The 144179-nt window shown below is 39.4% G+C and overlaps 4 protein-coding genes, 1 long non-coding RNA gene and 1 other non-coding gene across 15 annotated transcripts in view; 1 reads left to right on the forward strand and 5 right to left on the reverse strand.

The window, feature by feature from the left end:
• Positions 1–1035: 1035 nt before the first annotated feature.
• On the reverse strand, positions 1036–9737 carry GEM (GTP binding protein overexpressed in skeletal muscle). 3 transcript variants are annotated; one of them, XM_036337712.1, is made up of 5 exons: positions 8493–9263; positions 7918–8248; positions 5251–5327; positions 3955–4159; positions 1036–2365 (listed from the first exon to the last, which is right to left on the reverse strand). In XM_036337712.1, the coding sequence occupies exons 1-5, from the start codon at positions 8526–8528 to the stop codon at positions 2088–2090; spliced, it is 927 nt and encodes a 308-aa protein (XP_036193605.1). In that variant the 5' UTR covers positions 8529–9263; the 3' UTR covers positions 1036–2087. The 3 variants fall into 3 exon arrangements, with proteins under 3 accessions (XP_036193605.1, XP_036193606.1, XP_036193607.1); XM_036337713.1 differs by lacking the exon at positions 8493–9263 and adding an exon at positions 9587–9737 and having other exon boundaries at positions 1037–2365; XM_036337714.1 differs by having other exon boundaries at positions 2148–2365; positions 3899–4159; positions 8493–9277.
• Positions 9738–26355: 16618 nt separating this feature from the next.
• Positions 26356–32818, reverse strand: LOC118670547. Its single transcript, XR_004972375.1, has 7 exons — positions 32559–32818; positions 32248–32428; positions 31042–31240; positions 30018–30171; positions 29737–29916; positions 29421–29489; positions 26356–26444 (listed from the first exon to the last, which is right to left on the reverse strand). It is a non-coding gene; the product is annotated as an uncharacterized LOC118670547 (long non-coding RNA).
• A 10372-nt stretch (positions 32819–43190) lies between these two features.
• On the reverse strand, positions 43191–95210 carry RAD54B (RAD54 homolog B). Of its 3 annotated transcripts, XM_036337715.1 has the most exons (15): positions 95029–95210; positions 92676–92826; positions 90252–90393; positions 66981–67175; positions 65427–65708; positions 63650–63812; positions 60766–60991; positions 60296–60503; positions 57511–57650; positions 54810–55100; positions 51280–51455; positions 48958–49219; positions 45602–45668; positions 45204–45404; positions 43191–43560 (listed from the first exon to the last, which is right to left on the reverse strand). In XM_036337715.1, exons 2-15 carry the CDS (start codon positions 92808–92810, stop codon positions 43322–43324), a joined length of 2727 nt encoding a protein of 908 aa, XP_036193608.1. In that variant the 5' UTR covers positions 92811–92826; positions 95029–95210; the 3' UTR covers positions 43191–43321. The 3 variants fall into 3 exon arrangements, with proteins under 3 accessions (XP_036193608.1, XP_036193610.1, XP_036193609.1); XM_036337717.1 differs by lacking the exons at positions 90252–90393; positions 92676–92826; positions 95029–95210 and adding an exon at positions 77452–77467 and having other exon boundaries at positions 43193–43560; XM_036337716.1 differs by lacking the exons at positions 90252–90393; positions 92676–92826; positions 95029–95210 and adding an exon at positions 71605–71624 and having other exon boundaries at positions 43193–43560.
• Positions 75975–81831, reverse strand: LOC118670620 (fibrinogen silencer binding protein). Of its 2 annotated transcripts, none has more exons than XM_036337718.1 (2): positions 81405–81831; positions 75975–77497 (listed from the first exon to the last, which is right to left on the reverse strand). In XM_036337718.1, the coding sequence occupies exons 1-2, from the start codon at positions 81776–81778 to the stop codon at positions 76972–76974; spliced, it is 900 nt and encodes a 299-aa protein (XP_036193611.1). In that variant the 5' UTR covers positions 81779–81831; the 3' UTR covers positions 75975–76971. The 2 variants fall into 2 exon arrangements, 1 of the variants encoding a protein (XP_036193611.1); XR_004972408.1 differs by lacking the exon at positions 81405–81831 and adding an exon at positions 78408–78629 and having other exon boundaries at positions 77451–77497.
• A 2069-nt stretch (positions 95211–97279) lies between the features above and the next one.
• On the forward strand, positions 97280–97383 carry LOC118671073. Its single transcript, XR_004972588.1, has one exon. It is a non-coding gene; the product is annotated as a U6 spliceosomal RNA (small nuclear RNA).
• Positions 97384–98816: 1433 nt separating this feature from the next.
• Positions 98817–144179, reverse strand: part of VIRMA (vir like m6A methyltransferase associated) — a 55740-nt gene continuing 10377 nt past the window's right edge. For 2 of the 5 annotated variants that reach the window (XM_036337722.1, XM_036337723.1), the window contains exons 2-21: positions 142200–142368; positions 140065–140187; positions 138090–138350; positions 135043–136183; positions 131539–132030; positions 130242–130396; positions 128135–128217; positions 125165–125258; positions 124484–125028; positions 123700–123935; positions 122978–123230; positions 120168–120385; positions 116635–116767; positions 106858–107010; positions 106008–106168; positions 105283–105379; positions 102644–102810; positions 101277–101608; positions 99759–99902; positions 99008–99162 (exon numbers count right to left, since the gene is read on the reverse strand). In XM_036337722.1, the coding sequence (XP_036193615.1) occupies positions 99008–99162; positions 99759–99902; positions 101277–101608; positions 102644–102810; positions 105283–105379; positions 106008–106168; positions 106858–107010; positions 116635–116767; positions 120168–120385; positions 122978–123230; positions 123700–123935; positions 124484–125028; positions 125165–125258; positions 128135–128217; positions 130242–130396; positions 131539–132030; positions 135043–136183; positions 138090–138350; positions 140065–140187; positions 142200–142368 (5112 nt within the window). Of the gene's footprint in view, positions 99163–99758; positions 99903–101276; positions 101609–102643; positions 102811–105282; positions 105380–106007; positions 106169–106857; positions 107011–116634; positions 116768–120167; positions 120386–122977; positions 123231–123699; positions 123936–124483; positions 125029–125164; positions 125259–128134; positions 128218–130241; positions 130397–131538; positions 132031–135042; positions 136184–138089; positions 138351–140064; positions 140188–142199; positions 142369–144052; positions 144102–144179 lie in introns of all 5 variants that reach the window. The other 3 variants (XM_036337719.1, XM_036337721.1, XM_036337724.1) reach the window with 3 other exon arrangements.

Below are 144179 nucleotides of genomic sequence, written 5' to 3' on the forward strand. Positions count from 1 at the left end.
GAAGGAGGAAGGCCCCCGCGGGGTGGCAGAGCTCCTCCCTGAGCCCAACCGAGGTGACTCAGGTTCATAGCATGAACTCTTGTGGGAAGACATGGACCTGGGGTCTGGAGCCCTGGGTTCCAACTCAACTGGGCTATGAAGTCACCCTGGGCAACCACACTGGCCAGAGTCTCCATTTCTCTCTGTGCAAAAAGGATAAAGAGGCCTGGTATTTCAGGTCCACTCGAGCTCTTAACTTGAGTCATCTTTTAGCATCAACAGGTCTGCAAGTGCTACTGTGGGACAAGGGTAATCAATAAACATTATTGTTGGGAGTTTAGCTAAGCTCTTCTGCCTCTGCATCCATTTTTTTTGCCAAGTGACCTGATGGGGGCTTTAACCTGACACCAGTCCCCTCATACAAACACATGCCGTGCATAGCAGCCCACAGAGTAACATGCAAATGGAAGTTTCTGGTATTACTTCCCAGCAGCCCTTGTGAGCAAGTCTCCCCCACACCCTTCCTTACCCCGCCCCTTAGGTAAGAGCCTCTCACCGTTTACCAAAACCCGTCCTTTTTGTTTGAATTGACTAATCCTGCCTTAGCCTGAGAACCCCCAAAGCATTCTACAAGCTATCAAAATATATATAATAATAAAATCATAATATGCTAATTAGACCAGGCGACCTTCCGGGTGACCTTCCGGGCGACCACGCAATGACACTCACTGGTGCCAGGCCAGCCAAAGCGGGTGCGATGTGGTTGATCGGGGGCCCAGCCATCACCCCATGATCCCCAGCAGAGAGAGGCCCAGGCCACCGGCAGTACGAGGCAATCAATGGGGGGGAGGGGTGGGCTCCATGATAGCCCCAAAGAGGGAGGCCCAGGCCACGGACTGGCAGGCTGCGGCAGGTGGGTGGGGCCTCCCTCCGCGAGGGAAGCCCAGGTCCTGGGTGCCGGAGGGAAGGAAGGCCTACTCTTGCACGAATTTCATGCATCAGGCCTCCAATGTAATTATAATCATCTTGTTTGGGGAGGAAAAACATTTAAGAATGCCTTTTTTCAAAGATTTTATTTCTTTTATTATAAGATATATAGGTAAATACTTGCATATTCTAAAAAAGATATAAAATGATAATAAAATGGACATTTTTCTTATTAAGAAACATGTCATAAATATGCTTTATCAAATGTTAAAATGGTTATTATTTTGCAAAATAATAAATAGAGCAGAGCTGTGGGATACAAGAGTCAACTCAAAGTACTGGAAGTATTTATGTTTTGTGTCATAAAAATTCAGGCCTTTGATTACACTTAAAAATGTGGCACTTTGCACTCCAGGTTATCAATAATTCAGATTTTAAAAATATTTTTATGATGGCCCTGTGACTGTAAAAATAATGAAACATAAAAGGTGGTTTGACTAAGTTAATTTGATTAAAATAAATTGCCCTGAATAAAAAATTATAAGACACAGAAGTCAAGATATACTTTTTGAAACCCACAGTGGTACATGTATCAGTCCTCAATTCTACAAATTTTTGGATCCCCAACTGTGAGCACTGAGCAAAAACCGTTTGCAAGGTTTAGTCTCCAGCAGGTCCGTCATTTCTTTTCACAGCCGGAGGGAGCAGTAACAGTCACGATGAGCTCGATTCCACAGTCCTAGCTCCACAGATATAAGGAACTTCCTCCCTGGAATAAGCCCTCTTCTATTTGCTTATGACCCAGTGGCCTCAAATTCAAATATCAGAACCCTGGGGAAAATTTTAATAATGAACAGTTATTTTTCTAGGAATTCTTTTAAGGCCTCGATTCTCTACTACCCGAGGGAAAGAGGAAACACGTGTGAACACCGAACACATCCTCTAATGTCTTGGGTGTTCAAGTCGCCACGTCAGGCTTTTCCTGTAAATAAACAGGACTCTTTACAAAGATCTTTCATCTCCCGTGCATTTTGTGGCCCATCAGGCTAACACATACATTCCCAGCTGCAGAAGGGGAAGCCGCATCTAACAATGTTTAAGGATTCAATCTAATATAGATTATCGGTCCCAGTGGCCTTCAACGATGTCCATGAGGGGGACATCTGGGTGACTCGGGGTGCCTAGAGCACGGAGAGGTCATGGCAGGACTTGGACTTAAGCTTGAAGGCCATGTTCTTGTTGTTCTTGGCCACGATCTTGCCCCAGAAGCGCCTGGCTTTCCTGGGGATGCTCTCCCTCCTCTTCTGGTAGGCCAGCCGCCGCTCGTTCTTCTCCTTGCTGTCCCTCCGGAGGCGGACCTGTCGCACAATGCCCTCAAACAGCTCCTTCACGTTGTGCTGGACCGCCGCGGAGGTCTCGATGAACTTGCAGTCGAACACAACCGCACACGCTCTCCCTTCTGCGGGGAGAGGAAGGAAGAACTCAGAGGGGCTGCCCAGTGTGACCCCACCCAGCACACAGCCAAGCCGAGGATTCCTGGTCGTAAGTGGCCCTCACAGTAAACTCTGAGTCAGTCGCACATGCAATGAGTACGGGAAGCCCCTCTGACACACACAGGTCCTCCCAGGGCATCATCAGAAGCAAGGAGTCTCCTGGGAGAAGATTCCTGGAAGCAAGAGAGGTGCGCTTTAGACCTGGCCCCCCAAATTCACGGCACGAAGGTCCCAGCTCATCAAAATAGTAATATTTATTGTAACAGTCAAAACCATAGCCTTAATGTGTTGCACTAACCACATGCTGGGAACTGCTTTGTAAACCTTTTTGAATGCAGACAATCTTGGAAAATACATTATCCCTCTCAGATAGATAAAGACACTGGGGGAAGGGCAGTCTTTTAAAAACTTGAGTGAATTCACACAGCCTCTGAGTGGCATCTGTGAATCCAGGCCTGCTTCATGCTCAAGCTCATATTCATATATATATATATGTTTTATTGATTTTTTACAGAGAGGAAAGGAGAGGGATAGAGAGTTAGAAACATCGATGAGAGAGAAACATCGATCAACTGCCTCCTGCACACCCCCTACTGGGGATGTGCCCGCAACCAAGGTACATGCCCTTGCCTGGAATTGAACCTGGGGCCCTTCAGTCCGCAGGCCGATGCTCTATCCAGTGAGCTAAACCGGCTAGGGCTCAAGCTCATATTCTTAACTCTTCCTCCTGACTCAATTTCCTGAATTGAAAATAAGAATCCTACTACTTGGCTTTCTCCCTTTAAAAAACTTTTTAAAGTTTTGATGAGCTATTTTGAAAAAAATAATTTGAGGAATTCACAAATTCAGCAAACTGTCCAAGCTTTTCGGGAACAGCCTCAACTGCAAATGTTTCATTGTGTTTAATGACCATGTGTCCAGGGTTTGGTTTGAAAAAAGTGATTACCACAGACACTCACTTCCTGACACTCCCAAACAAGGTGTGTCTGTTAAGCCTCTAACAGATATCTTTTCTCCTGAGCAGAGCCTGGTAATGCAGTATTTTATTTTTTTAACCATTGTACCAAACCCAAAAGATATCTTAACTGAAATTTAGGAAGCAAAGGGTAGGAGGGTGTTTCTACGGTCTACAGGAACTAGAGGCAGCCTGAGTAGAATTCTTATCCTCAATGAAACTCAGTTCCCCTAAGTCAGAGTTCCCATCCTTCTTGCATGAAGATACCTCTACTTCTCTGAACTCTTTGAGATCTCCCTGGAACACAGAAAGGATCAGCAGAAAAGGCTTGGGTTTGTCAGTAAACCCTTGACTCTGATATCTTCCCTAAAGGAATCTCAGGGAAACCTTTGGGTGTGGGGAGATTGGAATCCTGCAGGTAGACCAGATGAACAAGGGAGCAGCACCCAGCACAGGGATGATTGGCTGGGGAATACATAAAACTCCATAAAGCATTTGAGTGAGTCCCTAGTTCCAACTGCATGAAAGAGCCAAGGAAGAATACCTGTTTGAAAGAAAACCCAGAGAGTGTTTCTATGGTCTTAGCACCAGCCCTCTGACCTGAAATAGACACTTCCCGGCACCGCACCAGGTCACTTTTGTTGCCAACCAAAATTATAGGAATGTCCTCTGTCTGCCGGGCCCTGCGGAGCTGGATCCGCAGCTCGGATGCCTTCTCAAAACTGGCTCGGTCTGTGATGGAGTAGACGATCAGGTAGGCGTCCCCGACCTGCATGCAGTGGTCCTGCAGCCACTCGCTCTCCCCCTAATGGAATGAGAAGGTCTCCCGTGAGCGCAGGTTGGCCTGGTGAATGAGGCTTCCGTTTGCAAAATAAGTGTATCTCAAAGTACCCTTGCTGGTCTGAGATAGAAATAAAACTTCTTCCAACTCCACAAAATGCATCATGTCTGGTGGCTGTAAAGACTGCTAGCCCATAAAGTAGTTGCCAAAAAGCTTTTACTGTCCAATGGAGTTGACAACTTATACAATGACTCTGCCAAACATTTCCATTCTCTGTCTAAACTACTAAAAATGTGCCTTTTCTGGCTTTCCAAAAACTCCCTTTGCCATTCCCAGGTGATAAAATTAAGAATCGTCTTGCAAGAATTAGGAGGCTTTTCAAGAAACAGAACGTCTAGCATATATATACAGAAGCCCAAATCTTTAAAAAGCAAATCTTGAAGGCTAGTATTGAGACTGTCAACTTTATGTAATGTGGTTTTATATAGTTTACTAGTGAAATTACCATTCACACTTGTTGGCTCTTTCCCTAAAACAAATATTTTTAAAATATTTTTTAGTAGAACTGAGGGCGAATCACTGCAACTTGCTTATTATTCAGAGCTCATTTGTGCATGATCTGCTCCTTAGAACAGTGTCATAATTCAGAAGTAAAAGCTTTTTCTTTTTTGTATTTGGGAAGTTAAGTCATTTAATTTATCTTTATTGTTGAAAGTATTACAGATGTCCCCCCTTTTTTCCCCCACTGACCCTCTCCCCCCTCCCCCCACCCCTGGCCTTCACCACACTATTGTCTGTGTCCGTGGGTTATGCAAATATGTATAAAACTTCTTTGGTTACTCTCTTCTCATCCCCGCCTTCCCTGCCTTCCCTCTGAGATTCATCAGTCTGTTCCATGCTTCTGTGTCTCTGGATCTATTTTGTTCATCAGTTCATTTTGTTCATTAGATTCCACATATGAGTGAGACCATGTGATGCTTGAAGTAAAAGCTTTTACTCAAGAAAATGAACCTACCTCATCTGGAACACCAAAAAGTACAAGGTCACCCTCATACCCAACAGCCTATTGGAAGACAAACCCTAAAGGAACTCAGAGAGCTCTGGGCTCCGCATACCTTATTTTCCCACATGTCCAGGAGGATAATTGTTGCACTTTCGCCATCAACAATCAGTGTTCGCTCGTATGTATCTTCTAAAAGAGAAAGAACAGTGATATCGGTCAGGCAAATAGTAACACTTTTATATTAAGATGATCATGCAAAAAACGATGCTAGAAAATAAACTGACTAAGTATATAATTATGTAAATACCCAGATATTCATTACGCAGATTATTATCTTTTATCACCTTGAACGGTATTCTACATATATTCCTCCAGTACTTACAAGCAGAACACCTCTGAATATGTATCACGAGACCACTTGCCGTGAAAGGCACTCATTTGCATCATTCCTGGATCTTTTCTATAGGAAAATCCTGAGTACAAACTCACTTTAGAGCAGTGGTTCTCAACCTTCCTGATGCCGCGACCCTTTAATACAGTTCCTCATGTTGTGTGACCCCCAATTTCATTGTTATAAATTGAACATAATTAAAGCATAGTGATTAATCACAAAAACAATATGTAATTATATATGTGTTTTCCGATGGTCTTAGGCGACCCCTGTGAAAGGATCGTTCGACCCCCAAAGGGGTCGCGACCCACAGGTTGAGAACCCCTGCTTTAGAGCTTTTGACTCAGATTCAAGCTCCGATGCCATGAGAAAACACTAACTGCGCCCCATGGAACTGTCAGCCTCGTTCATCAGCCTTACAACTCACTATGCCCTTCAGTGGGCTGACTACTGGGCATTCACTGGCAATTTCAGGAACTTTGAGCTCAGAAACTTTTCTTTTTTTGAGACATGCAGGAAAAAAATCTTGAGACTGTCCCTGTTTTCTTCCTTAAAAAAATACATTTCCCTCGGAATAAGCAGGCAGCAGCCTCCAGCTCTACTTGATAATGGAAACTTTCCTCCCTGCACTTGAGCTCAGATTGAATGTAGATGAAGGGTGAACCAGTGTAATGGGCCAGAGCAGCTCCATCCCAGAAAAACCACTGGGGCAGGGGATTTACTGAGTTTACTGGAATTTTTGCAAATAAGATTCCTATCATCTCCATAAGTGAGCCCATCCCACTCTATTTTCACATTCGTCATTTAAAACGTATAATTTTTATAATTTTTTCTTTTACCATTTTCCTTGCTGTTCCTTTTGCCTGGACTCTGTTCCCTCAAATATCCAAAAGACTTGTTCCCTTACCTCCTTCTGGGCGAGGTGTTCCCTGACCATCTATTTAGACACCTCTTCTCTGCTAACATCCCTTCCTCCCGTCCTGTTTTTCTTCATTGTGCTTATCTCCATCTAACATGTAATCCCTTTAACTGACTTATTTTATCACTTTATGTCTCTCGCCTCTGAATGTGAAGACATGGATTTACATCTGTGCTGCTTACTGCTCTAACCCCCAGCACCCAGGACAGTGCCTGGAATATTGCGAGTGCTCAGTAAATACTTATTAATTGAATGAATGAACCATAAAAATAGCCACCATCATCCACCAGCCTTCACAAAGAAAGAGAAAAGCAATGGTACCATTCTGACCCTCTCTCTCCCTTGACTCTTGTTTAGCTATCGTTCCTGAGAGCCCCACATGAGAAGAGAAATCGATGTTCTAATGAGTCATCATTGATAGCCCAGAACGGGAACTTGCCTTAAGACGCAGTGAGTTCCCTGACACCGGAATAAACATTTCATGGACGTGGGCAGACAGTACTAAGGATGCAGCAAGATTCCTATGCAACAAGTGCAGGGCAGGACTGAGCATCACTAGAGCATCTTCTGCTCCGTGGAGTCCGTGATTCATCTGTGACTCGCAACTGAAGGTACAGACAGACCATGCCACTTGGGCAAGCACTGGAAGGTTCTCTCTTCCTGTCTATAGCTGCGAATGGGGACATGCAGCCACCCTGGCCGGGTATGCTGAGACGGAAACTATGGCTGAAAGACACTGTATGAATACCATGGACAATGAGGATCTTCCCATCACCTCCCAGAACGTAGCGCTATGCTTTGCACGTACCTGAGGCACCCATGTATACTTTGGAGACTATGTCACCTCAAATCGGTTTTGGAAATAGGCCTGACTTCAATAATAAATATCTTAAATGAGATCGTGCAGGGAAACTGTCTTGAAAAAAAACGGTAAGACTTGATACAAACATATGTATCATTATTGCTGTAATTCAAAAATTTTTTTAAAGAGGTCGCACTATTTCAAATACAAATTTTAAACGATTTTACAGCCTCAAACAAACACTAATATTGGTGGAAATAAAGTGATGGCTCGGTTTCTCAAATCGTCTTGGTTTTAGGAATAGCCACGGAGAAAAGCCGCCGCTACACTGAACTCTTGAAAAGTCCAGGGCAGAGTTGGCAAGAGCCAGAGGTGGGCGCCCGACCCTCTAGCTCTGTCCTGATGAATCAGTGTCCCCCAACCCCACCCCGCTCAGCCCCGTTAGAGCTGGGACCTAAGAAATCCCCTCCCGGCCCAGGGTTTTATCTAGAAGCATTTTCATCTCATTGTCCCACCGGCCGGTGCCAACAGGCCAGGGCTTTTCGGTGCCAAGAATGCGTGCGTAACTGCAGCCAGCGCTCAGCTCTGTGGATAAATGGCCCGCCCGCTGGCGCCTGCTGCGGGGGCTGCTGCGGGGCGGACCGAGGCCGGAGGGGCGGGGACCTACCTCCCAGCACCTCGCAGTCGCTGTCCACGCTGTCGTGCACGCCCGCGAAGATGTTGGCCAGCGTGGACTTGCCCACCCCCTGCTCCCCGACGAGCACCACCCGGTAGCAGGTGTTCTCGGACTCGGAGGAGATGACCGAGTCGGTGGAGTCGGAGGACCAGCTCCGGCGGCAGGGGTCCTCGGGGGCGGCGGGGCGCTGGCCTCGCTGGCTGGGCTCCCTCTGGATCATGAGGTTCCTGCCGTCCGCCGGGACGCTCCAGCGCTGCTGCTGCGGCTGCGCGCCCACGGGGCCCCGGCGCAGGGTGACATGGTTCAGAGTCATCGCTGGGTCCTGGGGAGCAAAGCGGCCGCGCGTCAGCGGTGGTGAGAGTGGTGAGCACCGAGCGGGAACGCGGGGGCTCGCACACACAGCCCGCCATCAGCGATCCTCCACCAAGTGGGCGAGACCCACGAGTCCTCACCTAAGGGACGCAACAGGCTTTCTCAACTGGACACACACACACACGCACACACACACGCACAATTAGCCACCAGCCCCTTGGCCAGGTTGTCATTTGCAAAGAGGAAAAAAGTACCGTTAGCATCGCCCAGCGCCCCGGATCTCCCTCCATCCTCAGGGAACCCGTGGGACCCCCCCCCCCCCCTCGGGGCTGGCACGGAGTCAGCCAGAAGGGAGTTAACGGCGCGGGGGCCCGGGGCCGGGGGAGCTGCTCTGGTCTGGTCGCGGCTCTTGATGGCACTGGCGCCCCGCGGGCCGTGCGCTGGGGGGAGGCACGTGGCAATGACGTCACTCCTCCCGGGCGGACCGCACCGCGCTGATTGGAACTTCCATGTTTAGTCAAGTTGCCCCGACGCTCCCCGGCTGCCTGAATCAGCCGTTATCTGGGGGGAGGGGGCCGCAATCACGAATCCGTTGGAGGTCAATGCCTCCGCTCTGCCCTCTCGCCCGCGGGCACCACGTTTGAACGCCCCCGCCCCCAGCCTGGTCGTCCGGGCAGGGACAGGACCCGCTCCCGTTCAGACCCCTTCAAAGTTGCAGAGAAAACGCCGAATTCTCATCCGACGAGGCCCGCTCCGAGTCCTTTCATGCAACTCCGGTGCCCAGCTTCTCGAAGCAAACCAGAAGGTCAGAGGCTCTCCCTGCTCAAAGGGCATGCAACGACTTGGCAACGGCGTCCCCTTGGCCAGACCCCTTCCCCTGGCACGGAGGCCTGTCCTGCAGGCTGCCCGCGAAATAATAAAGTATCAGAGAGCAGAAGCTTTCTCATCTTCATCGGCAAGACCCACTCGTGAAAATACGAAGAGCACAGACATTCCCCTTTCCACGTCGCCCCACACTCCGCACCCCAACACGCCGGCCACCGGCCAGGACGCCTACTCGGCAGCTCCCCCACCCCGCTCCCCCGTGGACATCCCAACAGAAGCCAGAGGTGTCCCCGACGGCTGCCCTCTGCCCGCTGGGTCTGCAGGAGGGTGACCTCCCCCTGAACGGGACTGAAGAACCTGCCGGAACGGCTTCCCCTGCACCTTGCCGTCGCCTCCACCCGGAGCGCCAACCGCGGCTTCCAGGGCTCCGCTCTCAACTTAGACAGTTTCGGGGTCTGGGAAGCCCACCCCCTCCCCAATCACTCCCTGGGGGAGCCCCCTTTCCCCCAGAGGAGCCCCTTACCTGGCCTTGCCACGTGGGCATCCACGCACCGGTGCGCGCCACGATCGCGGCGCAGAGCGCTGTCCTGCGCGGGCAGCCGTCCGAGCCGCGCCCGCCGCCGCCCGCGGTTTATAGCGGCCGCCGCGCGGGGCTTTTCCGTGACGTCACGCCCCCGCGGGAGGGGCGGCTCTGCGGCGAGCTCGGGGTTGCAGCCTCTCCCCTCCATCAGTGACTCGCAGTCATGTGACCTCTCTCCCCCTTTTAAAAAATAACCACAGTTGGATCCCGAGCTGCTTCATTTTGTTTTCTTTTACCTGGTGGACGCAGGGAGACAGAAATACACTGAGGGCTACTTCATCAAGCTTCGCGGCCAAAAAAAGAAAAAAAGCATTTGCAAACAGTCGGGAAAAGGATGGAGGAAGCGGCAGGTTTGAGTTGAGAGCCCAGCTTTGCCCAAACACAAAACCAGGGGCCAGCCAGGCGCACGGAGACGCCAGCTTCCAGCCTGGGCTGCAGCCCCCGGAGCGGCAGGGCGGCGTCTGGGGCAAAAACCGCCCGTGCTCGCCCGGCACCTGCTCGGCCCAAGTGGGGGCAAGGGGAGCCTGCACGACTGTTTATTTCCCTTCTCGGACAGGGATCCAGAGAAGGAACCAGAGGTGAGGGCAGGGGACAAGACCTTGAAAGGGGCAGCTTTGAGAGATAACTTAGGCTCCATCCGTTTGCGCTAAATGCCCGCCCTCCTGCTCTGGGTCAGGATGCTGAGGCTCCAAGCAGGGAATTTAATCAGCGCCGGAATCAGCAACATTGTGCCAGGAGCCTGGGCCCGGGCCTGGAGCCAGTCCATGCCTCCCAACCATGGGGAGGAGCCTAAGCTAGACACTGGGGTCCACTGTCCTCTTCCCCCCACCCCATATCCTGTGCATAAAGGACAAAGGATAATCACCACCACCACCATTTACTAAGTCCCTCTGAGTACCTGTCATCTGTCGGTACTTTAGCCTCTGCAGTACCTCAATCTTTACCCAGTTCCACACGATGGAGGCATTGCTACCCCCATGCTGTGGAGGGGAAATGACCCGGCCAGAGATCCTACCCAAGGTCACACAGCTCTTGCAAGTGGCGGAGTCGGGATCCAAAACCTGGTTTGCCTGACTCTTTGCTCTGCACCACCGGCTGAAGGCTGTCAGTGACCTTCTGGGGACACAGGTGCTTCCCAGATGCTGGGTTTGGTGATGGCCGTGGCCGTTCCAACACTCCCATCCTCTTTTCCAGCCAGCTTCATCTCCGTGTTGGCTGGTGGCTCCAAGAGGCAGCCAAAGGCACCAGCATCTATGCTAGTGGCCAGACGGCTGTGAGTAGAGTCCATTTTGTGATGCTGCAGTCAATTCCCTGCGCTGGGGATGATCCACGTCACAGCTGCTGAGGGGTGCCAAGTGGTCCTACATGGGCCAAGGTGGGATCCACAGATTTCAGAGCTCCTGTAGTTCCAGGCGCCCTGATCCCAACCTCCTGCTTCTTTTATACACAAGGAAGCTGAGACCCAGAGGGATGCCCTCCACTGAGTGAGGAGATGGCAGAGCTGGAACTAGAGCATGGCTATCATCATTTCCTGGATGGTGCCCTGCACTTCAATCAAGTTTTTCTTCCGGGCTTAGCCAGAAAGAAATGGCAAGAGATGTGGGGAAAGGAGAGGGGGAAAGGGAGGTTAAGGAGAGAGAGAGAGAGATCACCAGGCCGTATACTGCTGACTCCATGCTAAAACACAAGTAACTTGTGAATTCCCTTTTTCTGCATTTCAGAATTATCCATGCTTTTTTTTCCATGCTGAGCCTCCTACTTTGCTGACTGGTCTCAAAAGAAACATTATATGGGTAAAGTTAAGAATAAATCTGAGTTTATAAGAATATCAAATAACCTTTCAATTCTACTCTTGCCCATTGATAAGAACCTAATTCTTCACACTAATAAAAACCAAATTCTATGCATAGGCAATAACCACTATGAACTCTTTTTCATTGCTATATGTGAGGCACACAAAGAAAACAAACTCTATAAAGATTGGGGAGAAAGTGAGCATTGAGTCCAGCATGGATTGGGGCAGTACGGCCACATTGTGTTTGCATTTTTAAAAATCTGCTTTCTTAAGTTTTCTGTTCCACAAGAAGCCAAATGAGAAAACAACTACTTAGGAAAAGTTTCAACTGAATAGCAGTTAAATTTTGAGTGAATATTTATATCAAAGTCACAGTTACACCCGGGCAAAAGCATATTTGAGAGCCATATGTTATCCAACAGAGTCCCAGCTACCTTCTCCATGATTCCAGCTCACTGGGACCAGCTGAGGGTATGAAACTGGGGAGGGGAAAAAAAAAAAGTGGAATCAGGGCATTTGGAAAAAGTGGCAAGTTCTTAAAAGGAAAAATTGGCAGAATGTTGTAGTTTCATATTCTATGAACTAAAAGCCCGGTGCACAACATTTATGCACTGGCAGGGGGAGTCCCTCAGCCCGGCGTCCACCCTCTTGCAGCCGGGGACCCCTCGGGGGATGTCTGCCTGCTGGCTTAGGCAGACATCCCCCAAGGGGTCCTTAGGACTGCTGCAGGGGCAAGAGAAGCTCCCGCCCCCACCGCTGCGCTCACCAGCCATGAGCCCAGCTTCTGGCTGAGCAGCACTCCCCCTGTGTGAGCTCACTGACCACCCAGGAGCAGCTCCTGCATTGAGCATCTGTCCCCTGGTGGTCAGTGCACGTCATAGTGACCGGTCGTTCCGCCATTCGGTCAATTTGCATATTCGGCTTTTATTATATAGGATTGTTTTGTTCATATTCTTTCTGCAGCATTTTAAGGCTTCCTTGGTTTCTAGCTAACATAAAGAAGGGTATGGCTAGGAGACAAACTCAAAACAACAAAAATACCATTTACTGAACTCCATGTATGCCTTATCTCAGTTAATTCTCATCACCACTGCACTTACCCGTGTTTCATGGATAAAGATGCAGAGGAGTGAAGTGAAATAACTTGTCTAAGGTCACGGAGCTAATAGGTAGTACAACCGTGCTCCCTGGGCCACAGTCTTACCCACTGTTCTATTTAGAGTGGACGATACACTTCAATTTGGTTCCCATGGTAACCCCACTTCAGCCCACTCCCTAACTCCTCTTAAAAGAGAAGTTTTTACTTGATTGGCCAAAGCCCGTGACCTTCATTGGGCCACATTTCATTAATGGGGAAGATTTTTCTACTTAAAGGCACAGTCCATGCTACTGAGCGCGAAAGTGCTTTCTTAACCACAGAGTGCCGTGTAAATGTGAGTGGTTATGATTATGATGCAGGCACCAAGGATTGGAGCTTGGCCACCTGCCCTGGGTTTTGCTGCCTGTCACAACTCAAGTGAAATCAATCCAGCAGAATTCAGAACCCATGAAGCAGAGGGAGGAAGGGTGGGGAATATCCTCATATTGCTGTTTGTAAGGAAAAGTAATGAGCAAGGAGAGTGGTAGGGTTAAGTTCCTTGTGAACCAACAAGGAGCTGGGGCCAAGTCCCCAGCACACAGAATAGGTGTCCACCAGCTACAAAGGCTGATGAGGTGCCGAGTGAGTGGGAGGTCAGGTGCAAAGAGTTTGAGCACAAAAAAAAACCCACCCGCCCCCTCTGGGAAGTGTAAAGAGGGAAAGAATTACTATATGGAAAATTATTGCTTTACAGAAAGGGAGGGGGGGAGCTCCAATTGCAAAACCAAAACAGCCCTGATTAAGACAAAGCCGAGACTGAAGAAAGGACGGCTAAGAATAACCTCTGAACATCTAGAGGCCTGTGGGATCCAGATGGATATGTCCTCCAGCTGCAGCCTTCTTTGGGCCAGTCCCAGCTTCTCATCAAACCCCTGCTGAACAGATTTAATTTTCCATTGAAAGAAGTTTGTAGCTGTCACTCGTCCTCCACTTCATTAGCTCAGCCTGCTGCAGGCCTTTAGGGAGTCCTTTTAAAATCCTGCAGGGGGCCCGGCCGGCGTGGCTCAGTGGTTGAGTGTCGACCTGTGAATCAGGAGGTCACGGTTTGAGTCCCGGTTCCCGGCCAGGGCACATGCCCGGGTTGCAGGCTTGATCCCCAGTAGGGGTGTGTAGGAGGCAGTCAATCAATGATTCTCTCTCATCATTGATGTTTCTCTCTCTCTCCCTCTCCTTTCCTCTCTGAAATCAATTACAAAAATAAATAAAATGAAATGAAATCCTGCAGGAGAAGTGCAGAATGTATCTCAAAAGGCCCAGGGGAACCTCCTGAAGAAAGCAGACATTCTCTGTCCAGGTCCTCCCATTCCCGCATTCACTACACAACAATAACCATGAGGTTTTGCCATATGCCCGGACATGTTCTAAGGGTTAGGGCTAAGGTACTTACACTTGTGGAATGTAAGTCTGGTGGGAAAAATAAAGTATCACCATATTCATTCATTCATTCATTCATTCATTCATTCATTCATTCATCATCTGAGTATACTACTCTTTAGCGTAAGTTTTCTCATCTGTGAAAAGGGAATGACACTACTGGAGAGGATATGCAAAGTAAGGTTTAAGTTCAGACCCATTCAGAAGTCTAACAGTGCCCCAGAAACAGAGCAATTTAAGACCAGGTTCCTGTCCTCAAGGAGAGTAAAGTATGTGTTCTTTTCGCCAGAATCTACTGTTGACATGAAGCAGGCATTCCAGGGATCCAGGAACCCAATAGTGCACAGCCCACAGTGGGTTCTTGGCTTCGAACAGGACAAGCCAGCATAGAGTTTAAAGTGAAAGAGAGTTTATCAGTGAAGCAGTAAGCCTTTAAATGTAATAATACTCATAACATGAATGAGAAAAGTATCACCTTACATTTACTGAAATCTTTCCATGTTTCAGGCTCTGTGAATGTGGATTATCTCTTTTAATCCTTACAACTACCCTATGAACTTTAGGCACTATTAAAATTACCATTTTGCAGATGAAGACATTGAAACATAAAACGTTTAATTTGGCCCTGGCTGGTTTGGCCCAGTGGATAGAACGCCAGCCTGCGGACTGAAGGGTCCTGGTTTCGATTCCTGGTCCAGGGCATATGCCCAGGTTGTGGGCTTGATTCCCAGTGGGGAACCTGCAGGAGGCAGCTGATCAATGATTCTCTCTCATCATTGATGTTTCTATCTCTCTCTCCCTCTCCCTTCCTCTCTGAAATCAATTATATATATTTTAAGTTTAATTTGCCCAAGATCCCAATAACTAGAAAGTTATAAAGATTTTAACTCCTATTTCTGATTCCAGGAACATGGACTTCATCCAGTAGGCTATTGAGAGCCATCAATTCTACAATTCAACTCAACAAACAGATGTGAAAAACCTATTCCATGCCAGGTTCTAGGAATACAGGAATATAAGAGACAGTTCCTGTACAAGACAGTTGGGAAGAAACACTGAGGAGTTAACCATATGAATAGCTCCCCTTTACTGAGCTGGGTATTTTGCTAAGTAATTTCCATGTATCATCTCATTTAATTTTTCAAGAACCCTTTTTTATCATTAATAGTATCTATTCACCTCTTCTCCTTTTTCCTCCTCAATCACTTCGCTCGTCTTCACTCCTTTGTCCTTGCTCTACATTATTCCAATACACAGCATTGGTGCTCAGCCAAGGAATTCTCATCTATACCCAACGCAAAACAGTTGGATGGAGAACAGATGTTTCTGCCCATTAAAATTTATATCCAAACTATAAACGCTCCTCTGACAAGTGAAATAAGTAAAAGCTTCCGAGAAGTTGTGACGTCATCTCCCTGGGGAATTCAGCAGGACTAATACATAACCCAGTGGCAACTGAGCCTGCCATTTTCCTTTCAAAATTAAAGCACAGTCTAGGGCAGAGGAAAGAAATTTCCTGCAAATGACACATAGACCCAACATTCTTACCTATGTTTCCCACATGAGGGATTCACACCATGAGGATTAAAAGATTGCATAGTGAAGGTATCATCATCGTAATTAATATCCTAAAGAATTTTATTAGACCGTAACTGGTTTGGCTCAGTGGATAGAGCGTCGGCCTGTAGACTGAAGGGTCCCAGGTTCAATCCCGGTCAAGGGCATGTACCTTGGTTGCAGGCACAACCCCAGTAGGAGGTGTGCAGGAGGCAGCTGATCGATGTTTCTCTCTCATCGATGTTTCTAACTCTCTATCTCTCTCCCTTCCTCTCTGTACAAAATCAATAAAATATTAAAAAAAGAATTTTATTAGGCATCTATCTATTTGTATGCTCAGATTTTATTTTTATAGTTTTTTAAATTGACTTCAGAGAGGAAGGGAGAGGGAGAGAGAGATAGAAACATCAATGATGAGAGAGAATCATTGATTGGCTACCTCCTGCACACCTCACATAGGGGATTGAGCCCACAACCCAGGCATGTGCCCTGACCGGGAATTGAACCGTGACCTCCTGGTTCATAGGTCGACGCTCAACCACTGAGCCACGCTGGCCGGGCTTGTATGCTCAGATTTTATAATTTACTATGTGATAGCATTTCAGGTTTTATATTCTGTGTGGGTTTTTTTTTTACATTCAAATTGCAACTGAGAAATGCAATCTATTCAGTCTTTCACTCAATACATTTTGATGGAAGACCTATTAGGTATTGGGCCAGGTGCTAGGCTCCAGGATAAACAAATAAAAGCAACACAATCCCTGCCCTCCACAAACCCACAATCACTGAGCCCACGTTTTGTACTAAAGTGTGTTTTCACCAAGAAGGCCAAGCCCTTTCAGCATGGATGGGCAGGATCATAGTGAGACTTTAATTGGGGGAAGGGAGACCTCTGAGCCTGAGGATTGGAGCAGGGGCACCCATTCCTACTGTACCAAGACGGACTGACTTCCAGGAGCACAGCCATGTACAAAGTAAAGGTGATGAAAAGAGAGAACAGCAGAAGTACCCTCAAATAGAAATTGGTATTTGGTGATTGAAGATCTAACTTCATTCCATTATGTCAGATTCTTCAGGTATATTTGTTTGTTAGTCCCTTCTTTTTTTTTTTTAATATATTTTATTGATGTTTTACAGAGAGGAAGGGAGAGAAAGAGTTAGAAACATCGATCAGCTGCCTCCTGCACACCCCCTACTGGGGATGGGCCCGCAACCAAGGTACATGCCCTTGACTGGAATTGAACGTGGGATCCTTCAGTCTGCAGGCGGACGCTCTAGCCACTGAGCCAAACTGGTTAGGGCTGTTAGTCCCTTCTTGACGCAAGAAGATAAGAATGCTCAGCTGGGCCCCGGCTGGTTTGGCTCAGTGGATAGAGTATCAGCCTGTGGACCAAAGGGTCCTAGGTTCGATTCCGGTCAGAGGCACATGCCTGGGTTTTGGGCTCGACCCCCAGTAGGGGGCATGCAGGAGGCAGCCAATCGATGATTCTCATCATTGATGTTTCTATCTCTCTCTCCCTCTCCCTTCCTCTCTGAAATCAATAAAAAATATATTACATAAAAAAAAAGAATGCTCAGCTGGGAGCTTATTGTAAGAGAGGAAAGAAACCCTCTTGACAGCTGCCCTTCTAGGTTTCATGGAGCACAATTTCATACAGGTTACCGCGCTGTTTTCATCTCAACTCTTCATTGCAAAAACTGGGCACTACCTTACGCCACCTTAATCATTTAAAAAATGGTGGTGGGTATTATACAACCACAGGCGCCTGAGGCAGTCAGGGACACCTGTGAGGGATCGGAGCCAGGAAGTGGACATGAAGGATCAGAAGCCAAGACTCTTACACGGCCTCCCTCCCTCTCTCCGCATGGCCTCTCCATGTCTGCTTCACGACGCACGTCTATTTCTTCCTTTTCTCTCCACTTACCAGCCTTGCCATAGCTTCATGTCCCTTTGCTCCAGACACGGGCAGAGACAGCTCGCAGACCCAGTTCCAAAGTCCCAGAAAAGAGATCTGATTGGATCAGCTCGGATGAAACCTCCATCCTTGGCTTCAATCCCCTGAGGCCTGGAAGGTGGAACTACATAGCACAATCATGCCTGTCCCTAGGAGCCATCAGAGTGTGAAAGAAGGGCAGTCCCGGCGACAGGGTTAGCCGTGCACTAAGCCACACTACGAAAGGTGTCTACTAATCTTCGGGTGTCTTGTCATCTCTCCACAGAAAGCGTCCCTCGCTCCCTGTGCTGGGGGCACTGCTTTATGGAGACTCAGAAACGGACCGTCTCTGCTACTCTCACTCAGTTTCTCCCCTCTTATTCTCTACCTCATGGCGTCTGCTTACCTGCAGCGACTACTGTTTTCTACTTACTGCCAGTCTCCCTGTCTCTTGGCTTCTGCGCCATTTTACTGGCCAACATCTCTCTGAGTGAATGGAATTCACTCTCCCTCCCCAAATGTAGACTGGGGTGGATCTCAACTGACCTGTAGCTCTCTCTGGGTCAGTCATTAGTCCATCAGTTCATCAATCCCTAGTCCTATCAACTGTGGCCTGGGTAGTGGAGTTACGAGTCTACAGAACAGAAACCAGGAATAAAGAACTGTTTGCTACTGCTTTTCCTGGGAGAGAACTTCAGGCCTGTCAGTTTTCCTCAAAAGGTACTATGGGCTCCTAGGACTCAGGCCATAAAATACCTGCTCTGTCATTGGACATAAAGTGAGCTGCTATGGGCTTTTTAAATTTTCAAACAATAACTAGTTTAGCATTCCTTATATACTCGCTAAAATTACTACTATACTATCCAGTGTACCACTGCACCCTCAATTGGTATTTTAACAAGACTTATACTCTTCAATTACCTACTTCTGAGAATCTTAAGATGAAAAGGGGAAAGTAATGAACAGATTAAAGGAACAAACTCCGCACCACAAAATTATGAAGACTGTTGTAGTACTTCTTGGTGACTACGGCCTTACGTTCTTGGTGGTAAGATAGTGATTCTTCTTGTAAAATCCTCTGTAAATTGTTTATTTAAGCAAGTAGAGACAAGGAGTATCTCTCTCCTGCCCCGCACTGAGAAATATGAGCTAATTACTATTAAATGTTACACTGTTTCAACTCTCCCCATTAATTAGGGGGAAATGTAAATTAGGGGAAAGTGAAGTCAGAGGCAAGAATGTCACTGAGAACAAAACATACTCCAATGGGAGTTCTAGAAAGAGACAGATACATCATGTTACACAAGATGTGTAGGATCTTACAAAAGATCCTAAATATTTTGATCTCCTAGATACAAGCCCAGCTACTAATTCATTTATGGACTAAAATATCCAGTTACTGGTAAGTACCTCCCTATTACCAGAGATTTTCAATCTTTTTTATCTCCTAAACTAAACTAATTACTAAAATTCTTCAGCACACCAAAAAATATATTTTTGCAGATCTGACTAAAAAAAAAAAAATAGGTATGATTTTGATTCATTCACACTGAACGGCTGTTGTTGTTTGGGCTGTTGTCATTTTTTAAATTTGACAACCTAAGGGAAAAGAGGTCAGTGCCCCTGACTAAAGAGTCAAGTATTGCATGTTTTAAAAATTCTTGGGGCGGCCCTGGCCGATATAGGTCAGTTGGTTGAGCATCGTCCTGTGCACAGAAAAGTCGCTGTTCTATTCCAGCTCAGGGCACATGCCTAGGTTGTGGGTTTGGTCCCAGTCGGAGTGTGTATGGGAGGGAGCCAATGGAAGTTTATCTCTCACATCAATGTTTCTCTCCCTCTCCTTCCTCTTTCTCTAAAAAAATAAATCAATGAAAACATATTTTTTTATAAAGTTCTTGGGGCACACCACTGTGCCTGCTGCAGCACGTGGGTGGAAATCCCTGCCCTACACTGAAGAAGCAGAGCCCTGCCGTCAGGAAGGCCTCGTATGCAGGACTAGAACAAGCTAACCCTAGGTGCACCAGCCCTTCTCAGGCTTGTCGCTGGAGAAAACTCCACTGAGATCTGGTGAGAGTTATCTGATTAATAGCCACAGAAGGGCAATCTCTTCTACACGCCACTCAAGGAATCTTGGGCAGGGGAGGGCTTGCATCCCTGACATGTATGGTAATCCTATTATGGTAATGGAGTCTGATCCAACTTCATACCCGCTCTCCACAGGGGGAAACGCTGGTCAGAATCACTCTCCTCTCTTGATATGTCTCGCAGTAACAGTAATAACCCTATGCCACCACCACTGAAAACAGTTACAAAGGTTTTGCTCATGCTCTCCCATTCTGGCTCTGTTCTAGTTGTTGTTTTTACATTTATCTTTTAATTACAGTTGACACAATATTATATTCGTTTCAGGTGTGCAGCTTAACGACCAGCCGTTTATACACCTTATGAAGGATCAGCCCAGTACGTCTTTGTCTAAATCACCAGGCAGGCCCTGAGAAGGGACTACAATGCAGCAGCTAAGACCTCAGTCTTTGAGGCCACACACCTGGGCTTGGATCCTGGTCGTGTGACTGGGGCAAGTTATTGGAACTCTGTACCCAGTTTTCCTGTCTGTAACGGGAAAACAATAAGACTACTACTTCCTAGGGTCACTGCAAAAAGCAAACATAATGATGCATATAAAATTGTTAGCACACTGTCTGGAGCATTGTAAGTTATTTACTATTGTACTCATCATATCCAGGGCAACGCCACAACCTATATTCATGTCCCGCAAAAGGTTTAGTATTCCACAGACTCTCAGTAAAATCGTAAGTAAACTGAACCAACTATAGCTATTGGAGTGGAGAGAAAGGGGGGAGGCAAGGATACCTAAGAAAAACACTCAATATATTCAAAGGGAAGCAGTTAAAGAAAATAGCCCCAGCTACTAAGACTTGCAAAGTACCTACAGATTTTCTAACAATTAGTCCCTTACGAAAGGTTTTGTTTGTTCCTTGGGAAGATTCTGAGATTTTATTTAATTGCCCTAAATTTCGTCCCAGGTCCTGGCAATATTCTTCTGGCATTCTCTACTGCTTGAAGCTTCTGGACAGGCCAGCCAAAGCTCAGCCCTGGAGCAGTTCTGTTCTCCCCCAGCAGCAACTCTCCATTGTTAATTATGGAGGGTTTAAAAGAAGAGATTGTTTAAGGGATGGTTGGCTTTGTAAACAGCCCCGAGACAGTGGGACTAACCCTGGCTGGTATCGGGAGCCAGTTCAGGAAGGAACCAGCCCTGAGGCTGGGGGGAATTCCAGAATGAGCAAACTTTATGATGGCCTCTATAAACCCAGCTTGTAACAAATCCAGAGGAGAGCACACAGGACTTGCATTCAGGGGATTAAATTAAATGTTGATCCTAATTCAGGCATCCATAGTGTCTGAGCATATTCAGTAAATCTTATTCATTCATTCATTCATTCATTCATTCATTCATTCATTCCATATTTGTTGCTCATCAACCATGCTAAGTACTGGAAATACAAAGAGGAATAAAAACAGTTATCTCTAAAACATATAGATATTGTTAAAAAAATAAGATAACAGGCCCAAAATGGATAAGCGTGCTAAATCTGATGTCGCCAAACTGAGTCTTAACTTAATGAATTTCGGCTCTCCCAGAAATGCAATCTTAAACCAGGAATCACCTGATCAGCACTAACTGCTTAAGGTAATTTTCCCGACTGGCCCGTGCCATCTCCAAAAAGGAAAGTGACCTTGCAACAACCAACCTGCTTTTTGCATAGCACAAGCTTCCTTGTTTCCGCTCCTCTGCCTGCAAAAGTCTTTCATTTTGTACACTCTCAGAGCAGTATCTGCTAGATTGGCTGCTGCCCGATTTGAATTAATTTTTGCTCAGTTAAACATTAAAATAATTTTAATATGTCTCAGTTTATCTTTTAACAGGTGCTATCAGTCCAAACGATGATTAGAAAAGAACCACAATGGGAATTGGTCCAAAGGCCAAAGACAAATATGAAAAATTGAGAGAAATATTTCTAAACAGATGACAGATGAAAGTTGTCATATAAAGAAGGATCATACATCGGGGTTAAAAGATGGATACGAAGCTTAAGTGGGAAATGGACATGATCAGAGCGCTCTGTAAATGGAAAGTAAAAGTGATGCTCAACTTCAGTAATAATCAAAGAAATGCAATTTTGCAATAATAATAACACCACTCTGCCTATCAAATGGGTAAAGATCAGCCAGTGTGGGGGTGGGAAGGGTTAGGGAAAAAGGCCCTTCATGGGCTGCATGTGGGAATGTAAAATGGGTCAGTGTTTTTCCAGAGCCATCTGAAAATAAGTCCAAAAGCCATTAAAATCAGAAAATGTTTATATTCTTTGGCCTCACATACACACTTGAAGGCATTTATCCCAAGGAAATAGAAAGATATAAAAAACTTTTGTTTGTAAAAATGTTCATTAGAGTTCTGTTTCTAATACTATAAAATTGGAAAGAACCGAAATGCCCAACAACAGAAACTGATTAAATAAATTATAGTTCATTAATATAATGAACTAGGATGCAGCCATTTGTTCCAAATATATTTCTGTCCCATCCTCTTTCAGAGACTCCCATTACAGATATATCACAGGCCACTTGAGTTGTACCAGAACTCACTGATGCTCACTCTTTCCTCTCCGTTTCCTGAAGACATTACTGCCCTGGAGTTTTCAGCCTGCCTGGTAAGTGCGGAAAGTAAGCCTTGGCAGCCAAAAGCAGTCCTCAGGCAAAGAGATGGGGTGTTGGCAGCTGGAAGTAGGACAGGCATAATGGAAATGGTGGCCAAGGAGATACCGGCAGAGCCCCAAAGGCTACTTTTGTCTGAAACCTTCCCTTTCCTAGTTCCAGATCCCACTCTGACTTCTAACCAACATCACAGTCCACTGATATACCAAGTGCATCTTCACACTGAGGTAAAAAATCATGCCCTGAGCAGGTTCAGGGGCAGGAAGGAATGCATGTACAAACCAGGACGGGGAACGGGAAGCCGTATTCACAGGGGTAAGCTGTGCGCTGGTGAAGGCTGTACAAGAGCCCTAGCTATCTCCTCCTGCTGCTGGATGGCCAGCCACACAAAGGCTTCTTCATCTTTGTCACGGCCCATCCCGGTACTGGCAGGTGATGCTCGGCAGATTACACGCAAACCGGGCAGGTAAGGAGAATAACTGGGCCGCCATGGGCCTGGGAACTAGGATGGGGAGGCGGAAAGGAGTCAGACAGGCAAGGGACAGGCTGACTGACAAAGGAAAGGGTGCCAGCACTTACAGGAGGGGCCTGTCAGGAACGTGGGAGGAGTTGTTCCTTGGCCAGAGGAGAGAAGCACTGACCATGAAGAGGTACTTGTTTGAAAAGAACCACTTGATTCAAAGTAAAACAAAAAACAAAACAAAAAAATGTTATCCCTTGAAAAGCCAACTTCCAGCTAATCTCTGGAATGAGAAAGAAACCCCCTATGATTCAATGCCATGCCCCAGGGTGGCAAAACACACACACACACACACCTCTCACCCAGCTGTAAACTGGTAAACCAAAGACATCTTCTGTGGGCATTTTAGTATTTATGAACCACTTGACAGCTGATTAAACCCAGATGTGCACTGCACACACACACACAAAACACAACCAAACAGGCCTTCCCAGCATGCCACACCCTCTCACCCCAGCACTGTGCCTCTGAGTGCCAACTCCTGTTACATCAGGATCTGGGGCTCTGTGACACAGGCCCTCACATCCTAGTCCAGGACTGGCCACGCCCCTCACTCTCTCCATCCAGATATAGTCCCGCCCCTGCCACCATTACCACACTTTCTACCACTGCTTCCATCCAAGGAGCTGAGAACCTAGAAATCTGGGGGTTCACCGTTTTCTCTTGGAATCCCTCCATTTTTTGAAAAGCTTTTCAGTGAATTCTGCCATGTATAGTAACCAAAATTTATTACCTCTGGATTTCTCAAACTAGGGTCCACATGGACCTACTGACATGGAAGCTACAGGCTACCCCAGGGGCATCTTCCCAACGGTCGATTTCACTGGATGCTACTAATTTAACACATTGTACACTAAGAAGAAAGATTTGGAACACTCGTGCACTGCTGGTGGGAATGCAGACTGGTGCAGCCACTATGGAAGACAGTATGGAGTTTCCTCAAAAAGTTAAAAATGGAACTCCCATTTGACCCAGTGATCCCACTTCTAGGACTATATCCCAAGAAACCAGAAACACCAATCAGAAAGGATATATGCACCCCTATGTTCATAGCAGCACAACTCACCATAGTGAAGATCTGGAAACAGCCTAAGTGCCCATCAGCAGACGAATGGATTAGAAAACTGTGGTACATCTACACAATGGAATACTACGCTGCTGTAAAAAAGAAGGAATTCTTACCATTTGCAACAGCATGGATGGAACTGGAGAGCATTATGCTAAGTGAAATAAGCCAGTCAATGAAAGAAAAATACCACATGATCTCACTCATTTATGGATAATAAAGACCATTATAAACTGATGAACAAAAATAGATACAGAGGCAGAGCAGTATCGAACAGACTGTCAAACTACAGCGGGAAGGCCAGGGAGGGTTGGGGAGCTGGAAGGGGTGGGTAAGAGATCAACTGAAGGACTTGTATGCATGCATATAAGCATAACCAATGGACACAAGACACTGGGGGGTAGGGGAGGCTGGGGGAATGTCAAGGGGGAAAAAAAGGAGACATATGTAATACTCCTTGTAATACGTTAAGCAATTAAAAAAAAAAAGAAGAAGAAGAAAGATTTGTTGTGGAAGAAGACACACAGGGATGGGGTTGGAATGCTGATGTGAGAGAAGTCTGGGCCAAGGCCACCCCAATGTCAGTGAGGCGTACATGCAGCCATGCTCCTACCCTAGGCTGCAGTGGAGTTACAGATACCACCGCGCCTTCCTGGGAGAGCAAGCTCTGGCCTAGGGTCCAGGCTTGGCCAGTGTCCTGAGGCGGTGTCTGCTGAGGGAAGCAGGGGCTGAGGGGTTTCATGGTAGCCAGGGGCAGAGGGGAGAAGGGGATGGGGTACAAATGTTCAGTTATAAGAATAACTTTTGAGGATCTAATGCATAGCACAGTTACTATAGTTAATATGGTATTGTTTACTTGAAAGTAGATCTTAAGCATTCTCACAAAAATAAAAGTAACTATCATGTGATGTATGTGCTAATTATCTTGATCTTTATAATCATATATATATGTCATCATATTGCACACTTGAAATATATACAATTATATTTTTCAATTATTCCTCAATAAAGTTAAAAATAAAATTTACAAAGTATCAGCCCCCTAAGAAACATCAGAGACAGCCAGACCCTACCAAATTTATTAACGTTCATAGGGACCTTAGAGACCATCGAGGCCAGTGCTCTTGGACTGAGAAGGAAAACAAAGTCAAGAAGTAAACTGACTTGCTAAAGCCACTCAGTTAGCTAGGAACAAGGCTGGGCCTGGAGCCCATGGCCGGTAGCATTGGCCTCTCCCACGGCAGTCTGTTGCATTGCCTGGAATCCCACCATCAAAATTTCCCCTTCTGAATTCACGAGCCCTAACTCCGCCCATAAGCAGTTAGATGTCCCTGTCGAATGTGCCAAAGCACACTGCCCCTCCTCTTTCACCCGGTGTTATTATTGCCTGTTTAATTGTCTGTCCTGCCCCCCAAACAGATCTTCTTGTAAGCGCCATCCGGGTAAAGAGAAGGTATTACTTGCTTGCCGTTAGAATCTAGTACATAGTGGGTTCTCATAATTAATATCTTCATAGTCACTGTTTGGAAAAATAAATAAATGAGTGAATGAATGATCACCACCTCCTCATAGCACAGCCCTTGTAAGGCTGCAGGGGGCTTGGTATAACCAGCTAACCTCCTCCTCAACGCTAGCCGAGACAAGGTTGATGATTTGATGAGAAAGAGAGGAAACAAATCCACAAGAGCATTTTGAGGAAGACAGGCTGAGGCGAGAAGCCCAGCGGAAGCATAAAAGTCCAGAGCACCCGACTCAGATCAAGAGACTCGAGTTCAATGAGACGGAGGAGACAGGAGGCCCCGTGCAAACAGCCTGGCCTGCGATTCTGTGTAGGACTTGGCCCAGCCAGGGCCTGATCTCCTCATGGAGCAGCAGGTGTTTCCAGCCAGAAACTTTGCTCTCCTTCTCCTTCACAAACACAACTCCTGAGCCATTAATTTCTTCCATTGTGCAGGGAGCCTGCCAGGACTTTCCTGGAGCTGATGAGTCATGTTCCCTGAGCACAGAACATCTCCCGAGGGAAGGGAGGGCTGTGGGGCATCCCACACCCCAGGGACGCTCTGCCCAAGGGTGCCCAGACTCAGAAGCACCCAGGAAAGGCCCTGTCGGAGGCGCTGGGATAAATCCCGCAGGTGCCGGGAAAACTTTGCTTGGTGGTCGGGGCTGCAGGAAACCAGGCACTCCTAGTTGCTAAGGTTAAACAGAAATGAGACATCAGACCTGTCTTCGCTTTCTGTTCCTTTGAGTTCCATTTCCCAGGAAGGATTACTACGAAGAGAGCGCTCAGAATGTCTTGACTGTAGATCCGAGTTCATCTGGATTTGCTGGCGGTAGACACATAGACTCTCTTTTTTTTTTTTTTTTTTTTTAAATATATTTTATTGATTTTTCACAGAGAGGAAGGGAGAGAGATAGAAAGTTAGAAACATCGATGAGAGAGAAACATCGATCAGCTGCCTCCTGCACATCTCCCACTGGGGATGTGCCCGCAACCCAGGTACATGCCCTTGACCGGAATCGAACCTGGGACCTTTCAGTCCGCAGGCCGACGCTCTATCCACTGAGCCAAACCGGTTTCCGCGGTAGACACATAGACTCTCTTGACTGATGGAAAACATCAAAGGCAGGAGGGACAGGAGAAGAAAGGGTGGCCTTCATGACCTGGGCTGGCACCCACAGAAACCTGCAAAACAAATGCAGAAATCGCAGCCCCTTAGGTTTTCACACACTTTGCAAGGTTGTCTTGACACTGTGGAGCATGCCTACTTGTTATAATCTCACGTGAGTCCATTTAGTCAGCCCCTGCTGGGTGCTGGGTGCCAGGACTGTGTTAGATTTGTGGTTTCCAGAAGTTATCCAGAATCTTTTGCTTCCTTAAAACTCTAACATGTCACCCACCTAATACTGGTCCTGCATGTTAATATTCCCTTTGGGATATGAATACCATTCCTTTGGCCCAAATGACCAGGGCAACAGAGACAGTCTGGGAATTTGCTTCCACTCCAAATGCTATTGTGTTCCGGTTTCTTTTTCTGCTCTCAGCTTTCTGTGGAATACACTCCTTTTTACTTCTCTCCTTCTGTTTGTCACACAGCCTGATACAGTCACATGCACCACACACACAGAGAGATACACACACATAGGGAGCTAAAATCGTGACGATAATGGAAAGACGCTTCACTCTTGGTATTTCTGTTTCCTCGTCTGAAACTGAGAGTGTTGATGAAGACAGGCTCTCAGGACCCTTCCAAGTCTCTCCCTGAGACCCTGAGGTTCTGCGCAGACAGGGCTGAGCACCCAGGTCACGAGCAAAGTGAAGACCAGAGACGCTGACATTCTGGGGCTGCTGAGCTGCTCTGCTCCGTGCCCAGCATGGAATAGTCTGAATTACAAGACACTCGGCACAGTTCAGCCACGTCCAGGAAAGGAGGAGAGCTGTGCTACTGGGGTAAGGGAATAACAGTTAAGTGATGAAAGGATCAACATCCTTTAGGTAGCTGACTTGTTTCTAGGTCTTTACCCAGAAGGTGACTCTGACCTGCGATTGGGAGAGGAGCCTGGGTTGGCAGCAAGCTAAGGGAGAGCAGGCAAGAAGAGGGATGGCTTCTATCCCTCCTTCAACTGGACGTGAGCCAGGCAGCATTGATGCCTGGCCCCTGGAAGCTTCTTCAAAGCTGTGAGGGACCAGAACACAACCCACCTCCAACCCTTATAGAACAAGACAGAAAATATTCTCCCCCCCTCACCTATTCCTACAGTGTAACCCCAAAGAATGGATAAAGGTGCAAATAGAGAAGGGACAGGATAGCCCAGAATGACCATATTGATTTGTATTAAAAGGGCAAGGACTGCCCTAGCCGATTTGACTCAGTGATTAGAGCGTTAGCTCTCGGACCGAAGGGTCCTGGGTTCAATTCCGGTCAAGGGCATATACCTCAGTTGCAGGCTCGATCCCCAGGCCCAGTCGAGGCACGTGCAGGAGGCAACCAATCGATGTGTCTCTCTCACATGGACGTTTCTCTCACTGTTAATGATAGCCGTGCCTTCACAAGGTCTCGTCTTTTGCCGGGGCTTCAAACTTTAGGAATCCAACGTTTGCTAGAAAGTCCTTTCTCTGAGAACATTGCTGCCTTCCTGAAACCACGGACTGGGGGGGAGAAGCCAAATAGCTTCTTTTCAAACGAAGGTCATTCATTATTGCTCATAAACAGTCATCATCGGTGTGACCTGCCTGCCTCAAAGCCTTGAGCAGAACATGGTCATGTGAGGCTTCGACCCAGAGCAGAATGGCAGGCATTCGGAGGGGCGCAGCCCCTCACCTCCCTTTCCGCCGGGACATCGGAGAATCCAAATGCTTGTTCACTGCAGCCGAGAGGCCTCCCCGCAACCTGCCACGTCATAAGCTGCCCCTGCTGATGTTCCTCTCGGGAACCCCACTTAGCACAAACATCAGGTGCTTGGTGTTGTGCACTGAAAACCTACACATGAGAAGCTGCTTTGGGGACTGTTAGCTGCAGAAGCTAAATGTTGTTCCCGCCTCCAAAAGATACTGGCATTGAACATTAGCCTCAGATATCTACATAACAAACACTTTTCCTTGCAATTTTACTCTAAAACAGGAGGGACGTTATCTCAATTGTGTCAGAGGTTTTGTCTATCTCTGAAGAATGGCGTTATTTAGGAAGCATTTGGGGGGGGGGGGGCAAATAGCTTTTAGCACAATCCTGTCTTATTAGGCCAGGCATGGAAGGAGTCTTGTCCTGCTGTGTTACTGAAGCCCAGGTTTGCTCCTGCCTTTCTCTGATCCCCTGGGTATCTCCATTTTATTATTTGACTCCTCATCAACACTGTTCCCAAAAGAGGAGCAAGAGAAAACAGAGGTCCCCGGAGCTGGGTTGGTTAAGTTCCTACTCCTTTGGATGTCTGTGGACAATATTTCCATTTTTAATGTGATGTTCCTCCTTGATTCAGAGAAGTTAGTCTCATGGGGGATTTGATGTGAGATGGCAGGTGAATTTTGAGCCAAGGTCAAAAACAAAACTTTAGAATTCAATACAAAAGAACATTCCTTCACTCTTCCAATAATAAAAAGTGTAAAGGATTTTCCGAACGACATGCAAAAATGTGAAAGGTTTTTTTCCATGGGTTGCTTTACTTGAAGTTGATGTGAAAGAAGAAAGAAACTGGATTCATGACCTCTGGGCTCTCGGTCCAAAGATATAGAGACGCAAGCTGGAAATAGAAAGAAAGGGAGGTGGCTGTCTGGGGTTAGGGCAGACTGACCAGGGCTGACCATCTGTGGCCATTAGACGAGGCTGCTCCAAACACAGCAGCCAGAGAGCAGCTCTGTGATCTAAGGCCCTCGTGATGTCTTCCACACTCACATGAAAAGGCCGTGGTGTGCCTCTCACGACCCTAATTTTACTTCCAAAGGTTTGAAGGAATACACACTTAACTACGATGTTGAATGAGAGTTCTTACAGCCTCGAGTACCACACCGGCCCTAAGAGCCATTTCCAGCAAAGTCTGACCATACTGTCATCTATGGTCATTACAAATAGGCTATCGGAACCAACCCCAGAAATTGCAACCATTACCAAAAAGAAAAGAATAACTACATCTAAACCAGAGCAGGCTTCAGTGATTAAAAAATGCTTACCTCGTACCATCAAGAAGTACTGTGTCATAAAGCAGGATTAGAGGCTCTGCCCCACTGTAGGCATATCTCCTGTATGAAAGATGGTACATTATTCTCTATGGCTACTTAATATTATATATCTGACAACTAGAACCCGTAACTCTGAAGAAAAACAACAGCTTGATCATTTGCACAGTCATTTCTCCAAGGTTAACTGGAGCAAGAAACATTGAGGAGAAGCATCTGCTGTATTCTCCATGCCAAAGGGAAGGAGGGAGTGTATTGATTGGTGACCGGGCTGTTTGTAGGGTTATCATTCACTTGGCATTGGAATTACCTTGTTGAGAACGTAAAGGTCAGAAGCTTGTGGATCCTTCTGACTTGGCCCAGAAGCAGAGTTCAGGTTCCAGGTGGTCAGGACCAGACACGCCTGCAACAGCTCTCTGACCAGACATGATGTAGGTGGGGCTGCATCCGCATCCCTTGACAATCGATGGAGACTCCTGGCAGGTGTCCTCTGAGAAACGCAGAAAAGAAGGGAAGGGTTTCACAGACTGTACTTGGGGGAGAGATAACAAATTAAAAGTTAGTATGTCTGAGTCAGAAAAGGGACTTTACCGGGGTAAGTAGGTACTGATCATATTGGAGATCTGGGGAGAAAACAAATTGCATTTGGCAGCATGACAAGGAACGGTTCCACGTGTCAAGGTTAAAGAAAATTCTCTCCTATTTGAAGTGAGACTTGCATTGGAACCTGCAGAAAGGCTAGCACCTGGGTAGGAGAGAAATAACTTTAAGAACTTAAAAGTGGTATGTTTCATCCTAGTTGAAATAGAAAATTAACATGGAAAATAATGAGAAAGTGGTTAAGCGAGAGGTTGGCCTTCTATCTCTGGCTATAACAACACGAGAAATTTTATCCTGAGGGCAACTTCACTCCATTGGGAGCAGCTGCCTGGAACGATGTGTCAAGGATTCTAAGGCAGTGTTTGCACTTCTGAGGGAAGAGTCATGATCAATTAGCAATGCCTGCCCTGGGCGCTGGATGGTGATGGCCATGCTGCACATCTGCTGATCGGGTCTTATAGTAAGGAGCACCTTAGAGGTCTGAAAGCAAGATAAGCTCCATTAAACAGAGATCTGCATGTTTACTGCGAGAGAAAAATTGCCCCCAAATTTTAAAATGTCAAACATTGTGCTGAAAGAAAGATGCAATCATGATTATATCTTAGATTTAACTTGTCTGCTGTTTCATTCGACAAATGTCTTCATATGCCTGCCCGCCAGAAGCTTGGCACCAGGAATAAAAATGGGCAATAGCAATGGCTTCTGCGTTCCAAGAGCTCACAGTTCAGGCAGGGAAATAGGTAAGTGACTGACTACCAGAGCTGCAGGGGGGTCAGCTGAGGACACTGTAGTAGGTTGGAAAATGGAGCCCAAGGATATCCACAACCCCAATCCTGGCCCCTGCGATGCAATGTACTAGTATATGGAGAAAGGCGGGGAGAGGGCGCTTTGCCGATGCGATTAAGGTAAGAATTTTGAGATGGGAATTTTAGCCCAGATTATCTGAATGGACTGTATGCAAATGCATGCACGTACATCCTTATGAAAGGGATGCAGAGGGGAATTTGGTACATACCACGGAGGAGAAGACGATGGGCCCACAGGGCAGAGAACAGAGTGATGCAGTCACAAGCCGATGCCGAGGAATGATGGCGGCCACCGGAAGCTGGAAGCCAGAAGAGGCAGGGAACAACGTCTCCTCCAGTCTCTGCGGGGAGCAGGGCCCCACCACCGCTTTGATTTCGGCCCAGTGATGCTGATTGCAGACTCATGATCTAAAAGAATACATTGCTGTTGAGTCCACACATTTTCTGATACTTTGCTATGACAGTCATAGGGAATTAATACATAGTTTGCAAGCGTGTAGGAGAGTGGCTCATTCAGGGTTCCTGGGTCAAGCTTGGGGATTGATTCTGGCTGATTTAAACCAAAAGACTCCCCTGAAAGGCTCTGAAGGTTCTTTTTTTTTTAAAATATATTTTATTGATTTTTTACAGAGATGAAGGGAGAGGGATAGAGAGCTAGAAACATCGATGGGAGACAAACATCGACCAGCTGCCTCCTGCACACCCCCTACTGGGGATGTGCCTGCAACCAAGGTACATGCCCTTGACCGGAATCAAACCTGGGACCTTTCAGTCTGCAGGCCAACACTCTATCCACTGAGCCAAACCGGCCAGGGCTGCAGTTCTCTTATGTGATGTTTACAGGACCTAGAGGAGCTGGAAGAGCAAGCTCAGAAAAAGGGGATGATCCCAGCATTAAAAAGGATCACTACCCTCTCCATTCTTCCGTCTTTATTATTTCCCTCCTGATTACAAAGTGTGAAGTCAATCCAAAGGGTTATTGAAAGGAAAAAGGGAGAATTTGGGGTTGAAGCAAAAGAGAGACCATGTGTGACCCTTCTGTACTTCACTGTACTACGTCCTCGGCTTTTTGGCTTGGAATCCCCTATCCATCACCAACACTGAGAGCAACTCAGGAAGTGTGTATTACGTTGCTTAGCAACCCGCACTGTTTGTGTGACTAACTCCTTGCCTGGACATATATGAGTATAACTTTGTCTCCCTGCAGATTATAACTGAGTCACACGTCTGATTTTATGAGATCAGGGGAGAATAAAAGCATTACTTGCCCAGGTGGTGGCCTGCAGCTACTGAAATGAAGCAGAGCTCTAAGACCTTCAGGTGAGATGACTCAGAAGACTACAGGGAGGGCAATGAGGATGAACAGGGATGGCATGTTTCAGGAATAGACTGGAAATAAATCCTATTAATATCACCCTTCCAAAGAGGCACAGGAGATCCAGTCTAGGGGTGTCTGTCAGCCAGGGCACCAGTGCTGGGCTGAGATGGTCAGTAGAATCAGCAGGATTTATGTCAGACACAGTTGATCTCTTGTCATTGTTCTTAAATTGGGCCTTAATACCCAGAAGTTTCTTGGGAAGATGTAATGCTCATGACCTATGGATAAGATAAAAAAAACAAAACAAAATCATGCTGAACATAAAGCATAGTTGCATATACCCTATACTGCTATTGGTATAAATAAGCCTATAAGCAAGTGATTCGCATTTAAGCCACTGGAACTCACTGTCACTTGGGCCACAGGCTGGTCCTTGGCTGCTTGGTCGGTCTCTCCCTTGCCCTGACATCTTCTTGTCCCGTCATCAAGAGAACCACAATCAAGGAGAGGTGCCACTTAGCAGATGTACACTATAAGCAACTCTCCAACTTCCTTATCTGTAAACTGGGCAAAATATAGGACTTCATTGTTCTGGAAATTTGATGGGATAATATGAATAAAGTATATATCACTGCCTGGCCCATAAAAAAACACTCCATAAATGGTAATAATTTGGATCAGGTTAGAATCCTAGCTCTATCGCTTACCAGCTGTTGATCTTGTACAGACTTTTCACCTAGGTGAGCTTCCATGTCCCCCTTCATAACAATACCAATCACATAGAATTCTTGAGAATATTTAACTGAGATAACATATATAAATGAGCCTGGCGCAGAATGGGGTATTCAACTAGTATTCATTAATCAGTGAAATAACTTTTCTGTTTCTACCCATTTGTTCCCTTTCATGTGGATGAACCTAATGCTTGCATAGTTGGGCTTATGTGGCTCTTTCCTCCAAAAAACCAAATTTCTATAAGTTAATTAGACTTTTATAAACAACTTAATGAGAGAGACCATTTGTGCTACAGTTTGATGTCCCTGGTGCCTGGCACATAGTAGATACACAATAAAATAAAAAGTAAAATTAATTAAAATAATGTAAAATTAGAGTTCTCCTCTGTCCCTGACTTCTTGCCCTGCACTACCTCCCAGCAGCCCCCTATTCCACCTCATAATGTTTCTTGAAATCTTATTTATTGGTTTGATGAAATCGAGGGTGGACTCAGAAAGCACAATAGTGACAATAAAGAATAAATTCTGAATCTTATAGATTATTTCCTTTCCTGTGATTAGAGTTAAGAAAATAACAAAAGATGTCTTTCTTTAAACTAATTAATAACCCAACCATTATGTGGAATTGGTGTGATTGGGTGAGAGGGTGCAATTCATGCATCCCCAAAATTACACAAGTTGACCCACTGGGGTATGGGAAATATTAGAACTTTAATTCAATTAGTACTGTAGTACATGTACAAAATGTATAAATAAATGAGTTCTATTTTGGGGGGTGCATACCCATAAACTGTGATGGAGTTACAGCTTACACAATCAAAACAGTGGTCATTTAAATCATATATTTAATGTTACAGTCCGCCATTATTCTTATACCCAAAACTTACTATTTTAACTTCATTGCCATTTTAACTTCATTACTTTGGATGTGTTAGAGTTACCAGCTTTTGAAGGTCAAATACCTTTATTATATTTATGGGGAAGGAAGGGAAAAACAGGAGGGATGGGATGAGAAGAGAAAAGAGAAGAGGGAAAGAGGACAGGGAAGAGAAAAGACCATGTGGATTAAACTGATAAAATCTCCAGAGAAGAACTTAATCACCTCATGCATCCTGCTAATAATATTTCTATGACTAACACCCCAAGTGATAGACAATGTAGAACAATACACAAACAAAACCCAAGTTTTGTCAGCCGATGTAGACAAAAAGTGGCCCAAATGGAGTCAACAGAGACCAGCTTTCTTCCACAGTAACACAAAGCTCAGTGTGGTCCGGGCCGGATGTCTCATTTGTGCTCTCTTCATCTGCTGGCCTCTCCGGGCCTGTGATCTGGACCGGGTCCTTGGCTATTGACTCCGGGGGCTGTTTATAATGATCTGTCCTGCTGCTCTCTGCTTTTCCGTTCTCTGAAAAGGGATTAAGTCATGACCAGAGGCCCCAAGGCTTCCCTAGGCATGTACAGGGCAGTAGGCCATTCATTCCAAGTGGCTAAATGGTTAGAGGAGTTACCAGAGGCCTCCTTCTTAGAGCAGTGGTTCTCAACCTTGGCTGCACATCAGAATCACCTCCGGAGGATGAGGCCCAGAAATCAGGATTTTAAAAAGATTCCCAGGAGATTCTAACGTGCAGCCACGGTTGAGAACCACTGTCTTAGAGGAATGTTTTTGTTAGATATTAAATAGTTAAAATTTTCCTCTACTCCATTATTGAAGCTTCTCTTTCTACCTAGCCACACAGGCATGAATGTAGGTGTCAGATCTATTTCTACAACTACCAAGAGGGTGAGGTACACCCTATTCCCATGGACAGTCTTGCCCCAACATTCAGGGGCTACTCAGGGCCCATTAAAGCTGGTTTCTGGACACACTCATCTTCTGAGAAGTATTCCCTGTCTGTTATCTGAATAATCATTATTAATAAAACGGTCCACTAGTGAGTCAGCCCAGTCTTGCTTGGGCAAGTCATGACTAAGTCAATTCTCAGACTTGTGACCCAGGGGTTCAGTGCCAACATGGAATAATTGCTTTTTCTTCTTTGTCATCTTAGGGCCAAAGTTTTAGCCAGCTGAAACATGAAGTTAACTAGTATGGAGACCAAATTTAAAATAATATTTCAATACAAATAAAGTTTTTCATTGAAATAAAATTTCAAATTTGGTGTTACAGCCACGCACCATTTAACAACAGGAATATGTTCTGAGAAATTCAGCGTTAGGCAATTTCGTCCTCGTGCAAACATCATAGAGCACAATTCCACAAACCTAGGTGGGACAGTCTACTACTATGATTATTTGTGCTGTGCTTTTATAGGACTGGTAGTGCTGTAGGATTGTTACACCAGCATCACCACAAACACGGGAGTAAATTGTTCCGCTACACAAAACAGCTACTACATTACTAGGCAATAGAAAATTTTCAGCTCCATTATACTCTTACGGGACCAACATGGTATATGCGGTCCATTGTCCATTAAAATGTCATTATGTGGTGCGTGACAGAATTGTTAAAATGCTTTCATGACTTTTCAACACTTCACTAAGGCTCTTCTTAAGGACATCCATGTACCCCCATCCATCCTCTTCTACTTGGATTTCCGCTCTTTTAGAACATTTGCCCTCTCTTCCCCACCTTGAATTCTGAGCCATCTGATCTGCCCGTCCACATCTACCCCATCAGCAACATCTAATTCACTTCACATGTCCTCCTGAAACTTTACTAATGTTTGCAGCCCGCATCAATTCCCCTCTCCCCCCACATTTGCAACAGTCCATGCACAGCCCGTCAGTTTAAGCCACTCTATGCTATTCTCCAATAATCCAGGGAAATCTTGGATGTGTTCAACGAGCACATTCCATAAAACTCAGCATTCATTATCATACTAAGTGTATACGAAGCTGTCTATAGCCAATCAGCATGTTTAGAACTTTGACCTTAAGGTTGCCTGTTTCTGTGTTAATCAGAGGAGATGTGCTACCATGCCAAGAACAACTCTGGTATGAAGAAAACGCAAGCCCTGACCGGGTTGGCTCAGTGGATAGAGTATCGGCCTGCAGACTAAAGGGTCCCGGGTTTGATTTTAGTCAAGGGCATGAACCTTGGTTGTGGGCACATCCCCAGTGGGGGATGTGCAGGAGGCAGCTGATCGATGTTTCTCTCTCATCGATGTTTCTAACTCTCTATCCCTCTCCCTTCCTCTCTGTAAAAAAATCAATAAAATATATGTAAAAGAAAGAAAATGCAAGGTCCTAGAAACAAAACATATCTGATAACTCCTTATATTTATGTGAGAGAATTTCTCCAGTTTAAATACTTTAATGTTACTGAAGAGTTTCCATATCCCAGGCACCATATTACTAAAAAATAAATAAAAATCTTTTAGGTAGCCTATATTATCCCCATTTTAAAAATGAGGAATCTGAGACTCAGAGAAGTTAAGTAACTGGCTTAAGGTCACACAGAAAATAAATTACAGAAATAGGATTTAAGTAGGTTTATATGACGCCAGAGCCAACCTCCTCAATCTCTATACTGCTCTATATATGAGTGTCCTGTGGATCTGTGTCTGTTAATTTTGTTTCTCCACCAGAATTATAAATCTTTTAAGGGTTTATAATGATAAATAGAGGCCTGGTGCATGAATTCCTGCACCAGTGGGGTCCCTTGGCCTGGCCTGTGGTATTGAGATAAAACTCGCTCTCCGACATTCCCTGAGGGGTACCGGATTGCTAGCGGGTGCAGGCTAGGCTGAGGTACCCCACCAGTGCAGAATCAGAGCTGGGGAGGGACACAGGAGGTTGGCCAGCGGGGGAGGGATCGTGGGAGGGCTCTAGGGCATGTCCGGCCAGTCTCACTCAGTCCTGATTGGCTGGACTCCAGCAGCAAGCTAACCTATTGGTTGGAGCATCTGCCTCCTGGTGGTCAGTGCATGTCATAGCAACTGGTCGACTAGTCGACTATCTGCCCTGGGGTGGTCTGTGCACATCATAGTGAGCAGTTAGCGGCCTTAGCATATCATTAGCATATTACGCTTTGATTGGTTGAACGGATAACCGGACAACTGGATGACTGGACACTTAGCATATTAGGCTTTTATTATATAGGATACTGTTTATTATAAGAACTACCACTTATTAAGTACTTACTATGTGCCAGGTGTGCATAACATTTGAAAAATATATTTAATTTCATTTAACCCTCACACAACCTGATTATTGAGGTACTAGTTCCATTTCACAAATGGGGAAACTGAGTCACAAAGCATTTAAATAGTTTGTCCAGAGTCATACAAACAGACAGTGGAACAAACCCAAGTTCTCCAGGGCTTGAAGCTTATGTAAGTTGTAGTAGGAAAGCTCTCCTAAAGAAAAGATATTCAAAAATACAAAATGAAATATGAAAGTGAATATTCAAAATAAAATTAGAAACCACAACTGATCACTTGGGTCTTAGATATGCAAGTTTCTCTCTTCTGAAAGGCCTTTGGGCAATTTCCCTGAGATGCTTACATACAAAATGAACACTGCAACTCCTTTCGCTCACAGGGGCATGCAAGGAAAGGGCCTTGAACCTGAAGCAGCACTAGCTCATGATAAACCTGCCTCCGGACAGACAGGACTTAATCCTGATCTGCCTGTCCTTCTCCAAAGCCCGCATCCAAGGTACCATTTTGGATTTGCACAGTCCAGAGGGCTGTTCTTAAAAGCAAATTTATATTTTGCACACATCATGCATTATATTAAGTCCATTTTCTTATTGAAATGTTCCATATATCAAATCCCAGGTTTGTTCTACAGTTCTTGACAAGAGTTATTATCCTTCCTCTATTGTTTTCATAATAAGGTTACAATTTAAAATAACAATAGTCAAGATATATCTTTATTAGCATGGCAATCAAAAACTCACACCACATATACTTTGGGGATCAACAGACATCTAAAAACAGTAGCAGCTTCTTTTTCCAATGGAGAAATATAAATTTTGCCCCTTCATGTATGATTTATCTTCACTTGGGAAATCATCAGGAAATCAAAGAAAGGAGAAATGTTCATTTCTAGACTATGAATCATATGAGAAAATTGCAGTAACTCTGTATCTTTTCACACTGGCCTGCTTGAAAGACTATTTCATTTTTTATCCTTATTTCACATTTAACTAACATGATTAAAATAACATAATCATATGATTGTTATTGAGGAAAAAAGACAGACTAAAGTTATTTTCTGGAGAACCAAGATGGTGGCATAGGTTAACGCCGGAGTTTGCTGCTTTGAACAACTACTTCAAAAGTGAAACTAAAAGACGGAAGGGACATCACCCAGAACCACAGGAACGCTGGCTGAGTGGAAGTCCTACAACTAGGAGGAAAGAGAAACGCATACGGACACTCAGAGGAGGCGCAGTGCTGAAGTCAAATTCTGAGTTGCGGAGTGCGCGGTTGGAATTTTCAATCGGGAGGGAGTCGCAGACTCTGAGCTCCAGATCCGGGCGAGTCTTTAGGGACCCAGACTCAAACGGGAGAAGCGGGACTGTCTGGCTTCGGTCAGAGCGAGTGCAGCTTTCTCTCGGAGCTTTGCAGCGGGTGCTGGGACTCAGAGAGGCAGAGCCCCTGGGGACAGGACTGAGAGCCGCCATAACTGCTCTCTCCGGCCCACCCTGTTGAGCCTGTGCGACCCGCCGCGCCCAAGCCCTGCACACAGGCATTTGCCGGATAGCCTCAGGCAAAGGCTAGATTAGCACCTCCCTAGAGGACAGAAGTTCTCTCACTGCTGACACAGCTGATTCTCATAGCCACTTGGCCTGGAGGTCAAACCCTCCCTGGAATTAGCTACAACAATCAAGGTTTAATTATAAGACTTCGAACAAAGACCACTAGGGGGTGCACCAAGGAAGCATAACAAAATGCGGAGACAAAGAAACAGGACAAAATTGTCAATGGAAGATATAGAGTTCAGAACCACACTTTTAAGGTCTCTCAAGAACTGTTTAGAAGCCGCCGATAAACTTAATGAGATCTACAAGAAAACTAATGAGACCCTCGATGTTATATTGGGGAACCAACTAGAAATTAAGCATACACGGACTGAAATAACGAATATTATACAGACTCCCGACAGCAGACCAGAGGAGTGCAAGAATCAAGTCAACGATTTGAAATGCGAGGAAGCAAAAAACACCCAACCGGAAAAGCAAAATGAAAAAAGAATCCAAAAATGCGAGGATAGTATAAGGAGCCTCTGGGACAGCTTCAAGCGTACCAACATCAGAATTATAGGGGTGCCAGAAGATGAGAGAGAGCAAGATATTGAAAACCTATTTGAAGAAATAATGACAGAAAACTTCCCCCACCTGGTGAAAGAAATGGACTTACAGGTCCAAGAAGCTCGGAGAACCCCAAACAAAAGGAATCCAAAGAGGACCACACCAAGACACATCATAATTAAAATGCCAAGAGCAAAAGATAAAGAGAGAATCTTAAAAGCAGCAAGAGAAAGAAACTCAGTTACCTACAAGGGAATACCCATACGACTGTCAGCTGATTTCTCAACAGAAACTTTGCAGGCCAGAAGGGAGTGGCAAGAAATATTCAAAGTGATGAATACCAAGAACCTACAACCAAGATTACTTTATCCAGCAAAGCTATCATTCAGAATTGAAGGTCAGATAAAGAGCTTCACAGATAAGGAAAAGCTAAAGGAGTTCATCACCACCAAACCAGGATTATATGAAATGCTGAAAGGTATCCTTTAAGAAGAGGAAGAGGAAGAAAAAGGTAAAGATACAAATTATGAACAACAAACATGCATCTATCAACAAGTGAATCTAAGAATCAAGTGAATAAATAATCTGATGAACAGAATGAACTGTTGATTATAATAGAATTAGGGACATAGAAAGGGAATGGACTGACTATTCTTGGGGGGGAAAGGGGTGTGGGAGATGCGGGAAGAGACTGGACAAAAATCGTGTACCTATGGATGAGGACAGTGGGTGGGGAGTGAGGGCGGAGGGTGGGGCGGGAACTGGGAGGAGGGGAGTTATGGGGGGGAAAAAGAGGAACAAATGTAATAATCTGAACAATAAAGATTTAATTAAAAAAAAAAAAGACAAGTTATTTTCTGAGATAAATATTGAGGTCAAAATGTCTTTTATTTCTGTTCTTCTATTAAGTATGGCAAAAAAAAAATAATCCTCAAAATAACCATACTTAATGTCTCATTTGGGAATAGTTCACTTCCCCATTGACTTTCGGAGTGTCCCACAAGCCACTGTTTCTGTTTATTTTGGTTAAGTTATCCAAATCTTCACCCAGTATTCTGATGAGTTTTAAGAATGTACTTCCAGTATCAATTTATTTACATTGCTATCAAATGTATGGGGTTAATGATGTTGATACAACTAACTGACCATCTGGAGAAAAATTAATTAGATACATCACTTCTTACACCAAAATAAATACCAGCAGAATCAGAGACTTAAATAGAAAAAATAAAGCACAAAAGTACAAAAAATATATAGGAACTTCTTCTTATAGTAGTAACTTAGGTAATTCAACTGACTATCCTGCTGAGAACAACAAGGCAAAATATCTTTATACACACACCTACCACAGAGGACCCAACTATTCTGCTCCTAGATATTTTCCCAAGAGAAATAAAAGCATCTGTTTACACAATGATTTTTAACATAAATGTTCATAGTTTTATTTATAAAAGCCCAAAACTGGAAACAATCTAAGAGCCTGTCAGCCTGTGAATGTATTAAAAAAATTGTGAGTACATACACAAAATAGAGTGCTTCTCAGCTTTAAAGGGACTGAACATACAACACAGATGAGTCTTAAGATAATAAAGAATCCAGACAAAAAAAGAAGAAATACTTTCATTTCTTTAAAATTGTATTTTTTAAAATATATTTTATTGATTTTTTTACAGAGAGGAAGGGAGAGGGATAGAGAATTAGAAACATTGAATAGAGAGAAACATCGATCAGCTGCCTCCTGCACATCCCCTACTGGGAATATGCCTGTAACCAAGGTACAGGCTCTTGACTGGAATCGAACCTGGGATCCTTCAGTCCCAGGTTCCAGAGCCGACGCTCTATCCACTGAGCCAAACCGGTTAGGGCTAAAATTGTATTTTTTAATGAGCACTTTGTTAGGCATAAATAGAACAACCAAAACATTCATTTATTTTTTTCTACTTATGGAATAAACATTAGGGTTCCCACATTTTCAAAGCCATCTGACAGTCAAAGAATTCCTTAATAATGTTTATGGAAGAGAAATGAAAAACAGTTACTGAAGGACTCTCAAACATTCTCAACAACAAATTTTTCATTTATGCAAGTCAGTTCATTAAACCTATCTTCATCTTACAACAACTAAAGTGTTACCTTTTTTCAACATTCTATGCATTCGATCAGTTTTTAAAAGGTTGTTCACTTTTTATTTAATTTATAATTTAATTCCTACCCCTACAACCCATGGGGGGTGGGGGGGGGAATAAGTGTAAAACTCTGCTAATATAAAATGCTCTTGAAAAAATCCTGTCAGTCATATTGGTAGTGAGAGTGACTTGCCCATTTTTATAGCTATTACAACAGCAGCCTATGGTTTGAACTCATGAAAACAGCTCTATGCTTTAAACTTGCCTGGAATGCCTAATGCGTTGAGACAATTGTGATCTGTTGCTGCCACCAGCAGGTCATGCTCCCAAAATGATATTTTCCCCTTTGTTTCTGTTTTGTTTTATTTCTAACTCATCTACAGATATTTCTTGCCCACCAAATCCTTAGATGAAATAACAAATCTCTCTCATAGGTATTCTCAGTAACAATGACTCCTAAAAATATATATATACTATACAAATCCTTTTCTTTCTTTTAGAAATACATCTGATCTTTTTCCTTGTCTTCTATTCCTTCTTTCATTTTCCTTCATAATCCCCATACTTTTTTAAGATCATTTTTCTGGTAAATGTATTCCTTTGTTGAGTCTGTCCTTCAAAAACAAAAACAGCATGTCTACAAACTGCTTTCGGTCCAATATATTAATTTGGGACCAGCTCAGAGAAACAGTACCATCTGTTGATTATACACATTGTTTACTGAAAGTCATGAATTTCCTAAGAATCCCAAAACACCAATCGGAAAGAATATGTGCACCCAAATTTTCATAGCAGTCTTATTTACAATAGCTAAGATCCAGAAACAGCCCAAGTGCCATGACTAGATGAGTGGATAAAAAAGCTGTGGTAGCTCTAGCCGATTGACGCAGTGGTTAGAGTGTCGGCCCGTGGACTGAAGGGTCGATGTTTGATTCCGGTCAAGGGCATGTACCGCAGTTGCAGGCTTATCCCAGCACTGCTCAGGATGCATGCAGGAAGCAACCATTTTATGTGTTTCTTTCACAGCGATGTTTCTTTCTCTGTCTCTTCCCCTCCCCTTCCACTCTCTCCAAAAATCAACGGAAAAAATATCCTTGGGTTAGGATTAAAAAAAAAAAAAAAAAAATAGAAGAGCTATGGCACGGTTACACAATGGTACATTTACACAGTGGCTGTAAAAAAAAAAAAAAAAAAAGGAACACTTACCATTTGTGAAAGCATGGATGGACCTGGAGATTATTATACTAAACTATAGTTTAAATTTATCAAGTTATTCAATTATCTGACACATCTATGTCTAATGTTCCTAATCAGATTAGATTTTCCGAAAACAGGTATTTTACCATTTTTAATATTCCTTATGAAAGTGCATTAATTATGGAATTACTAATAAACAATTATATAATGATAGATGTCTTTAATGTTTTAACATTTAAGAATATATGCCCTACCTGGTTTGACTCAGTGGATAGAGTGTTGGCCTGCGGACTGAAGGGTCCTGGGTTTGATTCTGGTCAAAGGTACATGCCTGGGTTGCAGGCTCGATCCCCAGCAGGGGGCGTGCAGGAGGCAGCGATCAATGATTCTCTCTCATCATTGATGTTTCTATCTCTCCCTCTCCCTTCTTCTCTGAAATCAATAAAAATATATTTTTAAGAAAGAATATATATAACAAAATCTACAAACAGTCCTGTATCAAAACTCTGATACACTTTGCAACAAATTTATTATTGTAATGTAAGTAATTCTACCCAGAAACATAGAAGCAAGGAACAGACTGTGGAATCTCAAAGGGAAGGTGAGATGGTTGGGTAGGTGGGAAGAGATCAACCAAAGAACTTGTATGCATATATGCATACCCCATGGACACAGGCAATAGGATGGTGAAGGCCTGGGTGGGGGACAGGGGCAGGCTAGAAGGGGTCAATGGGGGGAAAAAGGGACATATGTAATACTTTCAACAATAAAGATTTAATTAAATAAATAATTCTAATCATTTTCAAAACTTACATTTAATTACTGTTATTTTTTAAAGGGGGGGGCAAGGGAATGTCATGAAGTAACCTTTCCTAACAGAGCAGCAGTATTTTGATTGGTTATATTCTGAAAAAAGAATGACACATTTTCTCTTATTCTGTCAAGAAAGGGATCTTTAAGATTTAACTGATCTCCAGAAAAATGTTTCCATTGCTTCAGCTGTGACATGGAGAGAGGTTTCAGGGAGTCAGACTTCTTGTGATGTGGGCCAAGCTGACAATTTCTAGAGACAGGGAATTTTTCCAATGAATCACCTGCAATAAGTAAAAGAATGAGAAAAATCCTTAAGCCAATCAATATTTTACTATATACAATACTTTTTATTTTATGATATAATGGGTTTATGCAATTTATTACATTTTGTTCTCTGATCTCAAGGACCTTCTGGTCTAATAGAAGACAGACATTAAACAAATAATCATCCAGAGATATGTTACAGGGCTACAATCCCTTATCTAACACCTTTGGGACTAGATATATTTCCAAATTCGGAATATAATTGGAACAATCTGGCACAACACTCCATAATCAAGCCCATTATATAGAATATTTAGAACTAAATAATAAAAAAACTGCATTTCAAAATTATGAGATCCAGCCTTGGGGAACATTTACAGCCTTAAATACCCATTTCATAGATGAAGACTGAAAACCATGAAGCTAGGCATTCAACTGGAAAAATAAGAAAAAGAATAGAGTAAAGACAATGAAAAAGGAAGAGAAGATAAAAGCAAAAATTGTTAAAATAGAAAACATATGGTAGAGGACCCAATATTAATTTATATAAAATATAAAGTTTCCATGCCAACCTTGTACAGTCTAACTTCTTAACCTACTCAATATAATTTATCAAGTGATTTCAAACTCTTGAACACTCAAGTCCCACTTGTGATCCAGTTCCTATGTGAATGGTGTTAATCACAGAGGGCTGATGTTTGTATTTATTTATTTACTTACTTACTTACTTATTTTAATCCTCAACCGGGCATATTTTTCCATTGATTTTTACAGAGTGGAAGAGAGAGGGAAAGACAGAAATATCGATGTGAGAGAAACACATCGACTGGTTGCCTCCTGCACGAGCCCCGACCAGGGCCCGGGCCAGGGAGGAGCCTGCAACTGAGGTACGTGCCCTTGACCAGAATCAAACCCAGGACCCTTTGGTCCGCAGGCCAGCGCTCCACCTACTGAGCCACACCGGCAAGGGCAGGACTGAGGTTTTTAGCTTCACTTAACCAACACTAGCAGTTCATCAAGTACTGGGAAGTATGGTGGCCCCTGCTAATCGCCTCAGAAAATATGTTCCCATTATGATTAAGGTCTACATAAATTAAACAAAGAGTAAGCTTATTCTATCAAGTGCATGTTTTGAGGGAAATAGAAATAAGGAGTCTAATTCTGAAGCCATTATGCCAGAATTTGAAAGATTTCTCTAAGCTAAATTTCTCACAGCTGTTTCAGAAATAAGAAGCGAACCCTAGCTGGTTTGGCTCGGTGGATAGAGCGTCAGCCTGCGGACTGAAGGGTCCCAGGTTCGATTCCAGTCAAGGGCATGTACCTTGGTTGCGGGCACATCTCCAGTAGGGGGTGTGCAGGAGGCAACTGATCGATGTTTCTCTCTCATTAATGTTTCTAACTATCTCTCTCCCTTCCTCTCTGTAAAAAATCAATAAAATATATTTTAAAAAAAAGAAATAAGAAGCAAAATGGAGAGATTAAGGTCCTAATTAATATTTTCTCAAATACTGATCTGGCAGTTGCCCTCTGACTTGCAGGGGGAAAGAAACTAACATATACAAATGGTAAATATTTTAGTTATTCTATATTTAAATACTTCCAACTACTGCAGAGAGACAAATGAACTTTACCTTCAGAACAGAATTAACATACAACACACCTGTATGGTCTCGTTCTCCTGCACAGTCACAGTCAAGCAGGTCATGAGTCACACAGTGTGAACTTTCGTGTAATGTGAACAAATTTTTAAGCTCCTCTACTGAAAACTGGATATGCTCAGATGTCTTGGCCAGGTCTACAACCGCCCCAGAAAGACCTTGCTTACTGATCTGCCTTTGATAGATCTTTTCTTCTATTGTACCTGAAGGGAAAACATTCATTAGATTTACTGCAGATCCTTATGTCTGTTATTTCTGCAGAGTAAAATATGGTTGGCATATAGTTAACAAAAGAACAATAATTCCTAACACTGAAGCACAGATTAACAACAACAACAACAACAGTTCTTTTTATATTATTCAAAGGGATACATTTTTATGGCACACTGAAGGTTATTACCTGTGGTTAGGAGTCTGTAAATATGTACGGGATGTTTCTGACCATCTCTCCACACTCTAGACATTGCCTTAGAAAATAAATGAGAGTTCTGAGTACAGTTGAAACTAATAGCCTTTTCCCCATAAGCAATTTGCATTAATACATTTAAGATTAGGAATTCTTGATTTTACTTGTAGCTTCAAAAAACAAAGCCCAGGCATGTCAAAGCACTCTCCACTTCCTGTCTTTTTCCTGAGAAAAAGAAAGGCATGGACACCCACTGTGGGGCTATGAAATAACTAGAGGGGCGTCAATAAAGACGGAGGGTTTACCTGCATCAATGAATGGCACAGTGAGTGTAGAAAGCAGAAATGCAAAGAACTGTCCTGTCTGGTTGCTCAATGGTTAGAGCACTGGCCCATGGACCTAAGGGATCACAGGTTCGATTGCCAGTCAAAAGCACATACTTCAGTTGCAGGTGTTATCCCTGGCCGAGTCAGGGCACATGCAGGAGGCAGCCATTTAATGTATCTTTCTCACATCGATGTTTCTCTCTCTCTCCCTTCCATTCTCTCTCTCTAAAGATCAATGGGGAAAAAATATCCTTGGGTGAGGATTAAAAAAAATAAGAAGAATGCAAAGAAACCACATGTAGCACGAGCACAGAGGGATTATTCCCAGTCCAAGTAGCTCATGATTTATCCCTAAGGAATCCTGAGGATGCCTGCAATCAGTTCAGGCTCTAGGTCAGTGGTTCTCAACCTGTGGGTCGCGACCCCTTTGGGGGTTGAATGACCCTTTCACAGGGGTCGCCTAAGACCATTGGAAAACACATATATAATTACATATTGTTTTTGTGATTAATCACTATGCTTTAATTATGTTTAATGTGTAACAATGAAAATACATCCTGCATATCAGATATTTACATTACGATTCATAACAGTAGCAAAATTACAGTTATGAAGTAGCAATGAAAATAATTTTATGGTTGGGGGTCACCACAACATGAGGAACTGGATTAAAGGGTCGCGGCATTAGGAAGGTTGAGTGTTGTGTGTTTCCTTCCACGTCCCGCGTGGAGTAGGGTTCGGTATCTGAAAGAGGAGCCGCACACAAATGAGAGAAAAATGACACGAGATAATTTTAAAATATTGGGGGACCAGGCGAGCAAGTCCAGAAGGACTTCCACCGATGCTCAGGCTGCTCCAACCTTTTATTGATCTGGGGTAGCCCTAGGGTAAGGAGGTTTCAATGACACACAGATTAGCTCACCCACAGGCAATTTCCAATAATAGGCAGACTATCTTATCAATAAGGATTTACATGAATAAAGGTAGGGAGGTTGCTTCAGCTACCATTACCTAGATTAACTGGGTGGTATCTAGATTAACTGGGTGGTACACAGCCCTGACCTTTGCTAGGGCTTCAAGGTTACTAACTTTGGGGGGGTCTCTGTCTATACTCAGCTAGTGAAGACAATAAATAGACTCCGGCAGTTGAGAACCACTGCTCTAGGTAGTCCCCTGAGGTTTCAGGACCAATGATACCATGCAGTAAGGGTTGATGTGCAAACCCTGCACTTTCCAAAGAAAGGTCTGGCCTTCCCTCCGCTCCAAGTAGATAACTGCTAAGCCCTTGGCATATCCTGCCTGATGAGAGGGTCTCTGTCTATTTGGGGCCTTGCAGCCACTAGATCTTTTATACTAACAATGTGATTTAGGTGAAGGCTTTGGGCCTGTCCTGTCAGTTTGCCCTCTGGTGGAATTAGAGACTGAATAACTGAGGTCAGTCACTCAAGTCCTTCACGCCTACGTGAGCAACCAACAAAAACTCGGGACACCGAGATGAAATGAACTTCTCTTTGACTGTACTCAACGGTGCTGGGGAAGTTAAGTGCTGTCCATAGAACTCCAGTAGGGGAAGAAAAAGGGAAGCTTGTCCCTGGTCTCTACCCCATGTACCTTTTACCTTCACTAGTTTTAATCTGTATCTTTTCACTGTAATACAAACACAGATACCAACTGAGGTGCAAATGTGTAAGTAGAAATCTTAAAACACATAAAGATGGACTGTATTCTGCAGTAAACCAAAGGTTTCTTCTGAACTATTTTCCTAAATAAGCTAATTTTATATCTTTATACAAACATTGATCATAGCATCTGTAATACGTAATTGTCTCCCTCTGATGGTTGTAAGCACCCTGATGTCCCAAGATGCAAGTGAACTCTGTTTGAGAATACTCATCGATGCTGGGAAAATTAAGTGTTGTCCATAGAACTCTGGTCGGGGAGGAAAATTAGGCCTGAAGTACCTGCAGTAACTTAGAGCCTAGAGCAGCCGTGGGCAAACTACGGCCTGTGGGCCGGATCCGGCCCGTTTGAAATGAATAAAACTATTGGAAAAAAAGACCGTACCCTTTTATGTAATGATGTTTACTTTGAATTTATATTAGTTCACACAAACATTCCATCCATGCTTTTGTTCCGGCCCTCCTGTCCAGTTTAAGAACCCATTGTGTCCCTCGAGTCAAAAAGTTTGCCCACCCCTGGCCTAGAGACATACAGATTTGGGTTTGAATCCTGGCTCTGCCTTTTATAAGCTATTGTTAGGGGCAAAAATAGAATATTGGGGACTAGCTGCGGTTATGGGAAATATTAATCATGCTCTGTTAACCATGATTGTCTTGTGTTGGTTAAAGAAAGGACAGTCGACCTGGCTGGGAGTTGTGCGCCCCCAGGACCTGGGATTCAACCTTGGACCTGGGAGTCAACCTTGGACCTGGGAATCAACCTTGGAATCATTCTCATTCTAGAACTGCCTATTATCATGGAAAGACTAACAACTTTGTTGCCCAAACAATGGAGTCCCACCCCAGTCTCCTACTTCCCCATGCCTATAATAATCCCTACTTCCCCATACCTATAATTCATATTTCCCCGTGTATTCTTTGTCTTACCCTCTATAAGCAGCTGTCTTATGGTGGGGTGCAGAGCAGATTTCTGTGGATGACCTGCTGCTCTCCCGTACTGCTGGCAGTATTGGAATAAACGCTCATATATGATTCAACCTTGTCTCTGCTTAATTGGCTCAAGTAGTGACAGGTAGCACGGACCCACTGATTGTCCAGTTACACTATGTGACCTAGAACAAGCTTTCATATCTTCATCTGCAAAATGGGGCTATCTACACTTAGAAGGATTATTGTGAAAACTGAATAGATGTGAAGCACTTAGCAGAGTGCCTGATGCAAAATAGGGGCTCAGTTACCATACCTCACCAGCATTTACCATACATCATCATCTTTGTATCCCCAGCAGGTATATCCCCAACAGGCATTCTATCATGTTTATTTAATGCATAAGAACTAGTCCTACCTGGATATCAGTGGCTGGATTCCAATCAATGTCATAGAGAATTAAGTGAGATCCTCCAATAAGGTTAAGTCCCACGCCACCAGCTTTTGAACTTAATAAAAAAATGAAATCAGAAGAGTATTTACTATTGAAGCCATCAACAATTTGCTGCCTTTGAGAGACTGGTGTTTGTCCATCAAGTCTTGTATAAGCATATCCATGACGCTTACATACTTCTTGTAAAATATTCAAAGTTTGTGTGTAGTTGGATACCAATACCACCCTGTCAATCAAAAAGAAAGATTCTGGGTAAATTTGAAGAAAATTACCAAATAATATCAATATCATCACTGATATTTATAGAACATGCAACAATGACCGTATACGTTAAAACTCAGGTTCTCCTTCAAATTCAATTTTAAAGTCAATATCTAAGAGATTTTCCTGTTTTAAGATAGTGAAGTAAAAACTTTTCTGCCTTCTTCACCTCTCTGAAGTCGCCCTAAAAACAGCCAGAGAATGAGAAACAGAAATACAAACTCTATCTTTGATTTTTTTTAAAGGAGGCATTTATATACGAAAACAGAAAATGATGAAATAGTGATCTACTTATGAGTCCAGAGAAGATGAAACCTAAGTGCCCAAAGTGGGAGATTCCAATAAGAAACAAGTGCAAGTTCATTCACCCCAGAGAATCTCCTTAAGGTGCCCCAGAAGGAAGGAGACTGGAGCTCTTACAAGAGCACTGATAATAAAACCCAGGCCCTATCCCATGTAACCAGTTGACTTTTCTTTCTCAAATACAATGTTTGTTGTCTGGAGAAAGTAAAACCAAGAAAAAGACTAGAGGAATTTAAAAGACAGAGCTATAATGACTAATCAGAATGAAATTATGCATACAGAAGATTCCAGGGCCCTTTTCCTGCCAACCCAAGAACAGCAGCAGCCAGGCATCCCTCTTACATCCCACCCCAGGAAAGATATTATTGGAAGAATCCTCTCTGAGGTGACATGAATGGCCCCAGAGAAAAGATCCACAGAGAGAAGGAGTCCCTAAATAAAGAAGCCAACTCGCTGCCTAATTACCCCATGAAGGAGACCAATCAACAAGCCTTACCCATGCACACATAACATTCAATAAGTTTCACTGCCTCACTCTCAAATATAAATGAACACCACAGATCACCATCTATTTACAGTGAGTCTCCAACATTAAAAATAGAACAAAAGAGGAGAAACCTGAATAAAACAGCAATGGAGGAAACAGAAAACATCCTCAAGTAACAGATAACATTCACAAGAAGAGGAGGCAATTTAAAATATCAAGAATGAGAGAAATACCTGGTAAATTTAAAATGACAGCCAAACTGTAATTTTTACTAGAGATTTTGCAGATAATAACGAGTCTGCCCAGAAATAGATTAAAAAGGAATGTAATGACCAATAAAAAAGAAAAAGAAAATAATTAGATTTAGATGTCCATTTGAAAGGGCGAGGACTACGCCCTCCATCTTACCCTGGGTCCTCCATTTTTGGGCAGAGCCATGTGCTCGGCAAGGCTTCTTCCCGGAAGCCCAAGCCTCTGCTAGCCATACCCAGGACTTATTTAAACTAACCAATGACAATCAAGGGAAGTGCACGCCATCGATATGACCACATCCTGTGTAACAAGACACCGACTTGCGCCTGGCCGATCGGCAGTCTCTTCTCCTCCCCTTACTCCACCCCCCTATAAAACTCCTCTTCACACCGGGCTAGGTCTCTCTCTGCCACCTGCTACTGTGTCAGTAAGGAGGGTAGGGGAGCCAGACCCGGGTTTGAATAAAAGATTCTTTGCTTTTGCATCGGACATGGCTGGCTCCCTGGTGGTCTTTTGGGGATCCTGAAATCTGGGCATAACACATTAAAGAGTTAGAAAGAAGGATGTGGAAACTAGAACAGAGGGCTGGACTAGAGTGACAAACTTGGAATATATAGGTGATAGTTAAAACTATGGGGAGTAGAGATAACCCAGAAAGAGTGTTTAGAGTAAGAAGGAGACTAAAGAGAAAAACCCTAAGGGGTATCAACATTTAAGGGATGGTAAAAAAAAAAAAAAAGGACTCTGAAAGAGCTTAAAGTACAAGCTAAGTGTTTTAAGACTTCTCTAGGGTTTTTAAAAATATATGTATTTATATTTTGTTTTTTCTTAAATAAAAACTTACAGATGCTGATCATGCCCCAAAGAAAACAACTTATTTTTAATGTTTTCTTCTTTTGAAAGAAAGGAGGGGCAGGAGAGTAAGGCCATACGCTAAGCCAAAATTGAGCACTTACAAGCAGGTTATTAAACTGACCACTTACCTTTCAGTAGGACGAAGTTCGTGGATAACAGCTAGGAGCTTTGTCAGCACTTGAAGTTTTCCTGACTCCTTCTCAGTAAACATGAGAGGGTTATAATCCGCAGGGAACACATTTATCAAGCCTTCATATAAACTACTCTCTTCATTTTCATCCCAAGTTGAGCTACATTCTTTTTCCTATTCAAAAGAATGATTAACACTGGCTCATGTTTGTTTGTTTTTAATTAGAAGAGAAAAATGCTCAAATTATGGGAGGAAAGTTGAATATTAATAGCTTCCTGGAAAGACCAAGCTAACTATCATGTAAATATTGTTGTTGTTGTTGTTAATTCTTACCCAAGGACATCGATTTTTAGAGAGAGTGGAAGGGAGGGTGAGAGGGGAAGAGAGGAAAATGAGAGGGGGAAGGAAAGAGAGAGAGAGAGAGAAAAAAACATCTATTTGAGAGAGACACATCGATTGGTTGCCTCCTGCACTTGCCCCGACTGGGGCCAGGGATCGAACCTGCAACTCAGGTATGTGCCCTTGACCAGGAATCAAACCCACAACCCTTTGGTGCACAGGCCATCATTCTAACCACTGAGAGCACTGGCCAGGGTGTTGGTCATATTTTAAAAGAGTAACATGTGTCCTACTGAGCTCATTACAGAGCAGTTCTAATGCAGTCTCCTAATGCCTGCTGCCTTCACCCTACAAGTGCAGAATCACTGTCTGGATGTAACAGGGGAGGGGGGCATGAAGGGAGCCAGAAGCAGAGAAATAAAGGAGAGGAAAACAGAGGGCAAATAGTGCTACAAAATCTATTCTCTCCAAAGCCTGAGCTGTCTGATCGTTGATACCTTTTCCGCTCTTCTTCCCTTTTTCCCTCCCCACAATTAACTTTTCTATCCTGATTTGTGGGCTTCCACAGCCCCTCCCAGGTGATATTCAAAAAGGAGCACAGTAGTTTTCTCCATCTTATCAATTTCTTCTGCAAGAAGGAACAATCCTGTCAATAAGTTGGCAGAAACTTATTCTTACTTACAACAATATTTTTATTTTACCATTATTTTTTTAGAATAATTTTATTCCAAAGCGATTGTCAGCACCTCTGAAATTCCCACTCTAAAACTGCCAAGCTGAAATGTAAACATATAACTAGAGATTACATTTATTAATGACGTCATTACTTTTTAGATTAGATTTCTGGGACTGGCAGGTCTCCCCACTCTCTCCCACATTTACCAAATCTATCACTATTACCTGCACATGTGGGAGACTCTCTCAGCTATTTTATATGGATCCTTACTTATAGAATCCTATGCAGTACAGTATGCCTGTTATTAGTTAACTGATACATTCTAGATCATCATAAGGTCTTCCTTTTAAGAAAGAATTTTTAGCTTCTATTTTTGCTAGACATCATGCCCAAGTATATAGAATCTGTTTCTTAAAATGTTGCTTAATAAATAGTTATAATCCTGTCTACTGCAGAGTTATAGAAGCTGACTTCTATGATAAATTATGTAAACATAACCCATTGCAGGATAAACTTCAAGAATTCCAGTACAACAATGGATTTTCTAAGTATATAATTAATAATTAATTACTTCAAGCATCATGTGGCACCCAAAGGTTTTCCTTTGTTTGCAAATTATCATTTTACTATTTAAAGAAAAATATATCAGAATAAAAATTGGTAAGGGCAAGTTGGAGATAACAGGCTATCACTGTGCAACTTCCCATACTATTTCATCAAACTGCCCAATAATATTATCAGGAAGTTATTATTGTCTCTGCTTTCCAGTTAAGAAAGCCAGGCTTGCAGATGTAACCTGGCCATGGTTAAAGAACTGGTAAGTAGTACAGTGGGAACTGGTACCTTGTTCCAATTCCAAAACAGAACTCTCACTATACTTCAAGCTGCCTTGTGTTCATTGAATATCCAATGGTCAGCTCAACTATACAGCCATTAAAAATCATATCTGTAGCCGAAACCGGTTTGGCTCAGTGGATAGAGTATCGGCCTGCGGACTGAGAGGTCCCGGGTTCGATTCCGGTCAAGGGCATGTACCTGGGTTGCGGGCACATCCCCGGTGGGGGATGTGCAGGAGGCAGCTGATCGATGTTTCTCTCTCATCGATGTTTCTGACTCTATCTCTCTCCCTTCCTCTCTGTGAAAAATCAATAAAATATATTAAAAAAAAAATCATATCTGTAGAAGGTACCTAATTTGGAAAAATGTTCACAATTTGAGTGGGAAAATAGGTTTTAAATAAGCACAGCATCAAAATTAAGTGTCTCTATAAAACGATTATATATACATACCTCTGAGTCCCTATTTCCCCAACAAAAAATTGGAAATAGTTATAACAGTCCCCATTACATAGAATTTTATCAAGAATAATTCTTGCCCTAGCCCGTTTTGCTCAGTGGATAGAGCATCGCATGCAGACTGAAGGGTCCCAAGTTTGATTCGCATGCAGACTGAAGGGTCCCAAGTTTGATTCCGGCCAAAGGCACATGCCTGTGTTGCAGGCTCAATCCCCAGTAGGGGGCGTGCAGGAGACAGCCAAGCAATGATTCTCTCTCATCATTGATGTTTCTATCTCTCTCTTACTCTCCCTTCCTCTCTGAAATCAATAAAAGTAAAAAAGTTAAAATTAATTAATTAAATCATTCTAGCCTGGCTGGTGTGGTTCAGTGGTTGAGCATCGTCCAGGAGGTCACCGGTTTATTCCTGGTCACAGAACATACACGGGTTTCAGGCGCGATCCCCAGCAACAGGCATGCAGGAGGCAGCTAATCGATGATGTTTCCCTCTCTCCCTCTCTAAAATCAATAAAAACATATTTTTTTTAAAAAAAGAATAAGTCAATCTAGAAAAGTACTTCATGTCTGGTACATGATAAGTACTTAATAAGTGCTAGCTAAGATTATTATTAATATCAAAATGTGGTTTTCTCTGGCTGGGAAGCTTTATTTCTTTATACTAAATTTCCAAAAGTGGTATGCCTGGTCACAAAATATACAAAATTATAAGGCTTTTGATACATATTACCAAACTATCTTCCATTTATTTAACCATTTGCATTCTAACCAGTATATCATTTTTATTGTCTTTTTTGTGATTTTCTGAATTTCATACAAAAATCATGTGTTACTTTATAATGAAGAAAAAATAAATTATTTTTAATGGCAAATATTTTATTTGTTAGCACCAAACAAACAAAACTGACTGGCTCTATTAATAAAAGACAGGAAGAGAAACCATGACAAAGTACTAGACAAGGTACCAAAGGGCATGGGGCACACAGTCTAGAAGGCAGAACCTCAAACCCATTCCATCCCTAGTTCAGCTCTACAAACATGGACATACTCTGAAGAACAAACAGGGGCCGAACCTGCTCGAGAGCAGAACCATCCTGAAGAGACTCAGATCCTTGGGGAAACCCACAAATACAACCCCAGGAATTAGTACAATCTGCCCTCTTAGCTTCACATGACATAGAACCCTCAGCTCACATCCTGACAGTCTCACATGCTACTTACCTTTATGGAGTTGAACAAAAGGCAGGGATGATTGCACAGTTTCTTAAGAGCTCCTATGCATATCAGATGAGGACTGTTTTCCAACGACCCTTGAAGACAGAACCTCACAGCCTGAGAATTCAACAGCTTTTGATAAAGTTCAAGCTGTAGTGCCCCTGGACGGCAAAAGACTACATTCTCTATTTTAGGTGGAAGGTATTTATTTATGACCTCTTGGGTTCTTCTAAGAAAAAAGAGTCCAGTGAAGCAAACAAGTTCAGCTGCTCTTCTCTCTCCTAACTCCTTTTCTTCCTATGAAAGAAATAGCAGACTTAAAGTTTACTTGCAGTTAAAATGAACATTAAATATTTTACAATGATAAACTAGTTACTTCAATTCAGATTTTTGACTCATCAGAATAAATGAAATACAAGTTTGTGAAAGGAAAACCAACCATCATCTCTTTACTAGTAAATGTTCAGCATAATCATTAAATTAAGTGAAGCCGCAGTTTCCTAAATTTTTGTTTGTTTGGCTATTTGGCACCAGTGAGAGCAACCAGAAATCTATACTCTACAAACTTAATTATTCTGAAAGGAAGTTTTTATGTGACTACTGTAATGGTACATAGTCTTAAAATCAAAGCAAAGAGCTGATACAGCAAAGACTTGTAAGCAAATATTTTGACAAGTTACTGAACCTAAAATTAACCCTATAGGAAATTACTGGCACAAAGCACTACTGATTCTTTCCAAATTGTTACACATTATTCATTAAATAATAGTACAGTTTTAAAATCAAAATACAGTATGAGTAAAACATGTCCCAAATGGAAGAATATAATAAAACTCCAGAAAAAGAACTCAACAAAATGGGGACAAACAATCTACCAGATGCAGAGTTCAAAACACTGGTTATATAGATAGAATCTTTAGAGTATACAGAACTTCACAATGAAGCTTAAAACAAATCCCATATGTGTATATTTGTTCATATATATGCATCCCTATGTTCAGTGCAACATTATTTAAATAAGCAAGATATGGAAGCAACCTAAGTGTCCATCAGTAGATAAATGGATAACAAAGAAATGGTACATACACAATGGACTATGGCTCAGCCATTAAAAAAGAGTGAAATGGCTCTGGCCAGTTTGGCTCAGTGGACAGAGTGTCGGCCTGCAGACTGAAGGGTTTGATTCCAGCCATGGACACATGCCTGGATTGCAGGTTCGATTCCTGGCGGGGAGCGGGGGGGTGCAGGAGGCAGCCGATTGATGATTCTCTCTCATCATCGATGTTTCTACCTCTCTCTCCCTCTTCCTTCCTCTCTGAAATCAATAAAGAAATATATATATATAAAAGTGAAATGCCATCTGCAACAACATGGATGACCCTAGAGGGTATTGTGCTGAGTGAAATAAGTCAGACAGGAAAAGACAAATGCCATATTATTTCACTTATATGTGGAATCTAAAAAACAAAATAAACAAACAAAACGGAAACAGACTTATAGTTAGAGAACACTTGGATGGCTGGGTGAATAAGGGGAAAGTAATAAGAAATACAAATTGGCAAAGGACTTGTAAGCACGCATATTAGCATAACCAATGGACACAGACACTGGGATGGTGGGGGCTTGCCTGGGGTGGGAATGGCTGGGGGGCAGGGGTCAATCAGGGAAAAAGGAGACATATGTAAAACTTTAGACAATTAAAAAAAAGAAGTACAAATTGGTAGCTACAAAAGAGTCACTGGGATGTAAAGTACAGCATAGGGAATACAGTCAATAATATTGTAGTAATTGTGTATGCTGTCAGATGGATACTAGATTTATGGGGATAATCACTTTGTAAGTTACGTAAGTAACTAATTATTATATTATACACCTGAAACTAATATAGTATTGTATATCAACTTTAATTAAAAAATAAAATATCAGCCCTGGTCAGTGTTGCTAAGTGGTTAGAGCTTTGGCCCAAGCACCGAAGGCTCTCGGGTTCAATTCCCAGTCAAGGGCATGTACTTGGATTGCAGGTTCAATCCCTGGCCCCAGTCAGGGCACATGCAGGAGGTAGGTAACCAATCAATGTGTCTCTCGCACATCGATGTTTCTCTCTCTCTGCCTCTCTCTCTCTGTCTTCTGCTCCTCCCCCCACCCCCGTCCCTTCCATTCTCTCTGAAAATCAATGGAAAAAAATATGTTTTTATTGATTTGAGAGCGAGGGAAGGGAGAAGGAGAAAGAAAGAGAGAGAGAGAATCATCGATGTGAGAGAGAAACATCGATCAGTTGCTTCCTGTATACACCCCGACCAGGAATCAAACTCAGAACTTGGGTATGTGTCTTGACCAGGTTTCAAGCCCATTGACTTTTTGGTGTACAGAATGATGCTCCAACCAACTGAGCCACACTGGCAAGGGCCATTTTGGTTTACTTTTCAATGCCAGTAAGGATGAGCCTTTTTACATGTCTACTATCAATTATAATTCTTTCTATATGAAGTACCTATTTATGAAATTTTAAAAAGTGATACTATTATTTTCTAAAATAAGGAATACAGGAGTTCAAGGATTGTGAGGGGAAAATATAACAATACTAATTTAATTTCTCCTAAATTAAAACTACCCAAGTTATAGAGAATTTCCCCAGGCATACTGCTCTTTTTATTTTTTTCATACTGCTCTTTTTTTTTTAACCTAAATTGATTAAAATAAATTATACCTTAGAAGCAGAAGGTTGTCTTGATACAATGATGGGTTCTTCATATATTTTTCTAAAAGATGACAAAGAGCCTAATATTCCTGGATTTACAAAATCAATTAATGCAAAAAATTCTTGCAGATCATTCTGAACTGGAGTACCTAAAGAATTAAAAGTGATGAGGTCAAGTTTGTGTTTTACAATCACAGCTCTACATAGAAATTTGTACTTACTTCCTTAAATGGACTAACTTTAAGCAAAGTCCCTAAAACTATGAGGACAAAAGAGCAATCAGATCAAGTTGAAAAAAATATATTAATAATTATATAAAGTTTTAACTTTGGTTTTAACTGTATACTAAATTCTTCTTTAGTATAGCATAATGGCTGAGTGCATGTTCTAGAGTCTGCTTGGGTTCAAATCCTACCTGCATCAAATCCTGCCTGAGTGACTCTGAGCAAGTTACTTACCCCAGTTCTATCATTTGTAAAATGGGAATAATCATAGTAGCTCCTAGAGTTATATAGATCAAATGAGATAATCCATATACTTACTTACAATAGGGCCTAGATCACAATCAATGTTCCATAATCCTTAGTAATTCTTAATATTATTATAACTGTGTGACTTCAAATTGCCTTAGCATATCTTTAAGTTAAATTCAGGATTTTTTTTTTTCACTTATAAAAGTGGGAAGATAATACTTTCCCAGTGGTATTACAAAGAAAAAAAAAAAATAGAGACAATGTATGTGAAGTGACCAGCACAGTGCCTGACATTCAGTAAAACACTCAGTGAATGGCACCTACTGTTATTGTTTTTCAAAGTTGCCAGATCAAAGTGGGATCTTCATTAATCTGAAAGGCTGACAGACTGAAATGAATTAATATATCCTGTATAATTACATACTCAATAACTTTGGCTAACTAATATTCAAAAGAACATTAGCATGCTTCAATAATTATAATAGCAAAAGAACATATAAGTCAGCATAGTCCAAGAGTATAAAAGACTAGAAAAATTGTCCAAAGATATAAATAATAAAATTCATTTTTAAAAATGCACGTATTTCATTAACATAAACAATATGAATTTTACAATGTCAGAGAGTGTAAGGATCACTTTTCTCAAAACTAAATGGGTCAACTCCAGGTTGGACCAATGCTTACCAGTGTGTGTTTTTTTAACACAGCTAATCAATTCTACATTTTTACACACATCATAGAAAAACTAGAGAAAATATATTTATGTTGTGTGCATTTTGTTACACTTTTAAAAGAAAATCCATGACAATGACTAATAAAATAGGGAGAATGGGGAAAGCAAGAAGGAAAGCGGAGGGAGAGGTGTAAGGATCATTGTGGTTGGTTTCCAGGCATTCATCTAGGCCCAACTGATGAACCCAAGCCAATCACAACAGCCCTACCCTTTGCCAATGACGGATGTAGCAAGGGTTTGTGTCTCATACCGGGTTCCTCAGAAGCAGAGCCTGAGATAAGTATCTGGCTGCACATGATTTAGACAGGGAGTGCTCTCGGAACAAAGAGAACAATGGAACCCAAAAATAGCAGCGGGAGAAAATAAGCAAGGATAGCCTCGAGCTAAATTATAAGGAGGCTTGGAGCATAAATTGTACCATAAAGTGGGTCCTGAAATTACTCTGAAGCAAGCGGGCTGGCATTTTCCACTTTCCCTTTTGTGAGTCAATCACTGGCCAAGCTATAGGTGACAGAGTAAGTGCTTATTCAACCAGGGGCCATTCTCCAGAAGAGATGGGAGACATGAGTTGTTTAATCAATAGTAGTAGCAGCTAAGAGATGGGTGCAACCAGAAAGGGGAGCTAGGAAAGGCACCAACAGTTTCCACCAACATCATCTGACCCACCCTGTCCCAGGAGACATGAGAGGAAGTGAGAGAGCGGCTTCTGGGAAAGTTTCTTCACTCTTGAAAATAGAGTAAGAGGAAGAGCCAGTCTCCGCTCTCCTTGGGATATCACATCTAGATGTGATGCCTGGAACTGCTGCAGTCACCTGCTACCAGCCTGAGGATGAGGCCAGCACTGGCACAGCAGAAGACAAAAAGAACCAAAATCATTGTTGATATTGTTGAGCTGCTGTATCGCACCCCTGAGCCCGTACCAGCTCTAGACTTCCAGTTATGTGGGAGAAAAAGCACATTTAATTCATTCAGATGTTACTTGTACCTGAAATCACCCTAAGTAATACACAAGAGAAAGAGGCCAAGGAAAACTTTAAAAAAAAAAAAAAAAAGGAAAAGAAAAAAGGCAGAATACAAAAAGGTGATAAGACAAAAGGATTTCGGGAAGAAAAAAAGGAAAAACAGAGGAAAAGGGTATGTGGCCACAAGAGAAAGCAATACACTAGCACAGTGTCATCCTAAGAAGTCACAAAGGCTGTCTAGACTCTGCAGTTCCTAATTCACTCTAGAATTAGAGCAGTTCTCTTCTCTAATTCTAGACTAGGTAGAACTTGTAGAAGAAGCTACTAGTAAATAACTTAATGTTAATAAAAGTCAAGCAGCAATGTCCTGTGACAAGAAAAAAGGAAACACTAATGATTGAAGTCAAGTTGGTATGTTTACTAAAACTATTCAGCGCTTTGGCCGAGCTGGGGAATATTACATAGGGATTTGGAAATTCAATCCTACCAAGGCTTTATTAGGATGGGTTTATTAGCATGAACTCCATTCAATACATGGATTCGTTGGATGCTAAGCATCATATTACAAGGTGTGTATGTTCCATAGGCAGCAATTCCATCACCTCCACCCAAAAGTAAATACTGACCAGTTAGAATTATTCTTTTCTCACAAGCGAGGCTAATGAGGGCTGTGGTTGTCTTAATGGCACTGTTCTTCAAACGATGCCCTTCATCACAGATGAGGAGATCAAATTTTATATTCTTAATTTGATCCAGGGAACGAAGTAACATTTCATAACTGATAATCAGAACAGAATATAATGGAGATTTGATGAATTCTTCTACTTTGTGGTCCTAAAAAAAGGAGAACATAATACTTAACAAATCTTGGGCAGAAATTGTATGAAGTAAAATTTAAGCAGCATATTTCTCACAGCCATTAAGCAAGTATTAGAATATGTTAACTCAAAACCAAAAAGATTTCATTTTTCTGCAAAGGAGATGGAGAGTTACATACACTTGAGAAACTGCTACATTAGAGAGTGAAAATTGCAGTAATGATTTGAAAAACTTCAGATTTAGACAATGACCAAGGCTAAACTTTTAAGTCTCTTACCTGATCAACAGTAAATATCTTGATCCTTTCGCTTCCTAACCATTTTTGAAATTCTCTCCTCCAATTATTCACCAAACTTCCAGGTGTGACAATAAGTGTCTTCTTTATTATCGGCTTGCCTCCATAAGGTCCCTGACACTGTAGAGTCCAGAGGAGTGAAATACATTGCAATGTTTTCCCTAAACCCATTTCATCAGCAAGAATAGCTCCACATCTGCCATTCACTCTGTTAGAAATAATTATACTTCTTTAATCACAATAGGAAAATATTTTATGGCTCTAAAATCCTCACTTATTAGTCAAGAATCAGAAGCTGATATTTTGTAATTAAAACAATTCTATTCCCTAAATACTTTTTCTAGTTTTTCATTCAGCTGATTTACATATTTCTTTTGCATCTTTGATAATTGTACTCATTATATATTTATTGCCTAAGAAATTACTAAAATAAATCTGAAATTAGAGTTGAATCTAAATCATTTGTTACTAATATGTATATACTTAGACTAGAAATGAATCTCAATTTTACATCTACATATGAATACTTGAACTGTCCTTATCACTAACAGTTCAGCAGTTTTTATCAGTCTTGTTAGTAGCTATCAAAACAGCTTAAAATATATTGTAATCCTAACCATCAACAGCTATCAAGCTGTATTTATGATTCTCTGACAGTAAATAAAAACTTCAACCAAAATATCTCCCTGCACTATAAGAAATATTAAATACTAAATATTTCATCTAATACACATAATTTATTAAGAGTCTGTTATCACAGATCTACTAAATTAATGCAATTTAAAATTAAATAGTACGAGAAGCCCTGACCAGTTTGGCTCCGTGGATAGAGCGTCGGCCTGCGGACTGAAAGGTCCCAGGTTCGATTCTGGTCAAGGGCATGTGCCTTGGTTGCGGGGACATCCCCAGTGGGAGGTATGTAGGAGGCAGCTGATCGATGTTTCTAACTCTCTATCCCTCTCCCTTCCTCTCTGTAAAAAATCAATAAAATATATATTTTTAAAAATAGTACAAGGAATATTTTAAGTGGCATCCAATACCACTTTATAGTTTTTAAAACTCTTTGACAGATATAGTTGATAGATATTTTAAAGGTTACAAAGTCCAAGGGAATTGAGGATATTACCAAAAACATAAGTATAGTCTGTTAATCATTCTATTCCTTACTGCTAGAAATAATAAGCAAAAAGCAATTCTTAAAATATGTTTTCCATTGCAAAGTATGGAAATAAAATTGCAAATATGAATTCTAGCCACTGTTATCATTTTTCATCAACAGTTTGCCAAGGCAAGACCGAATGCCAGTTGAGATACTGAGTGGCAGAGAGAAAACAGTAATGCATCTTTCATGGTAAAGAGAAGAGCACAAGAAAGGCTTCCCTGAGAAGATGCACCTTGAGCAAAGTTCTAAGAGATGAACAGGAATTCACTACACAGACTGAGTAGTTCAGTATACTTGGTCCTTGAGTTGAATTCCAAACAGGGAAATACAAGGCTATGGACCTGGCAGCATAGGCAGAAAGAAGACAGAAGATGGGGCTACTTATCCTTGAAAGGTCAGACTGTATCTTGTAGGTCAGTGTCTCCCAAACACCAGGTTTTCATGACCACCATCACAATTTTTGCCATATGTGTTATTATTTATTATTTTTCTTTCGATCCGCATACTTTTTATTTAGATTTATTTGAAAAGAAAACTCTTTCTACACATAATTTACCCGTGAAACCAAAAGTTAAATGTGCTGTTTTTTTTCTAATAATTCATTGGCTAAAATACACTACTATTAAAATTCAAAAACAAAGCGTGCTCATGTATACCTAAAATTACCCAACATACCAGCGGGGGAGTGCATATCACTCCCCCGCTGGTATGGAAACACTACTCTACGTTCTCAGAGTCTGAATGATTTTAAGCAAGGGAATGCCACGTTCAGAACTGTTTTACAGAAATACCAAACGAGTGGATTTAAGGAGTATGAGAAGCAGATATGCAAGGTAGGAGTCACTGCAATAGTACAGATAAAATGTAACTTTACGACATCGGCTCCCACAGCTGCTGCAGGGTTTGATTAGACTGAGAAGGTGAAATAGAAGAAATCACAGATGATTCCCAGGCTAACTGAGATAAGATCTCCAAAGAGAAAAGCAAATCTGAGCGAGAACATGAGTCTGGACAATTTCCTGGAGACAACATTCCCTTAACTTGTTCTCAGAATTTTTAGGAATTGACATTCCCAACTCCCTGTTAAACGACCAATTTAAAAATCAAGGGCCTATGCATTAAAGAAAGAACTGGAAGGAAATACACCAAGATGTTACCAGGGACATTTGACTTCTTTTATTTCCTTTGTCTGGATTTTTGGGGGGATTGTGGTGGACTTCTATCATATCTTTAAGAGAGGATACTACCATTCTTTAATCAGAAAACTCGATTTAAAAGAAAGGGGGGAATCTTGGTCATTTTTTTTAAGTAGAGGCGAGGTAAGAAAAAACCTTTTTCTAAAATTCTCATAAGAAGAATTAAGGTTTCTTCCATTTTGCACCCATATACCTTTATCATACTAGTAATGAGCTCTTATTGTATCCCATTAAGGTTGACTGCATTTATTTGTTTCTTCAAATGAAGAGTGAGGGCCAGGGTCCTGACTCATGTATGCCCAACTTCTGGCAAGATGGCTACTATACGGTATCCATCAAGAACCACTTTTGAAGTAAATGCACACATTAAGTACCACTCATCATTCCAACTAAATTCATGATGGACCCTCTGCGAATCATTGTATTAGACTCTTCCTAGAAAAACCATTATGTTATGGGCTAAATCAAAACTCAGATTAGACTCAACTCAAATGATTTCTTTTCCTACCTCATTCCCATCACACATTCATAAAGGAATATGATTCCTTCTTTCTGATGTGGCCGAAGATAATATGCAAGGTGAGGATCTATCACAACATCCACAACAGGGAAACAGTTTTTATTGAACATCCACTGATGATTTTTGTCTGGTCGGGGCATAACAAGGGAATCTTAAGAAAAAGGTAAAACAATAATTATAAATGAATTGTAATTTCACTTTGTTAGCAACTACATTATCTTGTTTTAATTACTCATAAGATAGAACTGTTTGCCATCATTTGTGGCAAAAAAGAAAACCAAACTCTTCAAATTGAATAACATTAATGCTAAGCAAGGGTACAAAACCCTATATAATAAAAGGCTAATATGCAAATAGACTGAAAGGCTCAATGACCAGTCGCTATGACATGCACTGACCACCAGGGGCAGACACTCAACGCAGGAGCTGCCCCCTGGTGGTTAGTGCACTCCCACAGGGGGAGCGCCGCTCAGCCAGAAGCCAGGCGAGTGCAGCGGCAGTGGCAGGAGCCTCTCCCGCCTCCAAGACAGCACTAAGGAGCAGCGAACAGGCGGGTGGTAAGAAGCACGGGCACAGGCTGGGCTGAGGGCACCCCCAGTGATGAGTTTTCGTGCACTGGACCTCTGGTTTAAAAATAAAATCTCATGCCTTATTGATGTAAGATTTCATGCAAAGAATTACACAGAGTTTTCTAAACTTCATATACTCAAAGTGCTCTGAAATTCACTATTTCTAATAAGAAATCCACTAAGCCACAACATTGAATAGTTCAGTACTCAAAGCAAAGAGAACTATTATATCCAACTATCCAACCGAAAGCATAGGTTGGAATTTTGCCAACATGTGCTTGCAAAGCTCACAGCTTCTTATTCTGGAAAGGCTCCCTACATTTAACATAAAGACTCTTTATTTTCAGTCCTGTACATACTAGCAACGACCACTACTCCTATCAACTGGAAGAACTGAGAATTTTCCATCGACTTCACCACCACTATTTGCTTCAAGTTAATCACTATATTCATGAATGTCAAAATAATGAATCTTTGCAAAGGAGCATGAAGTAACCATAGAACAATAATGTGGTTCTTTAGAAATATGCTAACACAATTTAAAAGTTTTATTAAAATACCACCCAAAATTACAAAATCAAATATAACTAGATAGCAGGTCTCAAATGATAAATCTGAAGTCATCATTGACTGGCTGCCTCCCACATGCCTCCCACTGGGGATTAAGCCCACAATTTGGGCACATGCCCTGAACAGGAATCGAACCGTGACCTCCTGGTTCATAGATCAATGCTCAACCACTGAGCCATGCCGAGTGGGCTAAAATTTAATTCTTTACATGACATCTTATTATTCAATATTTTAATATGATAATGCATGTAATCAAGACATAGTCTTCAAAATGGAAGTATAGTAAATGTAATCCTCATTCATTAATTTATTTATTTTTCTCCTTACTAAATGTCATATTTTATCCAAAATCATACACATGTATGTCTGTGTGTATACATCTACAATTTGCATATTTTCCTTCAATGCATGTACAGAATTTTTATTACTGTTTCTTACAAAATAATTCTCAAACCACATTGTTACTCAACATCAACATTATCCCTTACATCAGATTATGTATCTGAAGAATAATATATACATAGTTTCATCTGAAAAGTTTAAAAGAAAATTTGAAGTTTAAATTCATATACCAACAATCTTTTGACAGGAGAAACAGAATATTCAAACTAATTTTTAAATCTTACTTGGTGCACATGGATCATGGCGTGGTTTGCAATTTTGGAAACTATTCTGCCTATTTTCCTTTGAACTTGGTTTATAGACACTTTTTAAGGGGTTAGAAAAACACTTCTTGGCAGCTTGAGAAGAACTTGATATAGCAGGACCTCCTCCTCCAAGCTGAAAGCATCTGCCACTGCTGAAATCATCTGGGGAGATCGAACCCATGATTTCTATTTCTTTTCCGCCAATCATCATTGTATGGCCCTCTTCAATCTTTTCAAGCTCTTTGAATTTATATCCAGTGCCTTTAAATTGAGAACAAAGAAAGTTAATTTCCTGATACTCTAAGAATACTTAATTACTGATACCATAGTCACCTTCCCATAACTTTACAAGAAAACTGTGCTTTGAATGCAAATAGCCTTGTATAACCCATTAGCCAGAATGAAAACATAATTTATCATTTTGGTAAACAAAACAAAAAGAAGACAAAAAACACTAAGAAATCAGAAAAAATAAATAATAATAAAGTTATAAAAATCAGCCAAGTTTTAGCCCTGGCCGGTGTGGCTCACATGGTTGGAGAGTCATTCTGCGCACAGGAAGGTCACAGGTTCAATTGCCAGCCAGGGCACATATCCAGGTTGCCAGGTCCATCCCAGTCAGGGTGTGTATGAAAGGCAACAGGTCAATGTTTCTCTCTCACATCGATGCTTCTCTCTCTCTCTCTCTCTCTCTCTCATCCATCTCCCTTCCTCTCGCTAAAATTAATTTTTAAAAAATTTAAGTGGGATATTTTATACCAAGTCTGTTTGAATTATTAATTCAACAGATATTTATTAAGTGTTGCCATGTGTAAGGTGCTGATGGAATGTAAATATGAGTAAGTCAGTCACAGTTTGTTCAAAATGAGCTCATTAACCAGATAAATAGTGAGAAAATTTTAGACTCCTATGCCTGTCTAATTTAAATGCATATAGTTATTGTGTGATTACAGGGGGATAAGAACTGTGTCTACCATAAATGTTTTTAAGGCTCTAAAAATAAAACACTCACATTTTAGAAAATATGACCTGTTTAAACTAGCTGGAAATTGCTACAACTTGCCCTATTAAAACTGGACTAAAATTTACAATCTGTACCAACTGGTAACATATATATATTCTTAAATGATTTATAATGGAGCACTTTTTTAATGTTAATGCTCTAATAGAGGAAGAAATTAGTTAGCTTCTATTCCAAAATGCCAAAGACCAACTGCTCTATTCCCCAAACTCTCAGAATTCAACAGTAGTCTTGACCTCTCCACATTAATGAGGATTATAGTTTTATCTTCATACATAATAGTCCCCCCTTTTCTTTTTTTTGAAGAAAATGAAACTACGAGATGGGATCTGCCTCACCGAGCTAGTATACATAAGACTAAACGTTATGAGAGAATTTTATGTTTACGAGGAAATTTAGATATAAACATCTTAAACGACCCCTTTATAAAACCCCATTAGATTTCAATGATGTAACCAAAGATATATACTAATTTTAGGCCAATTCATAAACATTAGGTAATATCACAATACCTCTTCCAATGTCTTTGCCTTCCAGGTCCTTTAATGTAAGAGATTTTCCGTTGACAATAAGAACAGCATCACCTTCCCACTTTTTGTGCTTTTTCTTTGAAGCCTTACACCAAACAACAGTGAAATATTTAACCACACTCCCAGGTTCCACTTCTTGTCCCTTAGACACTGTTAGGTCTTCAGGCGATGAATGAACTAGAATAAAAATATAAAACAGAAACCGTATTACTAGAGATCACCTTAATGTTTAAAAGTAAAGCCAAACAAACAAAAACACACAAAAAACCAGACTGTATTAAGAAGTATAAAAGAATATTTGACATTATCATGTTAGCATTTTATAAACTGAGAAATTCAAATGTCAGGTACTAGCATTACCATGAGAGCAATAAATACAAATTTTTTTATCTCAAAGTCATATAAACTCAGTTAAAGTAAAATAACATAATAATCACTGCAAACATTTTAAAACTCTAAGAATTAAAAAATATTTCAACAGCCATGGGAAAATAGCTAAAATCACATGTTTTAACAACTGATTTAATTAACAGTGATTCAACAAGTCAGGGTAACCTAAAATAAGACCACAAATTTCTTTGAAAGAAAAATCTGTAGTTTTTTCAAATAAGAACAAATGTAAAACAGCAAAGTAGGAATGAGACTGAATTTTATTAAAAGCCTTTTGTGTCCCAGTTAGAGAGTAATCATGCTGGGCCACTGATTCTAAGATTCTAGGTTTTCCATCTTACAAAAGCCTGTACTTTTCTCAAAAACATTTTCAGAACCACCTTCTAAAAACATATCCAATGTTAACTAGACTTATTGTGGTGATTATTTCAAGATATATATAAGCCCTAGCGGGTTTGGCTCATTGGATAGAGCGTCGGCCTGGGGACTGAAGAGTCCCAGGTTCGATTCTGGTCAAGGGCATGTACCTTGGTTGCAGGCACATCCCCAGTAGGGTGTGTGCAGGAGGCAGCTGATCGATGCTTCTCTCTCATTGATGTTTCTATCTCTCTATCCCTCTCCCTTCCTCTCTGTAAAAAATCAATAAAATATATTTTAAAAAAAGATATATATATATAAAATATTACATTGTACACTTGAAATTAGTATGATGTTATATGTCAGTGATTTTCAACCAGAGTGGTGCAAGAATTTTTAAAACATGCAATACCTGCTGGACTCCCTCTGGCCCACCCTGTAGAGCTTACCCCTGCTGAGTACAGCCATAAGCTCTTCCTGTGACTGCAGCTATAGACAGCCAACAGGCAGGGCAAGGCCAGGCGGGGGAAGGCGGAGGTGGATCTAGGGGTGCCTTAGGATTTTTGCAGTCCTGCCCCCAGGCCCGGTGCTGGTAAAAACCAGCATTGGTGGGCAGCTTGGTCCTTCCTGCACGCACCAGGCCCAGCAGAGGCAGCTCCAACCTATGGATTGCTTGTAGCTCCAAACAGGTTGCCGAGGACCAGTCAGCCACGGGCAGTATCTTACATTGGCCAGCACAAGAATCCCTTCCAAGAGGCCCAGAATTAACACACTCAGTGGCCAGCTTCAGACAACAGAGCAGGAGCCAATAGCTTCACAAGCAGGCACCAAATCCTCCTGCATGCCCCTGGTTCACAGGTCGACACTCAACCACTGAGTGACACCGACCAGGTCAAAATTTACCAGTTTTTACATAAATTGATAGTTGTCACATTATTTCGGTTGTTTTATCAACCTTGATTTCCCCAGATAAAGTTTTCCGTTTTTAGCATTAACAAAAAAAGACAGACACTTTGATTACTTTTTTTAACTCTAAAAAACTTTGTGGTGTGCAATTTTGTTGTTGTTAATCCTCACCCAAGCATATTTTTCCATTGATTTTTAGAGAGTGGGAAAGGGAGGGACAAAGAGAGAGAGAAACAGCGATGTGAGAGAGACACATGATTGGTTGCCTCCTGCATGCACTCTGACCAGAGCCAGGGACCAAGCCTGCAACCGAGGTACAGTGCCCTTGACTGGAATCGAAACCAGGACCCTTCAGTCCTCAGGCCACCTTTCTATCCACTGAGCCAAATTGGCTATGGCTGTGGTGTGCAATTGTAATTCATTTTCTTTTTGCATGTTTTCTACCAGTAGCAGTTACTATGCATTAAATGAAAGACTGATAATATCTTTCTGCACTTTTAAAATTTGTTCCTGTTTTATATTTGGTTATCCAAGAGAAAAATGTAATTCTCAGGATCACTGTAAAACGGGAAGGGGGGGGCAAGGGGGAGTATGTCTTCATCAAATGGCTGGGAAAAACATTCTAGAGCAGTGGTTCTCAGCCTGTGGGTTGCGACCCCTTTGGGGGTCGAACGACCCTTTCACAGGGGTCGCCGAAATACATCCTGCATATCAGATATTTACATTACGATTCATAACAGTAGAAAAATTAGTTATGAAGTAGCAACAAAAATAATTTTATGGTCGGGGGTCACCACAACATGAGGAACTGTATTAAAGGGTCGGGGCATTAGGAAGGTTGAGAACCGCTGTTCTAGAGTTAAATATCCTGTTGTGTTTGTTCCCAGGACCTAAAAAAGTGACTGTTATGTCCAAGACCCTTCCCCTGCCAGAAAAAGGAATACAACAAAAGACAATAAATTCTGAGAATTCAGAAATTACCTATAATTAATTTGAAATACCATAAGGTACTCAGACTTAGATATATCCTTTCTTCTGTACAACAGCAGGAGGGTTAAGAGCATGAGCTAATCTGGCTGGGTTTGAATCTTGAGTCTGCCACTTACTAGCCATGTGACCCTAGGCAAGTTCCCCCTCTATGCCATTTTAAGAATCTCTAAGTAAATATAATACTAACACCTACCTCCCTTGTTGAGGGCATTAGGTTAGCTAATACGTGAAAAAGGCTTATTGCCCTGGAATAAGTACTCCTTAAATGTTACCTACCATCATTATCATCTTGCCCTTGTCCCTTTCCCATTTAGTCCCATTTTAAATGCAGGATTTAGGGTAGGAAAAGGGGAGTGAATAATTCCAAAAAACAGAATGAAGACAATTGGAAATTAAACACATATCCAACATAACCTCCTATATCCACCCTACTTGTATTATATAAAATAGTGACTAATTTGAAACATCGAAGGCAAACCACCCCTAAAAATTCCACCTTAACTGTACTTTTTATTTCTAAACTTGGTTCTGATCTATTTTGCCCTTGACCCTATAATGTACTTCTCAAATCAGTAACAAATGGTCTACAAAAAAAAAAAGGTCTATATACACCAGAGACTTAAAGGCCTTTCAGCAAGATTCACAAGGTGAAGATGAATAAAACCATGCTTTGAAAAAAACAGAAAGAGGTAGGTAATTTCATTTTTATATTGATGGTGGACATTATAATCTTAATGAATCATCAGCATAGTCACTCTAGGATTGGATGGCTTAACTGTGCATTGCATAAACCCAAGTCTTTAATATTCTTTCTTTCCTTTCAAAAATTCTCAATACATTGTTTTCAAGTGACCATACAAAATTTAAAATGTTTTATATAATCAAATTCAATAAATAGTGTAAGTATAAATACTCTTGCAGACTATTTTTTTGAGTTTTAAAATTACCAAAACATACCAGAACTTTTAATATGTATTAACATAACTGCAATATGTTTAAAATTTGAAACATAGTTTTTATTACACTAAAAACATACAAACATTAATACACAAATTACTTTAAACTGGTAATCATCCATAGTTTTCTTTATCTAGTAAGAGAGATTAAATGTCAACTAAGTACAATTACCATTAAATATAAAATAAACCTAGAAGGTATTTTTTTGCATTAAAGGTCATTTTCAGAATAATACTTTATGAGCATGACAGGGACTACACATCTCATCATATTTCTCAATAACTCTTGTCAAAGCATATATGCAGTAAGTGCTAAAATAAAAAATGAATATAACTACAATATTTCCAAATATCTAATTATCTGCCCAGCATTTCAAATTCCTTTAAATATCAGAAAAGTTATTCATCAATTTCAATTCTGACATTCCGATCAGAGAACGTGCGAAACTTTATTTTTTAAAAATACACTATAAATGGAAGTTTAAATGGTACAATCACTTTGGAGAAAAGTCTGTTTTTTAAAAAGTTAACTGTATACCTTCCCTAATCCAACATTATGTCCATAACAAATTTATACAAGAATATTCGTAGAACCTTTATACACAGTAGCCAGAATCTAGAAATAGCCCAGAAGTCCATCAAAAGATAATGGTATTTGATACAATGGTATTTTATACAATGGATACCACTAGCAACAAAAAAGAAGGAACTACTGACACAAGTGAATTATTAAAAATGTTAAAATGGGTGAAAGAAAATAGAAACAAAGGGTACATGCTATATGACCCCAAGTACTCAAGTTCTAGAACAGGCAAAACTTGTGCTTTTCAAAAATTAGAATAGGGGTTGCCTATGGTGCCAGAGAACTGATTAGAAAGGGACAAGAGAAAACTATCTGGGGTGATAATAATGTTCTGAATTTGAGAGGGTTTTAAGCTACACAGGTGTAGTCACCCATCAACACTCAACACTTGAGTTTTGTGTATTTCACAGTTTATAAATCTTACCTTAAAAAAACATACATACACAGCCCTAGCTGGTTTCGCTCAGTGGCTAGAGCGCCAGCCTGTGGAGCAAAGGGTCCAGGTTTGATTCCAATCAAGGGCATGTACCTTGGTTACAGGCAAGAGGCAACCGATCGATGTGTTTCTGTCTTTCCCTCTCTCTAAAAGATCAATGGAAAAATATCAAGTGAGGATTAACCAAAATAAAAACAAAAAAAAGAACCAACCATACATAGACAAGTAAATATCGAATTCTAGTTCATAATACTCATGCTGAAGTATTTAGAAGTATTCTAATTCTGCAACGTGTTTTAAAATGTTTTCTTTAGGGTTCTCTATATGCAGTATCATATCATCTGCAAATAATGCCAGTTTTACTTCTTCCTTTCCAGTGTGAATGCCTTTTATTTCTTCTTCTTACTTGATTGCTGTGGCTAGGACTTCAGTACTATGTTGAATGAGAGTGCTGAGAGCGGACATCCCTGTCTTGTCCCCAAGCTTAGAGTTTTTGCCCATTAAGTATGACAGTGACTGTGGGTTTGTCATACATGGCCTTCATTATACTGAGGTATGTTCCCTCTATTCCCACTTTGCGGAGAGTTTTTATCATAAATGGGTGCTGGATTTTATCAAATGCCCTTTCGGCATGTACTAATATGATCATGTGGTTTTCATCCTTCATTTTGTTTATGTGCTGCATCACTTTTTTGGATTTGCAGATATTGTACCAACTTGAAATCCCAGAATAAATCCCAGTTGATCACAGTGTATGATTTTTTTTTTTAATGTATTGCTGGATCCGGTTTGCTATTTTTTTTTTTGAGGATTTTAGCATCTATGTTTATCAGGGAGACTGGCCTATAATTGGGGGGAAGTACTTGAGGGGAGGTGCTTGAGGGTGGTATTTTTATCTTATTTCTTTTGCTTTCCATTATTTACAAATAATGGGGGGGAGGGGAATGAAGGAATTGAGCAAAAGAAAACTTTAAAAAATAGTAATATAGGTTTTCTTTAAAAATCAATTGGTGGCCTTTTGGTTGAGTGTGTCCATGCACCAAGAGGTCACCAATTCAATTCTGGGCAGGGCATATGCCTGGGTTGCAGGCTTAATCCCCTGCTTGAGGCAACTGATTGATGTTTCTCTCTCATCAATGTTTCTCCGTCTCTCCCTCTCCCTTCCTATCTCTCTCTAAAGTCAATAAAAACATATTTTTTAAAATGAATTGATAGATGGATAAAGGAAATATAGCAAAAAATTAATTGCAGAATTTAGGTGACATACACGTTACTGTAAAATGCTTTTGATGTTTTCTATGTTTAAAGAGGTTCTTAATCTTTGTAACAGAATTGAATTCACACATAATTTAAAATATGAAAGATCTGCTAACAAACGTACAAGTCTAATGATATATATATACTTTAAACTGTTTGGGCTGACTTAGGTGGTATTTTTATCTTATTTATTTTGCTTTCCATTATTTACAAAGCAATTAAAAATAACAAATTCAAATTAGTTACTAGTTTTAATCAAACAAATCAAAATTATATGCAAAGACTTAGCATAACTGTTAATGATTAACTAGGTTGCATGTTTTAAGATTTTAATCTTTTGTATTAAGTATTGCAAACATTTTTCATCTAATTATTTTTTAAGTACTTGTAATCAAATTTACTATCAAATATTTAATAGATTTTTGAGAATTTGTGGATCTTAATATTTGAAAAATAAATATGTTATGATATTTAGACATGGTACATTTGATATCTACTATAACACAATCCTGTAGGTAAATTTATTTCAATTATGCCTCATCATAAAATTTTACCTCAACAGTACTGAATTCTTTGTCTTATGACACAAAACGAGCACACAAATCAGTATAATGTATTACCTTGTATTTAAAAGAACATGAATTAAAACATTTAACCATGATCATCAACAATATATATTAAATACATTTTATCACACTCTAAATGATTTAAACATGTCTATTTAAATTTGACATTACTCTAAAAGAAGGCACATGGAAACATTTTAAACATTTTTATGTAAGTAAAAATGCAAAGGATAGAGTGAATCTTTCAAAAATGAAGTAACTCCAAGTTGATGTCTCATTATTATACATAAAAATACTTGATTTGAATATTTTAAGAAATCTGCTAATATCTTTAGAAATGAAAGAGCTTCATTACCTTTCAGGATGTCATTATAAATACCTCATTTAGAAAATCATAAGTTGTAAAAATAACAATGTACCCCCATTGGAAAATAAAGGAGAAAAAAAGAATTATAAAAAAAATAAAATAAAATAAAAAACCTACAATGTACCATTTAAGTTCATGTGGGTAGGAAAAGATACAGGACGGCAACAACAATCTTGACCAATACTGGAGAAAATCTGACAGTAGCAGACTATGTTTACAACTTATGGGCAGCAAAAGAACTTCCAAGGGCAATTTTGTATACACATGTTTACCTTCAACACTAATTTTAGAACCTAATTACACAAAAAAGATGCATGTTGTACTTTTGTTTAACACAAAACTCTTTCCTAGAAACAACTCACAGAATTATTCTCACAGGACATATTTTGGAAAACTCTGATTTAGCTGCACAGAGTAAATATTCAAATTAAACATCAGTTCTGAGTAGTACATGCTGAGACTGTAATATGAATTACTTTATATACAGTAATTTGCTTTCAATAATCTCAAAAAGTTAAACTATTATAAGAATGCATTTACTAGAATTATATTGTAAAAACATTACCTCAAATTACAATTATAAAATTTATTAGACTCAAAGAAGTCATAGTACAGATTAAAGATGATGAAATTGTCAAAATGATATATCATATTATATATTCAAGGCATTTGTATAAAATATTTAAATCTAATAGCAGATATAAAATGTCGATGAAATTAAGCAATCAACAAGCTAAAATAATATCCTAACTGTCCACTTTATTTTATTATTTCTATTTCTATAGCCATAACCTAAATTTCAGACTTCCTTTACTCTCACTACAAGATGCTATTATAACACTAACTTAGAACTCTAATATATATCCCCCTAATCAAAAGCCTTCAATGGCTTCCCATTTTACATTCATGTCTGATTCCTTAAAAAGTTTACTTTTTATTTATTAATTTGAGAGAGAGAGAAAGGAAGGGGGAAAGAGAAAAAAACATCAATTTGTTATACTTATTTATGCATTCATTGGTTGATTCTTGTATGTACCCTGACCGGGGATCGAACCTGCAACCTAGGCTTATTAGGAGGACCCTCAAACCAACTGAGCTACCAGGCCAGGGCTAAAAATAGTTTTTAATGTAATCTATAATCTGGCACCAACCACCTTACAAACTGATATCCCTTAACTCACTTTTACTCCTCTTTTCAACAAAATTTTTTGAGAATCTAATATGATTTAGGCACCAAGCTAAGTTCCAAAATATTGTCTGGTGGTTCTCAAACTGAGGGTTTGTGAAAATATTGCTGGACTCCACCTCCAAAGTTTCTAATTCAAAAGGCATGAATTTACATTTCTCACAAGCTCTCAAGTGATGCTGATGCTACTGGTCAGGATCTACTCTTGGTGAACCACTGCTCTACTCCTAAGGCCACAAAGGAAGCCCACAGGCTGAATGACATCCACTCACATGTTTTGTCAGTGTAGTGTTTTAAACATTTTAAATTATTTGCAACATTTTAAAATTGGAAAATTTTTCACATAAAATGCGGATCTCTGGCTTATTGTGCGTGTAAAAAGTCTCCCGGAACTGAACAGTAGCTACAGTCAAGGAAGATGTCTTAAGATGACCACTATCTTAATGGGCCCTCTACACTCATGTACAATCATCTGGTTTAGTACTGTATTTGTGCTTGTACACGATGATCCACTTCTCCCCATTCTCTAGGCCTTTTTTCATGCTGCTCACTTTGACTTAAATGTCCTTTCCCCACTGTACTGCTAAAATTCTGCCTACCCATTCTAAAGCTTGGCTTAAAAATCCTTCCTCAACAAAGCTCTAGCAAAAATAGAAATCGGTAAGTAATATACATACTAAAGATTTAACTTAAATTTAATATGTGTGCTTTAAGAATGAAAGTTTTATTTCCACAAATACTAAAATAGCAATATTTAAAAAAAACATTACATCCAGCACCGGTTTGGCTCAGTGGATAGAGCGTCAGCCTGCGGACTGAAAGGTCCCAGGTTCGATTCCGGTCAAGGGCATGTACCTGGGTTGCGGGCACATCCCCAGTAGGGGGTGTGCAGGAGGCAGCTGATCGATGTTTCTAACTCTCTATCCCTCTCCCTTCCTCTCTGTAAAAAATCAATAAACTATATTAAAAAAAAAACAACCAAAAAAAAAACATTACAGATTATATCATAAACTATAAACATACTTTTGCTACTTCTAATCTATGTAAAATTTTAATTTTGTTCATTAAAATTTTTACTGTGAAATCTTTTCCAGAATAAGACGTTAAAAGTGAATTAAAACATTAAATCTTACAGCCAAGATATATAATAACTCCAAGAGATTATCTTATTTTTCTGGCAAAAAAAAAAAAAAAGGTGGGTGGGGGATGGGGATAATTGATACAATTCCCCTGATTTCATAACCTCCCAATCTTTAAAAACTATTTTAATAAAATAAGCACCTCCAATTTTTTTAATATGGAGGTTAGCTTTAATGAATCTTTATTTCTATGGAATAGTAGGGGGGGAAATTACAAACAAAAACGCAGTGCTGGTCCTTGCTCTGCCATAAATAGCTTTGTTATATCAAGTAAGTCATTGAGTTCTTTCTGGACCTGTTTTATTAGCTTCTAAATTGAAAAGGGGGTAAAAAGTGATCTCCAAATACTTTCCATCACTAAAGTCATAGGACTTACTCCTTCAAAAAATGAAAGCATAAAAATCAATGTCATAAACACAAGCTTCCTGTTATTGGGCTAGTATTGGTTCTAAATTAGACTGAATTAAAAACCTTGAACTACAGCTTTTCAAAGCTCTGGTTTAAAATGTTGAAGATAGAGCTTTGAAAGACTACTTATGTGTTTGTGTATATAATTATGTGTGTTATATTTTAATGATCAAAATATAACATCTTTTGTAAGTCAACAATTAAACTTATTAGAAAAAAAAAACAGAGGAGACAAAAAAATAAAACCATGCCATACAATCAAAAAATTATAATATATATCAAAAGATAATTAAATTATTTAAAAAATGTCAAAAGTTGTTTTCATAATAGAGATTAACGATACATTATAATACATATTCTGCTTTAAGACATTCCCAAGATAAAGTAACTTGGCCAAAATTAAAATTATCATATTGTGAAACTGAAAAATATTTAGAAACTATTATATTCAGGCAGATCATGCCGTAAGCGAATTGCTTTCAGCTTCTCCACTTCAATTTTTGCTTGTAGCAGCTCTTCTTCTAGCTGCTGCCTTCTTTTCAATCCATCCCTCTTCTCCTGAACATATAATCCAAAATTTTTTTGATTTTCTAAAATTATCTGATGCTCCTCTTTCAGCATTTGCAGAATCTGAGGATCATACCCTAATTGTGACCTAAAGTGTCCCCCACACTCATGATGAAAAAAGTCATCTCTCCTTGGGATGGAAGATGGAGATGATGTCATTCTCATGTCAACAGAGGAAAGTGACGGCGACACAGATCTGTCCATAACATGTACTAATTCATGTTCTTCTCTTTGCTCTAAAGTATAACTCTGTTCCGAATTTAAAACCAGTGGAGGAGGGGGCTTAATGTCTTCTTCTTGCTTCACCTCCACTGTAATAGCAACTGGATGCTGATCCAACATTACCTGTAGTGAACTGGTACCAGCCTGTGCCTCCTCAGCCAAGTTTGCACTATAGCACACAAAAAAGCATTATAAAATGTAAATCAAATGAAGACAAGAGTATATTTACACCATAATTTCATGTTTAATGTACATTACATTATTAAGCTTTAAAGCTATACAGAAAATTATGAAACAAAAAAATTTAACCCTTAGAATAACAAATTGAAAGTGAGTGACTAAATTTAGGATTTTAATAACATATACATATATGTTATTTCCCATCCTTAACTTTAAAATATGGCTCTTAAAAGAACATGAAATTATAAGTACGACACAAATGACAATGAGGTAAATAAAAAAGAAAAGCCATTTTTAATGGTTTCAAAGAGACACCAATTGCTCCTACAAGCCTGACGTTCTTTAATTGTATTCTGGGCCTTGCTGTCCCTATCCCTTTGCCCTTGATCTGCTTCTGCTCTCCTGGACTGATCTAAAAATCACCAAGTTCCAAGACTTCTAGGAGGATACTGGAAGGGCATCTATGAGAAGCAATGTTTTCTGCATTTGTCAAAAGAAAGAAAAAAATTAAGATTGTGTATGGCTTCAGATGCCATCAGGGTTATCCTAACTATCTAATTTCAGGTGCAATGGTGTTTAATCTTACCTATTCTAAACCACATGACTCAGTTGTTCTCTCAGTCTCTCAACCATTGGTAAAGTTAACCGGCCAAGGGTTTATATTGACCACTACATCCCCAGCACCTAGCATAAGACTATACTTGAAACCTGGTAGGTGCTCATCATATGTGGCATGATTAAATATAGATAAAACAGTTATGTTAGTGTAATGTTTTTAAATAGGCTGTATACAATACATTGAAAGTTCATTAAATTTACATGTTATTTCCATAAAACTGTACAGGCATCCACAGTTTTAGCAGAGTTTATTAATATTGTATTATGTAAATATAATGTACCTTAAAGTTCTGTTTTTAAAAAAATTATTTCAGTTATACCATGAAGCTGTTAAGAATATATAATCCTGTTTCTTGAGGGGTATTTTTAAATTTTTGCTTCTGCCTTACTTAAAAATAAAAATTAGAAAGGGAAAGAGATTATTAGAATATTAATGGAAGTGCTATATTAACGTTACTTACAGAGCATTTCACAAATGATAAGTAGCATAGTTTAAGTAGAACTTAGAAAAAAAATTAAAATCCCCCTATGTCACTTACTAATGGCATTAAATTGTCAATAATATCAGATGTTTGTCTAAGGGATACAAATGAAATATATAGTATGCTATAAAAAACCTATTTGTAGATTATATAAATTCATCCATTTTCATAACTTCTTTTGTCATCTTATAATTTTATTTTATGTTAAAAAATATTTGTATTGATTTCAGAGAGGAAGAGAGAGAAGGAGAGAGAGAGAGAGAGAAACATCAATGATGAGAGAGAATCATCGATTGGCTGCCTTCTGCACGCACTCACTGGGGACCAAGCTCGCAACCCCAGCATGTACCCTGACCAGGAATTGAACTGTTACCTCCTGGTTTGTGGGTTAATGCTCAACCACTGAGCCAAACTGGTTGGGCTATCATCTTATGATTTTTGAAAGCAAAATGATAGAATATAAATGTAAATCAAATTGGTAAGATTTACTTTGATTAACATCTCTAAAACCTATAATGGATAAATATTAAAACTTCAGGTTAAATTTAAAAAATTTACACAATAACTATTCCAAATTAATATGTACAATAATAGAGTATAATACAATTAGACATATACATTATACTCTCATGTAAATTAAAAATATGCCTTATATCTGGAATATTCTATTCCATTTTAGTGGAAACATTATAAGTAAGGTCATCATATAAAAAATGTTTTAGAGAAAGTCACAAAAATGATAAACAGAAGGGTTTCTAAAATTTAGAAATATGGATTGTAAGAATCAATTGTGTTACAAAAACACAAAATACAATTTGATATTCGAGAGAAGTAAAAATAAAGACATAAATCAATGTGTTACAGAGATAGCCTAACCAAATATGTGTATATTTTTAAAATATATTAAATAATATAAACAGTAAGATTTTCCTTACTAAGAATGGAGAGACTGGTAAGATTAGCAGGCATGTTTATACAGAAGCATAATTAAAATTATAGAATAATTATAAACTTGTGAGATAATTATCAAGATTCAAGACGATGTCAAATAAGTATAAGCACATTAAATATATCAATATATTACATGAAAACACTAATATGAAAAATGACAGTGTAGACACTAACATAAGCAAGCATTAAAATGGCTTATTTCTAATATTCTTCACTTTAAAATATGAAAAATTGTTATCGTTTAAATAGTAGGTATAAAAATACATGAATCAATTAATTATTTTTATCAGAGAAATGTCCCAAAAGATTGTATGTTACATACATACACATGCAAATGGTCAAAATATAAAGATACTTTTATCTTATTTCTCTTCTATACTCAGTTTTTAAAATATGGAACTAACTGAAACTATAGTTCCCATGTGTAGTTTTCAAATTACAAAAGTCTATACTTAATACCCAAAAGATGGTTTTATACCTGTAACGCAGAAGCAACTTTTCTTATGGTTTGAGGAGAAAAAGTAATAACTAACACAGTATAAAACAGTCTTACTGTGGAGGTTTCTGACATCCAGCATGTGAGGATTTAATCATTTGTCATCTCAGTGAACATTTTAAGCAGTGGCCTCATAATTTAATACATTGTGTATCCATGTCCTGGATTCCCACTAGTGGTATTTTTTTTACTATGCTATCAACTAGAAATAAGCAGTAGATGGTAAGAAGCTTGGCTCAAAAAATGATCCCAGTAAATTATCAAAGTAACAAATATGTTTGGTTAAAAGGTTCTTTTCCCTGTTTCTCTCCTAACTTCAAAAAGATTTCATAGGTAATCAATAAATGTGCTTATATAATGACTCTCCCACTAATAGAAAAGCACATTGTAAAGCTTTATTTGAAAGGTCTCTCAACTAACAAGAAGTTTACAACTTGTTTAAATTACCCTAAATGGCTCAGAAAAATGTAGCTACCATTTTTATCTTTTCCCAGGGGTTAAAATTTGAATCAGTAGTAAGGTAATAGTTTTTAAGATTCCAAGGCAAGTAGTTATGTAGAGCATAAATTTAAAAACAACAAAATGTTTCTAACACTTTATGAAACCAGTTGCTCTTATTGGTATATTAAAATGCAGTTTGATATCCTTGCAAAGCAATTTGTGAAAACTTGTCCTTTCCTATGTGACCCACGATCAATGTGAAACTATACCATTAATACACAAAAACTTTAGATTTTATTAAGTAACCTGAATCCCTAATTAGGCATTAATTCCTTTCCTCGTGTTTATTTTAAATGTTATAAAAATAACTTAAACTGTCTTAACATATGCAATAATACCATTAATAAGTTTACTTAATTATTGATTTTAGTTTTTTAGCTCAAAGAATATTCAATAAGTGGAGACAGTGACAATTTCACATACAAGCAAGGGTTCCATTTCTCCTGCAACTAACTTTCTATGAAACTGAAAATTCCAATGAAATGTAACCTTAAATGAAATCTTAAAAGGTCTCTCTCTCAGCTAATTACATAATTTAATTTTAAAGCTTAAAAAGTTTATGAACAGATGTCACAAATTTCATCCCAATTATTCCTCCCTAATCTTTACTTTTTAGAAACTACAGAAGGAGGGAAGGGGGAAGGGAAGACAATAAAAGTGACTTAAATGAAATGCAGCAGGAAAATTCCTTATAGCCTCACTTTTCTTTTTTTAGAACGCAAAACAAAGACACTATTCATTGCTCCCGTGTGGGGATGCTTACTATGCATATCTCTGTCACAACTAAGCCAGAGCCCAATAGATAGGAGGCGCCATAATTTTCCACAACAAAATAAAATAAAGCTTACCTTTGTATGTGGTTCCTGTCTCTTACCAGGCAAAGACTGGAAATCTGGGGAATCATCTCCATAACTTTCTTGGTTGGCTCAGAAATACTGCTTTTTAAATCTGATTGGGTATCTTTTTGCTGCAATAGCTCCTGTTTGGCATATTCTTTGAGCCTTTTGTAAAGGGTGCGCAGGCCCTGCGCTGTTCGAGGAGGGCGGTCTACTCCAATTGCATTATAGTTAACTGCTATGATATCCCAACATCTATTCTTTTCCACTATCACTGAATGCTTATTAGTGTGTTCTTCGAGGATTTTCACATATGGCTTCACAAGTTTTAGCAAATCAAGCTTTTCAGATAAGGTAAAATTGGAAGATCTAGCCTTTCCTACCATTGTTCTTGTCTCAAATTAAGGAAGCAGTTTCTGAAACCACCATGCAGCCTTCAGCTCTGCTCAGCTCTTTTCACAAACGGAAAAAGATCAGGCTTAACTAGGCTAGCCTCATTTAGGCCCACGCCTACAGGGGAGGGTTTATTAAAATTCCTCCAGCTTAAGCTGACGCAGGTTCAGGAAATCTGCTTAAGCCAAGCCTGACCTACATAAAGCTTCTCACTGAAACAGGCAGGAAGGCACAGGCAAAACACACTTGTGTATAAAGAGAGCAGCTCAAGATAGGATTTAATAAACAACGGTCTAGAGATAAGCATGGAACACAGCTAAAAATTAGCTAATTTGGTGAGAATATCAGATTTCCACATATGTATGCTTAGCTGATACTGAAACTGCACTGCAGTATCACTTTAATAAAAACAAAAGAGGAACTGTTTTGTCCTATTTGTTTACAAATCCAGTAGACAGAAAAATAAAAACTAGCATGAGTGGTGAATGTAGTGATTCCTAACTGAGCAAGGCCCACGGTTTCTGAGCTGCTATTCTCTCTTACAAAATCTGCATAATGCTGGTCCTGCTGTCAATCAAGAATTGCATATCGTCTAGCTAGTTAGGTTACACCCAGACTCAGACTCCACAGTAAAGCTAAGCTTCTCCTTCATTTTACAATCCACAGTATCCACTGCGGTGTGTGTGTTTTTCAGTTACTTAAGAATAAATTTTTGTCAAACAATGAATCTAAAAAACAGATAAAAAAAAGGTTTTTAAAGCAATGTATTATTCTAGCTGTAACATATGTGAATATGCTAGCCTGCTCTATCATGGGTAAAAATCACCATCCACAGTGAAAACAGCATAATCTCGCCTTAAGACTGCACACAACAAAATCACTATTTTGCTATTATTAAGGGGTGGGATTTTCATTTAACTATACTCACACAATCTCAACTACTAAAGCAAACAGCCATTTGCAAGGCTACCAGTTTACATGCTTAGAATATATTTTCTAATCCCTGTCTGAAAATATGGTAAATAACAATGTAAGCAAAATAAGCGTATTTTCTCCTGATATATATGTTTATCCAGATAAAAGAATGAGTTAGAACATATTTGAACACAATTCCATTCAACCAAACAATTACTGAACAGCCATTAAAAATCCTCCCAAGCACTGTGCCAGGCCCAAGGAAAACAAAGGTGAATCTACCTGGTACAGCCCCTATTCAGGAAGCTGTAGTTCTGCAGAAACACCGTAAAATTTCAATTCCTTGTTTTTCATTCTTTCAATAGAGAGAAGCAAATTAAATGTATTGAGTTCTCATATGAGCCACACAATGTGCAAGAAGTTTTAAATGTGGATCCATCAGGGAAAAAGGGAAAGACTGCTGGGTGTTCTAATGAAAAAGAGGACTAGGTACGCAGACAGGGACCACATGGAAATAGGAGGAAAGGAAGTCAGACATGGAGGCAAAACGCACTGGGCTGGGAAAACTTGACCCTTGACCTGGCCAGGTGGGAACAGTGATGTCACCTGGGACCTGAAGTGGCAGTCCTTAATCCGGTCCTCCCACAGGTGGGAACTTGAACTTTGATATAATTGGATATTGCCAGAATTCCTTAAAGCAGTGGTTCTCAACCTTCCTAATGCCGCGAACCTTTAATACAGTTCCCTCATGTGGCGACCCCCAACCATAAAATTATTTTCGTTGCTACTTCATAACTGTAATTTTGCTACTGTTATGAATCATAATGTAAATATCTGATATGCAGGATGTATTTTCATTGTTACAAATTGAACATAATTAAAGCATAGTGATTAATCACAAAAACAATATGTAATTATATATGTGTTTTCTGATGGTCTTAGGTGACCCCTGTGAAAGGGTTGTTTGACCCCCAAAGGGGTCCCGACCCACAGGCTGCGAACCGCTGCCTTAACGGGACCAATCAGAAGCTAACAGAGTATATAAACATCCCCTAAACCAGTGATGGCGAACCTATGACACACGTGTCAGAGGTGACACGCAAACTCAATTTTTTGGTTGATTTTTCTTTGTTAAATGGCATTTAAATATATAAAATAAATATCAAAAATATAAGTCTTTGTTTTACTATCGTTGCAAAGATCAAAAAATTTCTGTATGTGACACAGCACCAGAGTTAAGTTAGGGTTCTTCCAAATGCTGACACAACGAGCTCAAAAGGTTCGCCATCACTGCCCTAAACAAATAGCTTAAATGGGTAACCCATTTGGGGCCCACTTCCTGCTGTCTTGCAGGAAGTCCACATATCTCCTCCCGAAAGCTTTGTTCCCCCATCCCCCGCCAATAAATTCTGTTTTCTTCCCACCATTTTTGTCCCTGAATCCATTCTTCAGTTTTACGAGACAAAGAACTCAGACCCAACCACATTTTGGACATATTTTGGGTTTCACTATGGAATGCAAGGTGTGTTGTCTGGCATACCCTACTGAGTAGTCTGATTTGTTAGTAGTTCTAGCTTTTCACTGCCTTTGGTCAGTTTTATTGCTCAATAAATTGTTGTAAATAGTAATGATTATTGTCCATAGAGATGGGAATTGAAAATTGACTCATCCCAGCAACCTGACCACAGATATGCAAAGAAAAACAAGAATATAAGATATATACTATCTTTAAATAATATTTTGTTATTTTGGGGGGGAAAATGCAGATATTATATTAAGAAACAAAATACTAATAAAAATATGAAAAACCATTCAATCTCACCAAATTATCAAGGAAATGTATAGTAAAAATGACTTTCTTCCAAAAGATTGGCAAAATTCTTAAAGTCTGAAAATGTCAAGAGCAGATAAGGGGGCAGGGCAAAGAGCACTCTTCGGTACTGTTGATGGACGTGTAAAGTGGCATTCTGGACATCGATCTGGGAAAATCCATTAATATTTTACATTTGTAAAACCTTCCAAAACTGTTAACCTAAAAATAAATTAGCAAAATGAGAGACAACAAGTATTTACTTGAGGATCAAAACAACAGCTATTCCGGAAGCAGTGATTCAGACAGAAACCCAAAGTCTTCCAATTAGGAGGTGAAGGCAAGGGGTATTTATGAGACAGAAAAGGGGAATAATTACATGAATAGAATCAAGGGTGCTAATAAGCTAAGGAAGGAATTTCTGTAGATACAGATAAGCTAATAGAATGATGCTGATTCTTAAAAATGTCTTTAATTTTCAGTACAGTAGTCATAATAACTGCTCTCTTGTTATCTTTGCAAATAGTTCTGTGGAACACAATGTTGCTTTAGGCTCAGATTAAATATTGTTTTGCCCAGTTTTAACATTCCAAAGATTTGAGGACTAAGACATACAGGCAAGGCAGTTCCTCTGGGATGACAGCTACAACTCCATTTTGAAATGGCTCCATTTACATTATTTTTTACAATACTATAGTCTACATTAGGCAGCATTAAAATGAAAGACAGATTTCTTTTTTTAAATGTATTTTTATTGATTTCAGAAAGGAAAGGAGAGGGGGAGAGGGAGAGAGGGAGGGAGGGAGAGAGGGAGAGAGAGAGAGAGAGAGAGAGAGAGAGAGATGGAAACACCAATAATGAGAGAGAATCATTGATCAGCTTCCTCCTGCATGCCCCACACTGGGGATAGAGACCAAAACCCAAGCAGGTCCCCTGACTAGGAATCGAACCATGACTCTTGGTTCATAGGTTGATGCTCAACCACTGAGCATACCAGCCAATTTTTATTTTATTTTATTGTTTTTACAGAAGAAAACATTTTAATATATGTGCATGGGTAATTTCTGAGGTATGAAAATTCCAAAGACAGTGAGGCAACACTGGGTATATAAGACATTTTGGACAAAGGAGAAAGGGGATGGAAGGGAATATTAGATTTCAGAAAAATGGAGGATTTACAGGTAGTTGGGGAGGAGGGGAACATACCTGGCAGGCAAATTCTTGCTAGGCAAATCAGAAAGAGTGGGACTTAAGGGGTATCTGCCTGAAGCCCTCTGTTTACCATACTTAATTCAAATTAGGCTAAGGCCACATCACTGAGGAGCTGTATAATTCTGATTTGATTTAAACTGTAGTTTTAAAGCCATCATATTTTTCTTCTCTCTCTCAGCTAACTTCACTGCCCTGATGATCCTTGACTCCTGAGACAGCAGAAGACAATAGCCCAGTTCTGAGTAATGATCACCCCAAGGTTTAATCCCCTGGCAGGCTAAAGATAACAGCTCCTGAGCCCTAAGGCAGGAAAACCCTCTTGGTTGCTTGTTTTTGAAAGTAGTTCTGGACACCCAGCTGACCTGGGAGTTGTCCTCAAGACCTGAAGGAATGATTTATTACCCTTATCTCGCCTCTGACCAATCAGCTCCTACTATGACCCTGAACCCCCTAACCGCTAGCCCTTGGTGCCTTGTGACTTTGCCCTACATAATCTGTAACCTATGTCCTCGAGGAGTTGGGTCTTTCAGAGTAGGAGCCCAGAGGCCTCCAGACTGGCCAGTTCAGATAAACCAATTCCTTTTGTTAGGGGCAGAAATAGAACACTATCACATCAAGTTTGTTTCTGTTTTATAATTACAGTGGACATTCAATATTATATTAGTTTCAGGTGTACAGCATAGTACTCAGACTTACAATTTACAAAGTGATTTCCCTCATAAGTCTGGTACCCACCTGTCACCATACATAGTTATTACAATATTGACTATACCTTGTTACTATTTTATAACTGACCATTTTTTAAAATATTTTTTAATTGATTTCCAAGAGGAAGGGAGAGGGAGAGAGAGATAGAAACATCAGTAAGAGAGAATCATTGATCGGCTACCTCCTACTGGGGATTGAGCCTGCAACCGGGCATGTGCCCTTGACCAGAATCAAACCTGGGACCCTTCAGTCCACAGGCTGACACTCTATCCACTGAGCCAAACCAGCTAGGGCTGTAACTGACAATTTGTACTGATCACAAATCACAACAAGTATAACAGTAATGAAAAATTCTGAAATATTGTGAGAATTACCAAAATGTGACCCAGAGACACAAAAGTGAACAAATACTGTTGAAAAATAGAATCAACAGAACTGCTCAATACAGGGTTGCCACAAACCTTCAATTTGTAAAACACATTATTTGCAAAGCCCAATAAAACAAAGTGCAATAAAACGAGGTATGCCTGTATGTACTTTCATATGGCTTGAGCATCACAATAAATGACATATGCACTGTTCATACATTGCTGGTGGGAATATAAAGTTGTAATATCTTCAGAAGGCAATTCATCATTATCCGTCAAAATGACAAATGCACACACCTTGAGACCAGCACCCTACTCCAATGTATTTACCCTATTGATATAGTCTTACCTATGTTTATAATACATAGATATTTGATCAGACCATCAAACCTCAGAGGGAAGGTAGGGGAGGGTGTGAGTAAGGGGGAGAAATCAACCAAAGGACTTGTATGCATGCATATAGGCCTAACCAATGGACACAGACACCAGGGGGGTGAGGGGGCAATGGGGGGATAAGGACACATATGTAATACCTTAATCAATAAAAAACAAAAATATATATACTGTATATTCACTATAGCTTTGTTTGTAATAACAAAAAAGCTAAGCAATCCAATAAGGCTCTGCTTAAATATACTTGGCAAATCCATACAATAGGATATTATGTAGTTTTTAAATAGAAAGAGGTAGTTCTAAATGTACTGACAAAAAGATTTCAAAGATAAACTGTTACAGTAAAAATGCAAAATATAGAACAGTGCAGCTAGTGAATAATAATTTATATGGGGAAAATATATTACATACAAATGTTTCCAAATGTACAAAATATTTCATAGATACCCAAATACTGGTAACTGGTTGCCTCTGGAGAAAGAAACTAGATGGTGAAGGATCAGGGAAAGAGGACTTCTTACTATTACTGTATTCTCCACGACTTCTGAATTTTTTACCATGTGCATTCATTACCTATCTTTTTTAAAAAAAAAAAAAAAAAAGGTCACAAGGAACTATATATTGTAGGATTCTATTCATATGAAATGTCCAAAACAGGCAAAACCATAGAGACCGAAAGCAGATTAGTGGTTACCAGAGCTGGGAAGAGAGTGGGGAATGATGAGTTGACTGATTAATTGGCCCTGGGATTGCTTTTAGAGTGATGAAAATGTTCTGAAACTAGATATTGTAATGGTTGCAAAACACTGTAAATGTGCTAAATGCCACTGACTTGCACACTTTAAAATGGTTAAAATGGTGAATTTTTTCCCGGCCCATTGTGGCTCAGTGGCTGAGTGTCAACCCATGAACCAGGAGGTCATGGTTCGATTCCTGGTCTGGGCACATGCCTGGATTACAGGTTCAACCCCCAGTAGGGGACATGCAGGAGGCAGCCCATTGAAGATTCTCATTGTTGATGTTTCTATTGCTCTCTGCCTTTCCCTCTCTCTGAAATAAAAACATATATCTATATATGTACGTACATACACACACACACACATCTATAATAATAAAAGCGTAACATGCTAATTAGACCAGGCGTCCTTCCAGACACTCTACCCACTGAGCCAAACCAGCTAGGGCTCCGTGCTTTTCTATATGCAACATCTCTCTTCAGCAATCACTATAGAAAGCAAGATGCTTCTTACAATGCTCTTTTCCCCAATTAACCTCTCTCTCTGAATGACAGGCAGGGGGGTGTCAGGAGGTTGGCACAGGTTCCCCAGTCCAGTAAATGCATTAAACCAGAGAAGGATTAAGGGATTAAAGGTTGAGTAAATTAAGTAAACTCTTCAGTTTATCTTAACTCTTAACTCTCTTCTCATAGTTAGCAGGGAAGAGAATAAGAAACCATAGAACACAAATGAAACCCCAAACCAGTAACAAGGAATATAACATACTGTAGAGTCTAAATATCATTCGCTGGGGAAGATATTAGTTACCATGATAGAAAAAACAAAAACAAAAAAACAGGCATGCATGGATCATTATCTGCCACAGGCCTGACAGTAGAGATGAAAGACTGGGAAAATAGGACATTCATCTAACAAAGATAGAAGAAAAGAGGGAGAAAGTAAGGTAGGAAGAAATGAGAGCAAATCAGTGAAACATGGCAGCAGCTACACTGCCATGCCCAGATTCTACAAATCTCCCTGAATTGGTACCAGCTCCAAAAGTCCTTCCCCACTCTTAAGTTCTGAGGAGCATAAATGGTACCAATGATTCTGGCCAATTGGGGAAATACGAAATTCCTTTCTGCCCCACCAAGAAATGAACCATTTATAGGTAAAATTAATCATCACCAAGCTCAAGAACTTCCTTGAAGCCCTGGCCGGTTTGGCTCAGTGGATAGAGCGTCGGCCGGCGAACTGAAAGGTCCCAGGTTCGATTCCAGTCAAGGGCATATGCCCAAGTTGTGGGCTCGATCCCCAATGGGGAACCTGCAGGAGGCAGCCAATCCATGATTCTCTCTCATCATGGATCTTTCTATCTCACTCTCTCTTCCTTCCTCTCTGAAATCAATAAAAAAAATATTAAAATATTAAAAAAAAAAAAAAGAACTTCCTTGAAAAGGGTTAAGCGATGAAGGCACTTTTTGTTGATTTACACTGGTATCTTAAGGATGGCAGTTACAATTCTACAAGCCAGCAGATGGGGCTCTCTCCCTGAATATGCTTATTCAACCAAAAATTAATAAAATACAATTTGGAAAACTGTAGTTTTGATGTTGGTTTTCACAAGGCCAAATAAACATCTGTGAACAATCTTCATTATTTTTTTAATTATCTGAAAAATACTGGCCTATTAGATTCAAAAAGAACCATAGCCATTATTTTAACTCAGTTCAACAATGGAGAGGGAACATTTGTTAAGAGCTTGCTTTTACTGCAATTATATACCTTCATAATTCCCATCTAACTGATCAGAAGTTACTCCATGGACTATAATGATTTAACAATTTCATTTATTTCAAGTTCACCTCTCCAATTTTAGTATTGTTAACATGTTTTTTTAGAAAATTTGCTTTTTTAATCTTTAAACTTTTGGTACTTGAGGCAAAGACCATATTTGACCAATACCTTTACAATGAACAGTATTAGACATACACCTATTATAAAGTACAAGATCTGAATTACATGATTAATGCAATCATTAAAGATAAATTATGACAAAAATCTGAATTGCCAACAATCTAGTAGTATTGTATCAATAACTTTCAAATGCACATATTCATTCTAAGTAATCAATTTAAATAAGCCTATGTAATAAAGAGCTAATATGCTAATTAGACTGGACGGCGGAACGACCTTCTGGAACGACCAGTAGGCGGGGGCAGGGCCACAAGGCAGCTGGGGCTGCAAGGGCCGAGCCCCTTGCACGAATTTCATGCATTGGGCCTCTAGTACTGTAATAAAACTGGTCAAGTGTAAACCTGATTACTAAAAAGCACAGCCTTACCTGTATGATGTAGGTTAAATGCCGGCACTGCACATGTTTCCCCGTGATTCATTTCTCTGCCACTGTCTTCAGCAGGCAGAAGATTTAAACTGTATATTGTGGGATCAGCTTGTGATTGGAGAAGAGTATTATCTGCAGCAACCTAAAAGAACGAAATATGTATTTTATGCAGAAATTCAATCTAATTTTCCATATTTTTACATAACAGATACCTAATTTTAAAAAAGCTGCAAGTTTAAAAAAAAAAAGCTACAAATTTAGGAAGCATCAACGTGGGAGTGAAACATTGATCAGCTGTCCCCTGCACGCCCCCCTTTAGGGATTGAGCCTGCAACCCAGGCATATGCCCTAACTGGGAATCAAATTAGAAACCTTTCAGTGCATGAGACAATGCCCAACCAACTAAGCCACACTGGCCAGGGCTCCCTCCTCTACTTTTCAGGACCATTATATGGGGCGACCAAGACAATCCAGGATAACTACCCCACCTCAAGGTCCTTAACATTAATCACTTAGTCAAAAAGTCCCTTCTACCATGTGAGGTAACATATTCACAAGTTCCAAGGATTAGGACATGGACGTTTTTAATATGTTTTTATTGATTTCAGAAAGAGGAAGAGATAGAAATATCAATGATGGGAGAGAATCATCAATGGGCTGCCTCCTGCATGCCCCTTAAAGTACATTGAGTTTGAAACCCGGGCATGTGCCATGTTGGGAATCAAACCACGACCTACTGGGTCATGGGTCGATGCTCAACCACTGAGCAACACCAGCTGGGCAAGATATGGACATTTTTAGAGAGCCATTTTTCTGTCTACCACAGTATGTTTGAATTTTTAAAAAAATAACAACTCACAATAAAAAAGAAAAAAATGTATTAGTAGACTTTAACCGCCATAGCATAAATAGATCAGAGAATTATAGAGTAGCAGAAGTGTGGATTGCCTGTTTTATATATTTTCTATTTAACTTCTATATATCTAAGATCAAAACAATTGCTTCTCTTAGTAGTGAAGAGTATATATTAAGACTGCTTCAAGCATTTACTTTTTTTTTTTTGGTTAATCTTCACCCAAGGATGTTTTCCATTGATTTTTAGAAAGAGTGGAAGGGAGAGCGAAAGGGAGAGACAGAGAAACATCGATTGGTTGCCTCCTGCACATGCCCCAATTGGGCCCGGGGATCAAGCCTGCAACCGAGGTACTTGCCCTTAACCGGAATCAAACCCATATCCCTTCAGTCCAAGGGCCAATGCTCTGTCCACTGAGCCAATGTGGCCAGGGCACATTTACTCTTTACAAGTAAAATGAAATGTCCAGAATAATGATATAAGTCATTATTTACATGCTTGTCTTTAAACTGCCTTATTTAAAGTTTTCATTTATTTATATGGTACCTTTAAAAAGAACAAAAATCACCCGGGCCAGTGTGGCTCCCTAGTAGAGTGTGAGCCACGCACTGAAAGGTCACAAGTTTGATTCCCAGTCAAGGGCAAATACCTGGGTTGAGGGTTTGAGTCCCAATCCTAGTCAGGGTGTGTGTGGGAGGCAACCAAGCAACGTGTCTCTCTCATCAATGCTTCTCTTTCTCTCTCTCCCTCACCCCCTCGCGCCTTCCACTCTCTCTAAAAATCAATGGAAAAATATTCTCGGGTGAAGATTAGAAAAAAGAAAAAAGAGCCCAACCCGTGTGGCTCAGTGGTTGAGCATCAGCATATGAACCAGGAGGTCTCAGCTCCATTCCCAGTCAGGGCACATGCCTGGGTTGTGGGCTTGATCCCCAGTAGGGGGCATCCAGGAGGCAGCCCATCAATGATTCTCTCTCATCATTGATATTTATATCTCTCTCTCCCTCTCCCTTCCTCGCTCTAAAATCAATTTAAAAGGAAAAAAAGAACACTAATCAGAATAATTTTTTACAAGAATCTCCACCCCTTTCCTCATAGAGGTATGGTATTTTTTACTGTTGCCAGAATTTTATTTTATGGACCCAACTGTATGTCATTCCTTTTTTTATTTTTTAAAAATATATTTTATTGATTTTTCAGAGAGGAAGGGAGAGGGATAGAGAGTTAGAAACATCGATGAGAGAGAAACATTGATCAGCTGCCTCCCGCACACCCCCTACTGGGGATGTGCCCACAATCAAGGTACATGCCCTTGACCAGAATCGAACCTGGGACCTTTCAGTCTGCAGGCCGACGCTCTATCCACTGAGCCAAACCGGTAACGGCGTCATTCCTTTTTTTAAAAAATTGTAATAATTTGTAAGGCGTTGGTAGGACTTTGTCAACTGAAAATTCCTATAGGCAGTAAGTACTGTTAACTCTTTAGATGGCATTTTTTTACAAATACATGCTTCTCTATATTGCTTCCTTTAATTAATTAGTTAATTAATTAATTTTTAAATTTTTTTTTTTACCTCAGACAATTGCATATCTGGATCCAGCTTTGTAATCTCTGCATTCAGACTTGGATTACTTCTTGCTGGCGGTATAAATTTTGGTTTTTTGAAGGGTTTCCCCTGCAACTGACTTGGTGCTGCAGATCGTCTCATGTTCAGCAGTACTAACCTGAAAAACACCAAAAACAAAAATCTCCCATAAGTCTGATTAGATTCAGGTCTTTCTGCCTCGGTTTCCGTGGTGAGTGGGGACATTCACATTGTGCTGGGTAGCCCTTATACAGTTTGAGGGGTTAGCAGTGGAGGGCATTCTCTACTGTTTCTTAGTCAAGGGCAAAATAGATCTCTATTAACACAATCTTAGAGCAAATTAATGGTTTTAATCAAACTTGGTTTGTAACTATGTGTACTTGAGAAGCAGTATTTACCAATAGCAGTGGTCAATACAGATTCTGTCTAAATAAGACATGCCAAAATAACCTCACTAACCTCATCCCCTTTAAAATGGGCCAACAGAATATTACATGTCCCTGGATACATAATTGACAACTGCAACATGATGAATTACAACATACAAATGTTAGACCCTTAATGGTCAAATGAAATAGAACAATAGAAAGTTTATATGGAAAAACTCAAGGGGCTTTTAGATGACAATAGCTCAATTGAAATAACAAGATAATGATGAGTCTACTTAATTAAAGTAATAAATTCTCGACGTCATTAATAAAAATGATGTCCACATCATGAAATTAGGTTTTATTTTCTGCATTTAGTCAGATCCCCCTGTAAAACTCTGAAAATTCTGACCAAAACCGTTTTTAAAAAGAACACTAGAAAAATACAGTAGCTAGAAACTTTGGGCAAACTATTTAAACTCTCTGAATATCAATTCCCTGATTTGTAAAATAAAGAGAATGGACTAGATGGTAAAATTTCTTTCATCGCCACCTTAAACCCTGAAACCCTTCCAGACCTAATACACGATTTCTAATTTTTCAACCCTCCTATTTATCCTATTATTTTTTTAAATGAATTTGAGAACGTAGGCAAGTGAGAAACAGCACCGAGTGGTGGTGGTTCAGAAAACAGATTCTAAATTGACTTGAATTCTAGCTCTGCCATTTACATCCATCAGTCACCTAACTTAATGCATTTAAAACTGCAGGCATCAGTATATTTCTCCCTAACTATTTCAGCTTCCTTGCCACCTCTTAAATTAGAACTATCTGAGCCCTTTGTCCAGGCCCTGGAAATAATGCCCATTTGGCTGTAGCTGGTTTGGCTCAGTGGAAGGAGCGTGGGCCTGAGGACTGAAAGGTCCCAGGTTCCATTCCAGTCAAGGGCATGTACATTGGTTGCGGGCTTGTTCCCCAATAGGGGGCGTGCAGGAGGCAGCCCACCATTAATGTTTCTCTCTCTCTCCCTCTCCCTTCCTCTTTGAAATCAATAATATATTTTTTTTTAAAAAAATAAAGAAATAATGCCCATTTGGCAGCCCTACTGGGATGCTACAAGTTCTGAGATATGCGAACACCCTACCTGCTTCTGTCCTCCCTAGTCAATGGCTGACAGCTGCCACACATCAGAAAGCCTGAACTTTGGGGCAATGCAGAGAATAATGACGAGCACAGCTTTGAAGGTAACAGTGACATGTCGTCACTAAGAATACAGCTTTAAGGGTAAATACCTGAATATAAGGTGAACACCTGGACTGACACTTCCTGGTGTGTGACCCTGCACAGTGTGCCTAACCTCTGTGTCTCCATTTCTCCATCTATAATAGGGGGTACAGTAATCATAATGACTCACGGTGCTGTTGGGTTAAATGAAACACTGCAAGCACTTAGGACAAAGCTTACACACAGTAAGCACGCAAGGTTATCTGTAATAATGCCATGTCTAATTACTACTGGATGCTTAAGACACAAGGCCCTGTGAGGCGGGGCAGTGAAGGATGTAGCTCGACCAGGGGGGTCGTGGCCGAAATCTGTGGGTTCCTGTGGCTTTGAAGGTGGGAGGGGTCCCCCATCCGACCCCCCGGGAGCAAGGATGTAAACAAACCACCAAGAACCATCCACGGCCGCCTCTGCGGCGGCTGCGGGCTTCACCTGCTCTTCTGACGTCATGCCCCACTGAACCGGCTTCACCTGCTCTTCTGACGTCATGCCCACTGAACCGGCCTACAAAACCCTCCGCTAATGATCAACACCGTGAGGAGGACGTGGACCAACCGGGGAAGAAACGCCACCGGGCAGAGACAGCGACGGCCCGCAGTTCCCTCTCCCGGAGGCTCCGCCAAAAACGCACCCCCCCACCGCCGCCCCCCGGCCCCCGCCCCCCAGGACCCGCGGCCAGGGGCGCCCCACACCTCAGATCGCCCCCGGGACCCGCAGGAGGCGGCCCCGCCTGCTTCGCCGCCGACCTTCCCTCCTCCCTCGGAGGCCTCTCCTCGCGGAGCTCCACGCGAGCCTACAGGCTGTCGCCGGGCGGTTCTCCGGGAAAGCCACGGGCGAGGACCCGAAGGAAGCGGAGTTGTCCGCGGGAGGAACCGGGGTAGACAGCTCCCCCCACCGCGAGAGCTCAAAGATCCCGCTTCCGCGCAGCCAATGGCGGAAGAGCCCGCGCGCGTGCGCACTACCTCCTTGGCGGCGCCTGGCCCAGCCCGGCTCTGATTGGCCGACCTTCCGGCACGTGGCCCTTTGCGTTTCTCGGTGGTTCAATTCAGAAAGGGATTTATGCCCTGGCCGGTTTTGCTCAGTGGGTAGAGCGTCGGCCCGCGGAGTGAAGGGTCCTGGGTTCCATTAGGGTCAGAAAGGATTGGCAGGAATTATTCAAAGTGATGAAAAGACAAGGAGCGACATTCCAGATTACTCCATCCAGCAAGTCTAACATTCAGAATCAAAGGACAGATAAGAGCTTCCCAGACAAGAAGGGGCTAAAGAAGCTCACCACCACCAAACCATTATTACAAAAAATATTAAAGGGTCTTTTTGTAAAGGAGAAAAAGATAAAAAACATGAATAGCCCTGGCTGGTGTGGCTCAGTTGGTTGGAGCGTTGTCCCATATACAGAAAGTTTAAGGATTGGGGCACATATGGAAGGCAACCAATGGATGCCTCCCCCCCCCCCCCTTACAAATCAATAAGCATATCCTCCAGTGAGGATTTTTTTTAAAAAAAAAACATGAATAAAAATGGCTATAAATACATATTTATCAACAATTACTTTAAATGCAAATGGTTAAGTTTTCCAATGAAAAGACATACTATGTCTGAAGGGCTAACAAAGCAAGACCATTACATATGCCTTGTACAAGAGACCCACTTGAAATAAAAGACACAGACTGGAAGTAAAGAGATGGAAAAAGATATTTTATGAAAATGGAAATATAACTTAAAAATCAGGGATAGCAATACTTATACCAGACAAAATAGACTTTAAAACAAAAGCTATAACAGGAGACAAAGAAAGACCCAGCGATTCTGCTTCTGGGTATTTTTTTTTAAAAATACACACACAAAATGATAAACCAAAACTATTCATTGCAGCATTGTTTACAATAGCCAAGATATGGAAACAACCTAAGTGTCCATCAGTAGATGAATAAAGAAGTGATGCACACAAATGGAATATGACAACCATAAGAAAAAATAAAATCTTGCCATCTACAACAGCATGGATATATCTAGTGTGTGTTGTGCGGAGTGGAGTCAGAGGACAAATGCCATGATTTCACTTATATGCGGAATATGAAAAAGTATCTGAACAAGCAGAACTGAGACTCAGATACAGAAAATATTTTGATAGTTGCCAGACGGGAGGAGGGTTGGAGGGATGAGTGAAAGAAGTGAAGGGATTAAGAAGTACAAATCGGTGGTTACAGAATAGCCATGGGGAGGTCAATAATATTGTAGTAACTATGTTTGGTGTCAGATGGGTACAAGATTTACCGGGTGATCCCTCCCTGGGTTATATAAATGTCTAATCACTGGGTTATACACCTAGGACTGATACAATATTGCACAGCAACTGTAATTGAAAAACAAGTTACTTTTAAAAAAATTAGAAGCTAGCCAACATGGTTTTAAAACCTGTTATCACTTTTAAATCAAGTTCCTTAGGTTTCTACATCTGTAAAATTAGGATAATACCTCCTTTGCTGGACTGTTATAAAGACTGAGTAATAATGCATGAAAGGGATAGTCAACATGCTGAATTCCTTAGCTTCCCATTTATTGAAGATTATTAGGTAATCAGAACATTTTTAATGATGCACATAAATGGAATATGACCATAAGAAAAATAAAATCTTGCCATCTACAACAGCATCGATATACCTAGTGTCTGTTATAAACTTTATTTCTGTATATAAAGTCCAGATTTTATTAGATATTTGGATTCCCAAATTAACTATTAGGACACATCTCATTTTAGGCTTTAGATAACTGTAATAAAATAGCAAATGTAGGTATAATTTGCTTCTACAGTACTAATTTATTACTTTGGCTGGCGTGAATTCCTGAGTGTTACATGAACAAATAGCATATACAACACTCTGATATTTCTCAAAGATTATATTCAACTTAAAGCTAAAAAACAAATCAAGAAATGTACCTATAGTGCTTGCTTCGGTGGTACATATACTAAAATTGGAACAATAGGGAGATTAGCATGGCCCCTACACAAGGATGACACACAAATTTATGAAGCATTCCATTAAAAAAATGTACATATAGCCATATTTTATTAACAAATGTAATTACTTAAGAAACAATTATTACATGTATTTGGTCAGGTATTAGGGACAAATTTTGAATTCTATCCAATGTGAATGTTATCTTTATAGATGAGCTTATTAGGTTTGAGAATTGAAAGGGGTTTAGTTATCCTGGTTTTTTTGAGGCCATTAGGGATATGAGATTTCCTTTACTTTTCACTTAAACATCACAATCTTTAGAGCTGAGCTTTTATTAAAGGCGTTCTAACAAACATTGTATTCATTCACAAATAGTTCAGCAAAACATGATGATAAAGGAATGAAGTGAGACTTATACACACTTTGTTGTTTAAGTCTTTATTTTTATTTATTTTTTATTGATTTGAGAGAGAGAGAGAGAGAAGAAACATTGATGAGAGACATCCATCGGCTGCCTCCTGCACCTCCTGCACACCCTCCATCCCCTCACTGCCCACCCCCCCACCTCCCGGGATCACGCTTGCAACTTGGGGGTGTGCCCCTACTAGGAATTGAACGGGTGACCTCTTGATTCATGGGTACACACTCAACCACTGAGCCACACCGCCTGGGCGAGAAGTCTCTATTATGTCAGTTATATAGGCTCAGTGTTATCTCTTGGGGAAAATATGGCTATTTTCTGTTACAAACTTTATTTCTGTATATAAAGTCCAGATTTTATTAGATATTTTGGACTCCCAAAATAACTATTAGGACACACCTCATTTTAGACTTTAGATAACTGTAATAAAATAGCAAATGTAGGTATAAGTATAAAGCTGAAACACAAAGTACGTACACATTTCTAATGTACAGAAGAACGTTGTGTTTCTTTTGTTACAGTCAAAAAGGTTCCCCAAACTATGTATCAGGGCACCCTAGTAAATTAGCAGAAGGGTCAGGGTTTGTTTCAAATTTTTGAGGGGAACACATCTATTGGACATAACACCAACTACTGGGGTGAGGTAGTTTATCTTCAATATTAGGTGGTTTTATATTTCTTCCCATGACAGTGTATCTTTTAAAAACTGGGTTTTCAGCAGTTGTGATCAAAAGTACTGTGCAAAAAGCATAGTGGAACTGGAAATGATAGTAGCAGTGTCGATCCACGCTGATTCCAAGGGGTGAGGAGCTGTACAGTGTCCACAGTTACTAATGCTTAAGATATAAATTCTTATTAAGTTGTTTGGACCTGACTGCTTAATAAATGGAAGTATTATGCATTTCTTTAGTCCTAGATGTGCCAAAAAAAAAAAAATTACTGAAACGCTAAAGGGCACCATGAGCTGAGGAAATATTGGGAACATCTGTGGTCTAGGCAAGGTACACACTAAGACAAAAGTAATTTCATCATTCATTTTTCTACCTAAGAAATTTTCTAGTCTTGTATAAGAAGGAGAAAAAATATATAAAAACATACATACAAAGTTTGGATTTTTATTGAAATCTTGTGTTATGTATCAAACAAAATCTGCTTTCTTCAGATAAAAATATTTTTTCAGAGTTTCCAGGTAACTGCTAAAAGGTTAAGTTGGTCCTTCAATGTCTTATTTTATTGTTTTTTGTTGTCATGAAATGTTCATATATACTTAGGATGTTCCCAAAATAACTTTTATCGTGTAAAGGACCGTACATGACGACCTCTACCACTGCCTCCACTGACAAACTTTCCTCTTGAGCCTCCACTGCCGCTATTTGCACTTGCCCAGGAAGGTCCAAGTCCCCCACGGCCTCTTGAAGCCCGGTCACGAGGACTTGGGCGGTAGCCTATAAAAGAAAGAACACAGTGTTAGTTGCAACACCCTTTCCTTTCCCACTATATGAAGACTCATCTGTAACACAGCTCAAACCAAAACAGAAATTATTCTTTGCTCCTTTAAAATCCACGTACAAGTTCTATGAATGTGTTGAAGACCAGTGTGAACTGTCCTCTTTAAATAGGTAAATTGTTTCATATATGAGTACAACATCTCAAATAAAGCTGTTAAGGGTTATATGCTTATACACACAATATAATACAGTAACTAAAAATAGAAGACACCTTATGAAGATATGTCTGTTCTTAAAATACTTTGGTCAAAAATGTACCTAAGGGTTGGCTTTCATTATTAAAATAGAAAAACAGCGCACATCACCATGAAACTGCTCAGACTATACACAAAGTTCAGAATCCACGATTTTGATCATTTCTATAGAAAATGTACATTGGGCACTCATTCAGATATAAAATTAAATTGACTTTAGAATTACACGTTTACATTCTAAAATATTCTCTCCCAGAACCAGAGTACATGACATTTAACAATTTGAAAATGAGGATTCACTTCCCTCCCTCAGCAATATCAAGTAGGAAGAATGTTTACCTGTAGAACTAAGTGGTCGTAAAGGTGGAAGAGGGCCCCTATTAAAATTGCTCTGGCCTCCGCGACTTTCATTGTAAGTTCCTCGAGGAGTATTCTGAGCGCTCCAACTGGAGCCTCTTGTTCCCTCCCGACGACTGTAGTTTCCTAAAGGCAACACAATCAAAGTCTTTTTTCACAACTTCAGTTGGATTAAGAAAGACCTGACAGGTTTTCCTTAACCTTCCAAAGGAATGGAAGATAACCTGAAATTTTTGTAAATGAAATATACTGTAGAGTGGCAGCACCATACGTGGTTAGGAGCAGAAGCTCTGGAGCCAGATTGCCAGGTTCACATACTGGTTTCACCACTTACACTTATGTGTCCTGACAGTTTTCTCTTCTGTAAAGTGGCTGTATTAACAAAACCTACCTCATGGGGTTGATGTGAGAGTATTATATGTCAAGTGCTTATAACCATCCCTAACACAGCTCTGTGTTTGCTATTAATGTAAACTTCTATTCTCTTCCACTCCTACCCTCCACAGCAGCAAAAAAACATGTCCTCAATCTACTGGTGAAGCATAGTATCTATGAATAAACTCAGTTTCTAAAATCTTGAAACAATTTAAAACATGGTGAATATACAGAAAAATCTTTGGGAAACTGTTGATAAGTACAGCTACAAAAATAATGTATAAATATTATTCAGAAAAGATAAACATAATTCTTAATGTAAAAACGAAAAAAATTAGCCCAGACTTAATTAAACTTATCACTAAATGTGCTTAAATTAAGCAAAGGTTAATTTAAATAAGATTTATTCCCTATCCAATAAAATGCTCTGCAAATAGTACCACTGCCAAGTCAAGAGGCAGCTTAATTTTAGTAACAGAAAAATACTTTATCTGAATCACTACCATCTCAATAATTTCTATTTAGTATTCTAATATTCCACTATTCTAACCCAGCAATTTTCAACCTTTTTCATCTCATGACACACACAAACTAATTACTAAAATTCTGCAGCACACCAAAAAATAGGTATAATTTTTTTTATTCACACTTGACGACTATTGTGTTGGCTGTTGTCATTTTTTTATTTGACAATCTAAGGGAAGAGGTCAGTGCCCCCAACTAAATAGTCAGGTAGTGCATGTTTTAAAAAAAACTCTTGCAGCACACTGATAGAAAATCGCTGTTCTAATCCATTAGAAAATATATACAACCTTGGCTGGTGGTGATCAGTGGTTAGAGTGCTGGCCTGCGACTTGAAAGGTCACAGGTTTGATTTCCAGTCAAGGGCAAGTACCTAGGTTGCAGGTTCGATCCCCAGTCCCAGTCGGGGCACATGCAGAAAGCAACCAATCAATGTGTGACTCTCACATCAATGTTTCTCTCTCTCTCTCTCTCTCTCTCTCTCTCTCTCTCTCTCTGTCCCCCCTTCCACTCTCTCTAAAAATCTATGGAAAAAATATCCTCAGGTGAGGATTAACAAAACAAAACAAAAAAAAGAGAAAGAAAACATATATAAGTAGTTACCTTTTGAGGCAGGCGGTGTGAAAAACCTATTTTGACTGTGAAAAGCTCCCCGTCCTCCTCGATTGCCTGAAAATCCACCACGAGAAGAAATCTTCTGTGATACTTTGAGTGGCCGTTTTGGTGGGGGTATCCCATCTTGCGGGACCACTTCTTTACTTTCAGCTGCAACAAAGTCATCCACGTGCATAGATGGTGGTCTGCTTGTGTTCTGTTTTCTCTGACGAAAAATATCATGGGGTCGTATACCCTGTCCAAATCCTCCCCTGCCCCTTCCTCTTGGTGGTGGCACAACATGAGCTCGTTTGGCAGGTTCAATGTACTCGGATTTTCCACTATTAAAACAAAAATAGACCATGAAAACATTTAAAATATATATATACTTCCAATGAAAATATAAATCAATCTTTGCAATATGAAAACTACATTTCAATTATTTCTTATTCCAATTGTGGTTACTTTGCAAATATTTCCATTACAGGCAAACCTTGCTTTAATGTGCCTTACTTTACTGAACTTGATAGATATTGCATTTTTTACAAATTGAAGGCAAGATCCTACATCAGTAAAAAGAATGACTCACAGAAGGCTCAGATGATAGTATCGTTTAGCAGTCAAGTATTTTTTAATTAAGGTATGTACATTGGATTTTAGACACAATGATATTGCACACTTAATAGACTATAGTATAGGGTAAACATAACCTTTACATGCACCAAGAAACAAAAAATTTCATATAACTCACTTTATTATGATATTTACTTTATTGTAGTAGTCTGGAACCAAACCTGTATATCTCCCAAGATATACCTGTACTTTCCATGGAATACAATAAAACTAGCTAAGAATAGCACTCACGTTTTATTGGTATGACTAACAATTATTTTAAATAAGCCAATTCACTCTTGTTCAAACCTTCCAAACTCTCATAAAGTGGAATAATAAACAAATGTACCGGGTATGTATTGGCCAAATTATTATTATTTTTTAAATTTCCAAAAAAAAATTTATTTTCCAAACAATATTCATGATTCAAGCATTATGACAACTTCCTTTATCCTTTTTAAAAAAATAGTTTATTGATTTTTAGAGAAAGGGGAAGGGAGAGAGAAACATCAATGTGAGAGTGCAACACTGACTGGCTGCCTCCTGCACACCCCCTACTGGGGATCAAGCGCGCAACCCGGGCATGTGTCCTTGACTAGGAATTGAACTGGCAACCTCCTGGTGCACAAACAATCCCCAACCAGCCAAGCCACACCAGCCAAGGCTTCCTCTATCCTTTAATAGCCATGTGTCTAGCTTAAAATACATTAAAATAAATAAATGTGTATGACCACAATCAGAATCTTCAGTAGAATAAATGTTACCTTGAAGTTATAAAGGTCTCATGCTTGTGCTTGCCAAGTTTGAATCCTTTGGTGGTCTTGGTTCTCCCTGGAGATGATGGTTCTGACAAAAATGAGCGCTCTAATTCTGAGTGCAAGTCAAAGTCACTACAGCATTTTTCAGAGAGTTCAATTAAGTCCACTTTTACCTGCAGTCATAAAAATTAAATAAAATGAAATATACACCTTAAATGTAACTATTAATGTAACACTTGACTATGGAAATTCTTACTTCCTATAAATTATATGACTAATTATAGGCCTGCCTCTTTCCCTCATCTTTTCAAAAAGCAACATCACTGGTAGTTAAAAAAAAAAAAAATCTTGGGAATTCAATTGTGGGTTTTTCTTGGTGGGGGGATGGGTTTGGCATTCCTCCTCACGGAAGTGTTTAATCTGAGACCTATGCTGCCTGACAAAAAACTCAGGATTTCTCTATATAAATTAACAATGTAGTATCCCCAGAACTTTTCCAAAAGAATATGAAAATAACATATTCTGCAAGCCTTATATATAGTCAACCTATCTGCTATAAAAGGATTTTGTGCAACAGATCTCAAAGTTCTATGCATTTAGTGAGGTTCCAACCTAAGTTTACTTTCAGAGAAATGAAAATTACGTTTACTTAGGTTTTATTCAAATTTATCAAACCTAAAAGACTTAAAATTTCCCTACACCATGTAAGGTCACAGTCATCACTGCAACACAGTTGTGATTCAAAGTGAAGTTTACAAAAAGAACAATTTGTAACACAAATGTTTTATGTGATGCCAATAGGCACTAGCCACATAAACCTATTTAATTTTAAATTAATTAAAATAAAAATAAAATAGTTCATTAATCACATTGGCAACATCTCATGGCTCACCAGTCACATACGGCTGGTGGCTACTGTACTGGGCAGGATATGGAACATTTCTGCCACTACATAAAGTTCTGCTGGACAGCACAGTTCTTCCAAAGAATCAATGACCAATTTCCAATGGGAAAAAAATTAATTCTTTTTTTATAAATATGTTTTTCTGATTTCAGAGAGGAAGGAAGAGGGAGAGATAGAAGCATCAATGATGAGAATCACTGATTGGCTGCCTATTGCATGAGCCCACAACCCGGGCATATGCCCCAACATGGAATTAGACAGTAACCTCCTGGTTCATGGGTCGACACTCAACCATCGACCCACACCGCAGGGCAAGAAATTGTTTGATGAGACTTAAACTGGTTTGTATGTGATCTTTTAAATAAGAAAAAAGAATCCTCAATACATTAAATACACTTTAAATGTGAATCATTTAAAAAACTTTATTGTACATGATGAGTATTAGCATTTTTTAGAACAGAAAATATCAAATATATATGTTTATTTGATAAAAAAAATAATATACTAGAGGCCTGGTACACGAAATTCGTGCGGGGGGGGGGGGGGGCGGGGAGAGGCCCCTCAGCCCGACCTGCACCCTCTCACAATCCGGGACCGCTGGCTCCTAACCACTAGCCTGACTGCCTGCCTGATCGGCCCTAACCCCTCTGCCTCGGCCCCCACACCCAGGACCTGGGCTTCCCTCCCTCTGGCCAGCCGCAGGCACCCAGGGCCCGAGTTTCCCCCCCTCAGGCTGACTGCAGGCACCCAGGATCCCCGGTGGCTTGGCCCGGGCCAGCCACAGACACCCAGAACCCCAGGATCCCCGGCGGCTCGGCCTGGGCCAGCCACAGGCACCTGGGACCATAGGCAGCTTCACCCAGGACCACCAGCAGCTTCGCCTGGGGCCCGGCTTTGTCAGGAAGGATGTCCAGAAGACGTCTGGTCTAATTAGCATATTACCCTTTTATTAGTATAGATGGTACCATAAGATGTAGCTGAAATCATCCTCCCTGATATATCTCTGAGAAGCACAGACTACACTGAATTTTCAGTCTTAATGTACTCAGCATTATATTTAAGGATGTCGATTTGCATTAGTACTACATTATTCTAATAATGTAGTTAGAATACATTCTTATATTTCCTCAAATTAAGAGCAGATAACACAACATCATTCCTCTCCTTAAACACAAACACAGGAATGATTATTAATTTGGGGGGATAATTTTCTTATATTCCTAAAAATATAAGAAAACAAATTACTTAAGAGTACTTATGCAAAAATGTGATTTTCCCCTAAAATGTCTCATTCTTGCCCTAGCCGGCGTGGTTCAGTGAATAGTAGTAGAGCGTCGGCCTGGGGACTGACGGGTCCCTGGTTCCATTCAGGTAAAGGGAGCAAGTCTGGGTTGCAGGCTCGATCCCCAGTAGAGGGCGTGCAAGGGGCAACCAATCAATGATTCTTTCTCATCACTGATATTTCTCTCCTCTATCCCTCTCCGTTCCTCTCTGAAATCAAGAAGAATATATTTTAAAAAAATAAAAATAAAATGTCTCATTCCCATATATACAGATCACTAACTAGAAAGAAGCGAAACAAGTAGCATAACATCTGAGTTTTGGACACTATTAAGTGGGTGACTGACATAAAAAGTATGCAGTACTGGTCCCCAAATGAACTTGTAACAGCTATATTAGAGCTAACAATACACAAAGAAACAACAACTTTTTTTCTAAATATTTAGTAATAAAATTATACCAAATCCAGGTCCGCATCAATATCTTCAGCCTGAAATGGAGTAAACCACATAGATTTCAATTGATCATCCATGACATCAGCTAGTACATATGCAGTCCTAGAACAGAAAAAGAATTTAGAAAAAAGAAGAAATCCAAAATAAAAATTTTAACATCTTCCAATTAGAATAAAATCTGTGGAAAGTACAATTTAAAATGTCACCCTATAAAAGTATTGGAAATTAGCACTTAAAAAATTAATTTAAAAAGCTATTTAAGAATTAAGTATCCTTAAAAATCAATAACTTGGAAACTAATCTTGTAGTGACAAATTTTGACCTTTCAGTAAAATGAAACAGCGCTGGATTTACTTACAAAAAGTCAAGTTTATTAAAATGTACCAATGTGTACAAAAAATGTCCATAATTTTTCTAAATTCAGAGAATAATTCCATTACAATGAATAGTCATTATGCTCTGAAAGTACAGTGCTCCAAAGATCAAGAGGCACTGCATATCAGGGATAAGTAAACTATGATCCCCATTCTACTGGCCTGTTTTGGTACAGCCTACAAGTTAGAAATGGTTTGTATGTAAAGAAGAGTATGTAACAGAGGCTTAATGTGGCCTGCAAAGCCTAGGATTTCACTATCTGCCCCGTTACAGAAAAATAGCAAGCTGGCCATTTATAGACCTCCAGCCATTAATACACTATATCTACTCAACCACAAAATATTGCTTGTTTTACCTATTGTTAAACAGATTCTGGAGAGATTCTGGAGCTGAAAGTACTGGTTCTACGTCTTGGTCACCGAGAGGTAAAGGATCACCTGATGACTCAAGCATCTGCTTAAGTCCAACTACATTGTCCAACAATGAATCCAGATTGTCATCATCTTTTGAATGTTCCTAAATACAAATAAAACAAAATAAGAAGATGCAGGTAAAACTAGAACATTTATGCCCCAAATCTATTAACTTTTTAGTAGAAAAGTTTATATTATTTCATTACTTAAAAAATTTGGAGTACCATCAGGGAATTATCAACTTAACATTAAACATATTAAAATAAAACAAACACCAAAAACACTTACTATTTTATTTCTAAAGAATGGTAGCAGGGGCACCTGAACTCAAACAATAAACAACTCAAAAAGTACTGCCTTCATATACTCAAGATTCTTCACAATATGAAGGACTTCACTCCAGATTATTAATTCAGAGTTATTTCAAATGCTGTAATTCCCAACTGAGGATTCACTGTTTTTTGTTGTTATTAATCCTCACCCAAGGATATTTTTTCCATTGATCTTTAGAAAGAGGAGAAAGGAGGGAGAGAAACATCGATGTGAGACACATCGATGATTGCTTCTTGCACGCATCCCGACCAGGGGATCAAGCCTGTAACCAAGGGACATGCCCTTGACCGGAATTGAACCTGCGACCCTTCTGTCCATGGGCTGACATTCTAACCAGAAGCAAAACTGGCTAGGGCAGGATTCACTATTTTTAAAAAGTCACTAGAAAAACTTGTGCTAGTCAAATGGAAAAGAATGCACTGTTTTTATTTTATTTCTTTTTTTATCTTTATTTTTTACCAAAACAAGTTTCTCTAGTTCAAGGAACAAATTTTCTGGACTTTCTTCTTTGCTTTGTAGCAGCTGTTTTAACTCTGCAGCATTAATACTCATCGTCCGTGATGGGTGAGCTCCCTCTACTTCCATGAGACCACTATCATCTCCACAACATCCCTGCAAATGTCACACACAAATCAAATTTGAGAACGAAATTTGCAAAGGTGCTTCCAAACTTACTCAGATATTTAAGTCATTTTTCTGCAATCTTCCTCTTAATGTTTTGGTTTTATATCAGTACAAATGGCTAGTTTCAAGAAGGATTTAGTCACTTCAAAATTGAAATACGTTTTCTTTGAGTAAGATTCACACAATAAATAGGTAAACACATGCACTCAATATACTGGCACCAAAATTTCTCAACAAAAATATCCAATGGAAAATACACTGGTACATGCAGAACACATAATATACGGAATATGGGGAAAAACAACATGGTCATCTCAGTAGAGACGGAAAAGCATTTAGCAAAATCCAACACCTTTCATGATAAAAACACTCAATAAGAACTACAAAAGGAAGGAAATATCTTCAGCCTCATAAAGGGCATGTATGAATAATTATAGCTAACATTGTATTTAATGGTCAGAGATTGAATGCCTTCTCCTTAAGATTAAGAACAAGATAAAAACATCAATTCTTGTCACTTGTATTCAACGTATACTAGAGGTTCTTGTGAGAACAAGGCAAGGAAAAAATTAAAAAGGTATCCAGATTGGAAAAAAAGAAGGTAGACTACTACCTCTATATATGACATGACCTTGTATATACAAAATCCTAAGGAAACTAAAAAAAACTAATAAAAAACTTCAACAAGGTGTCGGACACAACATCAATGTATAAAAATTAATTGTATTTCTAAACATAAAGAACAATTCAGAGATGAAATTAAGAAACAATTCCATTTATAATAGCTTTTAAAAATTCCCAATTTAGAGGCATAAGACTTATATTTTTAAAACAATACAACATGTAGAAAGAAATTTAAAACAACCCAAATAAATGTACAGCCATCCCACTTTCCTGGACATGATGATTTAACGGTAATGCTCCCAAAATTGATCTATAAATTCAATACAATGCCCTTAGTGGCTGCCAGGAGGTAGGGGCAAAAGAGAATGGGGAATTTCTGTTAATGGGTCCAAAGGTTCTTTGGTGGGTTATGAAATCATTCTAAAATTAGGTAGTGATGATGGTTTCTATGAATAAACTAAAAACTACTGAATCGTCATTTTAAAAGGGTGAATTTTATGGGGTGTGAAATTCATCTCAATAAAAATGTTACATAAAAGGAGGAGCAAGAAGGAAAATTTTAAGGTAGAAGTGGTGAAATCAAAAGATGAAATCCTATATAATAAAAGCGTAATATGCAAATCGACTGAACGGTGGAACGACCAGTTGCTCTGACGTGTACTGACCACCGGGGGGGAGGCAGATGCTTAATGCAGGAGCAAAAGGTCCTGGACTGTGAGAGGGCGCAGGTCAGGCTGAGGGAACACCCTCACCCCCAGTACACAAATCTCGTGCACCAGGCCTCTAGTAAAGTATAAAAGGTTTGTTTATAAATTAATGAAGAATGAGCAGCTGCTGAAAATGATGAACAGAAGAGGGAAAACTGGCTACTATTTCATGACTTCTATCTTGAATGTCAGGGAAGATCAATGGCATAAAAACATAAAATAAGTTTATGGGGGAAGATAATGAATTTTATTTTCAATATTCAGAAATTCTATCCATTAGCTAAGAGCAAGGACAGGAGAGAAAAGGAATCAGATAGAATATTAGAAGGGAGATCTATGCCATAGATAGAAATGAGGTAATGTAGGGAAACATTTTTCCTGATTAAGGAAGAAAAACAAGAGATTAAAAAGAACAAGGAAACAATCTAAGAGGGAGTGCAATGATTTAGAAATTAAACAAAATGACCTTAATCTTCCTAACGAAGCAGGTAAGAAGAAAAAAAATGCATTGATAAGGGATGAATAAAAAGCATTACTCAGAGTACTTGAGGGCCCAGCAAATTCTGGATATCATGAATAAACACTGGCTGGTGGTTTTTATTAGTAACTGTTTAACTGACCATATGTGTAAGAAAACAAAATCTACCATGCTGTTTTATTACAATGTCACTTATGATCTGGTGAAAATAATAAGTAGTAAATCTCTTTAAGATAGCCACACTCCTACTGTTAAATATGCCAATCTTCTAAAATCAAAACATCTGGTAAACTTAATCATTTTAAAAAACTATATGTGACACAAAACAAACAATAATTTAGCAATGAAACTGGCACAACTGCTAAAAATAGAATAGGCAGCCAAGAAGGGCTTATTGAAGTAAATATTTTCAATATAAAATATATGCATAACAGAAATACAGTAAACTTATTTTTTTCCTATGAAAACCTTCCATATTATATTTATTTGGTAACACTGTACTAAACAGTCCTCTACAACTCTTCCCAAATAGAAATCTTAAATATGAGCAAAATTTCTTAAATCAGTGTTGACAGAATACTAACCCACGGAATATTAACAAGTGTGCACGTGTACATACACACACACACACACACACACACACACACACACGCATACACACAGAGGTATTTTGCAAGCAATACATTTTGACAAAATTGGATTAGATTGCAGTAAAGCGATAGAGGGATTTTCAATCCCAGCAACAACACAGCACTGGTAACTCTTACGCAGCCAGCTCTGGGCAGTGAACTTCCACTGGACAGAGAGGCCCTGTAGCCTCAGAGGCCAACCCCAGAACACTGCCACCCAGAGGCTGACCCACAAACTGACTCTTTGCTAAACACAAAATAAGGCAGTCTGGGAAACAAATGCTGCTTGCTTTAAAATAAGGACTGTGGTTTACAACACAGAGGAACAGTGTATCGCAGGGAAACTCAACACTCTCCTGAATACCTGGCAGGTCTAAGGCGAGCCACACTGAAGAATAGAAGAACCGAAGGACCTTCACTACTGCAATATTTTTTTTTTTCTTTTTTCACCTTTTAACTAAGAAACCAATTTTTTTTCTTTTTTTTTCTTTTTTTTTTCTTTTCCTCTTCTTCTTTTTTTCTTTTCTTCTTTTTTACATCACCCGATTTTACCCTTTTAATTACTACCTTCTTATTTTTAACCAGTATTATTACTGCTACCATTTTACCATTTTTTTTAAAGTGCCATTTTATTTTCTCTTTATTTTATTTTGGGATTAGTGTTCTCCATTCTATTTTCATCGTTATATTATTGGTTGTTTCTAGTTTGCATTTATCTCCAGGGAGCTGTTGCTGGAATTTGTTGGGATTAATGGCTGTTCTATAGGAGTATTCTCCTCATATAAAAAGTCTCTTCCCCTCCTCCACTTCATTCTCTCTATTCGCTCTTTTTTTTTCTTTTCCTTTCTTTTCCCGCTTTTACTTTCCCCCCTCCTTTTTCCCACTTTCATTTTTGCACTCCTTTTTTTGGTCCCTAATTTTCTTTTCTTTTTTCTCTTTTCTCTTTTTCTCTTCCTTCTTCCTTATCCCCTAATTCTCTTAATTCAGGTGGTCACCTTTATTTGGGGTTATTAATATCGTGAATATATTTGTGTATAGTGCCTGGTACGTGGTGCCTTGTTGTGTTGTATTTTGTGCCTTTAAATCAACACAGCAGATCCAAGCAACAGCAACCTCCTGAGCACCACACCCTCTGCTGAGGAACAGCAGCTGTACGTGAAACCTCGCCCCACCAGCCAGAAGAGCCACCACAGCTGTGAACAGCACCCACCAGAGGAGTTGCTGCCAACTGAAGAGCAGCTGCTACCGCAACCGCCCGAAGAGGAACCGCAGACCAAGGAGTCACTGCCACCAAGGGAGCAGCCACTGAACGACTCAACGTCTAGATATGTCAGTGAGATCAAACATGGGTAGACAAAGAAACCCCCAAAGGAAAGAGAAGGAGGACTCTCCAGAAAAGCAGCTAAGTAATACAGAGGCATGCAACATGACAGAAAAAGAATTCAGAATAAGGGTCCTAGAGTGCATAAACCGGATGGAGGAAAAAATCGACAACCTCAGCAAGAAGCAAGAAGAAACAGATGAAAAAATCGATAACATATGGAAGAAGCTAGAAGAAACAGATGAAAAAATCGATAACATATGGAAGAAGCTAGAAGAAACAGATGAAAAAATCAACAACTTAAGTAAGACCCAAGAAGATATGAAGAGTGATATAGCTGCAATGAAAAACTCCATTGAAAGTATCAACAGTAGACTAGGAGAAGCGGAGGACCGAATTAGTGATTTAGAAGACAAGGAAGCAAAACACACCCAAAATGTACTGCAATTGGAGAAAAAAATGAAAAGACAGGAGGAGAGCCTAAGGGAGCTTTGGGACAACATGAAACGAAACAACATACGAATAATAGGGGTACCAGAACAACAGAAGGATGAACAAGGATTAGAAAACCTATTAGAAGAAATAATATCAGAAAACTTCCCTGAGGTGGGGAAGAAAAAAGTCACACAAGCCCAGAGAGTCCCAAACAAGGTGAACCCAAAAAGACCCACACCAAGACACATCATAATTACCATGGCAAATGTTCAGGACAAAGAGAGAATCTTACAGGCTGCAAGAGAGAGACGGAAAGTTACATACAAGGGATCTCCCATTAGATTGTCAAATGATTTCTCAACAGAAACACATCAGGCCAGAAAAGAATGGACGGAAATTTACAAAGTGATGCAAAGCAAAGGACTGAATCCAAGAATACTCTATCCAGCAAGGCTATCATTCAAACTTGAAGGGGAAATAAGAAGCTTCACAGACAAAAAAAGGCTAAGGGAGTTTATCACCACCAAGCCAGCAATGCAAGGAATGCTAAAGGGACTGGTATAAAAATAAGAAATAAAAAGCTCAGAAAGAAAACAGCCACACAAAAACAGAAATGGCTACAAACAAGTACCTTTCAATAATAACTTTAAACGTAAATGGACTAAATGCTCCAAACAAAAGACATCGAGTGGCTGAATGGATAAAAAAACATGACCCATACATCTGCTGTCTACAAGAAACCCACCTCATTAGAAGGGACTCACACAGACTGAAAGTGAAAGGATGGAAAAATATCTTTCAGGCAAATGGAAAGGAAAAGAAAGCTGGGGTAGCAATACTTATATCGGACAAAATAGACCTCAAAGTGAAGGCCATAACAAGAGATAAGGAAGGCCACTTCATAATACTAAAGGGATCAATACAACAAGAAGATATAATCCTGGTAAACATATATGCACCCAATGCAGGAGCACCCAAATACATAAAAAAACTCCTGGAAGATATCAAAGGAGACATCGACAACAATACAATCATAGTAGGGGACTTTAATACACCACTGACAGCACTGGATAAGTCCTCTAGACAAATAATCAGCAAAGATATAGCAATCCTAAATGACTCACTAGATCAGATGGACTTAATAGACATCTTCAGAACACTTCACCCGAAAGCCAGGGAATATACATTCTACTCAAATGCTCATAGGACATATTCAAAAATAGACCATATATTGGGTCACAAGCAAAGTATCCCCAAATTCAAGAAAATTGAAATCATAAAAAGCGTCTTTGCAGACCACGATGGCATAATATTAGAAATAAACTACAATAAAAACAACCCAAAATACTCAAACACCTGGAAGCTGAATAGCATGCTATTAAATATTGATTGGGTTACCAATGAAATCAAAGAAGAAATTCGAAACATCCTGGAAACTAATGACAATGAAAACACAACAATCCAAAACCTATGGGACACAATGAAAGCAGTCCTGAGAGGGAAGTTTATAGCTCTACAGGCCTATCTCAACAAACAAGAAAAAATGGTAGTAAATCATCTAACTCTACAACTCAAAGAATTAGAAAGAGAGCAACAAGAAAACCCCAGAGTGAGCAGAAGGAAGGAGATAATAAAGATTAGAGCAGAAATAAATGACATAGAGACCAAAAAAACAGTACAGAAAATCAATGAAACCAAGAGCTGGTTCTTTGAAAGGATAAACAAGATTGACAAACCTCTAGCCAGACTCACCAAGAAGCAAAGAGAGAGGACCCAAATAAACAAAATCAGAAACGATAGAGGCGAAATAACAACAGACCCCACAGAAATACAAATGATTGTTAAAAAATACTATGGACAGCTCTACTCCGACAAACTAGACAACCTGGAGGAAATGGACAAATTCCTAGAAAAATACAACATTCCAAAACTCAATCAGGAAGAATCTAAAAATCTCAACAGGCCAATAACTATGGAAGAAATTGAAGCAGTCATCAAAAAGCTTCCAGCAAACAAAAGCCCAGGACCAGACGGCTTCACAGGGGAGTTTTACCAAACATTCAAGGAAGAACTAAAACCTATTCTCCTCAGACTACTACAAAAAATTCAAGAGGAAGGAACACTTCCAAGCTCATTCTATGAAGCCAGCATCACCCTAATACCAAAACCCGGTAAAGACAACACAATGAAAGAGAATTACAGGCCAATATCGCTTATGAACATAGATGCCAAAATCCTCAACAAAATCTTAGCAAATCGGATCCAGCAGTACATCAGAAAGATCATACACCATGACCAAGTAGGATTTATCCCAGGGATGCAAGGATGGTACAATATCCGCAAATCAATAAACGTGATACATCACATAAACAAATTGAAAGAAAAAAACCACATGGTCATATCAATTGATGCAGAAAAAGCATTTGACAAAATTCAACACCCATTTTTGATAAAAGCTCTCAGCAAGGTGGGAGTAGAAGGATCATACCTCAACATAATAAAAGCCATATATGACAGGCCCACAGCCAACATCATACTCAATGGACAAAAACTAACACCATTTCCCCTAAGAACAGGAACAAGACAGGGATGCCCCCTCTCACCACTCCTGTTCAACATAGTACTGGAAGTGTTAGCCATTGCAATTCGGCAAGAAGAAGAAATAAAAGGCATCCAAATTGGAAAAGAGGAAGTAAAACTGTCCTTATTTGCAGATGACATGATATTATACATACAAAACCCTAGAGACTCCATCAAAAAGCTACTGGACTTAATACATGAATTTGGCAATGTAGCAGGATACAAAATTAACCCCAAGAAATCTGAGGCATTTCTATACACCAATAGTGAACTTTCAGAAAGAGAGATTATAAAAACAATCCCGTTTACCATCGCACCAAAAAATTAAGCTACCTAGGAATAAACTTAACTAAAGAGGTAAAAGACCTCTACTCAGAAAACTACAGGACGTTGAAAAAAGATATAGAGGAAGACATAAACAGATGGAAGAACATACCATGTTCATGGATTGGTAGAATCAACATCATTAAAATGTCCATACTACCCAAAGCAATCTATAAATTCAACGCACTTCCCATTAAAATACCAACGGCATACTTCAGAGATCTAGAACGAACTCTCCAAAAATTCATCTGGAATAAAAAAAGACCTCGAATAGCTGCAGCAATCCTGAAAAAGACCAAAGTAGGTGGGATCTCAATACCAGATATCAAGATGTATTACAAAGCCACTGTTCTCAAAACTGCCTGGTACTGGCACAAGAATAGGCATATAGATCAATGGAATAGAATAGAGAGCCCAGAAATCGGCCCGAACCAATATGCTCAATTAATATTTGACAAAGGAGGCAAGAACATACAATGGAGCCAAGATAGTCTCTTCAATAAATGGTGCTGGGAAAATTGGACAGATATATGCAAGAAAATGAAACTAGACCACCAACTTACACCATACACAAAAATAAACTCAAAATGGATAAAGGACTTAAATGTACGACAGGAAACCATAAAAATTCTAGAAGAATCCAAAGGCAACAAAATCTCAGACATATGCCGAAGCAATTTCTTCACTGATACAGCTCCTAGGGCACTTGAAACTAAAGAGAAAATGAACAAATGGGACTACATCAAAATAAAAAGCTTCTGCACAGCAAAAGAAACCATCAACAAAACAACGAGAAAACCCACTGTGTGGGAAAACATATTTGCCAATGTCATATCCGATAAGGGCCTAATCTCCAAAATTTATAGGGAACTCATACAACTTAACAAAAGGAAGATAAACAATCCAATCAAAAAATGGGCAAAGGACCTAAATAGACACCTTTCAAAAGAGGACATTCAGAAAGCCAAGAGACATATGAAAACATGCTCAAAGTCACTAATCATCCGAGAGATGCAAATCAAAACAACAATGAGGTACCATCTCACACCTGTCAGACTGGCTATCATCAACAAATCAACAAACGACAAGTGCTGGAGAGGATGTGGAGAAAAAGGAACACTTGTGCACTGCTGGTGGGAATGCAGACTGGTGCAGCCACTATGGAAGACAGTATGGAGTTTCCTTAAAAAACTGAAAATGGAACTCCCATTTGACCCTGTGATCCCACTTCTAGGAATATATCCCAAGAAACCAGAAACACCAATCAGAAAGGATATATGCACCCCTATGTTCATAGCAGCACAATTCACCATAGCTAAGATCTGGAAACAGCCTAAGTGCCCATCAGTAGATGAATGGATTAGAAAACTGTAGTACATCTACACGATGGAATACTATGCTGCTCTAAAAAGGAAGGAACTCTTACCATTTGCAACGTCATGGATGGAACTGGAGAGCATTATGCTAAGTGAAATAAGCCAGTCAATGAAGGAAAAATACCACATGATCTCACTCATTCATGGATAATAGAGACCATTATAAACTTTTGAACAATAATAGATACAGAGGCAGAGCTGCCTCAAACAGATTGTCAAACTGCAGCAGGAAGGCCGGGGAGGGTTGCGGGGCAGGAGGTAGGGGGGTAAGAGATCAACTAAAGGACTTGTATGCATGCATAGAAGCATAACCAGTGGACATAAGACATTGGGGGATAGGGGAGGCTAGGGGACTGTCTAGGGCGGGGGGATAAAATGGACACATATGTAATACCCTTTGTAATACTTTAAGCAATAATAAAAAAAAAAAAAAAAAAAAAAAAAAAAAAAAAAAAAAGATTGCAGTAAAGCAAGTTTCTATTTATCCGGAACCTCTTAGAGCTTGTAATATACTAATGTACCCAGTTAAGTTCCATCAATGGAGACGTTTCCAAACTTGTTTGACCAAAAGCACTTCCTAAAGGCAGGCCTATTAATGGCTTCTGGAAATGTGTCCACAAAATATAGCATGATTTTGTAAAATACTAATAAGAGAAACTCTTAAGATTTTAGAACTAAATAAGCTTTAATTCATATCTAAGATGAATCCAAAATAGTCTAGTATAAATACCCTAAACTCACAGCAGCCAAAACACAATCAATAAATGCTCATTTAAATGACACTAACTAAATAATTAAGACACTGATAAAACGTGACTATTCTGAGTGACCCTAGCAAAGCAACTCAATGTAAAAAATACAGTATGGATAGTATTTTTCTCTTTTTAAGTTGCAAAATCAGTATTCATAAATTAATGTCTAGTAAATGAGAATTCAGTAAAGTCTACTCAAACATCTATAATTTTTAATAAATAAAAAAATCTGATTTCATAATGGGGGGGAGGACACAGAAAAAAACAAGATTCTAAATTCCAAGTTCCAAAAAACATTATTCCAAGATTTTTTTGAAACCAAGTTATTCCTTCACTTATGATAAACTTTAAGAATACAAATACATATGATATACATACATACTTACCACTGTGTCAGAGTTAAGAATCTGTCTCATAAATTCCAAAAATGAAGATGCCAGTTCACCTGTGTCCTTACTAAAAGTGCTGACCACACGTTTCAGTAAACTATGCAGAGCATTACTGTTTTTCCTTAAAGAACTGTAAATTTTAAAAGAGAAAGAGGAAAAGTCTTAAAATTTGAACATATAAATCTAGTATGAGAAATGAACTATCTCAGTTCAGACAGAATGAAACTTAGTCCACCATTTTTTAAAAAGCAAAAAATACTTTGGTGTGTCTGTGTATACAAACCATGTATCAAAGCATTATTTACAGTTATTTCCTTTTAAAGATAAGCTTTAAGCTCTTAAAAAGAAAATTTTAGTTAATAATAATATGTCAAGGTTAGTTTCTTAATTTTGATATTCAATGAACACATGAAAATATGTGATATAAATGATAGAGAGCTCAAGACTGCAGTTCTGAAAATACTCAATGAGATGTAAGAAAATGTAGACAGGCAATTTAATGCACTCAGAAAACAAAATAATGAACAAAACAAGAGCTTTACCAAAGATATAGAAACTTTTAAAAAAGCAAAGATCAGCCGAAACCGGTTTGGTTCAGTGGATAGAGCGTCGGCCTGCGGACTGAAAGGTCCCAGGTTCGATTCCAGTCAAGGGCATGTACCTGGGTTGCAGGCACATCCCCAGTAGGGGATGTGCAGGAGGCAGCTGATCGATGTTTCTCTCTCATCGATGTTTCTAACTATCTCTCTCCCTTCCTCTCTATAAAAAATCAATAAAATATATTAAAAAAAAAAAAAAAAAAAGCAAAGATCAGTGGCTGAGCATCAACCTGTGAACCAGGAGGTCATGGTTTGATGCCTATTTAGGGCACATGCCTGGATTGAAGGTTCGATCTCCAGTGTTATGATAATCAAAACAGCATGGTATTAGCGGAAACATAGACACATGGATCAATGGAACAGAACTGAGAGCCCAGATATAAAATCACACATATACGGCAGATAATTTTCAACAAAGGAGCCAGAAACACACAGTGGAGAAAAGAAAGCCTCTTTAATAAATGGTGCTGGGCCCAGTCAGAGTGCTCAGTGGTTGACTGTTGACCTATGAACCAGGAGGTCACGTTTTGATTCCAGATCAAGGCACATGCCCAGGTTGCGGGGCCCAAACCCTAGTAGGGGGCATGCAGGAGGCAGCTAGCCAATCAATTATTCTCTCTCATCATTGATTTCTCTCTCTCCCTCTTCCTTCCTTTCTGAAATCAGTAAAATATTAAAAAAAATAAACAAATGGTGCTGGGAAAATTGGAAATCCACATGCAAAAGAATGAAACTAGATTACAGTTTATCCCCATGTACAAAAATTAATTCAAAATGGATCAAAGACCTAAATATAATATCTGAAACAATAAATTACTTACAAGAAAGCATAGGTACTAAACTTATGGACCTTGATTGGAGAGAACATTTTATGAACTTAATCCCAAAGGATTTTCTCTCCTCATTGATGTTTCTCTCTCTCTCTCTCTCTCCCCCTCTCCCTTCCTCTTTGAAATCAATTAAAAAAATATATATCTAAAAACATCACATATAGTCCGGCCAGCGTGGCTCAGTGATTGAGCATTGACCTATGAACTGGTTAAGGCATATGCCTGGGTTGTGGGCTTGATTCCCAGTGTGGGGCCTGCAAGAGGCAGCCAATTGATGATTCTCTCTCATCATTGATGTTTCTATCTCTCCTCCTCTCCTTTCCTCTCTGAAATCAATACAAAAATATATTTTTTAAAAATCACATATAATACTGTGGCAGAGGTATGCAAAGGATATTTGTGAAAGCACCTAACCCAGCCAGTAATGGAGGGATTTAGGAAAGATTTTTGGCTCTCTTGGAAGTGTAGTGTATAAGGTGAGTTTTAAAAGATATAAAGTAAACTAAAGGTCCGATACACATTTGTTCACTGGGAAGGGGGGATGGGGAGGGTCCCTCAGCCCGGCCTGCGCCCTCTCACAGTCTGGGAGCCCTCGGGGGATGTCCGACTGACGGCTTAGGCTTGCTTGCCTCAGGGGATGGGCCTAAGCCAGCAGTCAAACATCCTTAGTGCTGCCGTGGAGGCAGGAGAGGCTCCTGCTGCCGCCACTGCGCTCGCCAGCCAGCCGTCAGCCTGGCTTCTGGCTGAGCAGCGCTCCCCGTGTTGAGCATCTGCCCCCTGGTGGTCAGTGAGAGACACAGCGACTGGTCGTTCCACCATTTGGTCAATTTGCATATTACCCTTTTATTATATAGGATATCCAGGCAACAGGAAAAAGGACATTCAAGAAGTAAAATTTGCCCTAGCCGGCTTGGCTCAGTGGATAGAGCGTCAGCCTGTGGACTGAAGGGTCCCAGGTTTGATTCTGGCTAAGGGCACATGCCTGGGTTGCGGGCTCGATCCCCAGTAGTGGGTGTGCAGGAGGCGGCCGATCAATGATTCTCTCTCATCATTGATGTTTCTATCCTCTCTCTCCTTCTCCCTTCCTCTCTGAAATCAATAAAGAAGTATATTTAAAAAAAAAGAAGTAAAATTTAAAGACTTTGGTGAGAGACTGGGAAATGGGGAAGGTAGGAGAAAAACTTGAGTGTTCAGAAGGTGCCACCAACTAAGAAAGACATACATTAGAAGAGATAGGTTTTTTCAGGACAAAGAGGTGGAGAAGGGTAGGAGCCAGAATCAAACACAATACCTGGAACTTAACTTTTCAACCAATGTTACAAGAATTAATGAGAAGCACAAATATACGTTTCCTCCTTCTTTCTTTCTCATAACCCTACATACTCCTACAAATTCCCAAGAAAATCTAGCCAGCATAAAGAAAGAGGCATAGACAGAGCAGAAATTATGTCTGAGAGACTGAGCAGCATGAGGTTTATATCATTTCAAATTAATTTAATCTCAGCCATTCCTCTAGAAAATAAAAACCATAGAATCAGCACTTTTAGGGTCCATAATACCACATTATCATCATCTTTTAAGGACTAGGGTGAATATATCAACAAACAAATTATCTTAAAGCATGAATTAACATCCCTGGAACAATAAGATTTCCTTAAATACTCTCAGACAGTGGTTCTCAACCTTCTGGCCCTTTAAATACAGCTCCTCATGTTGTGACCCAACCATAAAATTATTTTCGTTGCTACTTCATAACTGTAATGTTGCTACTGTCATGAATCGTAATGTAAATATCTGATATGCAGGATGGTCTCAGGCGACCACTGTGAAAGGGTCGTTCGACCTCCAAAGGGGTCGCGACCCATAGGTTGAGAACCGCTGCTCTAAGATGTCCACATTAATTTGTCTGTCTATTCAATTTACATTTTTATTCCTGTAAATTTATTAGCACATGATACTGCTGACCAATCTTCTCCATAAATATAGAGAAAGAAATCACATCTTCAACCTTCTGTAATAGCTATGAATTAATATGGGGGGGGTGGGGGGGGAGAGTTAACAGTGAAAAATTAAGCCAAGAGTATATTAAATAAAATATTACCTTTTTAAATGAAATAGTCCATAATCATGCTCTGTAAGAAACATCATTGTTCTGACACACGTCAATAAACAGTTGTAACTGCTCTCTGAGTTGGCTAGCATAGCCAGTAGACAGTCACAAATTGAGGCCATCAATTCTTTGTTTGGCAGAGAATTGGAGAGCTGCTCTAGTTCAGAAATTGAACCTTCAGAAGAGTTTGGCAAAATAAGTGCAATGTCCTGTAAGGGAAGTGGAGAAAAGGAAAAAATAATTTAAAAAAATTATTATAGTATCATTTTTACTTCAGGATTTCGTAATATTTAATACTTAGTAATTATCTCATCAAAATATTGTTACAGTCCCATCCTATACATAGATTCAAACACATTAAAAACAAAGGAGTCAGCCCTAGCCAGTTTGGCTCAGTGGATAGAATGTCGGCCTACAGACTGAAAGGTCCCAGGTTTGATTCCAGTCAAGGGCACATGCCTGGGTTGCAGGCTCGATCCCCAGTAGGGGGCGTGCAGGAGGCAGCCGGTCAATGATTGTCTCTCATCATTGATGTTTGTCTCTCTCTCCCTCTCCCTTCCTCTCTGAAATCAATAAAAATAAAAATAAAATAAAAACAAAAAACAAAGGAGTCATTTTGCCCTCCTATAACAGTTAATACAAGTATACATAAATAAAGAAAAAATATTTCATTTTACAATATTTTTACTTAAAAATGTTTTCCTTCTGTATTGCACTGTGTAGTTTGTATCCTCAACTTGTTAACTGAAGTACTTTTGGTACTAAAATATTTTTTAATATATTGTTATTGATGGAGCAAATAAACATTTAACCACATCTTCCAATTAAATATTTTCCTTTAGTTTTTTATACGTTTAAAATTCAAAATTTTCAATATTAAGCAAATTTAGCTAACAATAATTAAAAATTCCCACTACTCTTTTTATAAAAGCAGATTTTACCAGAACATTTTTAGGTATATCTCACAGCCTTTAATAATTTCAACATATTGCAAACCTACTTAGGTTAAAACTGTAAAACATGCCGAAACCGGTTTGGCTCAGTGGATAGAGCGTCGGCCTGCGAACTGAAGGGTCCCAGGTTCGATTCTGGCCAAGGGCATGTACCTGGGTTGCAGGCACATCCCCAGTAGGAGATGTGCGGGAGGCGGCTGATCGATGTTTCTCTCCCATCGATGTTTCTCTCTATCTCTCTCCCTTTCTCTCCGTATAAAATCAATAAAATATATTAAAAAAAAACAACAACTGTAAAACAAAGCTAGAATGAGAAGGGAAATATAACAATTGAGGCCAATAATGTCTATGTGATCAAAGCAGCTAGGATGCTCTTAAGCATAATCATAAAAGCTAATATGGAATATACAACAAACACTAGTTAAATGGACATTTCGAGGTATGAGAATTTAAAATATCCTTTCTACTAGGTCCCAAACTATTTTCACCAGGTACCCTTTTTGTGAAAACAAGTCACACAAAAATTGTTCCTTCTTGACTAGAGTGCTAAAATATAAACAAATGGAATTTTTGTTAGCTAGAAAAAGATAATTTTTCAACAGTGAAAAATATTCTGCGTGGAAAAAAAAAAAAGCACATCTAATGATTAGACAGCAGGAGCATTTTGTCAAGCTAGAATGGGATTAGGCATAGAAATCTGTAAAGATTACAATCACAATAGGCTCTCAAAGTTAAAACAATTCTCATTAAATCATAAAACTATAAATTAAAAGTCAATAACATAGACAGTGGGGAGAAACACTAATTTATTTATTTTTATTAAATTTATTGGGGTGACACTGGTCAACATGAACTTATAGGTTTGAAGTGTTTTGGGGGTTTTTTTAGACATACTACCACTTTTAGTCGGAATCTATAAAGTACAGTAATCGAAAAAACACTAAAACTGTAGTAGCCTTTGATGCCTTCAAACACTGTCCTCACAGAGTATTTCTCAGCCATAAAAAAAGAATGTAACTTTGATGACATTTGCAACATGGATGGACCTAGAGGGTATAATGCAAAGTGAAATAAGTCAGACAGAGAAAGACAAATACCATATGATTTCACTCATATGTGGAATCAAAACAAAAATAAAGGAATAAACAAACTCACAGATACAGAGAACATTTTATGGTTGCTGGATGAGAGGGGGGCTGTGAGGACAGGTGAAAAAGGGGGAGGGATTAAGATGCACCAATTGCCACCTATAAAAACAGCCAAGGGATATAAAGTACAGTATAAGGGATTATAGCCAATAATATTGTAATGACTATGTATGGAGTCTGATGGATACTAGGCTTATCAGGGCGATCATAAATTATATGAATGTCTAATCGTTATGTTGTATAGCTGAAACGAATAGAATACTGTATGTTAACTGTGATTGAAAATTTTTTTAATATATTAAAAAAAGTTGCCCTAACAGGAAACCATGGTATTAATTCAACTAATCACAAAGCCATAAAATTTAAGAATGAATTGGTGTTTAATATAATTAAAAAGAAAATAAACATACCAGACAAAACTAACCTCCTCCCAAAATACTGTGGCACATCAGGCAACTATGCAAGGAGGCAATTTCATAAAGAAAAGGAAAAAGCTCTTCAAAGAAACTTATAAAGTACACACCCAAAGGAAGCTCTGAAGCACCAAATCATTTCATTGTTGGTTCCTACTCAAATTCATCTCCCTGAACAGTAGCAGGAGTAATAAAACAGGTGAAATCTCCTTGTTCACAGCTAAGAGTTACATCAACAGCTTTACATCAACACACACACACACAATTTATAAAGTAACCATAAATACCTGATCACAGAGAGACTGTAAAATGGATGTGATATATTCAACACACTGTTGGCGAATAACACTGTCTCCAGGAGACCGCACCAAAGTTAACAGATCCTGGAATATCTCTGCATATTTTTCATCACCTTTAATAGTTCCATTAATTAGATGCAAAATAGCTAATTTACAAGCTTTGTGTGAGGCCAGAGCATCAAGAAGAGCAAGCAGCCTGGTGGTTTGGCTAGTATACTGTTTTTCTTTGTCTTCTGAAGTGCTGAAATAAAATCAATACATTTAATAAACAACGTTCTTAATTTTAAGGTATTATTTAACTAATATTTGTTTTTCAACACATATCAACTTACACCAATCTTGTATTAAAACATTTCAAAATGACTTCTCTGGAATTTTACAATTATAAAATTTTGTAAATTTAGGTTTTCAATAATATATTTTCTTAAATCAAAGTACTTTATGGTTCACCTTTCAAACACCCAAAATCAAGGCCTTCCAAGCAATCTGCACATGAAATAATGAAATAAAAATATTCTAATAAAAAATAATCTAAATATACTCGTATAGATGTGTGTATATGTATATGTGTATTTGTGTATATGTGGTGTACATTTGTGAATCTTATCTGAGCATTCTAAACCCTGGTTTCCAAATTCTAAGTGAAAAAATATGTATCTGTCTGTGTCAAGAATAACTTGAAAAAAAATTTAATGCAAAATGAAAAATACCTTTGCAAGTCTTCTACAATCAAATCCAACACAGTTCTCATAATCAGAAGTGCAGTTGGTGAGGCAAGGTCACACAATTGAACACAAATACGCCGTAACATATGTTGAATGGGCTGGCAGGTTGTGCCAGAGAAAGAGCGAACTATTTCTTGGAGCAACTTTGCTTGAACATGAAGGTGCATGCTCCACAATTTTCGGGTGTTGAGTGCCACTGATATATCATGTGGCTCAATAACCTGTTAAAAAAGTATAATGTATGTGTTCGTAGATTTTTAAAATATTTATTTATAGTCACAAAAACCTGTTCAGGAAGAACTATTATAAAAAGAACATCTTTACTGCATGCTGAAAACATTTAAGGTGCTTAAAACATCTATTATACAATTAAACATTTGCTTGAATTCAATGCATTTAAAAAAATCTTATTGTTCTCAGGTTAGCAGTCAGTAGAGCAGAGTCCATTGGTGAAGTGACCTAGTAAATGGCAAATTCTAATACATAATAAAGGAGAAAAAAAGATTTAAAAATAACAGAAGTACAAGTATACATAACAGCATAATAAAATTCACATTAACAAAAATTTATTTTAAATGGCACCCTCATATTCCCTTAATGACCGACTTGCTTCAGTTTTATCTCACCCTCATCCAGTTATTTTATGTCTGTTTTAGGGAAAGGGGATGAAGGTTTTGTTTTTGTTTTTTTGTTTTTTAACAAAATCACTGGCTTTTAAAAAAGTGTTACTGCAGTCATTTATAAGATGCATGTTATATGGAAGTGATACCTGAGTTGTTTGCATGGGCAATGGTAGAGGCAGCAGCTCTGAAAGGAGTATGAGTCCAGAAAAAAATCCTTCAGGAACCTTTAAGATTGAAGAAAGAACTTCTTTTAACATTAAAGACCAAGTATTATTGGCCAGAGTCTCTTCTGAGATTGTGAGTTTTTCGTTAACTCCTTGTGTAAAAGTCAGTAAGATATCAATGATATCATTCTGAATTTTCTGTTCATCACTGTCCAAACGACCTGAGAGGGGGATAGAGCACAGGAGCATGTGTAAAGTCACAAGTGCTGAAGGAACACGCATATCCTTAAACTCAAAGGAGCCACCTCTCAGGAGTTCTGTTAACATAGTTTTAAGAAGGGTGAGTGTGCAGCGAGCCATTGAAATAGTAGTAACTCTGTGAAGAGTAGTCCCCATGTTGACATGGAGCCTCCAAGGCTGAGTCAAAATACTGTTCAATTTTTGCAGAACCCGAATAAAGGTGTCCATTCCTTCAGCAGAAAAAAGCTGAATAACAGCAAGATTCCATTTCAGATCTTTCTGTTGACCTTTATATAAGAGAAAAAGAAAACTAATTAATTGCATGTTAATAATCAGTTAAGATTTTTGAATATTTTATTTAATAAATGATACTCATACTAGGCTTAAAAATTAGTAGTTTTAAGAGTATAATAGTCATATTACCTTCAACAGGGGGTGGTGGGCATGCCACATTACAGAGAACACGCAAGGCAGTGGTAAGGCCAACTCCTTCTGGAGTCATCAAGTTATCAATATTCTTTAAAAATAAAAATAAACAAAGTTTAATTTCTTGTTACCTATCAGACCAAGAGAAAATTCCAGAGAAGGCATTAGTTAAAAATATGAGTTTCAAATTTACATAAATTTCTGAAGTTAAATAAATTTCTTATTTAAAACTTAAATTAGGCTGATAAAGTTTATAAAAGTTATCTGAACTTTGGCATATGTTGTAGCATATGATATTATGTAAATAAAATAAATAACTGTATAGTACACGCATGTTAAAAAGTACTAAAACAAAAGTAACACACAGAAATATGTATTAGACTCTCTGTAATAAGAATGTAAAGTAGCTCCTTTTTGTATATTCTTTCTATGCATCCTCTCTCCCGAAAATGAACCAATGACTAATGCTACAAAGCACTACAGGTAATAAACCTTTCAAAACTGAAGAAGCAGCCTTAGCCGAGTGGCTCGGTTGGTTGAAGCGTCATCCCGTGTACCAAAAGGGCTGTGAATTTGATCCCTGGTTTGGGTATGTATAGGAGGCAACCAACTGATGTTTCTCTCTCACACTGATGTTTCTCTCCTTTCCTCTCTCTGTCAAATCAATAAATATATCCTCTTATGAGGATTAAAAAAAACAAAGAAAAACTGAAGAAGTAATCAGAAATGTTTAGAACTACGTAACATACATTTTTTAAAAGTGCAGATACCACAGGAGTCTGGTTATGATGGTGAGTTGGGGCATGGTTAGAAGAAATAAAAATACAGTTGTTATGTCCTTAGCACTGTTTCCTGACAACAGGTAGTTATGATTAAATTTCTTTTTTACTTTCCACAGGGCGGCATATAGATAGTGTAAAAAAACTTTGAAGAAATAACATTAAAATGTTACTATTTCAATTTTAACTTCAAAAGAAAAACTTAAGTTCCTTTCCCTCATAGTTTTGCACCTTAGAGGATCTTTTCTTCTAATTTCTTCCTGTGACTTATAACAATTCCACAAATGACGATGGCATCAGGGAGCCACACAGTGAAGTTTCAGTCTTAAATCAATTGTTTTTAGTGTATCTTGGAATGAGAGTCGCTTATAATAACCATAATTAATGGGATAAGGATTTACATAAAAATAAAAAATCTTTTAATTACAGCATGTAATTAATTCAAATTTCTATAACTAAATTTCTTTTTGGTTAAACGCTTTTACGTAGGCCATCTGATATTTATTGGCTACTTCATATGTTCTCCTGACCATGCACAAGCACCCCAAACACATGACCATCTAAATTTACAGGCATTACCATACTTCTGCTAAATTAAAGACTGAATATAATGGAAAGCCATAGATGGTCACCTGATGCACAGAGAAAGAAACAAAGAAGAATATGATGGTACCATGGGAGGTGAAAGTACTCTCAGAAGAGATGGAGTAAAAAGAAAAGATAAGGGCAGACAAGTCGGTTTAGAAAACTCTAAATCAGATAAACCGAAATGGACATGTTGCTGGGTCAGAATAGCAACAGATTTATAATGTACTGCATATATTTCAACTGCAAGAGCAAGATTATTTATAAACATGCACAAACATACACACATATACACCACGCACATAGCTCATCTGTTAAATGAAAGGAGATCACTCAAGGTCCATTCTGCCCCTATAGTGTAAAACTTTTTTATGTATTTATAAGCATTTTTAGGTCTCAATGTGTATTTATACACATTGTGGTAACTAAATTTTAAACATTCAAAACTAACAATGCCAATGATTTTATTGAATTTTTCATTATGAATTACTTGAATTATATAAATTTTCAACTGTAATATTATAAATTATACTAGAGGCCTGGTGCCCGACATTCGTGCACTGGAGAGGGGGGGTGTCCCTCAGCTTGGTCTGCACCCTCTCACAGTCCGGGACCCCTCAGGGGACATCTGGCAGTCAGACATGCCCCGAGGGGTCCTTAGCACTGTGCAGAGGCAGGAGAGGCTCCTGTCACTGCCACTGTGCTCACCAGCTGTGAACTGGCTTCTGGCTGAGCAGCACTCCCTCTGTGGGAGCGCACTGACCACCAAGGGGGCAGCTCCTGCATTGAGTGTCTGCCCCTGGTGGTCAGCACATGTCATAGTGACCAGTCATTCCACTGTTTGGTCGATTTGCATATTAGCCTTTTATTTTATAGTATGATTTTCACTTTTTATGAATTCTTTCTTTTAAAAAAATGTTTTATTGATTTTCTAGAGAGGAAGGAAGAGGAAAGAGAGATAGAAACATCATTGAGAGAGAATCACGGATTGGCTGCCTACTGCATGCCCCTCACCAGGGATTGAGGCTGCAACCTGGGCATGTGCCTTGACCCAGAATCAAACCAGCAACCTCTTGGTGCACAGGATGACATTCAACCAACTGAGGCACACAGGCTGGGCAGGATGGCTATGAATTATTTCAATTGCAAATCTGACCATCCCAAATTAACAAAAATAAAACTAGTCCCCACTGCAACTGTCTGGAACTGATTCCATCACTTTTCACCTAAAATTTTTATGGAAAATTCTCTTCCACTAAAGCTTAACTAAAATGATTATATGTTATATTCTTGTAGCATTTAACTTTAAAACACTCTAGTAAATGTCATCAAAACAGTAGGCGATATTACTCTGATTTGATTTGAGAGAAAAAAATATGACAGAATCTGGTAGTGGAAAGCAGCAGAATGCACGAGGTTGTGTGCATGTATGTTCATGTATGTACACACACCCCTACATTCATGTACCAATCTATAAATAAAGTCTAGTAAATCAAGTAGTACACTTCTCAATTACTACATTATCTACACAAGTGATTTAATGCACCATTACTATATACTACCATACAGTTCATAAAAACAGGCACTTTTTAGTTTTACTTACCTGTTTAACATATTCAATTAGGTTTGGGATGCAGTTAATTTCAAACCTAAGATTTTTCAGAGGTTCAAGCCATTTGCCGAGTTCTTAAAAACAAAAAGAGTAACTTACAATATAATATTTTAAAATAAGAGCCTTTATAACAAAGGAAATAATGGTACTCTTTTCCGAAGATAAACATTATCAGACCATACTGATTTCAATAATCTAAATTTCATACAGGGATGAACTTATGTCTAATTCCTTAAACTTTTAAATGAAATATAAACGCACTTTTAGTATTTGGTATCTGAAAATGTAAATGCTTATAATTCTTAAATAAGATAATCTAATTAAATTGTTTTTGTAACATTGAAAATTTTTAAATAAAACTGATTGCTTATAAACTAATAACACAGAGTTTATTCACCTAATGCGGTCACTGCTCATACACTCTAAAAAAAGCATGCACAAAATCTATTAATTTCTAACAGGATCAAACCCATGGGGGGACATTTACTAAGTGCCTTTTCCCTTAACATGAATTTTTAATTTTGTCATTTTCCTAATTTGCCTTTATAAAAGTACACTATCACCCCAAAATAATAATAGCAAGCTTTGTTTATAAAACAAACGTGAATGAAATATACTATTTACAACTGAACTCAAAACTCTCCTAAAAGGAATGGCCAACACCTATACTCTATCACCGAATGCTTCTTTAAAAGCATTCTAATACAGCCCTAACCAGTTTGGCTCAGTGAATACAGCGTCGGTTTGCACACTGAAGGGTCCCAGCTTCGATTCAGTCAAGGGCATATGACTGGGTTGCAGGCCAATCCCCAGTAGAGAACGTGCAGGGAACATCTCTCATCATTGATGTTTCTCTCTCTCTCTCTCCCTCTCCCTTCCTCTCTGATATCAATAAAAATATTTTTTTTAAAAAAGCATTCTAATATAAAAAGTAACATACCAGTTCCAGACACTTTATAGCAATGACTAAAGGAAACTAAGTACTGTCATGTCTTCCTTGGTTCTACACTCCTTCATGAGGATTACGACTACATACATGAGTATTTTCCTATGCATTTTAGAATTAACTCTTTCATATACACAAACTATATTGCTCAAGTGAAAAATATAAGGAATAATAATAAAACAAATACAAGTGCACCCATTGCCCAGAATAAGTTAGTAAAGCATTAATAATACCTCTGAAGATGCTGTGTGCCCTCCTTTTATAAAGGCATACTTCAGGGGGAAATCTATTTCCAGTTTGGAAGTTGAGTTTACAACCCAACTTTTACTGGTAGTATCACATATAAAATTTCCAGTTAGAAAGAAAAAAAGGCTCTAGCTGAGTAGCTCAGTTGGTTAGAGCGTCGTACCAATACACCAAGGTTGCGGGTTTGACCCCCGTCAGGACTCAACCAATAAATGCATAAGTGGGAAAATGTAACCCATCCCCCTCTCTCAAATCAATAAATAAGAAATTTTTTAAAAAGGAAAGAAAAAAAAGCCACATGCTATTTATAATATTTACTCAATGTTATCAAATTTTCTCCTTGGTAAGGTCAGCAAACCAGGAAACAAAATAAAATAATAAAAACCTGTAATTAGATACCTTAAACTTTTTAAGACTGCCCACATAAGGCTTGCCATAAACTTCATTCAACATATTTATATACTTTAGAATATAATAGTCATATTCACTATTCTTCACTTTTAAGGATTACACGTGTTTATCAACCGCAAATGGTTAAGTTGTGGTTAAGTTGTACTTAGAACAGCGTTGTACTTAGAAATACATATATAGAAAAAACATACACATGCAAACTATACACAAAACTGAACTTCTGAGTTTGTTTTTAAACTACTTCTTCCATTTTTATTAGGAACCTCAACTAACCACCAATTTCCATGACACTCCAGAAAAAGGTACTTTCAGCAATTTCCTAAAAATCTTTTTAAGAACACCATATAAAATACTTTCATAAAAGGTACTTTCAAGGAGTTAAAAACAGAGTATTACTAGGTATATTATGAAAATATAATAAAGTATTAATTACAGATATATAAAGGCTTTTTCCTTCACATATCATAAATGCTTAAAATAACTCAAGTACCATACCTTGCAATTTAGCATTATTTTCATCTGCTTTACAAAGCTTCAAGAGAGATACTGCATGATGTTCTAGCATTTGGACATCACTGGAAGACTGAACCACCACCAAAATAAGTATGCATGCATAATTATAAGCTACTGACTTCTTAGACTTGGAATCACTGAAACAAAATAAGATTTTAAAGTTTTTGGTACAAAAACAATTTTTCAGGAATAATTTTAAACATTTTTTTCTATTTAGTTTTAAAGAGACCAAGGAATTTTACAATGAAACCTGAGTAATTTCCTGAAGACAAGAAATCAGATTTTAAATTTCACCTAAAAACACTACTTAAAAAAGTACAGTGGGGCCTTGACTTACGAGTTTAATTCGTTTGGAGACCGAGCTCGTTAAGGAGCTGGTTAACTCAAATTACTCTATCAACTCAATGCAAAAAATCGGCGGAGAGACAGCTGGTATCTCAAAAAACTCGTTAGTCGGGACACTCGGAAGTCAAGGCCCCACTGTATATAAACAAAGCATATCACAATGGGAGTGAAATTCTACTAAGAAGTAAGATCATAATAATAATGAAATATTAACAAATATACTTCATTAGCAATGAAAGATTAGAAAGTAACACTTTAAAATGTTTGTCCACTCTGGATAAACAGGAACAAGTATGCTGACTCAATCTACTGCCATCATCATTCAGTCTTCCACTACAGAACTGATTAAGATACAGCTCCAATAGAAACCACTGCTGCCTGCTTTTCCCTAAAAGACCTGTCACTCAGAGAGTCATATCAAGACCCAGCTGCGAGGTCAGTTAGCTGGATGCCACTGCTTTGTGTGACACGAGCCAGGAAGAGCATGTTTCTCTGCTCATACGCTAAAACCTTCTGCCCTACTGGACAGGCCTTGAAAATGATCATCATTCTCAATTCCCCACCCAGTCAAAGCACTTCTTAAACCAGAGCACCACGAATAGTTTAGAGGGCAGAAGACAGCAAGATAGTCCTCCTTACTCTCAAGGTACATATTCCTGTGCTTGGGATTCCCTCCACACAAATTAGCAGGAACACTACAGCTGCAATCTTTGTCAGCACCACAGGAAGAAGCTGCTAAAAGATCCACTTCATTGTCACAGCCACTTTTTCTATTTTTTAGGTTACTGTCATTCTAATCCTTAAATTAATAAGTTATGTGTTATTCAACGCAATAGTTCTAGTTTTTACTTTCCAAGCAACACCTTCTAAACAACCTGCCCATGAATGATGTAGTTTTCCAATATAATAGGAAATTGAATAAGTAGGAAATTACCCTAAGGCTTCTTTGGAATAGTACTCCATTAAAGTGATAAGACTTTGGAGATTTTTCTCAAGACTAAAAACATGGCCAACAGCTGATCTTCCCACAGGATTAAAAGTAATCAAATAAAGGTTGTGAAGGGTTCCCAAGAGATCTGAATGGTCAGTTTCTTCACTGGCTGTACAACGCTGAAAATGGTTGAACAGTTCTGTAATACACTGCAATGTTTGTGTTGAGTCCTGTAGCCACAAGGCAAATGCATCATCAATAACACCATCAGACTGGAGACCTTCCTCTTCATCTTGATCATAAAGGTGACATAAAGACCGGATCAACAAATTTGTTGCTTCATATTCTGACATAAAAAAAAGAAGACCCTTTTGTGACTGTGCAAGAAACTTTAAGACATCTTTTGTGGCTTGCAGCACACCAGGATGGGCACTTGTTACTGGAATTGACAGAAGCAAGGTAACCAACTCCAGGAAGTGGTGACTGTGAAGATACCTGCAGAAAAATTGATATATATTAAGTCAGTGTGAAACGTTCTTCATTTACTCAGTAGTCATTAGACAGGAGAGGTAAAAATTTTAATGGCCATAATCTTTATCCTCAGCAATATACTTCAACTAAAAACATAATGTGAGTAGCAAATTTTCCCAAAGAAACATGAAAGTTCTGTGAGGCTTTTTCCCTGATAGCATTCAACAGATGTTGAATAAATGTTGACAAGTTTTCTCTTTCCAGGATCAATCCTGACTTTAAATTCTGGTCCTTTTTACCAGGCTATTTATCAAATGCTCCTTTTTCAGCATAGTCCTAATTTACCCATGGCACATCTGAATTAGTGTATCTAAGAAAATATAGAACATATACTATAAAAATTTGGATTTATTATAAGTAATTAGTACCTCTAAAGAAAAAAATGTCAAATTATCAATTTTTAGTATTTGACTATTATTACCACTATACGTAGCACTCTTCTATCAAATCCAAGAATCATTTCTTAGCATACAGAGTTGTAGTAGAAAAATTCCAAATTTACTCAGCAGCCCAAAATAGACCCAACTGCTACTGATACTGAGTATTTTCATTGTCCCGAAAATACTTTATCCTCCACCTATTCATGCCTTCCTCCCCACAACCCTTAGAAATCACTGATCTTTTTTACTGTCTCCAGTTTTGCCTCTCCCAGCATACATATAGTTAGAATCACACAGTATAAAATTGTCTCTTCAATAATATTATTGCTTAAATTTAGGCTTCTTTTTCATAATAAACACCCTTAGTAGGATTACATAAAGGCAAACAGAATTCTCAAGAAGACAAAACTCCATAATTACACTGCTCTAAGAACATCATGAATGACCTTATTCAGAAACCAGTTAACATGACAGGCCTTCGACTGCTTATTCTTAGAAAGGATTGCTTGCAAGATTGGCCTTTAGTTGGCTTCTGGGATTTGAATTTGGGGAGGGTTCCCACCGCCCAGCTGTTAGGAATACTCACTGTGCCTAAACTGTTTGTGCAAACAATATGTAATTTGAAGCCTTAGGGTAATTTCCTACTTATTAAATTTTCTATTATATTGGAAAACTACATCATTAATGGGCTAGCTGTTTAGAAGATGCTGCTTGTCCTTCTGGGAGTCTGGAATTCTGGTTCATGCTACATACTGGGTAGCTGTCACCCAGTAAGCTTGGATGCTGATATTCTAATGAGATTCCTCAGATGGCAACATTTCACACATGCTGTCACAATTTTTTTCTGGGGAATTAATTGGGTCCTGTTTAATTCCACTGGCAGAGGACTCTGGAAGCTTACAACTGGTTCCCCAGGCTTCTCCCTATGTATTTTCTTCCTTTGTTGATTGTGCTTTGTATCTTTTTTCTGTAATAAATCATAGGTGTGAGTACAACACTGAGTCCTGTGAGTCCTAGCAAACTTTGGAGACCACAACACAGGACATTAGAGTACTGCCATCATTTCAAACGAACACTTCCAAAATGCAATTATTTCTCCTTTCAAAATTCATTCTCCCTCCGATTTACCAGTTTTTGTCAACAAAACCACCACAGTTCCAATAGTTACCCTAGCTAAAATCACATTTAACTCTTTCTCAGTCTTTTGCCTACTTGCCAAGTCAAATAACTGCTCTTTTACAGATTCTCTTGATAGTTGCATAATATCTGTTTTTCCATTCCCTGTAAATGCCATTATTTAGGTCAAGTACTTAACCCAACACCTAGTACCTAGAATCTTCAGACCAGTTTATCTAACCAGTAACTCCAATTTCTTTTCCACTGCAATACATCTTGCAACAAATAATCTTTAAACACAACTTTGATCATATCATATCGATATTCAAGATCTTTCCACATTCTAAAAACAAAATCTGAATTCTTTAATGTAGAATTTCAGACTCTTTATTTCCTAAAGTCTGATACCCAAACATATCTCCTTCAGTTATAGTGGAAAAAACAAGATTTAATAGGTCATTAATTACTAGTTTCTCCTGAGTGACTATTTGAAAATTTCCTACACTCACTACCCTCAGTCATCCTCAGTGCATGACTTTACCTCCCACTTTACTAAAAATAAAGTGACCAGTGCGAAGTGTCTTGGCTCCTTTACTTCTCCATACTATAAATGTATATTTGTGTATTCATAAGGTTTCTTTTATCTTGTTCTAAGCCAAACCCCTACAATTGTACTCTTGGCCTCATAACAGATAACTGTTCTCGCAAATATTATCTCTTATTCCTCCTTATAAGAACTCAAACTAAGGCAAGATCTGTTTCAGCTAAAAACAAGAATGGACAGGCATAGACTTTAAGGGTGAACAAACACCCTATTTTGTGTTACTGCACTATGCCCCAAATCAAGGCAAATTCAATCAGATAAATCACAGATATAGGAAATAAAATAATAAAAATAGCATTTTCCCATTAGTTATAAAATTATTTACAGACAAAATGCCCCTAAAAAAGTCTCAAAAATTAAAAGGAAATTTAAAAAATCTACTGTGGGCAAAACTCTATCAACAGATAACAAGAAAGTTAGATGGCAGAAACAAATGCTAATTAAGACTTAAAGATATGTTTAACCAGGACTTTAAAGTTAAGTTAGTAAAATATAAATTTAACTTACAATATATTAGAGGAATAAAGGTAAAAAGAGGTTCATACAGAAAAGCTCTCCTTCCTATGTCACCCATCCTCTTATACCACCTTTCTAAAAGCAACTCAGCAGTTTCTCATTTATTCTTGCTCATGGATGTGCTTATATAAGCACTGTTGTTGATAATTCTATATTTAACTTAAGTTGCTATTACTACTTTAAATGCTAACAAAATACAGTTCACCCACTGTAACATACTTCTCAGTCTCACAGCTATTTTGAAATATCAAGTATCCTTACACAGATATGCATTACATAGACATTTTTTTAAAAAATCAACCACATTTAATTGCCTCTAATCATCTGTGAAATAACTTCCCCAAACCAAAGCAGCCTTACCTAAAGAGAACAGGATATGGATCATCCCTCTCTGGAGGTCCAGTAATACGCGCCATCGTTGGGAAAGACTTAACAGGAGGTTGGACCATTGTATGAGGTGCAGTTTCCATTAAATGGAAAACTTCTTCCAGGAGATTAATAAGCTTTTCTATTTCCCCTTCACTTATATTTGAGGATTCCAAAAGATCCATATCCATTGAAGCCTCTACCTCATTTTCATATTCTGGGTTTGTTCTTTCAAGTCCAGTATCTGTGTCATGATCAGGTTCACTGTGGTTCTGAACAGATGAAGTCTTCTCTGCTAAATGGTCACCAAGTCTTTTAATCTCTGACAAGATTTCATAGAAATGGCACTTCTGAAGGATAGCTGAACCAGCAGTGACAACCCTCACAGTCTGATCCAAAAGTATGAGCTCCAGAAGTTTTTGATAGCCACTTTTTTCACTCTGTCTACCTCTTAAAAAAGCTTCCATTCCTTCTGTCATACTAATGACACTGTCCAAAGCTTTAAAAGCATTTAACTTAAGGGAAGATGAGACATGATCAGCAAACAGGAGCTCAAATAATCCATTGATCACTCCTGCTTGGAGCAGGGCCATGACTCCTTGAGCTCCACATTCTGCTAGTGAGGACACTAATTTGGTCCCAGCTTTGAGCTGTCGGACATTTAAGGCAATGGGTTGGCGAAGGGCTACTTGTAAATTTAAAGCTTGCATGGTCCAGTCTACCAACTGGTCAAAGGAGTCTTGTTTCGTGTTTTTCAATTGCAAATAACTTAATCCTTTTATTATTAAACTTGGAATTTCTTCTAAAGCCGTTACCCATTTTGCACCTCTGTCTTCCCGATATAAATCTAACAGTTCAGTTAACTTCACTGAGGCTTCTATTGCCCCTGAGTTTTCTTTTTCTGGACCTTGATCCTTCATTCTACTGATTTCAATTTCGAAAGTCGTCTTGTATGGACAGCTGAAGTATAAAAGTGGCACAAGTTCCCTATCATATGGATCATATGTCATAGGAGGGACTGAAGCTAAGTCTTCTGCAGTGTATTCAACATCAAAGTTTGGATACTTAAATGTTTCACGTTCCAAGTCAGCAATTCCATCTTCATCACTGGAAATTTGTTCATAACCATCATCCCCTGAAAATCAGTTTGGATAATATTTAAATATTACATCATTGTTGTTTCATGGAAAAAATCTAATTAATCAAAAACAGTTTATTTAATAGCATGGCAAAAAGAATGATTTCCTCAACAAAATTAACTTCTGCTCCAACATCTTAACAATTACCAACATTTATAATAATTATGAAGAAACTTCATAAGCAAAGTCTTCTATTATCTCTGCTCAGCTTTACAACTAAATATGCTACAGGTATCTTTTCCTCACAAAAAAAAAATTAGAAATTAACTAGCCTTATTCTCTCACCTTCTCTACTAAAATGTCCTCTCATAAAGAAAATAGCCTATCTGAAATCTAACTACTATTTGCCAGTCAAATTACAATACATCTAAAAAAGGATTACTTGATGTTCTGGGAATGGGAAAAGCTAAAAAAGTATCACTTGCCCTGGCAGGTATGGTTCAGTTGGTTGGATACCATCCCATGTACCAAGAGGTTGTCAGTTTGATTCCTGATCAGGGGACATGCCCAGGTTGCAGATTCAAATCCTAGTAGGGGGTGTATAGGAGGCAGCCATTTGATGTTGACTCTCACATTGATGTTTCTCTCTTTCCCTCTCTTTTCCTCTTTCTCTAAAAACCAATAAACTATTTTTTTTTAAAAAAAGGCTCTTCTTTAAAAAGAAAGTATCACTCAACCTAATTATTTATATCTTGTAAAAGGGCCTCTGTGATGCTGAAATGAGCCTCACTCTGATGCACAATAACTCCAATCTTCATTATTTTAGGAAAAAACAAGGCAGATTATCTGTCATTTTGCATAAATGCTTTAACATTATATGCCATTTCTTGGACAAATGAGGAGTCCAACAGCTTGAGTATCTTTGTTTTTGCTTCTAAAAAAAGCAAAGCCTAAAGTAGTCTTTAGCATCATGCCATCACATATTTCTGTACTGAAATTCTCTTCTCCCTGAATTTCTAAAACTAATGTAACTTTTTGCTGAAATACCTAGGTGGCAGACATCTTTAGGAACTCCATCCATCTTACAACAACATTCCTTACTCTTAGTCACTATGTATTTGCTGCATGACCCTGCTTCCCTGATCAAAGCTGATGGTATCAAAGCGCAACTTATAGCGTAGCAAGCCAAACAAAATCTCTCTCCCAGGAAACTGGAAATGGAACCGAGATACAGCCAGGTAAACTGGTTGAATAAAAAGAGGAGATTAAAGCTGTGGGGTGAATAGAAAAACTAGTTGACAGAATATAAAATAACAATATAAAGCAAAGACAAGACGGAAATCCAACCTCTAGTCAAGTCTGGAAGCCCAGTTATGTTCCAACACTTGGGTTTCTTAAATGCGCCTATCTATAATAATAAAAGCATAATATGCAAATCGACCAAAGAGCCAAACAGCAGAACAACCGTCCAGACGCTATGGCTATGACACGCACTGGCAACAGACCAGCCAAGGCGGGTGGGATGTGATTGCTGGGGGGGCGGAGGGGGGCTGCAATCGCCCCACAATCGCCCCGCAGGGGGAGGCTCAGGCCACCGGCCAGCGGGGTGATCAATCCGGGGGCTCCGTGATCGCCCCAAAGAGGGAAGCCCAGGCCACCCTCTGTGGAGTAATCGACTGGGGGGCTCTGCAGAACCAGGGGATCAGAGGTGTGTGGTGGCAGACGCAGGCAGCGCCAGACCAAGGCAGTTGTGGGCAGGAGGCGGGGCCACGAGACAGCAGGAGCTGTGAGGGCCCTGGCAGCTGGGGCCGGGAGGCAGCCAGGGCTGCAAAGGCCTACCCTTGCACAAATTTAGTGCATCGGGCCTATAGTGTTTATTATAAATTCTTTTGCATAGCTCAAAGGTACATCAAATTAGCTTCTAGCACTTAAAACCAAAAAGTCCTAGCTGATATAACTCACCTTCTTCATCATCTTCACCTTCTTCCTCTTCATCTTCCTCTTCAGGAATACTGTCTACTGTTTGGCGATCATCCTCATCCTCATCCTCTTCTTCCTCTCCATCCACATCATCCTCATCATCATCTCCTTCTTCTTGCTGTTCCTCTTCTACTTCTCCTTCATCAGAATACTGACCTTCTTGGGGAACAGAATTCCGATCAGGAGAAATGGGCTCAAAGTAATCTTCTCTATGTGGAGCATCCTCTTCCTTGTCACCAGACACTGAAAAATTGATTTCAGGCACAGATTATTTTTTAAAATTTACTTTTCATTTACAACATACAATATTACTGTATTCGTCTCAGGTGTACAGCAGAGTCATTAGATGTTTATATACTTTAAAAAGCGATCACACTGCCAAAGCCGGTTTGGCTCAGTGGATAGAGCGTCGGCCTGTGGACTGAAGGGTCCCAGGTTCGATTCCGGTCAAGGGCATGTACCTGGGTTGCGGGCACATCTCCCGTGGGAGATGTGCAGAAGGCAGCTGATCGATGTTTCTCTCTCATCGATGTTTCTGACTATCTCTCTCCCTTTCTCTCTGTAAAAAATTAATAAAATTTATTAAAAAAAAAAGAATAAAAAGCGATCACACTGATAAGTCTAGTAACTGTCTGACACCATACACAGTTATTCCAACAATACTCACTGTATTCCCAATGCTCTACTTTATATCCCCATGACCAATTTATAACTGTCAATCTGTACTTCTGAATCCCTTTCACCTTCTTCACCCATTCTCCTAACCCCTTCCATCTGGCGACTATCAATTTGTTCTCTATAAGTTTATTGTTTCTTCATTTATTTCTTTTTAGATTCCACATATAAGTGAAATCATATGGTTTTGTTTTTTTCTCTGTCTGACTTAGCACAATACCCTTTATGTCCATCCATTTTGTTGCAAGTAGTAAGATTTCATTCATTTTTTATGACTGAGTAATATTCCATTGTATATATTTATCATCTCTTCTTTATCCATTTGTCTAACAATGGTCACCTAGATTGCTTCCATATCTTGGCTACTGTAAATAATGCTGCAATAAACATGTGAGTGCATATATCTTTTCATATTAGTGTTTTGGATTTTTTAGGATAAATACCCAGAAGTGGAATTATTGACTCAGATAGTTCTATTTTTAATTTCTGAGGAACCTCCATACTGTTTTGCATAGTGGCTGCACTAATTTATCTTCCCATCAACTACGCATGAGAGTTCTCTTTTCTCCACATCCTCACCAACACTTGTTGTTTGTTGATTTACTGATGATAGCTACTCTGGCAGGTATGAGGTGATAGCTAATTGTGGTTTTAATTTGCATTTCCCTGGTGATTAATGTTGAGCATCTTTTCATATGTCTATTGGACATCTGTATGTCCTTTTTACAAAAACATCTATTCAGGTCCTCAAGGCACAGATTATTTTAATAGTTTAAATAACATGAGGCAGCAGGATTGGAAACTGCAATTACTTAGTGACATTTTGAATGATTTAGCTTATACTTTTTATAAAAAGCTTGTTTTTAAAAACTATTGAGTATATACTATACAACTTTACATAGACAAAGTTAATCAAGTATAATATTTTATGTTCTAACACCATAAACTAGTTCTTTTCCTCTTATCTATTAAATATGAAGACTTTTATTTCTTCTACTATATAGTCCTTATTTTTACTGGTACTCTTCTGTGCATAACACTATAACACATTAACACTTTATTTTCAAAGCAATGTTGTGACAGCTTTAAATGAATTAACTGATGTTTTTTTAAAAAGTTCATATGCCAACAAAAAAATATAAAGAATTATACACAATAAGAAAGGGGGAGGACCATTCATCAAAATTTTATTACTAGCATCTAATTTCTTTTCTTTAATCAAAAAGCACTATTAACATTAATCAAGAGGGTTAAAAAAAACTAGCACTGATTTTATTTGTACCTGGCAAAGGCATAGGATCATCTTCATCATCATCGGGTGGAGGGGGTCCTGGTGGAGTTCTTGGTCCCCTTGGCTGTGGTCTTGGAGGGCTTCCATTAAACTGATCTTCTTTCTCCCCATCAGCTAGAGTTTTATTAGAGACAGAAAAAGAACTTTCAAGTGATTGAAGTATAGAGAAATGAATGCATGACAAAAATACTACTCATGATTTGAGTTTTTCATCTTCAGGATTTATTGATCAACTTTTCTGTCCTGATGTCAAATAGAAATTTTGCTAATTTATATTAATGAAAGTTAGAGTTTCTGACTTTCCACATACCAAAATATAATGTGTATACTCTTGGACATTATCCCAGAGAAATTAACTTATTTTTCTGCAGGAAGGTGTACATGAATGTTCACACCAGCTTTATGTGCAACAATCAAAAACTGGAAACTACCTAAATATCCTTCAATGACTGACTGGTTAACTAGACTATAATACATTCATACAGCCCTAACCGGTTTGGCTCAGTGGATAGAGCATCAGCCTGTGGACTGAAGGGTCCTGGGTTCGATTCTGGTCAAGGGCATGTGCCTTGGTTGCTGGCACATACCCAGTAGGGAGTGTGCAGAAGGCAGATGATCGATGTCTCTCTCTCATCGATGTTTCTAACTCTCTATCCCTCTCCCTTCCTCTCTGTAAAAAAATCAATAAAACATATATAAAAAAAAAATGATCTATTAATACATTCAACAAAGAGGATGAAGGGTACATATAATGGAATATGACTCAGCCACAAGAAACAATAAAATCTTGCTATCTGCAACAAAACAGATGCACCTGTGTACTGTGCTGAGTGAAATAAGTCCGACAGAGAAAGACAAATGACATTTGGTTTCAGTTATATGTGGAATCTAAAAAATAAAATAAACAAGTAGACTCAGATGCAGAGAACATTTTTACTTTTGCCAGATGGGAGGAGAACTGCAGAGATGGGTGAAAAAAGTGAAGGGATTAAGAAGTACAAACTGGCCCTAGTCAGTTTGGCTCAATGGAAAGAGCGTCGGCCTGCGGACTGAAGGGTCCCAGGTTCGATTCGGCCAAGGGCATGCAGGAGGCAGCCAATCAATGATTCTCTCTCATCATTGATGTTTCTCTCTCCCTCTCTCTCTCTCTCTCTCTCTCTCTCTCTCTCTCTCTCTCTCTCTCTCTCTCTCTCTCTTCCCCCATCCCTTGCTCCCCTCCCTCCCTCTCTGAAATAAAAATTTAAAAAAAAGGGTCAGGGATGATTGTTCTATGTTTCCAAAAACTTAAAAGACAACCAAATGCTTGATTGGATTCTGGTTCTGGAAAAATAAGCAGCTTAAAAAAAAAAGAAGCACAAACTGGCAGTTGCATAATAATCATGGGGATATATATAAAGTACAGCATAGAGAATATGGTCAATAGTATTGAATTAACTATGTATAGTGTCAGATGGGTACAAGATTAATTACGGTGATCACTTTGTGGGTTATATAAATAAATCACTGGCTTGTACACCTGAAACTAATAATATTACATGACAACTGTAATTGAAAAATAAAAAATTATTTTTTAAAATGAATATCCCAAAAATATATACCAAATTTATTGCCTATTGTTCAATTCTTTTTTTTAAATGTTTTTATTGATTTTAGAGCAAGGAAGGGAGAGGGATAGAAAGGCAGAAACATCAATGAGAGAGAAACATCATTGATCAGCTGCCTCCTGCACACCCTCTACCAGGGATCAAGCCTGGAACCCAGGCATGTGGCCTGATCAGGAATTGAACCATGACCTTCTGGCTCAACCACTGAGCAACACCGGCCAGGCTTCTTCAATTCTTTTAGAGATAATTTTTACAGTAAACTATGAATAACCACTTGATTATATTATCATTTACATATTTACATTTTTAAAAATAATTTTTAGAAGCATTGTAGGAAAGTAGAGGAAGAAAATAAAATGTAACCAATATAAAAAGAAACTCTTATAGGAAAGAATGGGAAACTGATAAATACCTTGTCAAGTCCTAAGCAACGTTCAAAAGATAGAAGAGCTCTCTGTATTACCTTTTTCCTGCTATAATCAACATAAATGTCACTGACAAAAGCAAGTTTAAAGTTCTCACCATGTTTTGGATTCTTTTTCAAACTTGGTTGTGGTTGAGGAGGTGGTGGAGGTGGAGGTGGTGGTGGTGGAGAGTCTCTGTCATGACTTATCACTCTATCCACTGATCCATATATTGCCAGTGTCAGACAATTATACCAGCCTCTTAGCACCAAACCGTCAGTATTCACCTGATTTGTTAGGGGAAAATATCTTTCAAATTAATGTTTTAATATGCTAGAAGTAAATTGATATCAAATTACTTTGTGGTTCAACTAAAGTCCTTAAAAGTATGCTGAAAATGCGAAGGTCAATACTGGTGAAAATTCATCCAGAGGCACAGCTTTTATATGGCCCTCTAGAGTTACCATCTCTAACCCTGTCTCAAGGACATCACCAGTCCCACACCATATGTGAATCCTGTTCAAAAAGCGTAACAGATTCCTAAGGGATTAGAAATGAGAGTGAAATTAAGTGGGAGTTACTGCCAATTAATTAATTAAATTCCAATAGTTACAGGGGTCATGGAGGTGCACAAAAGTATAAATTGTGCTCAGCCTCAACATTTATAAAGTCCATAATATTGAATAGCATTCTTTTTACATGCCCAACTCAAACATGCAGGTAATATTTTATGTAGCCATGTTGTACTTACAAAGCATTAAACCAATTGTTTTTGCTCTGTGGGTGGATGGGATTATTCATTAGACAACAAAGTCCTACAGCGTGACACATGACATGACACCACGGTGTATGTGTCACTAATCTGCTCACAAATGTCAAATGGGGTGAATGATTACCAAAGATTTGAAGACAATAAATTGAGGGAGGACATATATTTATATATGTTACATCTTTTATTTAAAATACATTAATATGCAAAACTTTCTCCTAAAATGATCAAAGACTTTATCAATGACATTAATCTTCAATACTCTTATAAAATAAAAATGACAATTTTTTCCAGAACTTATCTACATTAATTCCTCTATATTCACAATAACTATGAGAGGTAGTCAGAGCAAATATTACCAACAAATAAGAAAATCAGAGTGTTAGTAGAAAAACCTGGACTAGCCCATGACTTCTGAGTTCCCGTTACACTCTACCATGTTAGGTAAAGATGAAGTAATAAGTGGTAATATAATCCCTTCTAGAGGTACAATAAGGAACAAATTATTATTCTCCTGGCTAACTCTAGCAAACTCCAGTAAAGGGAAACTGAGAACAAGAAAAAAGGCTTAAAGACTATGCCCACGGATTAACAGACTCTAAACAGAAATCCAGTTAGAAGGAAGATAAAGAAATAAGGAAGGAAATTTTTAGTCCAAACAGGGCTCAGAGGATTAAACACCCATACCCTACCAAAAACAGTGTGCTGAGTAATTTCAAACTAGAGCACAATTATTTTTGCATTTAAGATCTTCCATGAGTCAGATCTAGATGCTTCTAGAATGGCATTTGGTATATCAAGAAAAAAGGCATACTTTTGATATGAAAGGAAGAAATATGAAATATGTATTTTTTAGGAAACCTTAACTAAGGCACAATAGTGTTTAATATTTTTATTCTGCAAATAAGATGACCTATTTATCATCTTCTGAACTTGCCCACCTAAATATAAGAAGGAAAGCACAGACACTGACCTCTTCCTGACTCAAATATAAAATTAGGAGAAAAAAGAGCTTTATAGGTCAAGAATGACATTACAATGTCTTTGCTCCATTTTAAAATAGTTTCTGGATACAAGAGGAAAGTAATGATGATATCCCGCAAATAAGCTGACAATCTGCATCACTGGTTTACTTGGACCAAAAACTCTGAATGGAGGTGAAAACAAACAGTAACAAATTGAAAAATTATTTCCACAATTACCTTTGAGTTGGGTCTAAAGATGATAGACGTATTCTCATCATATTCCAGGCTGCCAAAAGAGTAGGAATAAATATGTAGGCTCAAATACTGAACATTACAGTTCATGAAGAAGTCTTCCTAGTTTCAA

Source organism: Myotis myotis, unplaced genomic scaffold (genome assembly GCF_014108235.1).
Source record: "Myotis myotis isolate mMyoMyo1 unplaced genomic scaffold, mMyoMyo1.p scaffold_m19_p_16, whole genome shotgun sequence".
Lineage (NCBI taxonomy): Eukaryota > Metazoa > Chordata > Mammalia > Chiroptera > Vespertilionidae > Myotis > Myotis myotis.

Excerpts from the sequence above, each read along its gene's own strand:
- RAD54B (XM_036337715.1), bottom strand. The coding sequence starts at position 92,810 with ATGAGACGATCTGCAGCACCAAGTCAGTTGCAGGGGAAACCCTTCAAA. Across the intron at positions 63,813-65,426 it reads CCATGATCCATGTGCACCAA|ATTCCCTTGTTATGCCCCGA; the intron begins GTAAGATTTAAA and ends CTTTTTCTTAAG. Across the intron at positions 51,456-54,809 it reads TTTTGTTCAACTCCATAAAG|GAAAAAGAATGTAGCTCAAC; the intron begins GTAAGTAGCATG and ends TCTTTTGAATAG.
- GEM (XM_036337712.1), bottom strand. The coding sequence starts at position 8,528 with ATGGAGGGAGATCCGGGGCGCTGGGCGATGCTAACG. Across the intron at positions 8,249-8,492 it reads GGCGCTGGGCGATGCTAACG|GACCCAGCGATGACTCTGAA; the intron begins GTACTTTTTTCC and ends TTTGCTCCCCAG. Across the intron at positions 2,366-3,954 it reads CCGGGAAGTGTCTATTTCAG|AAGGGAGAGCGTGTGCGGTT; the intron begins GTCAGAGGGCTG and ends CTCTCCCCGCAG.
- LOC118670620 (XM_036337718.1), bottom strand. The coding sequence starts at position 81,778 with ATGGTAGGAAAGGCTAGATCTTCCAATTTTACCTTATCTGAAAAGCTT. Across the intron at positions 77,498-81,404 it reads GACAGGAACCACATACAAAG|TGCAAACTTGGCTGAGGAGG; the intron begins GTAAGCTTTATT and ends TGTGTGCTATAG.